Genomic DNA, 144,179 nt, shown 5'->3' with positions numbered 1-144,179 from the left:
CTTGCGCGGAAATCCACTGGGATGCCCCAATTAGCCTCTGTTTACACCTTTTCTTGAAATGCGTGCCAAACTCCAAAAAGTTGCTGATTCTTCATTTTGCTGCAACAGAGAGCAGGAAAGGGGGCAAGGCAATGTATTTTCACAAATATATGCATGCCTCGATCCTCGTGCCACCAATCACGCATATCGATGCATGATGGCAGAGGAGTCGAAATGTGCAACTTAATATAGAATGAATGCACGTGTAAACACAACAAGAACCTAACTCCATCATGGATAATCCGGAGTGTCGGTGACTGGGGATGGAGACATGTTCCGTCACTCGGAGTACGAAACGCACCTCGTTTCCCGTGCCCGGGCTAACTCCTATCCCGAACACGATGCAATATGCATGATATGCATGAATGCAACTAAGATACAGCCTAGCATGCACAATGCTATGAAAATGAGATGTCTCGAAATGCGTGCACACGGGCACGCAAACCGAGAAAATGACATACGCAATGCAAATGACATGAAAATATGATATGGGCTTACACTAACATGAGAGAGCCTCAGCCACACTCACATAAGAGGCCGATAGATGAAAATGAAGTGCCTCGAAACGCGTGCACACGGGCACGCAAACCGAGGCAATGGCATACGCAATGCAATATGGCTAAAATGGCATATAGAATGCAACATGGACTTACACTAACATGAGAGAGCCTCAGCCACACTCACATAAGAAGCCGATGGATGAAAATGAAGTGTCTCGAAATACGTGCACACGGGCACGCAAACCGAGGCAATGGCATACGCAATGCAATGGCATGGAAATGGCATATAGAATGCAACATGGACTTACACTAACATGAGAGAGCCTCAGCCACACTCACATAAGAAGCCGATGGATGAAAATGAAGTGCCTCGAAATGCGTGCACACGGGCACGCAAACCGAGGCAATGGCATACGCAATGCAATGGCATGGAAATGGCATATAGAATGCAACATGGACTTATACTAACATGAGAGAGCCTCAGCCACACTCACATAAGAAGCCGATGGATGAAAATAAAGTGCCTCGAAATGCGTGCACACGGGCACGCAAACCGAGGCAATGGCATACACAATGCAATGGCATGGAAATGGCATATAGAATGCAACATGGACTTATAATAACATGAGAGAGCCTCAGCCACACTCACATAAGAAGCCGATGGATGAAAATGAAGTGCCTCGAAATGCGTGCGCACGGGCACGCAAACCGAGGCAATGGCATATGCAATGCAAATGCATGGAAAATGATATGCAAACATGTTAATGGATTTTCAGCAATGAAATGTGGGGGAAACCAGCCCCGAAATGAAGCGAAAACACACCCGATGCATGGAATCTCTCCCGAAATGCAAATTAGGCGCATAGAATGAACTACAGCTATACAAAGCATGCATAATTGGTACACGAGATGAAAAGACAGAAGCAAGGCAGCCTCAAAATAATCATTTTTACAGTTTATGGCATGGCCAAACAGCAAACAAAGATAGGGCAACAATGGCATGCAAAAATGGCCCTAAATATGAGGTTATGAAGCAACTCACAGCTGCTAACCTCAAACAGGTTAGGGCCCTTCAACAACATTGAAGAGGGGCCCAAAATAAGCACATTTACAGAACTATAAAAACCCTAAAAACAAACATAGATATAGCTAAGCTCTTATGCAAGAAAAAGGGCCAAAATGTGGCCAAAGAGGCAAGTGGTATATGCAAAGCCCAAACTGAAAAATTCCATTCTGCAACATTTAAGAGGGACCAAAAATATGCATATTTACAGAACTATAAAAACCCCAAAACAGTATACAAACATGCTAGAAATGCAATGCAAAATGAGGCTCAAAAGTGGCTATAACACAAAGTCTACAAAATATTCACCAAACATCCAAATACCCTTGATGAAACATGAATAATGGGCCAAAATAAGACTATTTTTAGTTCTGTAAAAAGGCCAAAAACCGAAGCACAATAGGCTACCAAAACATGCAAGAAATGGGGACCGAAGAGGGATATAAAGGCAAGTATAGCATGGAGGTCCCAAACAGTGTTGAGCCCTTCTTCAATGTTGAAGAGGGGCTCAAAATAATCCTATTTTTAGTTCTGTAAAATGCCCAAAAATGGAAGCGTAATGGGCTGCCAATGCATGCAAGAAAATGGCATTCAAGGGAGATATTGAAGCAAGTGCAAGATGGGGGGCTCAAACAAGGTTGAGCCCTTAATGAAACAAGAAAATGAGCTCAAAATAAGGCCACTTTCAGTTAGGGCCGGAGCTCAAAACAATAAGCATGTATGGCTAAGAAATGTTGCAAAATTAAGCTCAAAAGAGGGGAAATAGGACTTACCTTTGAAGACTTGACTTTGGTTGCCTCTTGGCTTGAGTTTGTGGCTCCTTAGGCCTTGGAGAACACCTTCAATCTTCTGGAATGGAGGATGGAAGGGTGGGGGGTGGTGGTGTAGAAGGAATGGTGGTGTAGGACTTGGAAGTTTTTCAAGGAAATGAGAGAGATGAAGAGGGATTCTTGTATTCAAGCTTGAAGAGCAAATTTTCTAACCTCTAAAACCAATGCCACCTGCTGGTTATATGGACAAAAAAGAGGGAGCAAATGGAGGCAAAAGGTGGAGGAAAAGTAGGCAAGTTTTCCCCCACAAAATATCCCAGGATATTTTCTGGGGGAAACAGCTATATAGCTGTAAAGTCCCTTTTGAGAGGATCATGGCCGGCCACCTTTTGGGCTTGCAGGTGGCCGGCCGGCCACCCCCCCTAGCCGGCCGGCTAGGGGTCAAAAGGGTCAACTTGATTTAGTGGCCGGCCACCACAAAAAGGTGGCCGCCCAGGTCTCCTCTTCACAACCCTGTGGTTCGAATTTGGAAACTCTAAAACAGGAGAGAGAACAAGCCATTTTGAGGAGGGGTTAAAAAGGTTCAAATGAAATTAATGGCCGGCCATAAAATTTTAGGGCCCTCCCATGTGTGTACATCACAAATATGTGGTTTGGGGTTGAAGAAAATGGCTCCAAGGTGTTCAACATTGGCTCGGAAGTGCGAAAAACGGGTGTCGAAGGGAGAAAATGGAATATAACTGGTTGCCAAGATAATTGCTGGCCTCCCACCCTCCAGTGACCTTCCTGGTGATGAAACAGAGGCACCTGCCAAAAATGAACGAAAACCGATGCAAAACGAATGCTCGGGGGCCGAAACACGCAGTTCGGGGTCCCAAAAATTGCCTGTTAAGCACCGAAAGTGGCATTCGGCCACGAAGTGGGTTTCTCCGACCCCAGTGTCCCTCAAAAGGGAGAAAATAAGATGTATGCCAAAAATCAGAACAAACGGAGATGGTTAGGTAGTCCCGAACCGAGGCACACGGCCAACGGTCCCGAAAAACCGGAAACCAGACTCCGAAATGGGCAAAATGGCCTATGACCATAAAACGTAGCCCACAGCCACTGAGAGATGGTCCACGGGACCTCTCCCTCCCCTCAGGAAAAGAAACAGAGAAAACCGAGCCTGGTTCACAAACCGAGGCAAGGCACAGAAGAGGGTTCGAAAGTCCGAAGGCAGGGCTCACGGCCGTGACTCTGAGACTTCTGAACGAGCACATATGCAACGTCACCGAGCGCTCAATCGGTGATGTCTGAGTCTTAAGGTCGGTCAAAAATGGGGTGTCTACAGGCTCCTTTGGCCATTATGCATTGAAATGCGTGATTGGTGGCCCGAGGGTCGAGAGCCATACTCCCTTGAGTTCATAGCATGATAGGGAGGGTGGTCGTGCATTCATTCGGCTTGCAAATTCCATGCCATACACTGTCTGTCCTCTGTTGCAGCAAAACCAGTATTCTGCAAGAAGAAATGGCCGGTCGACAACTTTCAGTGCCGGCCGACTATCAATACCCAGCCGGTGGTCCCATTTTTGGTCGATGACCATATTTCCATGGCCGGTGGTGTTTTCTCTCGGCCAGTGGCATCCCAAAGTGTTCAGGGAGTGGTTCAGAAGTAACCTTAGGATTTTCACAATTATCAGAGGTGCAGAATAGTGCAAACAGAGGCAACAGAGGCATGGCAACGGGTTTCCGAGCAAGGCAAATCGAGCATGCGTCATCCAATCATTCCGAGGTGGAGCTGCGTCGGCCTTTTGAATTTCATACTTAGTTTATTTTGTAATTAATTCGTTAATTAATTAAGGGACTGTAATAATTAATTAGCTAGAGTAGTTAATTATCTATTGGGTTTGTATTATTCTTTCAGACCCTCCGTCGAGAGGGCGACGTTGTAATAAGTGTGCGTGCGTGTGTGAATGTCTTCCAACCCCACGTCTTTCTCCCTTTTATTTACAAGCTTTTGATGGTTTGTTTAGGGCTTGTTTCAATTAGCATACTTATGCTCGCATATTTGCATCATTCATCTGTATTGCATGCACCGGGCTCGGCGCATCATGCTAACTGCATAGTATTTCAATTCCAACTTGAATACGTGTATCGAGTTGCCGCATTTCACATGCCATTCTTAGAATAGCCAAGCCTATTTTAGTTGCATTTTGCATGTGTTGCATCAGCCATCTTAAAATGAACTAGGACCATGCATGGTTCCTAACTAGTTTCTTGTTTTGGCTCGGAGTACTAGGTAAGCTTTTATGGTTTAGCATCTTACATGAGTGTGAGTGTTGCCATGACAGCATGCTTACCATGAGGCTATGTGCTTATGTGATATAACTGCCTGAATGCCTGTGGGTGAAGGTTGGGTTGCTTGAATTGGAATAATTCGTCGAAACCCATGTCTTAGCCTACTTGCAAGTAGCAAACTTCAATCCATTTTCAAAACAAACGGATATGCGATGCTTTGTTCTAACTCAGGCAATCTAATCTATACTTGTACGTCGTGCGCATCACATAGTAATTCTAGGCTAATAACCGGATTAAGAGCGCATAATGTTTTCAAAACTCGATATCATGGTTAGTAGAGGCCGATCTTTCATCGGGCGAGCGGGGGTGCTCACCAAGTGACCTTCCCCAATCGTACCGAAGTTCCCGAGCCGAGGCAACTTTGGTGATAACAGACACGTGGCCTTAGGCACGAGTTAGGGTTTCCTAAATTCTCCCAAAATAAAATATTTAGGTGGCGACTCTGTATCTGGAAAAGCAGTCCATGTTTGGCACTTCTTTCTAAAAATCAGTTTTTCAAAACAATTTGCCGGATTTGGATTCTTTGGTGATTTATCGATCTCGCATTGCACTTTGCAAGATTAGATTCAGAACCGTGACATCAAGTCCGAACTGTAGTGAGCCCAATGAACAAAATGGGATTTCTCCCGGGACGTTCGGGCGCGTCTACACCAGGGCCTGAGGCCATCTGCCCCTTTTTCTTTCCATCGGCTAAGTGTGTTGGCCGATCGGCACTTTAGTTGGTCGGTCAGCCATTTATTTGGTCGGTCGACCACATTTTTTGGCCGAGACCTTTTCTTTGCCTTTTTCAGGCATTGTGCATGCCAGCGGTGCCAGCTGGTGAGCACAGACTCTGCCCTCCATACACGTGTATGGAGGGATTTGAGCCTTATCTAGCTTCCCTTGGAAGCTTTGTAAAGTGGTTTTTCTATAAAAGGAGGGCCTCCCCTCCCTTTCCAGGGGTTGAATCACCTGATATAGAAGTTAGATATACCTCTATCTCTATATCTCCCCCCCTTTCTAGTTGTGTGTGTAATAGTGTTCAAAAGTGTGTTTTTGTTCTTATTTTTGCACTAAGGCACCTAGTGTTACACTATACTTTGGTTACTGAGGTGTTGAGGGGTTAATTTCAGAGTTTTTGAGTTGGTTTTGATCAGAAGGAGGTGCTGGAGTTGGTGTTCTTGAAGTGCTCTTCAAGGATGAGAACTACCTCTTTTATTTCCCATTTTGCCTTAAGCTTTTAGCCTATCTTGCATACTGTTTTAAGCTTTGTGTATAACTGATAAAAGTTCTGTATTTTCATGCTTGAGATGTTTCATTAAGGTCACTTTTGGGTTGGAGGTTGTTTACCTCCTCTTAGGCCTTGTTTGGTCTCTTTTTGTGCCTTCCTCTTTAGGCTTTGTAACCCTTTTGTTTTGGCCCTCTCCCCACTGAAATCCAGAGGATTTTCAGTGGTAGAGAATTGGTTTTGAGGTCTTGTATAGGGGAGGGACACCCCTCTCCCCCTATGTCCCATTTGCTTGCATTGTTGGCTTGTAAAGGTAGTATGTTGGCTTAATGTGTTTTAGCTTCATTTCACCAGGTATTTGGTGTTAGTTTATCATGCTATACCTCTGTTTCATGTTGGTTCTTTGGCTTATTGCATGCATCATACACTTGCCTTGCAATCCTCTCATTTGCCTAAACATGTATCATGCATTTAGACCATCATGCTTGCATGTTTTGGCTTGACTTCATGAAGCTTTTATCCATGTTGTGACATGTTTAAGCTCTGTTTGGTGTCGATTTGGTCATGTTTGGTATAGCCACCATGCATTTTAGCTTGTTGGCTTTGGGTGTGTGAGTCATGAGCATGCCTTACTTGGGCTATTTCAGTGGTTTGGAATCACTTATCAGGCTATTTCAGTCTGTGGCTCATGCTTGTATGCTTGCATTTGCCATCCTTTCAATGCTTTGAGGAGCTGGTGTCTTATGCTCCATGTTTGGGCCATTGTGCATACCTCTAGACTTAGGTCATTTAGATGCCATCTAAGTGGGTATTTAGGCTTATCTTGACATGTTATAGCTCTGTTTTTCATTGCATAACCCATGCCATGTTTGGTTGAGGTAGTTGTAGTAGAATGCTCTCTTTGTGGCCTTGAATGCCCCCCCTAATTTGTGCCTATTCCTTTGCATGTTTTGGCCTTGTTCCATGCATGTTCTAGCCTTATTTTAGTCTGCCCTAAGACTGTTTTAAGTCATCTTGGCTCTTTGGGGCTTGGTTGGTATGGCCATGGTTTGAACCCCTTTGTTAGTCTCAAGTTTTGGGCTTTATTGCGTGCCCTACTTGCATGGCATGGTTGATTTGGCATCATCCTTTGCACATTTTCAGAGCTTATCATACTTGTCATATGTCCATATTTGTCTCTTCTTAATGTGTCTAAGAGTTGACTCTTTTTATGCCTAAGTGTTGGACCTTTACATGTGCACGTTTGAGTGTGTTTTGTTCATCATTTCTTGGCACTTTGGCCACTGTTTTGGTGTGGTTGAGGCCTATCCATCCTTAGTGTAAGTCCATGGATCATGCACTCGTGTATTGTTGTAGGCTTACCGCATTGCATGTTGTCGCATCCTTGTGGTTAATGTCATTGTTGCATGCCTATCACTTGATATACTTACATACCTAGGTTGCATTGTAGTATTACATACCTATTGCATTACTATGTTGCCTGCATTTTAAGTTGCATTGTTCATGTTGCATTGCATTAATTGCATGTTTCGCATTGCATTTGGCATACATACATTGCATTTTTGGTTTGGTTTGGTTTGGTTTGGGGTGTCAAACCAAGCATGAGGACCAAGGGACGTTTCGTACTTAAAGTGACGAAACGTGCCTCAATCCTCGGCCGCCGACACTCTTGACCCAACATGATAGAGTGTGTAGCATTTATTTGTTTGTTGCATTCATTCCATATTGATATGCACCTTTGACACCTTTGGCCATCATGCATCGAAATGCGTGATTGGTGGCCCGAGGGTCGAGAGCCATACTCCCTTGAGTTCATAGCATGATAGGGAGGGTGGTCATGCATACATTTGGCTTGTAAATTCCATGCCATGCACTGTCTGTCCTCTGTTGCAGCAAAACCAGTGTCCTGCAGGAAGAAATGGCCGGTCGGCCACTTTCAGTGCCGGCCGACTACCAATATCCAGCCAATGGCCCCATCTTTGGTCGATGACCATCCTTCCATGGCCGGTAGTCCTGTCTCTTGGCCGGTGACCTCCCACAATGCTCAGGGAGTGGTTCAGAAGCAGCCTTAGGACTTGTGCAGCTTTCAGAGGCATGAAACAGTGCAAACAGAGGCAACAGTTGGCATGGCAACGGGTTTCCGAGCGAGGCGAATCGAGCATACATCATCCAATCATTTCGAGGCAGAGCTGCGGCGACCTCTTTTATTTCATACTTAGATTGTTTTGTAATTAATTTGTTAATTAATTAAGGGTTTTGTAATATTTAATTAGCTAGGGTAGTTGATTAATTATTCGGTCTGTACTATTTATTCGGACCCTCCGCGAGAGGGTGAACTTTGTAATAAGTGTGCATGTGTGTGATGCATGTCTTCCAACCCCACGTCTTTCTCCCTTTTATTTACCAGCTTATGATAGTTAGTTTTAGGGCATGTTTCAATTAGCATCGTTATGCTTGCATGATTGCATCCATTCATCTGTCTTGCATGCACCGGGCTCGGCGCATCATACTAATTGCATCGTATTTCAATTCCAAGTTGAATACATGTTACCTATAGCATCTCATATGCCATCTTAGAATAGTCGAGCCTATCTTAGTTGCATTCTTGCATGTGTTGCATTAGGCGTCTCAGCATAGTTAGGATTCGTGCATGTTTTCTAATTAGCTTCTTTCTTTGGCTCGGAGTATTCGGTAAGTGTTTATGCTTTAGCATCCTTGCATGCGTGTGAGTGACTGCCATGATAGCATGCTTGCCATAAGGCTATGTGCTTATGTGATATAACTGCCTGAATGCCTGTGGGTGAAGGTTGGGTTGCTTGAATTGGAATAATTCGTCGAAACCCGTGTTTTAGCCTACTTGCGAGTAGCAAACTTCAATCCATTTTTAAAACAAACGGATATGCGATGCTTTGTTCCAACTTAGGCAACCTAGTCTATACTTGTATGCTGTGCGCATCACATAGTAATTCTAGGTTAATAACCGGAATAAGAGCACATGTGTTTTCAAAAACAAGATATCATGCTTAGTAGTGGCCGATCTTTGATCGAGCGAGCGGGGTGCTCATGAAATGACCTTCCCCAATCGTACCCAAGTTCCCGAGCCAAAGCAACTTTGGTGATGATGGACACGTGGCCTTAGGCACGAGTTAGGGTTTCCTAAATTCCCCTAAAATAAAATATTTAGGTGGCGACTCTGTATCTGGCAAAGCAGTCCATGTTTGGCACTTCTTTCTAAAAATCAGTTTTTCAAAACGATTTGCCGGATTTGGACTCTTTGGTGATTTACCGATCTTGCATTGCACATTGCGAGATTAGATTCAGAACTGTGACATCGATTCCGACCTGTAGTGAGCCCAATGAACAAAACGGGATTTGTCCCGGGACGTTTGGGGCGTCTACAGTTTCTGGCGACTCTGCTGGGGAGTTTTAGAGAACTTGACTCGAACTCATGATACCTTGTTTTGATTGCACTTATGTGTTTCTTTGCATTGCATTTACATTGGTGTGCCTAGGACACCGTGTTTGCCATCTGCTATTCCTGAACGGCCTGCCGAAGGCTCGCTTTGAGAAGTGTGCCATAAGGCTGACCGGTTACGGGCTCTGCTACTATAGCGATCCCGGTTGCCCCTTCACTGTTCTGTTGTGTTCCGGACTTGGTTCCGTGAAGTTGGTAGTTGTATCTATCTTGTTGTCATCCTTTAATTCCACTTGATTGAGTTTTAGGATGTTTTGAGGAGGGTTGTTACAGGTTGGTTAGGCCTTGGTTTCAATTCCTTGTTGTTCAGTTTTTAGGCAGTTCGCTCGAGCGGGTCTTCTTGCGCTCGAGCGGGGATTGCATACCTCCAGTATTTCGTGCTCCTGCAAAACTTCTGCAGATGTGATTTTTACGCTCGAGCGGGTTTGTTTACGCTCGAGCGGTGGCGCTCGAGCGGGTTTGTTGGCGCTCGAGCGGGTAGTGCTTTCTGGGTATAAGTTCTGGGAGGGGAAAATATACGCTCGAGCGGGCTAGTTTTCGCGCTCGAGCGAAAGTTCTTTATTCTTGTGTCTTGGCACTCGAGCGGGACTTATTGCGCTCGAGCGTGTCTAGTTTTTGTTCTTGGCGCTCGAGCGTTGTGTTCTCCGCTCGAGCGGGTCATGCGTATATGAGTTATCCGCTGGGTGATTTTAAATCACTTTTTATCATTCTTTCTCTCTCTTACTTTTTCAAAAACACCATTGTTGAGCTTCTCACTCTAGAACTCTACCTTCTCTCTAGATTTTGATCTAGCTAGGGTGTTTTCCTCACCTTTGGTCTTTACAAAAGAGTTGTTGATCGTCGAGGGCTATCTTTTGATCCGAGAAACTCGTGATTTGGAGCAAGTTCGTTTTCGTCATCTTCTCCGTTGGTTGTCGTCTTTTGAGGTAAGGATTCCTACTCATTCTTATGGTCTTTGACCTAGATTTTTAGTTGTTTTGATAGAGTGCTGAACTTGGGAAATTTTGGGACTTAGGATTTCAAAATGTGTAAAAAGGGTTGCGTGATTTTGAGCTCATAACTTGTATTTTTGGGTTCCAAAGTAATGATATAGTTGTTGGTTGTTGATATTAGGCCATTGGGTCAATATTGGGAAAGGGGGTAGAAAACCCTAATTTGTGGTATAAATTAATTGGCATAATTAATTTGGGAAAATTTGTGAACTTTTGGAATTAAGTTGGAAATAATGAAATCGGTTCATTATATGGTGGAATAGTGGAGTTAGATTTATTAATCGCTCACTTTTGAAAACATTGATATTTTATCTGTTGGAGCTTTTATTATCTGTTTAGAAATAATTGCTTGGGCTATCGGTGGAGGGTAGTTTTGATTGTTGTAGACAATGCATGATGATTAGGCAAACTAAAACTAATCAATTGGATATGTCATAGAGTATGACGGTTGGTAGAATGTATTGACGTTATGTATTGATTGATTGTGTATATGACCTTTGTGTATATATGCATTGTGTGTGTGAGAGGAGATAGGGGATGTACTCCACGGTTTAGGGGGAGATAGGGGATGGACCTCTAAACCGGATGTTGTTTGGGAGGAGATAGGGGATGGACTCCACTGATACAGCTCATATGCTTGTCAGATAATGTGTTGATACAGCTTATATGCTTGTCATTAGAAGTGTTGATACAGCTTATATGCTTGTCATTGGAAGTGTTGATACAGCCCATATGCTTGTCATTGGAAGTGTTGATATAGCTAATACGCATATCTGTTGAAATGTGGATATAGCTTGTATGCTTATCTGTTGAGATATTGATATAACCTGTGTGTTTATCTATTGTAAAAATGGAAAAGGCTTAATATAAGTCTTTGTCTCATATAAGTGGTTGGCCAGGTTCTGAGCCATTGATGGAAATTGTGAAATTTGTAAGAAATGGAAATGGGTTATGAAATGGTTTATAAAAATTGAACATTTATCGACTGCTAATGTCTTAGTCATTGCTCATACTGTGTTTAGCATATCTCTACTGGGCTGTGGCTCACCCTATGGGGGAATATCGTTTTCAGGTACAGGTAGCATGCCACCTCCAAGGACATAGCTTGGGAGGCTAGAGGCGGGCAGACTTTTGTTATTTAGTTTCTTGATGTATTACATGTATATTCAAGCCAAGGGCTTAATGTGTAAATGAGTTAGTACTCTTTTGTTGTAACCAAGTGTTAACTTGGAAAGCTGTAAGCCCGTAGGGCATTTTCTTTTGTCGTTAACATGTAATACTTTTTGGTAATGGAACTCTGATGAATAGAAGGACGTGGAGCTTTTATATATCAATGCATGTCTAGATTGTTGGGTTTAATGTTATTATTTTGAGGGCGTTACAGTTACGATGGGAACACCAACCCCAATTTTTACCAGGGCACCCCTTTTGACCGTTCGACCTAGTGCATATCGAAATCCGTAGTGACTATTCCAAACTAGGACAGGTTGCTTACCCGATCATAGGTTGTTTGAAACCGCTGTGTTCATAGTGAAACCCTAGCTCCTGACAATAGGACAGGGAAACCCTACCCCAACATAGGGGTGTTTTGGCTCTTACTTGCTTGTTATGTGCTTTTTGAGTTGACCTCTACAGGAATGCACATGTCAGCTTGCAAGTCTTGGTATCAAGCCTGCGGGCATCAGTGTTTTGAGAATCCATTATATCTGTGGGTATTAGATTCAGATTTGGGGGCAGTGATCAGTGTTTGAGAACAGTGTATTCAGCTTATCAACTGTGTGTTGTTATACTTGGCTGTGTGTTGTGTTTATTTAAGCCGTTATGCTGTCCGTTTCTGGTTGTTTATTTCCTTATTATGCTTTATTTATCTTTTTGCTAGGTAGTTTAGCACAATTGCTTCCGACCCAGCAGATATTCCCCAAGCACTATGGACTAGAGGTCGCAAACTCCATCGATTTGAGGATCTGGTAGACGGACAACCAGTGTTCCATTCTTTACCCCCGGTTACTAGACGGAGGGCAGTTAGGCAGAGGATATCAGTTCAACAGTCAGTTCAGAGGGCTTTGTCTACCCCACCTGAGTATAGTAGGGATCAGAGTTCTGTTTCTCCCGAAGAGAGGGAACATATACCGGTAGTTCAGCCAGATCAGGGCAATATGGCAGGAATGGAGGAGGTGATGCGTCAACTCCAAGAAAGTATGAAAACCATGCAGCAGGACGCTGTTTGTCAAGCCGAATTTGCCAAACAACAAGCCAAGGTCATGGCTCAATAGGCAGAGTTAATTGCCAGGCTACAACAGCAAACCGGAGCATCTGCTTCACACCAGGCTCCTCCCCCACCAAGAGTTCCAATACCTGGGGAGACGACGAATGTCCAGAATGCCTAGGAGGATACAAATATCCCAACGGGGCCGGCTCCACCCCCGATTCTACCTCAACTATCCAAGGCACCCACTCCTATCAATCAACTGGATTCTTTCTTCGAATTCGAGGTGGACCCCATGGCATTAAAAGTAAGCAAGCTTGAAAAACTGTTCAAGAAGTCTCAGGGTGTCAAGACCATTCCAGATATCGAAGATGGGTACACCGACACAGCCGTGACGCTACCGGACAGATTTAAGATGCCACATATTGACCGCTTTGACGGGTCCGAGAATCCCATGGTGCACTTACGACTCTTTTCAGATATATTAAGGCCGATGGGCCTCACCAGACTACAGAAGCTTTCTGTATTCGGCCGGACCTTGTCGGGTGTGGCGGTCATCTGGTATGCAAAACTGGAAGACGATGTTAAGAGGAATTGGGATGAGATAGCCGAGGCTTTTGTCGCTCAGTACTCCTATAATACACAGATCGAGATCACAACCCGTGATCTCGAGACGACTAGGCAGGAGCCTAAGGAGAGTTTTTCTGACTTCGTAACCCGGTGAAGGGCCAAGGCCTCAATGATGACCACTAGGCCCACTGACAAAGATCAGATTCGGATGATTGTGCGCAATCTCCAGCCCAAGCTTATGCAGAAAATGATTGTTCTCCCCTTCCCCACCTTTTCAGATTTACATGAGATGGGGGTACAAATTAAGGATGATATGAAATAGGGTCTGATTGACCAAGACAGAGAGCAACCCAAGAGAACCTTCAACCGCAACACCAGTACAGGCACAAGCAATGCCGCAACTGCCAGAGCTTCAGAAGTAAGCATGGTCACCACCACTCCCTCAAGAACCCTTGCAGCTACACCATTCTCCGGCGCGTCCGGTAGTAGCTCGCAAGCAGCCAGATATGCACCCAAGGGCCAAAGAGCCTTCACTCCACTATAATCGGAAAAGGGCACTTGAAGCCCCTGGAGCTGCGGCCATTGCCAAGAAAACTTCCCCCTTCCCATAACCCGACAAAGTACTGTGCGTTTCACCAACAGCATGGTCATGACACCGACCAATGCTATAGATTGTGTCACGAGATTCAAGATCTCATTGATAATAGGGTGATTGTGCCTCCAGAGAAACCCAATGTCACAACCAACCCTCTCCCACCACACAACCAAGCTCTACCTCCCAAATGCATCAACTTTATCCAACCGGGGTCATGTCATACGACCCCAGCATATATATCACCCCATCTCACCTACCCAAGCCGGATGTGTTCCTTCCTGACAGCACTGACTTGTGCATGTTGGACATCTCCCGAACCCAACCCGAACCAATGGTGGTGGCTGTCGAAGACAGAATAGGAATGATTTTGGAGGAATGATTTCGGAGGAAGGTGGTACAATGGATTTAGGGACTGAGGAATTGAGGAACTTTGTTGAGGAGGTGTACAACCCTAGTGGCTACATTGCGTCAGCGAGTCAGATTAGGCCAAATGTGGAATTGCCAATGGGGGCAGAAATTTGTGTACTACGGGGGGATGGACTTGATCAGAGGATTGAGGACTTAACAGTTCTGGAAAGGGAGATTGCTGACCTCCAGATTTTCAACAAACAAGATCCGGGGGACATGACGGTCAACTGGTTCGATTTTGAGGAGTCAGCCGAGGTCACAAGCTGGCTTGACGACTAACCAGATATTGTTGAAGAATCTCAGCTGGAAAAGGGCCCGTCGGGGGCAAGGACATCGATTGTGGCCGGAAAGGCCGAGGATCAGATACATCGCCGGAGAGCGCCAGAGCCAAGAATTTCGCTCAGGATTTGGGCATTTTGAATACAAGGAATGTTGAACAGCAAACTGTGCCGACGCAGTTGGAACAAGAATGAATCAAAGACTCTGAGAGAGGCAGAAAAGCCAAGGCCCCTGTGGGGATTGAGCCTGCTATGTGCACAAAGATAGAGCGTGCCGCGAGCACCTGGACGGAAAGTACTGCGAGTACAGGGATAGTTACAACGGAGCTGGACAGGTGTTTGTCGGCTGCCGATGGAATGTGGTGGGAGGACGATGATCTATGTCTTACCCACACAGATGAGGATTGGAGGAGTAACCAGCCGGACAATACCTGGTATATTGGTGAAGTTGACCATATGACTAGGAGTGGGCGGTATTTCAAGCCCCCGCACCTAGATCAACCAGAGGCGTCCAGAAAGGACAAGGAGGTGGAGAAGTAAAAAGAGAAGCTACTTGAAGATGAGGCTGTGCTGAAATAATTGAAAAAGATACAAGCAGACATCTCCATCTGGGTGCCGCTTATGGCTTCACATGTTCATAAGCAAGCTGTCTTATTGGCCATAGACAAGGCCAAACTCTCAATAGACACCACGCCTGAACAGCTAGTGGGATTGGTTTTTTCGGGAGGGGCTTCCCCGATGTTGACCTTTTCTGACAAAGAACTGCCGCCTGAGGGTGCGAATCATAATAAACCGCTTTATATCTCTGTGGAATGTAGAAGCAAATGGATACCGGTGGTTCTTGTTGACACCGGATCCACCATTAATGTGTGCCCGTCAAGGACAGCATATGCAATTGGGCTGAAGCCCGCAGACTTTATGTCGACAGCTCAGGTGATAAGGGCATATGATAACACAAGTAGAGAGGTGATAGGGACTGTAAAAATTCAGACCTAGGTTGGTCCAGGACAGCACGAGATTGACTTTCATGTCTTGGACGTTCCCGCAACCTTTAACCTACTTTTGGGGCGACCGTGGTTGCACCAGGTAAAGGCGGTCTCTTCCACCTTGCACCAGATGTTGAAATACCCCCACGAGAAGGGGATGGTTATTGTTTTCGGGAATTCGTCAATCCATCCACCACCGGAAGTGTCTACGCCAGTTTTGGAAATCGAGCACGGCACGGAGGATGTGTTCCTATCAGGGTTTACTCTGGTTGAGGCCCGGGTTGTACAGAACATCTTAGCTGTTGATGAGGGCTTATATGTTAGCACACAATCAGTGTACCTCATGAATAAGCTCCAACACATCCCCAGGATGGGATTGGAGAAGAGTGGCCAGAAGGGCGTTGCAGTATCGACCGAAGTGTCGCACAACCCACATACCTTTGGCTTGGGTTATCTGCCCACCAATGAGGATTGGGTGAGGAATGGTAAGGAAATGGCTGGGAGAGCCAGAGCGAAGCAGGCAGGGAGGCCTTTTGAGTTGATGCACCGACCCATCCAGGGTACCCTAAACAGACGCTTCATCCTGGATGGGGAGGACTTTCTATTTTACGGCTTCCCAGAGCCATGGCTGAATGCCGAGAGAAGGCGCTTGCCGGGATTTGAGATCTTCTTTGACCTGCAGTTATCCGGGAAAGATGTTGCCGAGGAGCAGACGGACCCATCAGCTGAGATTGAGCAGAATGAGAAAGTGGATTCTAAGAACACCGAGACTGAAATGGGGGTAGCACTGGCTTGTCTACTTTCAAATCCTCCGATCGTACAGAAGTGCTTGAGGGATAACTTCTCGGTATCCATGATTGGGAATGAAAAGGCTGCGAGCCCACCATCAAACATTTTGGATACATCCATCACACCCTCTCTTATCTGGCAGTACGAGAAGGGATTTTTGTCAAGCAGCACCGGGTCAGGTAGTGAGCCGGAATCTGATTCCACTGAGTCTATAGAGTCGGAATCATGTTCCAGCTCGTCTGAGTCTAAGTCCGGTAATCCTGGGGGTGACAACCCGGATACCACAGTCCTGTCTAGGTCATCTTTTTCTTTCTCTTTTGAGTCTGCTGTAATAGAGGAATCGGACGATTTGGATGTGCTTAATGAGGATGGAATGGCTGTGGTTTCTGAGTACTATTCTGTGCCTTTGATTTATTGTATTAATCAGGACTTTCAAAATTTTGATGAAAACGACGAGGAAGAAATTCCTCCGGTTTTACAACGATTAATTGATCAAGAGTAGGAGAGGTTTGTAAAACCATTGGTTGACGAAATCATCCAAATTAATGTTGGTACTGAAAAGGACCCGCGGCTGGTCTAGATCGGGTCCACGTTGTCTTCGAAGGAACGCGAGTGCTTAGTCGCTTTATTAAAAGATTTCAAAGATTTTTCGTGTGGTCCTACGAAGACATACTTGGAATCGATCCCGAGATTGTATAGCACCGAATCCCTCTTGACTTGGAGGCCCGACCTGTCAAACAGAAACTCAGAAGGATCCGCCCGGACTGGGCTCTTAAGATTGAAGAAGAGGTCACCAAGCAAATTGACGCAGGGTTCCTGCTGGTATCAGAGTACCCAACTTGGCTGGCCAACATAGTTCCGGTGCCGAAGAAGGATGGCAAGATTCGGGTATGCGTGGATTTCAGGGATTTGAATAAAGCCAGTCCAAAGGACGACTTTCCTTTGCCGCATATCGATGAGTTAGCAGACTTCACAGCGGGGCATGCTTTGCTTTCGTTCATGGATGGATTCTCAGGCTACAATCAGATCATGATGGCACTTGAAGACCAGGAGAAGACTGCTTTCACCACTCCGTGGAGGACTTACTGTTATAGGGTGATGCCATTTGGGTTGAAGAATGCTGGAGCTACATATCAACGGGCCGCAACCACGATATTGCATGACATGATCCATAAAGAGGTTGAGATGTACGTGGACGACGTGATTGTCAAGTCCAAAGAAAGAGAGGGCCATTACACCGCCTTGCAAATTTTTTTTCAAAGGATCAGAGAATTTCGGTTGCGGCTGAATCCTCAGAAGTGTACGTTTGGTGTTACAGCAGGCAAAATGTTGGGGTTCTCGATTACACAGAGAGGTATCAAGGTCGACCCTTCCAAAATCAAGGCCATCTTAGAAATGCCACCACCAAGGACTGAAAATGAGGTGAGAGTCTTTTTGGATAAAGTGCAATTCATAAGACAGTTTATCTCAAAATTAACCTTGACTTGTGAACCACTTTTTGGTCTCCTGAAGAAAGGAAAGTTCCAATGGGACGGTCGATGCTAAGCTGCTTTTGAACAGATCAAGGAATACTTACAGAACCCACCCGTGTTGTCACCACCTGAACCGGGAAAATCGTTGATTTTGTACCTTTTAGTGACTGAAACTACGATGGGCTACATGCTTGCACAAGAATCAGAGGACAAGGTGGAGAGAGCTATCTATTACCTGAGCAAGAAGATGCTGGATTACGAAACCCGTTACACTCCGCTAGAAAAAGCTTGTTTAGCCTTGGTATGGACTACAGGAAGCTGCGGTATTACCTGTTAGCTCACTCTGTAATGTTGGTTTCTAGATTAGATCCCATCAAATATCTCTTCGAGAAACCAGTGCTTATGGGTAGGCTAGCTTGTTGGTTGCTTCTGCTTTCCGAATTCGATCTGAAATATGTGACGCGCAAGTCAGTAAAGGGGAGAGCAGCAGCAGAATTCTTAGTCGATCACCCGGTGGACGGGGATAAAGCAGTTGAGTACTTATTCCCAGATGAGGCCATTCTACATATCGAAGAAGAATTTTGGACGATGTACTTTGACGGAGCGTCAAACCAATACGGGTATGGGATAGGAGTGTTGCTGATAGCACCCGACAATTCCCGTATCCCTCTAGCATTCAAACTTTGGTTCAAAGTCTCGAACAACGAAGCAGAGTATGAGGCATGTAGTGCCGGTCTAGAAGCAGCCCTAGAACTAGGGGCAAAACGGTTGGACGTCATTGGGGACTCGAACCTTGTTGTATCCCAAGCTAAGGGAGATTGGAAAGTCAAAGAAGAAAAGATGAGAATGTACCACCAGACCTTGGACCTGCTGATTCCTCGGTTTGAGAAGCTGAACTTCGCTCATCTACTAAGAGAAAACAGCAGGTTCGCAGATTCACTAGCAACTCTATCTTCCATGATAGACATCCCTTTTGGAGTCTGGATGCGTCCGATCATCATTGACCAGAAATTTGCGCCAGCCTACGAGTCAATTGTTGCCATAGAAGAGGTTCAAGATGAGAACCCCTGGTATTACGATCTCTGGAACTTCTTGGAGAAAGAAGCATATCCACCAGGGGCAAATGCCAAAGACAAGAGGGCAATCTGAAGAATGGCTGCTCAATTCATCATTTGCGGAGGAAAACCGTATAAGAGAGGTCATCTGGGAATACATAAGCTGTGTGTTGATGCCGAAGAATCGAAGCGCTTGATGGAGGCCATCCATGGAGGAGAGTGCGGAGCGCACATGAATAGAGTGATGCTAGCCCAAAAAATTCTCAGACAAGGTTACTACTGGTCCACCATGGAGGAGGATTGTATCGGCTTTGTGCGGCGATGGCACAAATGTCAAGTTCATGCAAACCGCATGAATATCCCACCGTCGAAGCTGTACAATATGACTTCGCCATGGCCATTTTCAGTTTGGGGAATCGATGTGATCGGGGCTGTCACTCCAAAGGGGTCTAATGGGCATGAATTCATTCTGGTCGCGATAGACTATTTCACAAAGTGGGTTGAGGCCCAATCTTATGCAGTGTTGAAGGCTTCACATGTTGCGAAGTTCATCAGGAACAACATCATATGTCGCTATGGGGTCCCGAACGAAATCATTTCAGGTAATGGTTCCCATTTCAAAAATGAAGTGATTGACTTGTTGGAAAAATACAATGTGGCTTTTCATAAGTCGTCCACATATCGGCCGCAGACCAATGGAGCAGTTGAGGCCGCTAACAAGAACATCAAACACATTTTGCAGAAGATGGTGGAAACCTACCGGGACTGGCCAGATAAGTTGCCATTTGCTCTATGGGGCTACCGGACTTCAATTAGAACGTTTACTGGGGCGACTCTGTATTCATTAGTTTATGGTATGGAGGCCGTTCTACCTATTGAAATTAAGGTTCCGTCATTGAGAGTGCTGGCTGAGTGTCAGATAGCCGAAGTAGATTGGCAGCAGAGTAGATTTGAAGAAATCATGCTCTTTGATGAAAGAAGACTGAAAGCACTGTACCATGTTCAAGGTTATCAGCCCAGAATTGCCAGGGCTTTCAACAAGAAGGTTAAGTCTCGGAATTTGAAAGAAGGAGATTTGGTGCTCAAAGACAACCGAGCCCCCATCCATGACCCTAGGGGCAAGTTCAGATCTAATTGGACTGGTCCCTACATCATTAAGTTTATTTGGTCGGGTGGAGCTGTCGTTCTGATGGACCTAGATGGCCTAGAGTTCTCACAACCGATCAATATGGACAAGTTGAAGAAATATTACCCCTGAGAGGCTCGCTAGGCCGAAAACCCGAAAGGGCGACCTAGGCAAAAGTTAGAGCATGAAAAATTTGAAATTACAAAAACTGAGCTCGCAAGGTTGAAAACCCGCAAAGGGCAGCCTTGGCAAAAGTTAGAGCATAAAAGGTGAGGGTTAATACATGAGTGAACCTGAGTCGAACTACGTAAGGCTTGATTCCCATCTTTGGGATATGTAGGCAACTTCATCCTGAAGTCCAGCCATAAACTTTTCTGCGATCAACTTTGTCCATTTGATCATCTCGGTCATCTTTGTCTATTCAGCATTCAAGAGCTTCGGTTGTGATCTCCGGTGCAGTGCTTTTCAGACTAGGGGCAACTTTCCAGTTGCTGGGATCCAGGGTTGTGCATCTCAGTGACAGATCTCAGGCGTGTCCAGTTCTGATCCATATCGAAAATGGTTTTGAAAAGTTTTAATGAAAGTTGATTTTGCTCAAATTAATCTTTTACAACTTAGACCATTTTTGGACCAAACGGAAAATTTTCAGTACCCACAACCTTCAATTTTATTGATTTCAATACAGAGTTCTCCTGCTCTTGCATACAAATTGAAGTTACCTTTCATTACATTCATAAAGAAAACTTGAAAGTTCTGATTAAAGCAAATAAATCCGGGGCGTAGTCAGGTGTTCCTGCGTCCCCTCCCAGAGCTGGTCCAATCTTCTGATGCCAAGCTGGGCCCAATCTGTGCCTCTTTATTGAGCCAATCTACGCACTCATCAGATAAAGTGCAACTAAAAGTGGGAACGGGGGCCAGGAGCTCTCTAGTCCTCCATGCTGTGGCATACCAAGCTAGCTGCGCACCTCGGACCGGAAATGCAGCTGGGTATTCTATCCCCTCTGCCAGGCAAATTTGATCATGGCCGAACTAGCGCTGGAACTGGAAAGGAAAGTAGAACACGCAGTGTATCAGGCCAATCAACTGAATCCCGGCCTGCCGGGACATGCTGTAGCTTATTACCGGCAAATAAAACCAAGGACAACGCCAAGCAATGCGGTCTGCGGACAAATTGCACATCCAGTCAAACCACCATCCCTCATCAAGGGCATCGACTAGGCGACATCGGAAGAAGTAGCCGCGAGCTGAGTATGCTGGGCAAGAGTCCACAACCTGCAATTTGTCTATCAACCACACCTGGGGAGGGATGAAAAATGAGAGATTAAAGAATAGAGAGGTGTATATTGAGAGAAAAGTGAGAAAGGGTTTTGAGAGAAAAATCGAGCCTAAAGGTCGAGTGATGTAAGCAATATATATGTGAGGAAGGGTGGGAACATTACCTGCAGCAGTAGTGGACTCCCCGCAAATTTGGTCGTCTCCCGGCGATGGAAAGCATCCAAGCACATCAATCTCTCGGCCAATGACATGGCAATGCAGCTTTTGCCTTCCTTTAAGCCTTGGGCAACCTCGATCAACCGGACATTAGATCCTCCGGAGCCTAAGGCAAGCAAGAAATGAGATAGCATGCACAAACAAAGGGCATGTTGCCGAAAGCCTTGCCAATGATGGTCACCGCGGTCACCGGGATCGGAAAACCGACAAATCAAACTCGGAATATCCAGCATTCCGTCACAAATCAAAGATCGAGCATTGTGCATAGTGAGCCCACATATTCGCCCTAAGGCTTGGGCGTGGCCGAAGCAAAGTTGGGGCAAGATTTTTTCATTGTGCTCGGATTCCATCAAAACTTGGAAATCTTCAAAGGTAGGACACACCTCTTGCCCGCCAAAGCTAAAGACATGAGTTACCGAATTCCAAAACCTTGCCGCGACATGGAGAAACGGAAAATGCAGCGGAGTGCGACTCAGCGTGAATAGTGCATTTACGCCAAAGCCCTAGAAATTCAGTTTTTCCGAGCCATCCAAGTTGGTAATCCAAGTTGTGAGATTTTGGATAAGAAAATCTTCCATTTGGTGCAAATCAGTGTTGAAATGAGGAAAACTACGAAGCTGGGGCTTTTGTAGAAGATAAGGTATTGAGTGGAAGACAGGTGTCAACATTCTAGAGGTCCTTACTATTTTTGGCCGGTCGACCAAAAGTAGTGCCGACCGACCATCCGTTTTGGCAGATCAGCTAAAATGTTGGCCGATGCCCATTTGTTGTGGCCGGTGATGCCTCTCTTTGGCTGATGGCCTCTACTTTGGCTCTAGGTTGAATAAATGTTAAGCATGCTGAAAACTGGTAATTGACACCACTTCCAATGCCTTATGATGATGTTTTTGCGAACTAGCGCCTGTTACTTCGATTTGTTTATTGAGTTATTGTACATCTGCTTATCGAGTTGTGTTTTACATTTTTTAAGTCTTTGCTTTGCTTATCGAGTTGTATTTACAGTTGGTTAGCTTATCGAGCTCTTTGTTTTGATTATCGAGTTGTTTTTTTGTCCTTACTCGGTTCACTACTTGATTATTACGAGGCAAGTGCTTACTTTTCAAACAAACGTTCAAATCTCATTTACATTGTTATGTAATGTGGTGCGATGCGATGCATAAAACGCAACACTTTTTGAACAAAATAGTTGTTTCATTTCCATCATGTCTTTTGCAAAAAGTACGTAGTTTTGAGAAAGTAAAACTTTCTTGAGGCAGTACAATGTGCTTAAACTACTAGTAAAAAAAGAAAAAATAAAGCGAAAGGGGGATAAGGCAGCAGAATGTCTGGTTTAATACCGGTGGCCTCCCCTAGTGGTCGAGCCGCCTCCCACCCCCCTTGTTCGGGTCAATTATGTGGTTTGGCACCTTCATCACTCAAGACAGGGCAAGAAAGTACACTTTTAAACCTTAATAGACCTTCGTGTTGACCTTGAGCTATGTCTTCTATGAGCGATGCCCGGTACGTGCGCGGAGTATCCTTTCTCGTATCCTTTTTGTATCTTGCGAATTCCATAAATCGCTTCAATTATGTCGTATTACGTTGCTTCGTTTTGACTTTAATAAAGCACGCTTGTTACGCGTCTTGCGTTGAACGATGCCTCGTCTTGTTTTGAAGTTGCATCTCAACATCATGAATAACATGCCTTTATCATGCTTCAGTTGAATATGCACCTTGCACCCCTTCTCCCCTCTCGCATTGTTACACACATTGCATACGTTTTCACGTATGCTTTACTTACATGTGTTTATGCACCCTTCTCGCATTGTTACACACATTGCATACGTTTTCACGTATGCTTTACTTACATGTGTTTATGCACCCTTCTCCCCTCTCGCATTACACACATTGCATGCGTTTTCGCGTATGCTTTACTTACATGTGTTTATGCACCCTACACCCTTCTCGTATTGCTACACACATTGCATGCGTTTTCACGTATGATTTACTTACATGTGTTTATGCACCCCTTCTCCCCTCTCGCATTGTTACACACATTGCATGCGTTTTTGCGTATGCTTCACTTACATGTGTTTATGCACCTTGCACCCCTTCTCCCCTCTCGCATTGTTACACACATTGCATACGTTTTTGTGTATGCTTTACTTACATGTGTTTATGCACCCTTCTCGCATTGTTACACACATTGCATACGTTTTCACGTACGCTTTACTTACATGTGTTTATGCACCCTTCTCCCCTCTCGCATTGTTACACACATTGCATATGTTTTCGCGTATGCTTTACTTACATGTGTTTATGCACCCTTCTCGCATTGTTACACACATTGCATACGTTTTCGAGTACGCTTTACTTACATGTGTTTATGCACCCTTCTCCCCTCTCGCATTGTTACACACATTGCATGCATTTTCACGTATGCTTTACTTACATGTGTTTATGCACCCTGCACCCTTCTCGCATTGCGACATACATTGCATACGTTTTCGCGTATGCTTTACTTACATGTGTTTATGCACCCCTTCTCCCCTCTCGCATTGTTACACACATTGCATGCGTTTTCGCGTATGCTTTACTTACATGTGTTTATGCACCCTTCTTGCATTGTTACACACATTGCGTACGTTTTCGCATATGCTTTACTTACATGTGTTTATACCTCTTTTGTTACACACATTGCACATGTTTTCGTGTATGCTTTACTTACATGTGTTTATACACTACTCGGTTTGCATTGTTATGCACCACTCGGCTTGTGTTGTCGCGCGTGCCCTCCTTGTATTGTTATGCTTGCTTCGAATCGCATTATTATGCGTCGCACTTAGATTGCATTGTCATGCACCCTCTCACTCGCGTTGTCATGCACTTTTCACTTGCGTTGCTATGCATGTTTCTAACGATGTTGTACCTGTTCAGTTTGTTTCTTTTGCAGGCACGATGTTGTATGTACGGTTCATTTGAAGCTGGCGCGACCAGACGAACCGGACAGGTATTATATTCTCCGCGTGAAACGTAGCGAGAATTACATAATTCTCTTACATCCTTTCTGCATTGTAATGTAGTTTGGTTTTTAGCCTGCTTAAAACTGTTGCATGTTATGCTTCGCTACAGCTTTCTTTGCATAATCATAAGTTATGCTCGGCTTTGTGCATTGTTCTTGCATTTTGCCCCTGCCTGCGGGCACATATCTTGCTATCTTGCATGTTGGTCTAAATCTTCGGCCTTGTCAAAAATGGGCCATCTCTGGGCTTTAACATTCACTCCCGTCATTGTTATGACTTTTGAGTTCTGTCAAAGAGGGGCAACTGTAGACACCCCATTTTTGGCCGTCCTCAAGACTTGGACGTCATCGTTTGAACACTCGATGATCATCCATGCTCGTGTTCGTTTTGAGTTCTTGGAGGTCCCAGCGACGCGCCTTGCCTCAAGATCTCCCGACTTATCTGTTTTGTGCTTGGTCATGGACCAAACACTTGTGTTTGAGCTTCTAAAGGAAGAAGGTGGCTTGTTGACCATTTTCTCAACCCACCGGCCAGGGCCTGAGGCCATCAGCCCCTTTTTCTTTCCATCGGCTAAGTGCATTGGCCGATCGGCACTTTAGTTGGTCGGTCGGCCATTTATTTGGTCGATCGACCACATTTTCTGGCCGAGACCTTTTCTTTGCCTTTTCAGGCATTGTGCATGCCAGCTGTGCCAGCTGGTGAGCACATACTCTGCCCTCCATGCACGTATATGGAGGGATTTGAGCCTTATCTAGCTTCCCTTGGAAGCTTTGTAAAGTGGTTTTTCTATAAAAGGAGGGCCTCCACTCCCTTTCCAGGGATTGAATTAGATATACCTCTCTCTCTTTATCTCCCCCTCTCTCTAGTTGTGTGTGTAATACTGTTCAAAAGTGTGTTTTTGTTCTTATTTTTGCACTAAGGCATCTAGTGTTACACTATACTTTGGTTACTAAGGTGTTGAGGGGTTAATTTCAGAGTTTTTGAGTTGGTTTTGATCAAAAGGAGGTGCTGGAGTTGGTGTTCTTGAAGTGTTCTTCAAGGGTGAGAACTACCTCTTTTATTCCCCATTTTGCCTTAAGCTTTTAGCCTTTCTTGCATGTTGTTTTAAGCTTTGTGTATAACTAATAAAAGTTCTATATTTTCATGCTTGAGATGTTTCATCAAGGTCACTTTTGGGTTGGGGGTTGTTTACCTCCTCTTAGGCCTTGTTTGGCCTTTTTTTGTGCCTTCCTCTTTAGGCTTTGTAACCCTTTTGTTTTGGTCCTCTCACCACTGAAATTCAGAGGATTTTCAGTGGTAGAAAATTGGTTTTGAGGTCTTGTATAGGGGAGGGACACCCCTCTCCCCTTATGTCCCATTTGCTTTCATTGTTGGTTTGTAAAGGTAGCATGTTGGCTTAATGTGTTTTAGCTTCATTTCACTAGGTATTTGGTGTTAGTTTATCATGCTATACCTCTGTTTCATGTTGGTTCTTTGGCTTATTGCATGCATCATACACTTGCCTTGCAATCCTCTCATTTGCCTAAACATGTATCATGCATTTAGACCATCATGCTTGCATGTTTTGGCTTGACTTCATGAAGCTTTTATCCATGTTGTGACATGTTTAAGCTCTGTTTGGTGTCGATTTGGTCATGTTTGGTATAGCCACCATGCATTTTAGCTTGTTGGCTTTGGGTGTGTGAGTCATGAGCATGCTTTACTTGGGCTATTTCAGTGGTTTGGAATCACTTATCATGCTATTTCAGTCCGTGGCTCATGCTTGTATGCTTGCATTTGCCATCCTTTCAATGCTTTGAGGAGTTGGTGTCTTATGCTCCATGTTTGGGCCATTGTGCATACCTCTAGACTTAGGTCATTTAGATGCCATCTAAGTGGGTATTCGGGCTTATCTTGACATGTTATAGCTCTGTTTTTCATTGCATAACCCATGCCATGTTTGGTTGAGGTAGTTGTAGTAGAATGCTCTCTTTGTGGCCTTGAATGCCCCCCCTATTTTGCGCCTATTCCTTTGCATGTTTTGGCCTTGTTCCATGCATGTTCTAGCCTTATTTTAGTCTGCCCTAAGACTGTTTTAAGTCGTCTTGGCTCTTTGGGGCTTGGTTGGTATGAACCCCTTTGTTAGTCTCAAGTTTTGGGCTTTATTGCGTGCCCTACTTGCATGGCATAGTTGATTTGGCATCATCCTTTGCACATTTTCAGAGCTTATCATACTTGTCATATGTCCATATTTGTCTCTTCTTAATGTGTCTAAGAGTTGACTCTTTTTATGCCTAAGTGTTGGACCTTTACATGTGCACGTTTGAGTGTGTTTTGTCCATCATTTCTTGGCACTTTGGCCACTATTTTGGTATGGTTGAGGCCTTAGTGTAAGTCCATGGATCATGCACTCGTGTATTGTTGTAGGCTTACCGCATTGCATGTTGTCGCATCCTTGTGGTTAATGTCATTGTTGCATGCCTATCACTTGATATACTTACATACCTAGGTTGCATTGTAGTATTACATACCTATTGCATTACTATGTTGCCTGCATTTTAAGTTGCATTGTTCATGTTGCATTGCATTAATTGCATGTTTCGCATTGCATTTGCATACATACATTGCATTTTTGGTTTGGTTTGGTTTGGGGTGTCAAACCAAGCATGAGGACCAAGGGACGTGTAATGACCCCAAAACATGTGTCATATTTATCAGTAATTAATTATGTGTTAGTATGAATTAATTGAAGAATATCTGTTTGAATTAGAAGAATATCTGTTGAGATGAGAACTTTGGGACTGAAATTGATGACCGTAATGGGTTCAGAAAACGAAATTGAACACGCCTATGTGATACCGGGAATTTTTAGAACCATTTGAGGAAAATAAATTGAGGACTGAATTTCGTCTGAATCGCTAAGTCATGTTTGGCTCAAGATTATGGCACAATTCTAGTTTTTTTTTGTGTGTGATATATCTATACATAGATAAGGATGTTGATTCTTTGACTCAAAAAGAAGAAAAGAAAAATCTAGAAAGAGAGAGAGAGAGGAGAATTCGTGAGAAAGGGGAAGAAGGGAAAAAAAAGGAGAATCAAGCTACAACTTCTCCAATTAAGTGCTTAAGGTAAGAATTTCTTCTCTACTTTCTTGAAATAAGGTTGAATCATCAATGATCTTGTGTTAAATAAGAGGATTGAAAGGGGAAATATGTTTAATTTGAGCATGCATGGCATGAATAGATGATTTATGGTTATATTTGTCATATTTTGAGGAAGAACCTCCATGGATTTAAGAATGAAGCTTTTATGCTCTAGTTTATGATTCTCTATTTTACTCCAAGATTTGAACTTCTATTGTTCCATATGGGTTTTGATTTGAAGTTTTGATGTTGATTTAAGATGGGTTTTAAGTGTTTTGGGTCTTGGATTTCATAAATGTGGAAAGTGATTTTGTAAAGAGGAGAATGAAGCTTGGAAGAAGAACCAGAAATTCGGATTTTTGCTCTGTACGCTCGAGCGGAGGGAAGCCCGCTCGAGCGGTGAAAACAGCCTCCCAGCAGTTTTGGGACTTTTTACCGTACGCTCGAGCGGCCAAAGTGGCGCTCGAGCGGGAAGGCCTTTTTCAAGAAAATTTTGGAGAAGTTGCAGACTTGATTTTAACATGTTAATTGCATCATTTATCATCTTATGAACATGAAATGAGTATGAATCAAAGTAAAGGAAAGAATGAAGTGCATGAATTACAGGATTTAATGATAACGTGTATTGAGAAATGTGTGATATGTTGATATTTGTAGGTCAAGATTTGAAGACCGTGCATTCGGTTTCGGAAACCCTCTGTGAGTAACATTTCTGTAAAGATATGTTATTATGAACTATGTTTTAAATGTATTACGTTATGCTATGCTTTGAAATGAGAATGTTTTCCGTGAATGAATGTCCTGATTTGCGAATCTAGTATGGCATCCATAGATAGTTGGGTCATGGGGGCAGGAACATGCAGGCCCATGCGTCATGAGTCATGGGGAACGGCATGGAAGGACAAGCCCATGACTAGTTACGAGATCTCGTAGACTGTTGACTGATAGACTGTTATGAAAGGTTCTATGGAGTATGCCATTACGTATGTTCTTATGATGACTGATGACTGATATATGTTTATGATTGATTTATTATGGATTTATGAAAATGTCGGACTTCGTTCACTAACCTCTTTACCGTTATGTTACTTGCTGAGCTCTAGCTCATTGTTTGTAATTATGTATTATAGGTGAGCATTCTGGAAGTCAAGCCTAGGCGGGTTCTCGAGCCGAGCCGCTGTTTTGAAGCCTAACAAGTGTTTTGTGTGCTCCGAGCCGGGGCTAGGCCTGGAAGGCCATTTTGTGGCTTTTGCCTATGTGTTGTATATGATCTTTGATTATATGTGATGTAATGTAGTGGGTAAATTAACATTTTTGGCATGTAATGTATGTTCATATAAATGCACAGCTCTTTGGACTATTAGTGGTTATTGTTTTCGCTTCCGCGAGCCCCTTTTATTTATGTTTTGTATAGCAAGGCATGTGGTAATCTAGGATTACTGGCCGGTCTCGTTGCCAAACTTCTAGGGGCGAGTTTGGGGCATGACAGGACGTTTCGTACATAAAGTGACGAAACGTGCCTCAATCCTCGGCCGCCGACACTCTTGACCCAACATGATAGAGTGTGTAGCATTCATTTGTTTGTTGTATTCATTCCATATTGATATGCACCTTTGACACCTTTGGCCATCATGCATCGAAATGCGTGATTGGTGGCCCGAGGGGTGAGAGCCATACTCCCTTGAGTTCATACCATGATAGGGAGGGTGGTCGTGCATACATTTGGCTTGTAAATTCCATGCCATGCACTGTCTGTCCTCTGTTGCAGCAAAACCAGTGTCCTGCAGGAAGAAATGGCCAGTCGGCCACTTTTAGTGTCAGCCGACTACCAATATCCAGCCGATGGCCCCATCTTTGGTCGATGACCATCCTTCCATGGCGGGTAGTCCTGTCTCTTGGCCGGTGACCTCCCATAGTTCTCAGGGAGTGGTTTAGAAGCAGCCTTGGGAATTGTGCAGCTTTCAGAGGCATGAAACAGTGCAAACAGAGGCAACAGTTGGCATGGCAACGGGTTTCCGAGCGAGGCGAATTGAGCATACATCATCCAATCATTTCGAGGCGGAGCTACGGCGGCCTCTTTTATTTCATACTTAGATTGTTTTGTAATTAATTTGTTAATTAATTAAGGGTTTTGTAATATTTAATTAGTTAGGGTAGTTGATTAATTATTCGGTCTATACTATTTATTCGGACCCTCCGCAAGAGGGCGAACTTTGTAATAAGTGTGCGTGTGTGTGATGCATGTCTTCCAACCCCACGTCTTTCTCCCTTTTATTTACCAGCTTATGATGGTTAGTTTTAGGGCATGTTTCAATTAGCATCCTTATGCTCGCATGATTGCATCCATTCATCTGTCTTATATGCACCGGGCTCAGCGCATCATACTAACTGCATCGTATTTCAATTCCAAGTTGAATGCATGTTACCTGTAGCATCTCATATGCCATCTTAGAATAGCCGAGCCTATCTTAGTTGCATTCTTGCATGTGTTGCATTAGGCGTCTCAGCATAGTTAGGATTCATGCATGTTTTCTAATTAGCTTCTTTCTTTGGCTCAGAGTACTCGGTAAGTGTTTATGCTTTAGCATCCTTACATGCGCGTGAGTGACTGCCATGATAGCATGCTTGCCATGAGGCTATGTGCTTATGTGATATAACTGGTTGAATGCCTTTGGGTGAAGGTTGGGTTGCTTGAATTGGAATAATTCGTCGTAACCCGTGTTTTAGCCTACTTGCGAGTAACAAACTTCAATCCATTTTCAAAACAAACGGATATGCGATGCTTTGTTCCAACTTAGGCAATCTAGTCTATTCTTGTATGTTGTGCGCATCACATAGTAATTCTAGGTTAATAACCGGAATAAGAGCACATGTGTTTTCAAAAACAAGATATCATGCTTAGTAGTGGCCGATCTTTGATTGGGTGAGCGGGGGTGCTCATGAAATGACCTTCCCCAATCATACCCAAGTTCCCGAGCCAAGGCAACTTTGGTGATGACGGACACGTTGCCTTAGGCACGAGTCAGGGTTTCCTAAATTCTCCCAAAATAAAATATTTAGATAGCGACTCTGTATCTGGCAAAGCAGTCCATGTTTGGCACTTCTTTCTAAAAATTGGTTTTCCAAAACGATTTGTCGGATTTGGACTCTTTGGTGATTTATCGATCTTGCATTGCACTTTGCGAGATTAGATTCAGAACCGTGACATCGAGTCCGAACTGTAGTGAGCCCAATGAACAAAACGGGATTTGTCCCGGGACGTTCGGGGACGTCTACAACTTGTCACTCCTTTAATGCTTTAAAGAGTTGATGTTTTATGCCTCATGAATGGTTCATTATGCATGCCTTATTGCTTAGGCCTTTGGGATGCCATCTCAGTGGGTTTTTGGGCTTATTTTGACATGTCATAACTCTGATTTTTATCGGTTAAGTCATGCCATGTTTGGTTGTAATAGGTGTAGTGTAACACCTCTTTGTTAGCCTTGCATGCTTCATGCTTTTTGTCTTTTGTTCTAGCTTGTGTTGGCTAGGTTCGAGCATGCTTTTGGTCTTGTATTGACTTGCCTTGGGATTGTTTTGGGTGCCCTTGGCTCTTTGGGGCTTGCCTTGCATGGCCATGGTTTAAGTCCCTTTGTTAGTTTTATACTTTGAGCTTTCTTGCATGCTATCCTTATGTTAGGTGAGTGGTTTGGCACCATTCCATGCATGATTTCAGGGCCTATAGTATTATCATACATTCATGTTTGTCACTTCTTGCTCATGTTTGAGAGTTGTGTCCTTATGCCTAAGTGATAGGCCAATTGGCATGCATGCTTATTTTGCATTTCATTCCATCATTTCTTGGCACTTTGGCCATTGATTTGGGCATGGCCGAGGTTTGCCCATTTTGGTTTAAGTCCATCTTTGTATGTTGTCGCATGCTTGACATGTTACATGTTGTTGCATGCTCGCTAGTTTGCAGGTTGTTGCATGCTTGTCCATCCTTGCATGCCATTCATGTTTGTATGTTTAGAATGCATTTTGCATGCTTGCAAATTTTTATTTCGTCACATGCTTGTTTAGGTTGCATTGCATTTGGCATGCTTGTTACCTTAGCCTTGTGTGCATGTTTGAGTCATATTGCATTTAGCATGCTTGTGTTGTATTACATAGCTTTTCCATGTTACAAGCATTGCATTATGTTTGGTTTGGGGTGTCAAACCAAACACGAGGACCGAGGAACGTTTCATACTTGAAGTGACGAAACATGACGAAATCCTCGGTCGCCGACACTCTTGATCCAATATGATAGAGTGTGAGGCATTCATGTGTTTTTTGTGCATTCATTCCATATTAATTTGTGCAAATTCGGCCTTTTTGGCCATCATGCATCGAAATGCGTGATTGATGGCTCGAGAGTCGAACACTACCCTCTTTTGAGTCTCAAACATGATAAGGGGTGTAGGTGCACAACATTTTTTTGCAAATGTATTGCCATGCCCTTGTTTGTTCTCTACTGCGGCAAAAGGAGCAGTCTGTAGGAAGAGATGGCCGATCGGCTATCTTCAGTGCCGATCGGCTAACATTTCTTGGCCGGTAGCCTCATAAATGGCCAATGGCCCCTATCCTTTGGCCGATGGCCTCTCACAGTGTTCATGAAGTGGTTCAGAAGCATCACAGGAATTTTCACAGTTTTCAGAGGAGCATAAGTGTGTAAACAGAGGCAACATGAGGCATGGCAACGGATTTCCGAGCGAAGCCGACCGAGCATGCATATGTCCCTCTTCTTGAGGAAGATTTAATTGTTTTTGTAACTTAATTAATTTTCTTAATTAGTTAAGAGTTTTGTAATAATTAATTAACTAGGGTAGTTAATTAATTAGTTGATTTGTATTATATATTCGGACCCTCTGTCGAGAGGGCCAACTGTTGTAATAAGTGTGCGTGAGTGTGTGAATGTCTTCCAACCCCACGTCTTTCTCCCTTTTACTTACCTGCTTTCAATGGTTAGTTTTAGGTCATGTTTCAATTAGCATCATTATGATAGCATGTGTGCATCCATTCATTTGTCTTGCATGCACCGGGCTCGGCGCATCATACTAACTGCATTGTATTTCAATACCAAGTTGAATACATGTATCAATTGTTACATTTCACATGCCATTTTAGAATAGCCGAGCCTATCTTAGTTGCATTTTGCATGTGTTGCATTAGGCATTGTTGACATAGCTAGGATCATGCATTGATTACTAACTAGCTATTGTTTTGGCTCGGAGTACTAGGTAAGCTTTTACGCTTTAGCATCTTGCATGAGTGTGAGTTTTACCATGATAGCATGCTTGCCATGAGGCTAACTGCTTATGTGTTTAACTGCCTGAATGCCTGTGGGTGAAGGTTGGATTATTTAAATTGGAACAATTCATTGAAATGGGAGTTTTAAGCCCACTTGAGAGTGGCAAAATCATGTTTTCTAAGCCCACTTAAGGGTGGTAAATCCACGTCTTAGCCTACTTGCGAGTAGCACCTTCAAACCATTTTCAAACAAACATGAGATGTTTTGTTCCAACTTAGGCGATCTAGTCTATACTTGTGTGTTGTGCGCATCACGTAGTAAAGATTAGTTAACAACTGGAATAAGAACACATATGTTTTCAAAACAAAATATCATGCTTAGTAAAGGCCGATCTTTTTGATCGGGTGAGCGGGGGTGCTCATTGCATGACCTTCCCCTCTCGTACCCAAGTTCCCAAGCCGAGGCAACTTTGGTGATGACGGACACGTGGCCTTAGGCACGAGTCAAGGTTTCCTAAATTTTCCCCCAAAACAAAATATTTAGGTGGCGACTCTATATCTGGCAAAGCAGTCCATGTTTGGCACTTCTTTATTAAAATCAGTTTTCCAAAACGATTTGCCAGATTTGGACTCTTTGGTGATTTATCGGTCTCACATTGCACTTTGTGAGATTAGATTCAGAATCGTGACATTTGAGTCCGAACTGTAGTATGCTAATGAACAAAACGGATTTCCGCGTCAATTCGCACGCGGAGCCCGTGACGTTCGGGCACGTCTGCACAGTCGATTTACCTGGGTTTATTTGATGACTAGAAAATCTGATTTTTACAAAATATATTCGAATTTTCACTCCATGATTCGCACTCAGTTTTCCACTACCATTAAAGTTCTTCGTTCTGATTTAGGGGGTGAGTATTACTTGTCTGAGTTTGAGGACGGTTTAGCTACTCATGGCACTATTCATCAGTCTTCGTGTTCTGACACTCCTGCACAAAATGGTCGAGCTAAGCGCAAACATCGCCATCTCCTTGATACAGCTCACTCTTTGTTGCTCTCGTCTTTTGTCCCTTCTGTTTTCTAGGGAGAAGCCGTGCTCACTGCTGCATATCTTCTCAATCGGATGCCTAGTCCTCTTCTCTCAGGCTCATCTCCTTATGAGCGTCTTTTTGGTGTTACTCCCAATTATTCTCTTCTTCGTATTTTTGGTTTTGTATGCTTTGTGCTCCTTCCTAAACGGGCGCGCTCTAAGCTTAGTTCCCTTTGTGTCCTATGTGTCTTCTTAGGGTATGACATTAATCAGAAAGGTTATCAGTGCTATGATCCTACCACCAAAAAGCTATATCTGTCTAGGCATGTCATTTTTTTAGAAAAGCTACCCTACTACACTATACCTTCCACCACTGTCCCTATTACCAAGGATGAATTGGTTTATGTTGATCCATTTCCTCCTAATGTTTCTTCTAATGAGTTTGTTTCTGATCTTGAGGTCTCTGCTTTGCCTCTTACTAGCATTTCTAATATCTAGCCAGCTACTTCCTCTCCAGCTCCTGCTTCCCCTGCTCATCTTCTTGTTTGTCAGCGCCGCAAAGCACTTCCAAGCTCGCCCGTCTCTAGCTCTATTGTCCCTCTAGCTATTTCTTTGGATCCCGCTCCTCTTGCACACCGCTTTTCACAGTGAGATTGTCATCCTCCGAGCTGATATGGTTTTGGTAATACATGTTTTTCCCTTTCCTATCTGTCTTTTCTTTCTTGTCTTCATACATATTTTAAGCCCAGGTCCTACAAGGAAGCTTGTCATGAGCCCAATTGGATTGCTACCATAAATGACGAGTTAACTGCTTTGGCTAACACTCAGACTTGGGATTTGGTTCCATTACCTACTGACAAGAATGTTGTAGGCTGTAAATGGGTCTATAAGGTCAAAACCCTTTCTGATGGGTCTTTGGAACGATACAAAGCTCGTTTGGTTGCCTAGGGCTTTTCTCAACAGTATAGGGTTGATTACGATGAGACATTTGCCCCTGTTGCCAAGATGGCTACTATTCGCACTCTTATTTCTGTTGCCGCTACCCATCACTGGCCTTTGTTTCAACTAGATGTCAAAAATGATTTTCTGAATAGGCATCTTGCTGAAGAAGTGTATATGCACCCTCCACTAGGTCTCTCTCACCCTCCTGGTGTTATTTGTCGTCTTCGCCATGCTCTATATGGTCTCAAGCAGTCTCCTTGTGCTTGGTATGAGCGATTTCACTCTGTTGCACTTCAGCTTGGTTTTTGTCCTAGTCATCATGATTGTGCTCTCTTTGTTCGGCACACTTTTGTTGGCCTTGTTCTCCTTCTCTTATATGTGGATGAGATGATCATCACTGGCTCTGATTCTAGTACTATTGAGGAGGTTAAGCATCAATTGTTTCAGGAGTTCGAGATGAAGGATTTGGGGTCTATTCAGTATTTTCTTAGTATTGAGGCTGCTACTTCTCCTACCGGATATCTTCTTTCTCAAACTAAATATGCCCGTGATATTCTTTCTCGTGCCAATCTCACTGATGACAAAATTTTCGACACTTCTCTTGAGTTGCATGCTAAGTTTTCTGCTTCTGATGGTATTCCTCTTGAGGATCTCACTTTGTATCGCGAGTAGGTTGGGTTCCTTGTTTATTTCACCGTTACTCGCCCGGATATCTCTTATGCTGTGCACATTCTCAGTCAGTTTGTTTCTGTTCCTCGTTCCACACACTAGGCTGCCTTACTTCGTACTTTGCGCTACCTTCGTGGCACTTTGTTGCAATGTTTGCTGTTATTTGCCTCTTCGGACTTGTCTCTTCGTGCCTATGCTAACACTGATTGGGTAGGTGACATCTCTGATCACAAATCCACTTCCGGTCTTTGTGTTTTCCTCGGCGATTCTCTCATATCCTGGGAGAGTAAGAAATAGTCTGTTGTTGCTCGTTCCACTGCTGAGGCCGAGTATCGTGCCATGGCTCATACTACTTCTGAGATCGTTTGGCTTTGGTGGCTTCTTTCTGATATGGGTGTCTCTCTTTCTGATCCAACTTCGTTGTATTGTGATAATCAGAGTGCTGTCCAGATTACCCATAATTCATTCAGTCTTCCATGAGCGGACCAAGCATGTTGAAATAAATTGTTACTTTGTCAGACAGAATCTTTAGGCTGGCACTATTACTCTCCCTTTTGTTCTCTCTTTTCTTTAGTTGGCCAATTTTTTTATGAAGACTCACACTGTTGCTCGTTTTCGTTTTCTTCTTGGTAAACTTTCGATGCTTTTTGCACTCGCATCCTCAGTTTGAGGGGGGGTGTGAATTGTAGTTTATAGTTTTCATTAAGGATAGTTTAATCCTTTAGGTTGTTAGTGTTTCATTCTATTAGATTAGGGTTTTATATATTTGTTCTCTGATTGATTAATTATAAGACAATGTTTTCTTATCAATTATCAATTATAACTAGGTTTAAACTTTCTATTACTTATTATTATTATTATTATTATTATTATTATTATGCAGGAAAATCTTGAAAGTTAAGAGTAGTTAAGTTAAGTTTTGATGATCCAAGGGATGGAGGACAAGTGGCAATATAAGAAGGTGAAAATTATATGGGTGGTTAGATGATAGTTAATAGAAGTTTTTTATACATTTTTCTTTGTATAAATTGCCATTGATGGCTCTATTGTAAAGGGGGACCAACAAATCAATACATGAATTGATTTTAATTAATTTTCTATCCAATGAGTAGATCTAATCTACATAGGAGTAGTTTAAACTTAAATAGGAGTAGTCTTAATGTACTTTACTTGTATTTGATTGTTCATACAATCATTTACATCATCATCTTCTTCTTCTTTCTCTCTTTTTTCTTGTTTGTTTTGTCATTATTTTTACTCCAAGGAAGTCCTTGAACTTTCAAGGCATAGAACCTCAACACAATTGCTTGATCATTGTGTTATTTGGTGAGATTTTGGTTAAAGCTTTGTTGATCGAGGCCTAACAAAAATTTTACTAACAGATATACAGAATTTTAAGACCAATCACTAGGTGAAAAATAGGATAAGGGTACTATCTTCCAATAATACTAGGCATCATAAAAGAAATATCATGAAAAGTCTTCATGAAGATATTGTTGGAAAACATGATTTTTTGGTGACTTTAATGTGAAATTGAAGTAGGTCCCAGCCATTGGTTGAGGTGGGATTAAATGGGTTTAGATTTTTTGTAACAATGTCTTTACACCACAAAAAAAATGACCAAAATGGTGAGATAGCTAATATATTTTAAAGACACTGTGATATCACACAGAATTTGGTTTGATCCCTTGTTTTCCTTATTTTGATTCCGTATGTATTTCTGTTAATCGTGGTTCATGTTATGTAATTTAACTAATTAATTAATTTATTTGTTTCGTTTAATTAGCCTATATGAACAATAGATTCTTCACCTTTAGATTAGTTTGTAGTATTTGTAGTGTTTTATTATATGTTATGCAATCACCCTAAATTAGTTTCATGAAACTTTTTCATAATATTTGTTTCATGATGCATAATATTACTCTTTGTCTTCTCTAAGAAATAGACAAAATATTGAAAATTTATTTTTGCATTTATCTTAACAATTATAGTATGTAAGAAAATTTGCTATAAAATGAGTAGGTAACAAACAGATCCTCTACCACAAATGTGAATTGTCATCACATTTGGGGTTTGGTTTACTCTGTTTTGTCAAATTTATATATTTTGACTGGAATTATACATTTTTCAGTGCAGCGTCCCTGTTCAGTTAACTAAACCGTTGAAAAAAAAAAATTGAATGAATCAAAAATACACAAGGTCTCAAAGTCTCACAAGTCAAAACTTTTGACACTGGATTAGTTTGAATACCAGAAAGTATACTGCTGAAATTTTTTGATAAATACGAAATTAGTGTATTAGAGTTGGTTATTTTTTAACATGAATCCGATTATGAAAAATAAACAGATTAACATGAAAAATTTATCTCTCTTACAACCATTATAATCTCTACAATCACATTCACAATATAATTTTTTTTAACCATTTTTTTAAAAAAAAAAAAAAAAGATGGTGATCGACAACTATTAATGAGGTTGATCTTGTTGGCAGAAAACAATCACACATAAACACACAAAGATTTACATGGTTCGGCAATACGCCTACGTCCACGGGCAGTGGATTTCATTATATAGAGAGAAACACAAAGATTAAAACAATGGAGGAGAAGACAATATTCTCACTCTACTCACTCAGTTGCTTACACCCTGATTACACTCTCTTCTGATTGCCACACCGAACCCCTCCCATTCACTAACCATTTATAGATGCAATAGGAGAGCCAAAGTCTTCAACAAGCCATCGACAACATTTATGGCAGCCACCAACAAGATCTGAAGATCAGCTCGGCTGAATCTTTAGCCCAAATCTTCAGCTTCTTCATTTGTCTTCAATCAGCAATCAACAGCTATTGTTGACAAAGTGAATAAGAGCCAATCTTCAACAGATCTGGACTTCATTGCACCAACGTGTTGAATGTGTTACATCATATGAGAAAGTAAAACTTAAAAAAACCACGGCAAGTCTAAAATCTAATATATTCTTCAAACTAGCGGGTCAATGCGTTCACATTTTATGCATAAGCAATAAAAACAAACTTAAATTAAACCAACCCAACATGAATCCAAATGTCACTGGCTTCCTAGAAAACCCACCATGGATCAGAGACTATACAACTCAGCAAAATCAGGACACATTCTTCACTTCAAACAACTAATCAATGAAAATCCAAGCCTACTTCTAAAACTAACACCTCATGAAAACACGCCACTTCATATCGCCACACTGTTTGGACACAAAAACATTGTTGCTGAGATTTACAGTCGGCAGCAGTCCCTCCTTGCTCAGCCAAACTTGGACGGAGACACGCCTCTACATGTCGCTGCGAGAGCTGGCCGCATCTCCATTGTTAGTTTTCTAGTCAACGAGATGTTTTCTTTGTCTTATGGAGACATCGAAAACAAAGGAAACAGAGGGATTGAGATTCTGAGGATGAGAAATAAGTGGGGCAACACAGTTTTGCATGAGGCTGTGAGGAACCATAGTATCAGAGTGGCTGAGTTTTTGATGAAGGTTGATCCTGGGCTGGCCTGTTTTGAGAATAACATGGGTGAGTCCCCCTTGTATCTGACTGCTAGAGATGGAATGCTGGAAATTGTCAATCTTTTGTTGATGGCAGCTCGATCTTCTGCTTATGGTGGATCAGATGGTCAGACAGCTTTGCATGCTGCAATCGTAGAGGGGCATTTTGGTAATCTTGTTCTTTCTCCTATCTCTTTTTTTATATGCATTTATTATCAAAAAAAGAAAAATGAATGAGTAATGTTATTCTAATCCAAAAATTATAGGGTAAATTTTATCGGTAGTCACTGTAATTTGTCTCTTGTGTCAATTCAGTCCTTGTGGTTACATTGCATCAATTTTGCCCTTCAAGTTTTCATGTCGTCTCATTTAACCAAATTGATAGCATTTGCTAAGAATTTTGACAAACTCTTAGTTTTCATGGTTTTAATTGTATTTGGTTCTGTTCATAATCAAGCTTCCTTTTTATGTGTCATTTAGATGTCATTGAAGCCCTTGTAAGAGCAAAACCAGAACTAATCAAAGAAGCCGATCACCATGGTAGAACCCCGCTCTATTACGCAGCATACATGGGAGACCACAGGACAGTTCAAGGATTACTTCAACTTGACACCGACATAGCATACATGTCCGATAAAGAGGGCCTATCACCGTTTCATGTTGCAGCGTATAGAGGCCATACCAATATAATTAAAGAGATCATTCGATATTGCCCGGATTCTGGAGAATTGTTGGACTTGAGAGGCCAAAACATTCTTCACATTGCTGTCCTAGGTGGAAAATTAAGTGTGGTTAGGTACATTTTAGAAACAACAGAGCTTGAAGGGCTTATAAACCAAGCTGATGATGATGGAAACACACCCCTACACTTGGCTACCATAGAAAGAAAAAGTTGGATAGCACGTTATTTGATGTGGGATGATAGAGTAGATCGAAGAGCCAAAAACAACATTGGCCAAAAAGCCATCAACAATGAGTCAAGTACAGAGCCATACTTGAGATTTCCAATGGTAATTATATAGGTCGAGTTTATAATTTATTTTCTGTAAGTCTTTCGTTAGGTACATTAATTTTTTAGGGAGAGGCTTCTCACCAGTCAACAAAAGTAAATTGGAGCATCCGGTTAGGTTTGTGGGATTCACCACAGCCTAGTCATCTCTGGAAGAAAAAAAAAAAAAATTCAAATTGATCCGATAATTGTACTTTCATGATTTTATCATATTTGTATTTAAAAAAATGAATGACAATGGTTTATTTTTGAAATCTTAATTATCGTCCATTTTTTTCTAAATACAAACAAGGTAAAATCATTTGGTTACAATTATCAAAACAATATGATTTTTGTAGGGATGATCTACAGACTCACAATATGAACAACTTCGATTACAAGGGTGGACCTGTGATTAGCCAACTGGCCCAAACTGCACTAGTGGATTGGAGAGAATCTTATTCCCAATTTTATTTTATTGTTTGCACGTTCCATTACTAGGTACAAAAAGTATGCATTACAAATAAGGCTGCAAATGAGCTGACAAGAGCTTGTCTGTTTATTGAGCTCAAAAATCTAGCTCTTGCTCAATCTCAGCTCAGTTCGCTAACTCTAATAAAGTTTTGTTCACTTGCAGCCGTAATTATAAAGGTGAATGGCATCATACTCATGGTCATCTTTGTACTTTGTATCTAGACTACAGGAATTTGGAGACAACCTTGGTCCCAGAATTCATGGATCACCAGAGAAAACATTTCCCCAAACACAATTGAGGACGGAGTAGCAACTGTCGACAAAATGAGAACTTACAAGCAAATGGGTCAGACCCTCTTAATGGTCGCCACACTAATCGCCACTGTCACATTTGCAGCTGCTTTCACAATTCCCGGAGGCTTCAATAACAACGTTGGCCCTGATCAAGGGCAAGCTCTTCTGCAATCGAGTGCATGCCTTAAATGGTTCCTTGTTTCGGACTCCATCGCTATGAGCAGCTCTGTGGTTGTAGCTTGCATACTCTTCTGGGGAGCTGTTATTGCCAAAGAAAACTACTTTTGCTACTTTGCTAGTGCCACTATGCTAACACATATTGCACTGTCTTCAACTGGTATCGCCTTCACCACAGGATTGATTGCTGTTATGCCCGATCAGAATTTTGTTCGTATCATGTGTCTTATAATAGGTTTAGTTTTCCAAGTTGGAAACTTTCTTCTTCTTTACCTATTCGTGCAAATCTTTCCCTTATTCAATGTTTTTCAGTTCTTGATTTATATGCTTTGTCGGATCAAGACCAAATTTGTCAGAAGATGAATAAAATCTCTAGCAAATATGCATATATCTCAAATTGACTTTGTTTCAGCGATTTCTACGGCCAGTCAGGTCCAATTTTTCTATTCGGTCGGAGATAATAATGACTCTACCGCCCCATTTTTTTGTAGAAGCCAAAGAGGACTATGAATGTTTTTTTTCCTCTTAATCTTAATATTGACTACTTGCTGTTTAAAAGTTCACTTTGACTGGAATTAATAACATTTTCAGAATGAACCACACCATTAAAGAACTTCAAGAATGAATGAAACATAAACAAGTCTCAAACCTCAGATGCTCCGATACCCGTGTCCCTAAATGACTAACCGCCTAAGAGCCTTCAACAAAATCTGAAAGAGTATACTTGCATATAACTTATGAAGCTTTTCACCAACTTCGTTACTCGGGCTCTGATAGAATATCATGATTAGACTAGCTAGCTAGTTTGAAATTTTGAATACCATCCCTTGTTTGATTAATGCAGAGTAAAAGATATATAAGATAAGATTTGAAGGATTATTTATGGCCATTGGATTGTATTGGGAAGATTCCAAGGAATGAGATTTAATAGTTCACCGTATTGAGGATTAACAATAATGTAGACATAACTGCAAACCTGTCCAAATACATGTTGAATTGAGAAGAATTGGAGACAAAATCTAAATAGCACGCTCCACACTTCCCCTAATCTAATCTGCATCCCTCGGGAGAGCATTTTCAGTCCTTCATCAATTGTTTCATTAGATTTAAATTTGGTGAAAAAATGCTAAAAATGTACTCTAACCAGTTCATCGATTCCAAATCAAATCGAGGGAAAGACAATTTTTTCATCAAATCAATGATGAACCAAATCTTTTACCAAATTTTCAATAGCCATATTTTTACTTAAATTTGATCATATATATATATATATATATATTTAAAAAAAGAAAAAGAAAAACGAGAAGATAGGATTTGAGATGGTTTTTTTTTTTTTAAAATAAAAAATGATTAAAACAAGTTTTTAGTGCGGGTTTGGATTTTTTTCAAAACCATAGACGAAAAAAAATGATTGAAGTATTTGATATCAAATCAAGTTCGTAATCAAAATTTTCAATTAAATTGATGAATTTTTATTTTTAAGGACCGAGGATGGTCTAATTCCTCCAGACAAATGCCCAACTGGCAACTTTGTCCAAGTCAACTACACCTAAATAATGGCATCAAATATTATAAACTCTGGGGGCCAATGTGATGACATTTTATAACAAACGTAAAAGATTAAAAACTTATAAAAGCATCCCCACATCAATCCAAATCTTATTGCCTTACTAGAAAACCCACAATGGATCAGAGACTATACAACTGCAAAATCAGGACGCATTCTTCACTTCAAACAACTCCTCAATGAAAATCCAAGCCTACTTCTAAAACTAACACCTCATGAAAACGCACCACTTCAAGGGTTAGCCCTTTTGCTATCAAGCAAACATCTCAAGTGGTTTAATACTTGTCTTTTCTATAAGCTCAAGACCAAATTTATCAATTGAAGTAGTCTTGCAAATTTATTGAAAACTAGAATACTCTTCAATATCAAAGAGCTAAAACTGATTGATAGGGATTGATTGATTATGGAAAGGAGAAAAATCTTCAATCATTTATGTTATTATTTGAATTATTCAACTAAAAGTGCGACTTGGCTCAACGGCAAAGGCTTGACATATCAGATGATATGCTTATGCCTCCTACCTAGGTCTGTCAATGGATCGGATATATAATCTGAATCTGATCCAAAAATTCCAATTCGTTAATGAATATCTAATCCAATTGCATACAAATCCGATTATTAATGGACTGGATTCGGATCAACATGATCCAATCCGATTATCAGTCCAATCCAAGAAATCAAGTTTTGCACTATCCTTCCAAATTTAGATTGAGAGAAGAATCCTATGATGTACAGAGTTTTAAGACCAATCACTTAGTTTAAGGCAGAACTAAAACCAGCTTTTGTATATGTTGGAGCATCTCAAGGAGGGAGGCAAAAAGACCACATGAGGGATTTTTGTTAGTGCAGTTGGTTATCTGTTCTTCCAACAGGCTCTGCATCACAAGAGCTATTTTGTCCATTTTTATTTTTGCTCTCTACATCTAACTTAGCCTCCATTGCTAGACAAAAGGATTTTTTGCTGTTTTGAGGTCTCCATCTCTACTTGCTCTCTCAATCTTTACTGCATCTCTGCTTCTTCCAACCCATTGTTATTTTTAAAAATATAACAGTGTGAAAATATTATTTTTAAAAATAATGTGATTATATATTATTTTTAAAAAATTGTAAATGCCACGTCAACACTAGGTGCATAAACAATATATCAAATATGATCCAATATGAATACAATAATTTGACATACTTAAAAAATAGAATACGGGTAGTATATTTTCTCTTCTCCAAAAAATAGGCATAATGTTGAAATTTTGTTTTTGCATTTATTTTAACAAACAAACAGATCTTGTAGAGCACAAATTTGAAAGTCGTCCCATATTTGGGGTTTGCCTTACGCTGTTTTGTCAAATTTATATTTAGACTGGAATTAGACATTTTTCAGTTAAGCGTCCTGTTCAATTAACTCCAGCGTTGAAAAAAAAAAAAAAAAAAAAATTTGAATGAATCAAAAACAACACAAGGGCTCAAAGTCTCACAAGTCAAAACTTTTGATATTGAAATTAGTTTGAATACTAGAAAGTATACTGGTGAGAATTTTTGATAAATACAAAATTAGTGGATTAGAGTTGGTTATTTTTTAACATGAATTCGATTATGAAAAATAAACTGATTAACATGAAAAAATCTCTCTCCTCCAACCATTATAATCTCTCCTATCACATTCACAATATAAATTTTTTTGAACTGTTTTTTTTTTTTTTTTTTTTTTTTTTTTTTTTTTTTTTTTTTAAAGATGGTGATTGACAACTGTTAATGGGGTTGATCTGGACTTCATTGCACCAACTTGTTGAATGTGTTACATCATATGGAATAGTAAAAATAAAAAAACACGGCAAGTCTAAAACCTAATATATTCTTCAAACTATTCCAAATCAATGCGTTCACATTTTATACATAAGCAACTAAAACAAACTTAAATTAAACCAACCCAACATGAATCCAAATGTCAGTGGCTTCCTAGAAAACCCACCATGGATCAGAGACTATACAACTCTGCAAAATCAGGAGACATTCTTCACTTCAAACAACTCCTCAATGAAAATCCAAGCCTACTTCTAAAACTAACACCTCATGAAAACACACCACTTCATATCGCCACACAGTTTGGACACAAAAACATTGTTGCTGAGATTTACAATCGGCAGCAGTTCCTCCTTGCTCAGCCGAACTTGGACGGAGACACACCTCTACATGTCGCTGCGAGAGCTGGCCGCATCTCCATTGTTAGTTTTCTAGTCAACGAGCTGTTATCTTTGTCTTATGGAGACATTGAAAACAGAGGAAACAGAGAGACTGAGATTCTGAGGATGAGAAATAAGTGGGGCAACACAGTTTTGCATGAGGCTGTGAGGAACCATAATCTCAGAGTGGCTGAGTTTTTGATAAAGGTTGATCCTGAGCTGGCCTGTTTCGAGAACAACACGGGTGAATCCCCATTGTATCTGGCTGCTAGAGATGGAATGCTGGAAATTGTGAAGCGCATACTGATGGCAGCTTGTTATTCGGCTTATGGCGGGTCAGATGGCCAAACAGCTTTGCATGCTACCATCGTAGAGGGGAATTTTGGTAATTTTATACTTCTCTCATTTATTTTTTATATGCATTTATTATAAAAACAAACAAGAATGCAGCTTGCCTCCAGTAAATGACTGGACCATCCAGTTTTTAGTTGTGGGCCTACTATAGAGCCTATTTTGATGATACATTTAATTGGTCTTTGAGGTATATGTTGATTGTTTATCAAAAATATCAAATCAATTTGATAATCGTAACTATATGATTTCATAAATAAACCCACATTTTACCGTTTCATTTTATATGTTATTTAGATGCCATGGAAGCCCTTGTTAGAGCGAAGCCAGAACTAATAAAAGAAGCTGATCATCATGGTAGAACCCCACTCTACTACGCAGCATCTATGGGAGACCACAGGACAGTTCAAAGATTACTTCAACTTCACACCGACATAGTATACATGTCCGATCAAGATGGGCTGTCACCACTTCATGTCGCGGCATACAGAGGCCATACCAACATAATCCAAGAGATCATCCAATGTTGCCCGGATTCTGGAGAACTGCTAGATTTAAGAGGCCAAAACACTCTTCACTTTGCAGTCCTTGGTGGAAAATTAAGTGTTGTTAGGTACGTTTTAGAAACAACAGAGCTAGAGGGGCTTATAAACCAGGCAGATAATGATGGAAACACACCTTTGCACTTGGCTACCAGAGAAAGAAAAAGTTGGATAGCACGTTACTTGATTTGGGATGAGAGAGTAGATCAAAGAGCCAAGAATAACATTGGCCAAACAGCCATCGACTATGAGGAGTCGATTAGAAAGGCATACTCGAGATTTCCAAAGGTAATTAATATTGGTAGAGTTCATAGTTCATATAATTAACTGTTTAATTAGGTACATTGATTTTGGAGATGGTTTCTCTTCAGTTGGATCACCGAGAGGTGTTGTTTGGCTATTGATGTTCCATCAACTTAATTTTTTGCACGGATTCTCACAGTTATCTTTGTATTATGCATCTAGAAATCAAAAAATTGGAGACAACCTTGGTCCCTAAATACATTGACCACCAAAGAAAAGATTCCCCCAAGCACAAGCAAGGAGGGAGCTGCAGCTGCAGCTGCTGCTGCTGCTGCTGACAAAATGGAAACTTACAAGCAAATGGGTCACACCCTCTTAATGGTAGCAACACTAATTGCCACCGTCACATTTGCAGCTGCTTTCACAATTCCCGGAGGCTTCAACAACAACATTGGCCCAGATCAAGGGCAGGCACTTTTGCAATCAAGCCTACATCTTAAATGGTTCCTTGTCTCGGACTCCATCGCTATGAGTTTCTCTGTGATTGCAGCTTGCATACTCTTCTGGGGAGCTGTTATTGCCGAAGAAACCTATTTCTACTACTTTGCTAGTGCCACTGTGCTTACACATGTTGCACTGTTTTCAACTGCTGTCGCCTTCACAACTGGCTTGATTGCTATTATGCCCAATCAACCATTTGTTCGCATCATGTGTCGTATAATAGGGTCACTTTTCCATGTCGGAAACTTCCTGTTTTTTTTCCGGTTGGCACAGATTTTTTCTTCAGGGGAAGTTTGTCAGTTCTTGATTTTTCGCCTACGTAGGCTCAAGACTAAATTCATCAAAAGATGAACTCTTGCAAATATGCATAATCCCAAATTGATCATTCCATGTAAATCAACAAAGAAAAACTATTGGAATCTGTGATTCGATCTTTGAATCCGTGATTTCGATCCAACTCTACATGATCCAAACCATCAATGTACGGTGTGCATCAGAGTTGGGTTTTTTTATTCTGACAAATTTTCAAATTTGAACTTATGGGAGATAATGACACTACTGCTCCATTTTTTTGTATTTTTGTAGAAGCCAAAGAGGACTATGAATATTTTTTTTGTGCTCTTAATAATGACTACTTCCAGTTTAAAAGTATAGTTTGACTGGAATTGATAGACATTTTCAGAATAACCTACACCATTCAAGAACTTCAAGAATGAATGAAACATAAACAAGTCTCAAACCTGGGATACTCCGATGCTTGAACATCATGATTAAACTAGCTAGTTTGAAATTTTGAATACCACCACCACATTGTTTGATTATGGCTGAGTAAAAAATAAGATAATATTTGACGGATTGTTTGTGACCGTTGGATTTTATTGGGACGATTCAAAAAAATGAGATTCAATAATTCACAACAATCTAGACAAGACTGTAAACGTATCCAAATACATGTCGAATTGAGAATAATTGAGAGACAAAATCTAGACAGTGAGCTCCACATGTCTCCTAGTCCAATCTAGACCCATCTAACAGCATCTCTAATTCTTCATCAAATTCAAATTTAGTAAAAAAAAATGCTAAAAACCTACTCCAACCATTTCATCTATTCCAAATCAATTTTAGGGAATGATAATTTTTTTTTTTTTTATCAAATTAAGGATGAACCAAATCTTTTATCATTTTTCAACAGCCATATTTTTACTCAAATTTGATTAAATTTAAAATTAAAAAAAGAAAAAGAAAAAAAAATAAGAAATTAGGATGGAAAAACCACAGATGATAAAAAAAGAGAGTAAAGATTGAAGTTGGTAATCAAATTTTCAATCAAATTTGATGAAAAAGCAAAAAAGGTTAGGATTGGAGATGATTTAATTACTTCAGACAAATGCCAACTGGCAACTTTGTCCAAGTCAACGACACCTAAATAATGGCATCAAACATTATAAACTCTGGGGGGCAATGTAATGACATTTTAGAACAAACATAAAAGATTAAAAACAAACTTATAAAACCATCTCTACATTAATCCAAATATTAGTGCCTTACTAGAAACTCACAATGGATCAGAGACTATACAACTCTGCAAAATCAGGACACATTCTTCACTTCAAACAACTCCTCAATGAAAATCCAAACCTACTTCTAAAACTAACACCTCATGAAAACACACCACTTCATATCGCCACATAGTTAGGACACAAAAACATTGTTGCTGAGATTTACAATCGGCAACAGTGTTAGGATCAAACACACCCAGAAAATTATCTCACACACACAGAGAACACAATATTTACGTGGTTCGACCCAATGCCTACATCAATGGACAGAAATGAGAATTTTCACTAAAATGGAGCAAAATACAAAACAGAGGAGGAGTATCTCATTCTCTCTACTCAACTCAAAGCTCTTATACACTTCTCACAACTCTCTCTTTTCTGATACAAATCACCCTCTCTCCCTCCCGTCTCTATTTATACGCAAAGAGAGTGAGGGAGAGGAGACAAACTCACCACCATTTTCTACCTTCTTTAATGGTGAGAGTCAACAATGGCTACAACGGGAAGAGAAAGGAGAAGTGCCCAGCTTAGACCTTCACTTCACCTGTGGTGGAAGTCCTTGCACGCCATCCTTCCTTGACTCTCTCCTTTGCTTGCATGGAGTTGGAACAATAATTGGCCTGCAGCATGAGGATCATCCCTTTCACATGGGGTGACCTCCAACAATCACCCCCTCAGCCCATGTGAGGTGATCCGTAACAAAACCTGCTGCCAAGGTATCCAGCACCCCCTGATTGGATGCCTTGCACCCCCTGCTCGGGATACCCTGTATTGCCGTGCAACTCCTTGCATGATGAACACGGGAGCAACTAGAAAACTTCAGAGTTTGACATATCAACATCCTCAATTGTCCTTGCTCAGAGCTTATTTCTGAACAACCAGCCTTTGCTTTCTGCACTTCAGACCAACTTCCCAGCGATCTCATACGCCTATTGTCTGTGCTGCAATCCCTGATGCTCGGTTCTGTCTCACTTGTATGTCTGTACTGATGTTTGACAGTTAGCCATTCTGCCAAGACAGCTTCCACTGGTCTATACAAGCTACCACTATGCAACTCCGTGCATAGTGCTTGCACCCCCTTATTGGGGTGTCGTGCAAAGCTCACTTTGCGACTCAAGATTGCATCCCTCCCTTCCATGCATCTTTTGAGAGGTTGCAAAATGTCTCTAACACAGGAGCAAAAGAAACTCTATTCTTCACTGGCACAGTCTCTATCGACTTGGTTTCTTTGCTCTGAACTTCCTTCAAGATTGGCATCATTGGCTCAGATCTGTGCACCTTCGAACTGCCTCCTTGCGTTCTCTTGCACCTTTTTTGCCATTCCTGATGACAGCCTTGCTTAGTCATATGCTTTGGTTGTGTATGTTCTCCTTTTGTACCCTTCGACTGGCGTTTGACAACACTCATCTTTGTCAAAACTTCTCCTTCCAGTCTGTATAGTTTGTTGCACAACTTGCCTTGCAACATTTCTCTATCGCCTCTGTGTACATGAAGAACCCGCCACTAGATGAGAAACAATTTCCTTTTAGATCTAGAATACTCAGGGAGATTAGATTCCTCCGTACTCCTGGCACATGTCGGACCTCAGATAAAACCACTTTTCTTCCATCCTTAGTAAGGAACCGCACTGTCCCTATGCCAACTACTCTGTTCTCTGTGTTGTTGGTCATCTGGATAATGTTACCGCTGACTCTTCGGTAAGTGGAGAAAAGCTTCCTATCTACACATATGTGGAACGTACACCCTGAATCCAAAATCCAGCCGGGTGTCTCCAACTCTGACGAGACTGTAAACATTACATCTTCATCGTCAGAGGAATTCACTGTAACTGTTGTAGTTGAGGGACCTCCGTGTCCCTTGGCCTTCTCTTTGGCTTGTCTATCCACCTTTTTCTCTAGGCGATCTCTTATTACGTGATCCTCTTGATCACAGTAAATGCACCTCCTCGTATTGTCCTGTCTAGACTGTGAACGCCCTCTGTTTTTACTTCTTCCTCTACCTCTGCCCATTTCTCTATCTTTGCCTCTACTTTCTGTGACAAGGGCTTGGGACTGCTCTCCTCTCATCTCTCTCTTCCTTGCCTCCTCGCTGAATAAGGCGTTTGTGACCATCCCCATGGTTAGCTTCCCTTCGGGTGCAAAATTACTGAGAGAAACCACTAACGTCTTCTAGCTGTCTGGTAAGGAACTGAGTAATAATAATGCTTGCATCTCATCCTCCAACTCCATTTTGACTGATGCAAGCTGGTTCACAAGGCTGTGGAATTCACTGGTGTATTCAACAACAGACACACCACTCTTCAGTTTGAGGTTTATAAGCCTTCTCATTATCAAGGCTTTGTTCTGTGCGGTCTTGGACTGGTATATGTCCTTTAATTTCATCCATAGGACATAGGCGTCCGTCTCTTGGGCGACATGGTGGAACACACTGTGGTCAATCCACTATCTGATTTGACCGACAGTCTTTTGGTTGGTTTTTATCCAGTCCTCATCCTTGTCTCCATTTGGTTTAACCCCCTTTAGCGCTATAGGGTTAAACAAGTCTCTACAATACAGGATGTCCTCCATCCGCGGCTTCCATATCGCATAATTGGAAGCATTCAACCGAATCATCAGCCCTGAAACTGATGTGGATTCCTCCATCAACTTCGCCATTAAGTCCGGACTGATCAAATTAGCCGGAAAAGTACTTCGGATTGCCAAAATAAAAACTGTAAATTTTTGAAAGCTAATTTGCAAAATCTGGCTATACGGATGTGCCCAAAATATTCCAATTAGTTGGAAAGCACTATTAGATCACCCAAATCAGACCTCAAATGGCTTAGATAAAGCCAAAACAAGTTGAACGGTTCAGATCGGTGACTTCTGGAGCGCCTGAGAAGCACCAGATTATTTCTCCTATTTGGCTGGCGTCAGGCGACGTTAGCAGCTGAGTCAACGGTTTGGTCAGTGGCGCGGCTAGTCATCGGCTCCAGCTCGGTGTCGGCTGGCGGTTCGGCTTGGGTGATGTCAGCGGATGACGTCGTCTGGCGCGCGCACGTGTGGCACGTGTCTGCACGTGAAATCACGCGTCTTCTTCCTCTGGAAGCGTGTTTGGCGCGTGTGAGGGTGGGAGCACGTGGGAACGGCGTCACATAGCGGGTGTGGCGCGTGCGAGGACGTCCGTTCTCCGTTTTTGACACGGTTTTCACCGTTGTGCTCGTCTCGTCAAGGGCTTTCAGGTGGTGTGATCAAAAGTGATTTCGACCACTTTGATTTCTGGGCATTTCTGAAAAATGGACTCTGTTTTTTTGAAAAAGACTCAACCAGCTCTGATACCACTTTGTTAAGATCAAACACCCAGAAATTTATGTCACACACACAGAGAATACAATATTTACGTGGAGCGGCCTAATGCCTACATCAACAGACAGAAATGAGAATTTTCACTAAAATGGAGCAAAATACAAAATAGATGAGGAGTATCTCACTCTCTCTACTCAACTCAACTCAAAGCTCTCATAGACTTCTCACAACTCTCTCTTTTCTGATACAAATCACCCTCTCTCCCTTCCGTCTCTATTTATACACAAAGAGAGTGAGGGAGAGGAGACAAACTCACCACCATTTTCTACATTCTTTAATGGTGAGAGTCAACAATGGCTACAACGGGAAGAGAATGGAGAAGTGCCCAACTTAGATCTTCACTTCACCTGTGGTGGAAGTCCTTCCTTTGCTTGCATGGAGTTGGAACAATAATTGGCCTGCAGCATGAGGATCACCCCTTTCACATGGGGTCACCTCCAACAAGCAGCCCCTCCTTGCTCAGCCGAACTTGGACGGAGACACGCCTCTACATGTCGCTGCAAGAGTTGGCCGCATCTCCATTGTTAGTTTTCTAGTCAACGAGATGTTATCTTCATCTTATGGAGACATCGAAAACAGAGGAAACAGAGAGACTGAGATTCTGAGGATGAGAAATAAATGGGGCAACACAGTTTTGCATGAGGCTGTGAAGAACCATAATCTCAGAGTGGCTGAGTTTTTTATGAAGGTTAATCCTGGGCTAGCCTATTTTATCTGTAGTCCGTGTAATTTGTCTCTTGTGTCAATTCAATCCCTATAGTTTTAATTGCATTAAATTTGCCCTCCAAGTTTTCATGTTGTCTCATTTAACCAAATTGATAACATTTGCTAATAATTTTGACAAAAATCATGGGTAAAATGGCCAATCCAAAAGGGAATAGACCATTTAAATTGGACAGTAACCACTCAATCACTTTTGGAGTTGTGAACAAATTGGTTTGGTCTTTGATTTCGGTTCAATTTCTAAAGGGTTGTTACCAATTAGAGTAAGTTGACATAATATGAAAAATTCAAGGTCAAAATTGATTCAAATAAAACTATAGGGATCAAATCGATACAATACAAGGGGCAAACTGAAGGGACCACTGGTGTAATTTACTAAAAATTATTCAACAAGAATGCAACTTACCTCGAGTAAAGGACTAACTATATGATTTCATAAACAATGTACATTTCACCAGTGTATCTGGTTCTGTTCATAATCAAGCTTCCTTTATATGTGTCATTTAGATGTCATTGAAGCCCTTGTAAGAGCAAACCCAAAACCAATCAAAGAAGCCGATCACCATGGTATAACCCCGCTCTACTACGCAGCATTTATGGGAGACCACAGGACAGTTCAAAGATTACTTCAACTTGACACTGACATAGCATACATGTCCAATAAAGAGGGCCTATCACCGTTTCATGTTGCAGCATATAGAGTCCATACAAATATAATTAAAGAGATCATTCGATATTGCCCCGATTCTGGAGAATTGTTGGACTTGAGAGGCCAAAACAATCTTCACATTGCTGTCTTAGGTGGAAAATTAGGTGTGGTTAGGCACATTTTAGAAACAACACAGCTTGAAGGGCTTATAAACCAAGCTGATAATGATGGAAACACACCCTTACACTTGGCTACCATAGAAGGAAAAAGTTGGATAGCACGTTATTTAATGTGGGATGATAGAGTAGATCAAAGAGCCAAGAAAAACATTGGCCAAAAATCCATCAACAATGAGTCAAGTACAGAGCCATACTTGAGATTTCCAGTGGTAATTATATATGTAGTGTTTATAATTTCTTTTATGTAAATATTTAGTTAGGTACATTAATTTTTTTGGGAGAGGCTTCTCACCAGTCAACAAAAGTAGATTGGAGCATCCAGTTAGGTTTGTGAGATTCACCACAGTCTAGTCATTTCTGAAAAATAAAAATTGACCCGACAATTGTACATTCATGATTTTATCATGTTTGTATTAAATAAAATGAATGACAATGGTTTATTTTTAAAATCATAATTATCGTCCATTTTTTTTCTAAATACAAACAAGGTAAAATCATTTGGTTACAATTATCAAAACAATCTGATTTTTGTAGGGATGATCTACACACATAGACTCACAATATGAACAACTTCGATTACAAGAGTGGACCTGTGATTAGCCAACTGGCCCAAACTGCACTAGTGGATTGGAGAGAATCTTATTCCCAATTTTATTTGATTGTTTGCACATACCATTACTAGGTACAAAAAGTATGCATTACAAATAAGGCTGCAAATGAGCTGACCCGAGCTTGTCTGTTTATTGAGCTCAAAAATCTAGCTCTAGCTCAAACTCAGCTCGGTTCGCTAACTCTAATAAAGTTCTGTTCACTTGCAACTGTAATTATAAAGGTGAATGGCATCATACTCATGGTTTTCTTTGTATTTTGTATCTAGACTTCAGGAATTTGGAGACAATGTTGGTCCTAGAATACATGGATCACCAGATAAAACATTTCCCCAAACACAATCGAGGACGGAGTAGCAACTATTGACAAAATGAGAACTTACAAGCAAATGGGTCACACCCTCTTAATGGTTGCCACACTAATCGCCACCTTCACATTTGCAGCTGCTTTCACAATTCCCGGAGGCTTCAATAACAACGTTGGCCCCGATCAAGGGCAAGCTCTTCTGCAATCGAGCCCATACCTTAAATGGTTCCTTGTTTCGAACTCCATTGCTATGAGCAGCTCTGTGGTTATAGCTTGCATACTCTTCTGGGGAGCTATTATTGCCAAAGAAAACTATTTTTACTACTTTGCTAGTGCCACTATGCTAACACATATTGCACTGTCTTCAACTGGTATCGCCTTCACGACAGGATTGATTGCTATTATGCCCAATCAGACTTTTGTTCGTATCATGTGTGTTATAATAGCTTTAGTTTTCCAAGTCGGAAACTTTCTTCTTTTTTTTGCTTTCTGTTCTTGATTTATATGCTTTGTAGGATCAAGACCAAATTTGTCAAAAGATGAATAACATCTCTAGCAAATATGCATACATCTCAAATTGACTTTGTTTCAGCGATTTCTACGGCCAGTAAGGTCCAATTTTTTTGTTCAGTCGAAGATAATAATGACTCTACCGCCCCATTTTTTTGTGGAAGCCAAACAGGACTATGAATGGTTTTTGTCCTCTTAATCTTAAGAGAAAAGTTAGGGATCATGAAAATTTTTTCACGAAAATGATCATGAAAATGCTATGATCTTTGAATTACCTTGATTAGTGCGTGGTGCTTTATTTTAAGTGTAATCCAAGGGTCACAAAACTTTCATGATTATTTTCATGATACATAGCATTGCTCTAATCTTAATATTGACAACTTGCTGTTTAAAAGTTCACTTTGACTGGACTTAATAAACATTTTCAAAATATACTACACCATGAAAGAACTTCAAGAATGAATGAAACATAAACAAGTCTCAAACCTCGGATGCTCCGATACCCGTGTCCCTAAATGACTAACCCCCTAAGAGCCTTCAACTGGCGATTTTGGGTTAATAGTCAGTGGGCATATGAAATTCAAAGATTGATAAAATTATGAGTTTTTTTTTATACTTAATAGTGAAACAAAAAACACAGCAATAATTTATTAGTTATAGAACTATCAAAAAGAAATAAAATCTAAAAGAGTTTACTTACATATAATTTGATCTTGTTATGAAGCTTTTCACCAAGTTCATTACTTGGGCTCTCATAGAATGTCACGATTAGACTAGCTAGCTAGTTTGAAATTTTGAATACCACCACATTGTTTGATTAATGCAGAGTAAAAGATATATAAGATAAGATTTGAAGGATTATTTACAACCATTGGATTGTATTGGGAAGATTCCAAGGAATGAGATTTAATAGTTCACTGTCTTGAGGATTAACAATGTACACATAATTGCAAACCTATCCAAATACGTGTTGAATTGAGAAGAATTGGAGACAAAATCTAAATAGTAAGCTCCACACTTCCTGTAACAACCCTGACCTTTAATTAACGTTAATACAAGATTAAATAAGTCTAATCAGTAATTAAGGTGAAGTTCTGAATTAATTGCATGTGTGTGTTGCATGATTGTATTTATATCTGTTTATCGTAGAAATATCAATTTCCGTTTCTGTTTCGTTTTGCGAATTGAAGGCCCTATCGGCATCTGATCATGAAATTGACTTGATTTATGTGTTAGTTGGAATTTTTAGAACATTATGGTAAGTTTAATTAAAATTCAATTCGGAACGATTAAATTAGAATAGTTTAATGTCTACTTGATTAGTTTGGTCAACAATTTAATTATACTATTATCCAAACCTATATAAGGCAGTAATTGTACCACCACTCAACCTTTTTCCTTCATTTCAATACACTTTGAGCCTACACAAGCAAACAAACGTGAGAGAGGGAGAGAAATGAGAGATTTGAGTTTAACCAAAGGACTTGCAAGGAATTGAAGAAATTGGACTTAGAAACTCAAAAATCAAGCTTCTAGCTCTTATCTTGACAAGCCTAGGTAAAAATTCAACCCTTAGGCTGAACAATTATGAAGTGTAAGACATGAACTCTAGAGAATTATGATGGATAATGCAAGAATTGAACTAAGAATGAAGAGAATTGAACCATATCATGCATGCATGCATATATCATGGTGTTTTGAGTAGAATTCTAAAGAATTTTTACATGCATGTGTCTATCTTAACATGGTTTTAAGAATTCATCACATTTCTTACCTTTTGACCCTAATTCATCACATGCATGTCATGAAATGCGAGCTCCCAGAACTTTCATGTTTTTGCAAACCGTTTGAGCGACAAGATTTGCACTTGAGTGAGGTCTTAAGTCTCACGCTTGAGCGACCGTCGAGCGTCCGCCAAGAGTGAAAATCACACAACCAGTAACTTTTCTAAGTTTGCAGACCACTCGAGCGAATAAAATTGCGCTCGAGCGGACCCGTACATATTTGCATGTCCGCTCGAGCGAGAGGTGTTACGCTCGAGCGGGACCCTTGTTTTCAACAAGTTATGTTAAGGGTTTTGGAATGCATTTTGGCATCCACATTGCATCCTAAGCATTCCTAGGCCACGAGTAAAACTCAATAAGAGGTTAAAACTTAGGAATACACCAAGAATAAAACAAAAGAAGTTAAGTATCAACAAAGTGTGTGTTTCATTATATGTTTATGCTATATGTGTGTAGGTCACGCGCCACAAGTTATCTGATTTGTCTGTTCTGCAAGTGGAGCCATCTGTGAGTAATAACTCTGTAAAGTTATGTTTAACTTTAATTATTTTTTGATGCTATGAAATGAACAATTTTCTAAAATACGATGTTTTGTATGAATGAATGATTGTCTAAATTTCTAAAATGTATTTGTGGCATCCTTAGCATAAGGCCCTTGCTCGAAGGTAATAATACCATAGTTTACAAGTATAAGACCCTTGCTCGGGGGTAATAATACCGTAGTTCCCACGGTCCTTGCCCGGGGGTAATAATACCGTGGTTTTCAAGGCCCTTGTCCGTGGATAATAATATCGTGGTTCAAGCAAGTTACAAGTTTCCGATACCGGGGGTTCCTCAAAGGAACTAACAAGTATGTTAACGCTAATGGATGTACCATGTATCATTAAGCATGAACTCTAGTTTCTGTATGTAGTTTGAACAAGAACATGATTATAAATCTATATCTGATATGAACTCTGATTTCTGAATCTATCATGGACATCGTTCATTAAAACCCTTTACTCTGTTATTATTCACTAGACTCTCGCTCACTATTTATTTTATGTATGTAGGTGAGCAAGCGCGTGACTAGGCCTAAGTTGTTGCCTGGAGTGTTGAGTCAGCCAACCACTGTGCCTCCCGGGGAGGTTCCCTTTTTGAAGAAGTCAAGTTTTGTGAACCTGACAAAGATGTTTTGTAGTTTGTTTTTGCTTATCTGTATATAGAGATAAGTTTCCTTTTTGATTACATCTGTGCATATGGGTGGCGTAAGACTAATGTATTTACGACGTCACATTTATATATATTTATATATAAGTTTGTTTTGAAAATTTTCGTCTTATTTACGTTATCACAGCTCTATGGACAATGTGTAATTCTATAATTGCTTCTGCAGCCCCTTATCATGTGTCATTCTGTTAAGAGACCTTTGGTAATCCAATGATTACTGGCCGGTTACGACACTAAACCTATAGGGGCATGTTTGGATCATGACAGAGTGGTATTAGGGCACGTGTAATACCACACACACAAGTCCATACAAGCTAGATGATGTCCTAGAAAAGAATTAGTGACATTTCATCTGCATGTGTGAGTGTATGCTAATTTGAACTTAAACAAATGAAATGTAAAGAAATGAACAAGATTATTCCTATGCTTATTATTATCCTGTCTCTTTATAGCAACATGGAGAAGGCAAAGGGAAATGATACAAGTGAATCTTTTGAGGCCTGAATGAACAGAATAGAACAGATGCTTACAGCCTTGACCGAAGCAATGACACAACAATTGAGGCAACAACCTTTACCACCTCCACCTCCGTCGGTGCAAATTGAACCAGACAACAATGATATAATCAACCTCACTAAAAAATTCATGAAGATGAAACCGTCGACTTTCCTTGGTGGTATTGAACCATTAAAGGCTAAAACATGGTTGTTGGAAATGAAGAAATTATTCAAAGTGTTTCCTTGTTCAGAGATCCAAAAAGTCTTTTTGGCCACCTACACCCTGAAAGACAAAGCCCGAAGATGGTGGTTATTGATCCGGAATAGCAATGGGAATATGACATGGGCTCAATTTAATGTGACCTTCTATGACAAGTATTTTCCTCAGTATTTTCAGGATCGGAAAGTTTCTGAATTTCAAGAATTGAAGCAAGGCAGGATGTTTGTAGTCGAGTATAAGGTTAAGTTTACCGAGTTGGCTAGATTTGCTCCTCATATGGTCGATACAGATTATAAGAAGGCCCGAAAATTCGAAAGGGGCTTAGACCTAGATGTGTATGATCGAGTAAGTGTATTGAAATTGCCTACCTATGTGGAGGTACTTGATAGGGCATTGATGGCAGAGGCCATACTAGCAGCAAAGAAACAAGTTACAATTCCAACAAGTGAATGGAGGGGTAAAAGGGCCAAATTCAATTTCAAGAAAGGTCGATCATTTTTGAAGAAGCAAAATATTGGGTCTTCAAGTTGTTCAAGTCAAAATAGTGGGTCTATGTCAGTTTGTCCCGAATGTGGAAGGAAGCATAAGGGCATGTGTCACCGTGCATCTGGTGCTTGTTTCCGATGCGGCAAGACAGATCACATGATTAGAGATTGTCCAATGAGACTCAACACGACTACCCGTCCAGTGACAAGTTCAGCCGGGTCTGCTCCTGCACCAATAACCAATGTAAGAGCCAATACTGGAGGAGAAACTTTGAGACAAGGCCGAGTCCTTGCATTAGCGCCTGGGAATGTACAGAACACTGAGTCAGTGGTATCAGGTATAATCTCTATATGTGCTCAGAATGCCTATGTACTAATTAATTCTGGTTCCATGTATTCATTTGTATCGCATGCTTTTTCTCGAAAATTAGCTAGATCATTAGAACCCATGAACTGTTTACTATCTATGGCTACACCGACTTGGGATTCTATGATATGTGCTTATGTTTATTCATCATGTGAAATTATGATTGGTGACATGACATTGTACGTTGATTTATTGCCCTTAAACATTGATTATTTTGATTGTATTCTGGGTATGGATTGGTTGACTAAATACTGTGCCACCATCGACTATGTGAGTAAATCTGTTGTATTTAGACCACCTGGTATGCCTGAGTTTATTTTTACTAGAAATGGGATAGTTCCTCTACCATATTTGATCTCAATTATGAAAGCTAGGAAATAGTTAAGGAAATGTTGTCAGGGCTACTTGTGTTGTGTATTAACTATATCTTCAGATAGCACTAATGTGGAAACGATACCTATAGTCCGTGAGTTTCCTGATGTATTTCTTACTGACCTACCTGGGGACTTAATTAATAGGGAAATTGAGTTTACTATTGATGTAGTACCTGGAACACAACCTATCTCCAAGACCCCATAGAGAATGTCCACTTCTGAACTGAAAGAATTAAAGACTCAAACTCTAAGAACTATTAGGCAAGAAGTTTATCCACCCGAGCACTACACTTTGGGGTGCCCTAGTGTTATTCATCAAAAAGAAAGACGGGTCTTTGAAACTATGTATTGATTGCCAAGAGTTGAATAAAGTAACTGTCAAGAATAAGTACTCACTACCACGAATAAATGACCCGTTTGATCAACTTCAAGGAGCCTAAGTGTTTTCTAAAATTGACCTTAGATCTGGGTATCACCAGTTAAAGGTCAAGATAGAAGACGTAGAGAAAATTGCATTCAGAACTAGATATGGACATTATGAATTCCTAATCATGCCATTTGGGGTAACTAATGCACCTGTAACATTCACGGACTTAATGAATAGTGTTCAAACAATTCCTTGATGAGTTTATGGTTGTGTTTATCGATGATATATTGATTTATTCTAAAAGCAGGGAAAAACATGAGAATCATTTGAGAATTTCTTTACAAACCCTAAGGGAGAAGAAGCTATATGCAAAAATTTTCAAATGTGAATTTTGGCTTGACAGTATGGCATTTCTGGGGCATGTAATCAACAAGAATGGTATCTCCATTGACCCACAGAAAATTGAAGCTATTGTGGACTAGCCTAGACCAACAAATGTATCGAAAGTTCGAAGTTTTCTGGGACTTGCAGGCTACTATCGTAGATTTGTGAAAGATTTCTTCAAACTTGCTTTGCCACTCACACAATTGACACAGAAAACTATGCCGTTTGATTAGACTAATCAAAGAGAGACTGCTTTCCAAGAGTTAAAGACTAGGTTAGTAATTGCACCAATTTTGACCTTATCTAATGGTACTGATGGATTTCAAATTTATAGTGATGTGTCCTATAAAGGCTTGGGGTGTGTGTTAATGCAAATGGAAAAGTGATTGCTTATGCTTCTCGACAACTTCACCCTCATGAAAAGAACTATCCAACCCATGACCTTGAATTAGTAGCTATGGTATTTGCTTTGAAAATTTGGCGCCATTATCTGTATGGAGTAACTTGTGAAGTATATACAGATCATAAAAGTCTCAAATATTTCTTCACTCAAAAAGAGTTGAACATAAGACAGAGACGGTGGCTTGAGTTAATCAAGGATTACAACTTGCAAATCTTGTACCATCCGGGAAAAGCCAATACCATTGCAGATGCCTTGAGCCGGAAATCCATGGGTAATTTGTCATCCTTACTCACTGGTCAAAAGGAGTTAATATATGATCTAGAAAATAATGAAATTGAAATTGTACTGTGGGAATAGGGCGGGATCTTAGCCACCATTTCTACTCAACCTGCAATCATTGAAGAGATTAAAGAGAAACAACATGAAGATGAGTTCTGGAAGAAAATTTTTGATGAAATTGACTCAAAATCGAGGCACGGGTTCGTGATTGAAAATGATGTGTTAAGATTTCAAAATCGCCTTTGTGTGCCGGATTGTTTTGATTTGAGGAAACGCATCATGACTAGAGCTCACAATTCGAAATTTGCTAGGCATCCAGGAAATACAAAGATGTATCATGACTTGAAATAGAATTTCTGGTGGTCGGGAATGAAAAAGTGGATTGCAGATTTTGTGGCTAGATGTTTGCACTGCCAACAAGTTAAAGCTGAACATCAACGACCCACTGGTTTGCTACAAACGCTTCCAATACTGGCATGGAAATGAGAACATATCACGATGGAATTCATTATGGGATTACCTTGCTCTCCTTGAGGTATGGACTCTATCTAGGTATTTGTTGATTATTTGACTAAGTCTGCACATTTCTTCCTTGTCAAATCCTTGTATAATACGGATAAATTGGCTAACTTGTATGTTAATGAGATTATGAGATTACATGGCGTGCCATTATCTATTGTATCTGACAAAGATCCTAAGTTCACTTCAAGATTCTGGCAGAGTCTACAGTAGGCTCTAGGAATTGAATTGAGACTAAGCAGTGTTTATCACCCACAGACAGATGGCCAATCCGAATGGACCATTCAAACGTTGGAAGACTTGTTACGGATGTGTGCCCTAGACTTTCAAGGCAGTTGGGAAACCTACTTACTGTTGGCCGAGTTTGTGTATAATAACAGCTACCATTCGAGTATCGGTATGGAGTCTTACGAAGCTTTGTATGGTAGAAAATGCCGATCTCCAATATGTTGGGCTGAGGTAGGTGATAGACCTTTGTTGGGACCAGAACTCGTGCAAAAAACGACTGCAAATGTGAAATTGATTCAACAAAGATTGAAAACTACACAAAGCCGCCAAAAGAGTTATGCTGATATCCAAAGAAGAGACAGAGAATATGAAGTCGGGGATCACGTATTTATCAAAGTAACTCCGATGAAGGGCCAAACACGGTTTAGAATGAAAGGCAAGTTAGCACCGAGATATGCTGGATCGTATGAAATCCTTGAGAAAATTAACCCAGTGACGTATCAGGTAGCCCTGCCTCTAGTTATGGAAAATATGCACAACGTTTTTCATGTTTCAATGCTTCGGGATTATTTGAGAGATCCGTTACATGTTATTGAGCCGACACATGTGCTTTTGAAAGATGACTACACCTATGAGGAAAGACCAATTCAGATCGTGGACCGTAGAATCAAAAGATTGAGGAATAAGGAAATTCCATTGGTGAAAGTTGATTGATAAAATCATGGAGGGACTTATGCTACATGGGAAACAGAAGAATATATGGCAAAGAGATATTCGAATTTGTTTCCGTTAGACCCGACATTCTTCCAAAATTGTGACAACCCGACTCATGGTTAACGCTAATTCATGATTAAGCATAATAAGTAAATGATTAAGATGAAATCCTAAATTAATTATGTAAGTGTGTTGTTTTAATTGCATTTTTATCTGTTTGATATAGAAAGACCTGTTCATGTTTTGATTTCAATTTGCGAATTGACAGCTTTATCAGCGACTGATTCAGAAATTGACCTGTGTTATATGCTAATTAGGAATTATATAATTTTGTGGTAGGTTTAATTGAAATTTGATTTGGAGCAATTAAATTAGAATAAATAATGCTAATTGATTTAGTTTAAGTTATTTACATGTTTGCCATTTAGTGGATTTCCTCAAGACCATTGTTTTGTTCTTATTTCATACTTGTTTGGCACACCATTAGCCTCCACCTTCTTGCATAAAAAGGTGAGGGAGAGAGAGAATAGGAGGAAATTGAATTCAACTAGACAATTGCTTGAAATTTAGAGGAAATTGGAGACGATTTGGAAGATTGAGCTACCACACTTGGAAATTCAAGACTTAAGGTAGGAATCTACCCTTTTAATTTTGAATTGAAGTTTTTTAATGCATGGATTCATGGAAATTAGGGACTAAAGTCAAGAAATAGTTTAAAGAGTAGATTTGAGAATTAATTCATGCATGCATGGCCATATCATGGAATTTTGAAGTTGTTTTCATGAAATTCTCACATGCATGTTCATATTATAGTTGTAATCTAAGAATTCATTATGTTTTTGGAAAGAATAACTCATATGATCATGTGTTGGAGGTCATGAATTCAAATAAGTACATGCATGGCATAATTACACCATGTTCTTCCATTTCAAGTTGATTTTGTGTACAATTGGCATACTTTTGGGCTTTGATTTTAAGAAATGATTTTTAAATCATGAAGTATTATGAGTTTCTAAGTGTTTTCCAGAATTTTGGCCCAAAAGGATGAGTTTTGGCATGTTAAATCCATGGTTTGAACTTTGGGAACAAATCTGGAAAACCTAGAATTCTGTTTCCTCGCTCGAGCGAAAGATTCTACGCTCGAGCAACCACCTGCATTTTCATACTCTCGCTCGAGCAATAGAAGGCTGGCTCGAGCGCAAATTATAAGCTCTCAGAATTTTTGCGTGTGCAGAAGCACGCTCGAGCGACGAGACTTGCGCTCGAGCGAGGAACTGTATCTCATGCTCGAGCGAGCATCAAGTGAGCGTCAAGCAAAGATTTCAAGCAACCAGAACTTTTCACATTTTTGCAGACCGCTCGAGTGAAAGAGTCTGCGCTCAAGCGACCACTCACATTCGGTATGCTCACTCGAGCGAAGGAATCCACGCTCGAGCGAGACCCCCTGTTTTCAGCAAATTTTGAAAAATATTTTCAAGTACATTTTTGCATTCTCTTCCCATCCTAGGCCATGTTTAAGACATCTTAATGGAGATAACGTAGTAGAATCACATCAACCCAAGTAGAAAGGACCAAGTTATCAATGTGTGGGATGTGTAATTTAGTCTGCGTTCGTTCTGTAACTGTGTAGGGTACGCGCCTCAAGAAAGCTGAATAGCCTACTTATAGCCCTGTTCTCTATGAGCAACAATGTTGTAAAGATATGTTCAATCCTATTTATTTTCAGATTGATAAATCATATTGCTTTCTGAAATGATACTTTTTATCGATTAAATGATGATCCTATTTTGAATTGTATTCGTGGCATTCATAGTGTATTGTGATTGTTATTGTTATTGATATCGTTATTGTTACAGAGATCTCTGTCAGTTCCAAATCTTGGAACTATTGTATGATGGCCATCAATTGATTGTTCGGTCTTTTAAGACCTAGTGTATTGTTGCTATTGGATGTACCACGTATGACCTACGAATATGATGAATCGAATTGATTGAATTGAATGATATTGATTGAAAATGTTCTAATGCTAATCGATTGTTTCAAAGACTGTAAGGACATCATTCTTAACCTCTTTACACATTTGTTATTCACTAGGCTATGGCTCACAGTTTATATATATATATGTAGGTGGCCAGGCACCAGACCAAAGCTAGAGGTGCCGACTTAAACTCCTGTTTTGTTAAGCCAGCCATTGTGCCTCACTTCGAGGTTCCGAGTCTGCACGAGCCAAGGCTTTTGGGTGTTCCTATCCACCCTTTTTGTTAAGTGTAATAAATGTGTAAGACTTTGGACTGTGCGGTTATGATGAGGGGATTATGTCCCTAATCCATATGCTACTTTGTATATGTTTCTTTGGTGTATATATATATATATCTATGGCTATGAAAGTGGTTATATCTACGAAAGTTTTTCTCATTCAGGACGTCACAGCTCATTGGACATCATCTTATCATTGACTGGCTTCCGCCAGCCCCTCTATATTGTATTTTTGTCATTATTGTTAAACAGGCCTTCGGTAATCACGGATTACCGGCGGTTTGGGTTGTGACAAAAATAAAGGTAACTTCAGTTTGAAGGGCCAAACTCTTTAAAGGGGGAAGACTGTAACAACCCCGACCTTTAATTAACGTTAAATCATGATCAAATAAGTCTAATCAGTAATTAAGGTGAAATTCTAAATTAATTGCATGTGTGTGTTGCATGATTGTACTTATATCTATTTATCGTAGAAATATATGTTTCCGTTTCTGTTTCATTTTACGAATTGAAGGCCCTATCGACATCTGATCACGAAATTGACTTGATTTATGTGTTAGTTGGAATTTTTAGAACATTATGGGAATTTTAATTAAAATTCAATTCGGAATGATTAAATTAGAATAATTTAATGTCTACTTGATTAGTTTGATCAACAATTTAATTACACTATTATCCAAGCCTATATAAGGCACCAACTGTAACACCACTCAACCTTTTTCCTTTATTTCAATACACTTTGAGCCTACACAAGCAAACAAACGTGAGAGAGGGAGAGAAATGAGAGATTTGAGCTCAACCAAAGAACTTGCTAGAAATTGAAGAAATTGGACTTAGAAACTCAAGAATCAAGCTTCTAGCTCTTATCTTGACAAGCCTAGGCAAGAATTCAGCCCCTAGATTGAACAATTATGAAGTGTAAGACATGAACTCTAGAGAATTATGATGGATAATGCAAGAATTGAACTAAGAATGAAGAGAAATCAACCATATCATGCATGCATGCATATATCATGGTGTTTTGAGTAAAATTCTAAAGAATTTTCACATATATGTGTCTATCTTAACTTGGTTTCAAGAATTCATCACATTTCTTACCTTTTGACCCTAATTGATCGTGTTTTGGAAAGCTTAAGCTCAAAATAATTCATGCATGTCATGTTCATGGCACATTCATAAATTTCAAGTTGGAGTTTTGGTCAATTGGCATGCTTTGGGGCCTTGATTTAGTGAAATGATTTTCAAATCATAATAATTCACAAGTTTCTAAATGTTTTCTAGAAATTTGGCCCAAAAAGATGAGTTTTGAAGTGTGTAGTTCAAGTTTGGAGCTTGGGAGTGCAATTTAGAAATTCCAGATTCTGCACTTCTGCTCGAGCGGTAGAATCTATGCTCAATCGACCACTGTGTGATTTTACATTTCCGCTTGAGCGACCCGAAGTCCGCACCAACGTGAAATGTGAGCACGCAAAACTTTCGTGTTTTTGTAGACTGCTTGAGCGACAAGATTTGCGCTCGAGTGAGGTCCTGAGTCTCACGCTCGAGTGACCGTCGAGCGTCCGCCAAGCGTGAAAATCACATAACCAGTACTTTTTCTATGTTTGCAAACCGCTAGAGCGAATGAAGTTGTGCTCAAGCGGACCCTCACATATTTGCATGTCTGCTCGAGCAAGGGATGCTACGCTCGAGCGGGACCCTTGTTTTCAGTAAGTTATGTTAAGGGTTCTGGAATGCATTTTGGCATCCACATTGCATCCTAGGCATTCCTAGGCCATGAGTAAGACTCAATAAGAAGTAAAGACTTAGGAACACACTAAGAATAAAACGAAAGAAGTTAAGTATCAACCGAGTGTGTGTTTCATTATATGTTTCTGCTATGTGTGTGTAGGTCGCGCGCCACAAGTTATCTGATTTGTCTGTTCTGCAAGTGGAGCCATTTGTGAATAATAACTCTGTAAAGTTATGTTTAACTTTAATTATTTTTTGATGCTATGAAATGAACAATTTTCTGAAATACGATGTTTTGAATGAATGAATGATTGTCTAAATTTCTGAAATGTATTTGTGGCATCCTTAGCACAAGGTCCTTGCTCAAGGGTAATAAGACCATGGTTTACAAGTATAAGACCCTTTCCCGAGGGTAATAATACCGTAGTTCCCATGGCCCTTACCCGGGTGTAATAATACCGTGGTTTTCAAGGCCCTTGCTCGTGGATAATAATATCGTGGTTCAAGGATAATAATACCGGAGGTTCCTTAAAGGAACTAACAAGCATGTTAACGCTAATGCATGTACCACATATGATTAAGCATGAACTCTAGTTTCTGTATGTAGTTTGAACAAGAACATGATTATAAATCTATATTTGATATGAACTCTGATTTATGAATCTGTCATGGATTCATTAAAACCCTTTACTCTGTTATTATTCACTGGGCTCTCGTTCACTATTTATTTTATGTATGTAGGTGAGCAAGCGCGTGACCAGGCCTAAGTTGCTACCTGGAGTGTTGAGTCAGCCAACCACTGTGCCTCTCGGGGAGATTCCCTTTTTGAAGAAGTTAAGTTTTGTGAACCTGACAAAGATGTTTTGTAGTTTGTTTTTGCTTATCTGTATATAGAGATAAGTTTCTTTTTGATTACATCTGTGCATACAGGTGACGTAAGACTAATGTATTTACGACATCATATTTATATATATTTGTATATAAGTTTGTTTTGAAAATTTCCGTCTTATATGCGTTATCACAGCTCTATGGACAATGTGTAATTTTATAATTGCTTCGGCAGCCCCTTATCATGTGTCATTCTGTTAAGAGACCTTTGGTAATCCAAGGATTACTGGCCGGTTACGACACTAAACCTATAGGGACAGGTTTGGGTCGTGACACTTCCCCTAATCTAATCTGCATCCCTCGGACGAGCATTTTCAATTCTTCATCAATTGTTTCATCATATTTAAATTTGGTGAAAAAATACTAAAAATATACTCCAACCATTTTATCAATTCCAAATCAAATCGCGGGAAAGATAATTTTTTCATCAAATCAATGATGAACCAAATCTTTTACCAAATTTTTAATAGCCTTGTTTTTACTTAAATTAAATTAAATTTTTTTTAAAGGAGAAGTTAGGATTTGAGATGTTTTTTTTTTCCCCATAAAAAATGATTAAAACAAGTTTTTAGTGTGAGTTTGGATTTTTTTTTTCAAAACCATCGATGAAAAAAAAAGATATTGAAGTATTTAATATCAAATCAAGTTCGTAATCAAAATTTTCAATTAAATTTGATGAAATTGTTTTTAAGAACCGGGGATGGTCTAATTCCTCCAGACAAATGCCAAACTGGCAACTTTGTCCAAGTCAACTACACCTAAATAATGGCATCAAATATTATAAACTCTGGAGGCCAATGTGCTGACATTTTATAACAAACGTAAAAGATTAAAAACTTATAAAAGCATCCCCACATCAATCCAAATCTTATCGCCTTACTAGAAAACCCACAATGGATCAGAGACTATACAACTGCAAAATCAGGACACATTCTTCACTTCAAATGTCACGACCTAAACCCGCCCCTATAGATTTAGCATCGTAACCGGCCAGTAATCCTAGGATTACCGAAGGCCTCTGAGACAGATTAACATAATATTAGGGGCTAAGGGAAGCAAATAACAAATATACAACGTCTATTGAGCTGTGCAGACTTATATGAGTCAGAAAAATTTTAAACTTTTATATACACCTATACACATTACCTTCAAGTTGTCATAATATATATACAGATCAGACAAAAAGACTTAGCCTCTTTTATAAAATACACAAGACTTATTTAACCAAACAAGAAGACAGAACTAAAACTTTAAATCACATAGCAACAATCACTTGACATATCCGGAACCTCCACGGGAGGCACAACGGTTGGCTGACAAAAATAGAAATGAAGGCCGTCAACTCTGGCCTTGATCACGCACTGGCTCACCTACATACATAATAGAAACTGTGAGCGAAAGCTCAGTGAACAATAACAGAGTAAAGATGTTTCAATGAATGAGTCCGTACAGATTCAAAAATTATAATTCAGTTTCATATCAAAATCATAATTTGTCCAGATCATATACAGACAGAAATCATAAGTCATGCGCAAACATACGTGATACATCCATTAGCATTAACAAAACAGAACAGAACGTATACACGTGAGGTTACGAATAACCAGTTCTATAAAGGAACATCCGGATCCGGGTAACAGAACAGAAGCAGAGTCCCCGTGACAGGGCCTCCGGTACGGGTAACAGAGTGCAGACAGAAATAAGTTCTATAAAGGAACCTCCGATACCGGGTAACAGCTAACAGATATCACATGATGCTGAGGATGTCACGAATACATATCAGAAAATTGGACAATCATTCATTGTACAGAACATATCATTTCAGAAAATAGATCTCATTTTATCACACAGAAAATAAATACAATTGAACATAACTTTACTAAGTTATTACTCACAGATAGCCGCAGAAGCAAATCAGATACACCGGACATATCAGATAAATCAGACAGGCAATGGCGCGTGACCTACACAAGCACATAGCATAAACACATTGAAATACCTTCCTTGATCAAACTCGACTTTTCTAGTGTTTTTTCCATCTAAATAGTCCGAAGTTCTACTACGCTGATTCTTTCTCATTCAAATAAGTCAGGTTCTTATTTCACATATTCTTTCATTACTAAGTCCTTCTTCCAAATAGATTGATCTTTTACTTGGCTTCTTAAACAATTACCACTAGATCAATGATTCATTCTTTAACTAACTAATCCATGTTGATTGGTAGCTTATTAATCTTTATTGAGTCATAAATCATGTCTAGAATGCCTTGGAAAGAGATGAGAATAAAAATGTTAACCAAATGCAATTTTCCAAAATATGCCGAAAATGGGTCTCCGCTCGAGTGCTACTTTGGTCGCTCAAGCGGACTGTAAAATTTGAAAACTTCTGGGAGCTCGATTTCCACGCTCGAGCGAAACTTTCCTCGCTCGAGCGAACAACGTAAATTCTGAAAATTCCAGAATTGCAATTTAAATTCAATTTTGGTAATCAAAGCCTCAAAACATGTATTTTTGATATATAAAAATGGAGAACCACTGTATGATTTAGTAAACACTTCCAATTAGAAAACATTCATTCAAAATCATGTTCCAATTGCCTAAATTTAGTTTTAATTCATCTTATTAATATCAACCCACAATTCTAAGATATAAATTAGGCTTTCCAATTCTTGAAATTGCATGATGCATGTGTGATTGATACTTAATTTCATATAAGACAAATAAATTCAAACCCAAAATAGTTATTTTCAAATTAACTTCTATGGTTTTGAATCTAATTCAATTCCTATACCATTTTACTAATTCCTTTTAATGTACATGAAATTGAAGTTATAGGACCCTTAGGAAAATATTTGCATGTATGACATTAAGATTAAAACTAATTAATTTTCTATATTCAAAATTAAATCAATGTTTAATTTTCCATAAACTTGATTTTTCTTATAATTTTTTTTTCCTTCTTCTCTTTAAAACATGAAATTGTTTACCTTAAATTCCTTAAAATCCATAATGCATGTATAAAACACTTATCAAATCCAACCAATTTTACATCATCTAGCTCAATTTATAATTTGACTTCTTAATTTATATCACAATTTAATCTCAAGCTCAAAAACTTTAAAATATGAATTAAATTCTAAAATCTTGAAAACTTACCATGCATGTAATGATAAACTTCAAATATGTGAAGGATGAAGAAAATCAAACTCAAATATTTAATCACAACATCAATTACTTAATTGTCAAACTTAACAAAAACCTTCTACATTCTTTTCTCATGTCATGAAATTAAACCCAATTACCCCTCAATTTCAGCTTGTAAATAAACCATCTACAAAATTTAAGTCTCAATTTCTTACCTTAAGTCTTCAAATTGATGAATTTCTTGGCAAATTCTTGAACTTTTCTTTAGTTCTTTACTTTCCCTAGCTTCTCTTCCCTTAGTTTCTTCTCTTCTTGAGCTGAAATTTCTCCCTTCTCTCTTGGTTCTCTCTCACGGGTTGCCCACACAAAGATGAAGCTACACTCTCTTGATTTCAATCTCACCCCAGCACAAGAGTGCTTCCAGTAAGTAATAAATAAAAAAAAAGAGTTGCCTACTCTCTCCTCGTATACACACACACCATTCCTTACACTGCACACGTGCACTCACCCTTGAATACCAACACATCATTCACATGCGCGCGCACACACACAGATTGCTTAGTACACACACCCACATACACCCTCAAATTTCACCATTCAATTCATGATTAAAATTAACTTAATTAGGCAACACTTAATCTAAATAAATATTGATTAACACATAATTAAATTAATTGTAACAAATCATAAATCTCTCATAATTTAATTAATCTATTTGACTTCTATTAGAACCTAATTAAATATATTTAAATTTATCAGTTCAAATCAGATTTTTCATCCATAACCCAAAAGGCTTCAATTATTAAATTAAACTTATTTCCAACCTCAATTTTAGTTTCTTAAATCATTTAGGTCTTCAATTTCTGATCAAACTCCAAGTTTCCGTCAATTAAATTACATATTCAAATAGGACACCCCATAAATAAATTTAATTCGTAATAATCACAATTCTCAATCTTCATAATTTAATTAGCTTAATTAACTCCAATTTGGATCTAATTAATTGAACCTTAATTTTACTAAACTGGAACGAATATTTAATTAAACTCCCAAATTGGTCCATAATTAAGATTAAATTGACTCAACTTCTTAATTTCACTTCTTTAAACCATTTGGACCCTTAATTTCCAATTCCCAAAATAAACACTTAATAGAACCTTAAATGAATCAATCTCCATACTTTTCGTGAATCCCAGGTTAAATTATAATAATCGACACTTAAATTTCAAATCCTCTTAACTATCCAAGTACTAGTCATTATACGTGATAGGGTCGTTACATCAAACAACTCCTCAATGAAAATCCAAGCCTTCTAAAACTAACACCTCATGAAAACACACCACCACTTCAAGGGTTAGCCCTTTTGCTATCAAGCAAATATCTCACGTGGTTCAATACTTGTCTTTTGTAGAAGTTTAAGACCAAATTTATCAATTGATGAAGAAGTAGTCTTGCAAATTTATCGAAAACTAGAGTACTTTTCAATATCAAAGAGCTAAAACTGATTGACAGGGATTGATTGATTATGGAAAGGAGAAAATTCTTCCATCATTTATGTTATTATTTGAATTATTCAACTAAAAGTGCGACTTGGCTCAAGGGCAAAGGCTTGTCATATACGGATGATATGCTTATGCCTCTCTTAGTAAAATTTTTGTTAGGCTTAGATCAAAGCCTTAACCAAAATCTCACCAAATAATACAATGATCAAGTAGTTGTGATGAGATTCTATGCCTTGAAAATTCAAGGACTTCATTGGAGTAAAAATAATGGCAACACAAATAAGAAAAATAGAAAGAGAAAAGAAATATGATGATGTAAATGATTGAATGAACTATCAAGTTATAAGTACATTAAGACTACTCCTATCTAAGTTTAAACTACTCCTATGTAGATTTGCTCTACTCCTAAGATAGGAAAAAAAAAAAAAAAATCAAGTCATGTATTGATTTGCTGGTGATCCTTACAATAGAGCCATCAATGACAATTTATAGGAAGAAATGTAGGAAAAAACTTATATTAACCATCATCTAACTACTCATATAACTTTCGCCTTCTTACATTGCCACTTGTCCTCCTCCTTAAATCTTCAAAATTTGACTTAATCTTAATGTAGAGAGTTTTAAGACCAATCACTTGGTTTAAGGCAGAACTGAAACCAGCTTTTATATATGTTGAAGCATCTCCAAGGGAGGAGGCAAAAAGACCACATAAAGCATTTTTGTTAGTACAGTTGGTTTTTTCTTCTTCTAACAAGCTCTGTGAGAGGGGAGATTTGCGCGTTAGTACGGCCGAGCTACAATAACGCCGATCATGACGAACCGCACGCCACCGAGCAGAAGACCGGCTAGACACGAACCAATGCCTGGCCAAGCTATAACGCGGCCGAGCGCGTAGCAGTGTCTGATGACCAAGCTAAGAGCAACTTGGGCTAGACTGTGGACGCGGTTAGGGCCGGCACGCTTCTGACCGACCAGCCGAGATAAGTGGGCTTCGTGTGACCGAGAATAAAGGTAGGACGGGTGGATGCCGGCATACCTCACAACCGGTTAGCCTAATGAACCGATCAATGTCAGCTCGGCTTTGAGTATCGCCCTTTGGCCTCTTCGCAAGGGACAGTCCGGCGGTGCATAGCTCAGTTGAGTGCATGTGATGACAACTCTCCACAAGTGATAGGCCGTTCGTGGTATTCTAGTCGAGTGTGCCACCTGGACCAATGGCGTGAGGGATAGAGGAAATCTGCTCCAAGCATGCGCCAATACCGTTGGACAGTTCTGCGTGTACTGGTGGGAGGACTAAGCCTTTACACGCGTAAGGTGGTGAGAGGTGAGCACTGCCACCTGTCCTGGAAAGGACAGCAGAGGTAGTGCGCGCATAATCTTGAGGCTACATGGCCAGCCTTGAAATATGGAGGAGGACGAACGTTAGAGGTATGCAAATTCTTCCCCAAAAAGAATACTCTCTCTCCAACAGTCTTCTTCTTCAAGTGGACTGACTTGATCGTCGGAGGGTTTATCCGGCACACCACCGCCGGGCAACTCACCGTTTCTGTGTTGCCAGGTTGACGCCCTCAAGTGAAGCTTGGAGTACAAGGAGTACAGAAAGCAGAGGATATTTCGCCCCCGTACAACTGGCGCCATCTGTGGGAAGTCTTTGATACTCAACCCTTGTTCTTTGAGCTTCTTCAACCATTTCCATGGCCAACAACGGCAAAGCCCCACTGTCCGTCGTCGATGGTGTCACACCTGAGTACGCCCGCTTGAGAGAAGGTCCTCCGAATATTCCAGCCATGGCGGGCCTAGAGACTCCTTCGCGAGGTGCGCGAGACAAACGCGGGAGGAGTACTGATCGCTCGCAGAGTCCGGAGAGCCGCCGACGCCGAGGGGAGTCCCGCGCGCAGCGCTTGGAGCACAAACTCAAGGACCAAGACGCCCTCATTCGCAAGATGGCGGTGGAGATGGAGCTGTTAAAACGCCAGATTAAAGGGAAGGGTGTTGCTGGAGAGGGCAACCTCAGTGAGCGCACCCCGTCCCCTCGTAGTAGCAGTCGCCGCCAGGGGAGGACTCACTCTCTCTCCATCACCAGGAACTATGGGGTTGGAGATTCCGACCAAAGAGAGGGCAGGTCCCTCTCTCGCGACAGCACCTACCGCCCCTCACGCCCGACGCCGACGTCGGGATCCTCTTTCTCCACACGTTCCAGGGACTTGAGGGATGTATTAGAGGAGAGGGCACGCCGTCGGGAGGCTCGGAGAGTGCCAGCATTACAGAGATTGAGCGCTCCAGTTCGTTGTAGTGAGGAAGTGGCGATGCCAGCCCCCAAAGTGATGGCCCCTGTGCTGGTGGACAAAGAGCTGGCGCGACTTACAGCCACACCGTTGTCTCCAGAGATTGAGAGTACACCACTCCCCACCGGATTCCACCAGCCAAAGTTCACTTTGTACGACGGCAAGACGGATCCGTACATGCATGTGAGCCATTACCAGCAAGTGATGGCTGGCCACCGGCGCAACGATGCCTTGATGTGCCTCATATTCCCAGCAAGCTTGGGAGAGCTGGGTTTGAAGTGGTTCGAAAGGCTCCCGGAGGGGAGTATTGAGGGGTGGCAGCAGCTAGCGAAAGCCTTCGTCACCAGATTCAAAACCAACACATGAACGCCGAAGGAGGTTGACCATTTCCTGGGCGTCAAGATGGAGTTTGGATGTTCGTTAAAGGCATACAATGCGAAATACTGGGAAACTTACAATGAGATCCTCGACTGCCCCACCAATCTGGCAATCACTCAATACAAATGGGGTCTCCCAGTCGGACATAGGCTGCGAGATTTACTCACGATGCATCAACCGACAACCATGGAGTCATTGATGCAGCGGATCAATGAGCTCATTCGTGTGGAGGATGATGCCACCTCCGCGACCGAGAAGGCTAATCCGGTCGCGGCGGACAGAAGGGTGGTGGGGAAAGTTCACTCGGTTGGGCAGGAGGACAACCGCCGAAACAATCGGTCAAAAGATCAGCGCCATGGTTCAAACCGTGATGACAGAAACAAGGGCCGCCGAACCGACCGGGATGACACTCCCCGTGATGCAGCAGAGAATGCCAAAAGAAAACTAAAGGCACGGACGGGAATCACCACGGTATTTAAAATCCCCATCTACCGCATTTTAAGCGAGATTCGAGGTGAACCCTTCGTCCGTTGGCCGGCCAAGTTGGGGAGTGCGCAGAGGGGCTTCAATTCAAAATATCGCTGCACCTTTCATGAACAACGGGGGCACCGAACAGAGGACTACTTGCCGCTCAAACAACACTTAGAGGAGTTGGTGGCGGCGGGGAATCTTGACCAATACATAGATGGGGGCATCAAGGCTACGCCAGCGGACCAAGCCGAGCCAAACGGCCTGGCTGCCCTAGAAGCGTCCCCGCAAGGTGTAATCAACGTCATCCACAGTGTCATTGAACCGGCCAGGGTCTGTGAGCTGAGAGGGATGATCAAGAAGGCTGAGCACATAAGGGAGGTACTCTCTGTTCAGCCCGCTGTGAAGAAGGGAAAGACCGAAGAAAGGGACATCCTTTCATTCTCAACCAAGGACTTGGAAAGAGTTCAGATGTCGCACAATGATGCTTTAGTAGTCACTCTTCGCGTCAAAGACTTTGACATCAAGAGGATCTTGATCGACCAGGGGAGTTTGGTAGAAATTATGTATTATGACGCGTTTAAACAAATGAAGTTGGAAGACAAGGACTTGGCCCCCGCAACGTCCCCTTTGGTCGGCTTCAACTCACAGCCAGAATGGCCAATCAGAAAGATTATTTTGCCGGTCAAAGTGGGATCGGTCGTAAAGCAAGTAGAGTTCTGGGTGCTCAAAGTTCCATCGACTTACAACTTGATCTTAGGCAGGGGTTGGCTGCACGCCATGCAAGCAGTTGCTTCGACCTTCCACCAAGTCATACGCTTTCCGGCACCAAGCGGACAATAGAGGAAGTTTGGGGGGACCAGGTGATGGCGAAACAATGCTTTGTTGCGGTAAATGGCAGCCAAGCGGCCAAAGGGTTCGTCCAAATGATTGAAGGGCCCGAGGGTAAAGAGGTCCTTGAAGACGTAGAAAGAAAGGCCGAGGAAAAGTCGGTCGAAGATTTGGTGGAAGTGCGCATTGACGAGAACGATCCAACTAAATTCTTTCTCTTGGGATCATCCTTGTCTAGCGCCGAGCGGATGGATTATGTCGACTTCTTGGTTTCCAATTTGGAGGCCTTTGCCTGGACGCCTTACGACGTGCCTGGCATCAACCCGAGCTTCATTTGTCATCAGTTGAATGTCTTCCCCAATGCACGGCCAGTCATTCAAAGGACGCGCCGCTCAGCCTTGCATCATGTTGAAGTAGTGGCAGAAGAAGTGAAGAATCTGTTGGAAGCTGGGGCCATAGAGGAGGTGCAATACCCTCGGTGGATATCCAACACGGTGGTTGTTCCGAAGAAGAACGACAAGTGGCGAGTCTGCGTTGACTACAAGACCGTCAACCGAGCTTGCCCCAAGGATAGCTTTCCCCTCCCACGAATCGACCAGCTGGTGGACTTAACCGCTGGCCATCAGAGGTTTAGCTTCCTGGACGCATATCGCGGCTACCACCAGATAGCCATGTATAAACCGGACAGAGAGATCACGTCGTTCATAACCCCCAGAGGCTTATATTGCTACAAAGTCATGCCATTCAGACTAAAGAACGCCGGGGCAACTTTCCAACGGATGGTGACAAAGATGTTCGCCCCAATGCTGGGCCTCACAATGGAGGCCTACATCGACGATATGGTGGTGAAAAGTAAGGATAAAGCTCAGCACCTCTCCGACCTAGCAAAGATGTTTGCTATACTTAAACGCCATAAGCTTCGTTTGAATGCTTCCAAATGCGCCTTCGGAGTCGGCACCGGGAAGTTTTTGGGTTTTCTGGTCACAAATCGAGGGATTGAAGCTGACCCATCACGGATCAAGGCTATACAAGACCTGGAGCGTCCTAACTCCACGAAGGACGTGCAACATCTTGCCGGGATGGCAGCCGCGTTGAACAGATTTATCAGCCGGTCTTCTGATCGTTGCAGGCCCTTCTTTAAAACTCTAAAGTCCAAGTTCTTCTGGGACGACGAGTGCGACCGTGCACTAGCAGACCTGAAAGCATATCTCTCCTCAGCCCCTATTTTGGTAACACCTCAGCTGGGCGAAGAGCTGTACCTCTACTTGGCTGTCTCTCAACACGCAGGCAGCGCGGTATTGGTTCGTGCTGAAGGCATCCAGCACCTACCGACCTTCTATGTAAGCAAGACTCTGCTCCCAGTCGAAACGAGATATCTTCCGTTGGAAAAATTGGCGCTGGCCCTAATGATGGCGTCAAGAAAGCTGGCACACTATTTTCATGCCCATACAATAGTTGTGTTAACTGAGTTCCCGCTCAAAGTGCTTTTCGAAAAGGCAGACTTCACTGGGAGAATTTTGAAATGGGCCGTGGAATTAGGGCAATATGACATCAAGTTCCGACCGCGCAGGGCAATCAAGGCTCAAGCACTTGCTGACTTTTTGGCGGAATTTGCCCCTGGGATGCATCCAGTCTGCCCAATTGATTTGGTTGGCGCGGATTTAGCACAACCCATGGTTCTGACAACAAAAACAAGTGTTGGTGCGCAAGACGAGGAAAGAGACCAGAATGAGCCAACCAGAGACTTGGAATTGAGAAGCTCCCAGAACCCCTCTGATTGCTGGAAACTGTTTATTAGCGAGATGTAGAAGCTTTTCGTTGATGGGGCGTCCAACAGACATGGGGCCAGGCTGGGCATCGTGCTGAACTCGCCAAACGGGCTGATCATCGAGCAGGCAATTACACTCGGCTTCCCAGCATCCAACAACGAGGCTGAGTATGAAGCTCTCCTTGCCGGACTAAGAAGCGCGCTGAGAATGAAAGCCATAGCCCTTATGGTATTTAGTGATTCCAAGTTGGTGGTCAATCAGGTCTCAGGGGAGTATGAGGCAAAGGACGAAAGAATGGCCAAGTATCAGGCGCTGGTACGCTCAAAGATCAAGAAGTTCGCTGCAATAAAGATGGAACAAATCGACCGCGAGGAAAACAGCGCGGCTGATGAATTGGCCGGACTTGCTTCTGCTCAGACAGCTTTTCCTAACCCCTTGATGGTAGAATTTTTACCCCGGCCAAGCATTGAGGAACCAGAATCAGCCGAGGTACTCTGCACCGACTTGGGCCCTTCTTGGATGGATCCTATCATCGCCTTCCTGAAAGATAGAATTCTACCAGAAGAAAAGAAGGCGACACACAAGATCCGGGCAAAGTCAGAGCGGTTTTGGCTCTCCCCGTCCGGGGCCTTGTACAAGAAATCTTTCACCGGGCCGTATTTGAAATGTGTCCACCCCACCAAGGTGGAGCCTTTCCTCTATGAGATACATGAGGGCATCTGTGGCAGCCATCCTGGGGGCAGATCCTTGGCTTACCGAGCAATTTCTCAGGGTTATTGGTGGCCGCGCATGCAGGCAGATGCGCAAAAATATGTTCGCAGGTGCGAGAAGTGTCAGAAGTTCGCCCACCAGATCCACCAGCCGGCTAGAGATTTGCTCGCTCTCACAAGTCCTTGGCCGTTCGCGCTTTGGGGGTTGGATATTGTTGGGCCACTCCCAGCTGCACCGGGCAACCGCAAGTTCTCCATCGCCACCACCGACTATTTCACCAAGTGGGTTGAGGCCGAGCCACTAGCGACCATAAGGGAAAAGGACGTGAAGAAGTTTGTATGGAAAAACGTCATCACCCGTTTCGGTATACCCAAGGCCTTCATCTCGCATAATGGCACTCAATTTGATGATAAACTCTTTCGCGGATTTTGCGAAGAGTTGAAGATCGAGTTCTATAATTCGACGCCGGCCTATCCTCAATCAAATGGTCAAGCAGAGGCCTCAAACAAGACCATCATGGACGGGCTGAAGAAGTGGCTTGAGAAGGCTAAGGGCAAGTGGGCTGAAGAACTCCCTAATGTGCTCTGGGCATACCGCACTACGCCAAGGCGGTCAACCGGGGAAACACCATTTGCTTTGGCCTATGGCATGGAAGCCGTCATCCCGTTGGAAATTGGCATGCCAACCATCCGCTCTGAAAGTTTCCAGCCAAATCTGAATAATGAAGCGGTGGCATTGGAGTTGGACCTTGCTGAAGAAAGGAGGGAGCGAGCATTGATCCACTTAGCGGCTTATCAACAAGAACTCTCCAAAAAGTACAACAAGGCTATGCACCCCAGGCTGTTCAAGATTTGGGACTGGGTATTAAGAAAGGTGCTTGGCAACACAGTGGTCCCTTGCGAAGGAAAGCTCGGTGCAAATTGGGAAGGACCATACAAGGTGATTGGTCTTGCTGGTAAAGGGGCATACCATCTGGAAGATATAGATGGCAAGGCTGTCCCCAGACCATGGAATACGGCCAACCTTAAGGTCTTTTACTTTTAAGATGTAATTTTCTTGTGCTGTTTAGCTTTTCTAGACCTTTAGCCTTTTGGCACTTAATGTAAAAGATAACAATGCTTTTGTAATGAAAAATAGCCCTCTTGTTGTTTGGTATTACATCTTTGTACAATGAATTCGCAAGGACGCAAGGCAATTATGGATGCCAGGGGCAAGAGGACCGACCTGAATGGGACCGGACTGATTCCCACTTGCCGGAATGGAAGCAGACCGCACAAACAGTTGCATTGTCCAACGACATAATTGGCGTATGGACCAATTCGCATTGGGACCGAGCTGGTTTTGCTCACCCGGCCGAAATGTTGGCGTCATGGCCAAACTGAAACATTGGTGTTTTGCCCAATGTAAGGGCCGAGCTGATTTCCCTCGGCCCAGACGGCGTATTGGTGTCTTGTCCAATATGGAAAACGAGCCGATAAAAAGCCGAGCTGACTTTGCTCGGCGGAAAAGAAATGTTGGCGACATGACCAACCTAAATGAAACATTGGTGTTTTGCCCAATGTAGCGGCCGGGTTGACTTTGCTCGGCCAGATTTAGCATGTTGGTGTTTTGTCCAACTAATGAGAAGCCGAGCTGACATTGTTCGGCAGAAGTGAAGTGTTGGCGATCTACCCAACTGAAAGGGCGAGCTGGGTTTTGCTCGGCCGCGTTCATGAGCCCTTAATTTCGAGCCGAGCATATTTTGCTCGGCATTTTAAAAGGTGCATCTGAAATTCCAAAAGAGCCGAGCTGCTAGTTGAAGTTTGAACGCGTTTATGGAAATTTTGCACGTCGACGCCAAAAAGCAATAGAAGTTAAACGGGCAAAAAGTTAAAATTTCATTGATTAACGAAATTGTGTTACAATTGTGGGGCCCTAGCCCGGTTACATTGAACAAAAAAAAAACAAAAAAAAAAACAAGAAACGAAAATAAAGTAAGAAATAAGAGAAGGCATTTCAGTCCAGTTCCAGATCAACCGTTTGCTCGGCGACCTCCAGAGCCTGCTCGGCCACCTCAAGATTGTGCTCGGGCAGGCTTACTTCCAACTCATCATCCGCGACCTCCACCACGGCAACCTCCCGATCGGCTACGTGATCTTCAACATCCTGAGACGCTTCAGGAGAAGTTTGCTCGGCTTGTTGTGCGGCGGCGGCTTCTTCCGCGGCTTCCTTTTTGGCCTCCTCTATGAGCCTCTTCTGCGCGGCGCTCGCATAGGCCTGCATATAGTGCGGTATGAAGGCCGGAAGCTGATATAGGAACATGTCAGCATCCTGACCAAGGCCAACTTTCTCCACAGCAGCTTTCCAGCCGCACTGGAAAAAGATGTCCTTGGTCGCCTGCACCTGCCGTTCATACGTTCTTTCGCCTTGAGCATAGCCCTTGTCTTCGGCGTCGCTAACCGCCTTATCTTTCTCCTCTTTATGGGCATCGCGCAGCTTCCTCAGCTCGGCGAGATACCGGGCTTTGGTCGACTTCACGGCCCGCTATTTGTCCGCTTCAGCTCAATCGACCTTTTGGCCCAGGTTATCTCGTTCGGCCTCAACCGCTTCCTGCGCGGACTTAAGCTTCGCTATCTCGGCCTTTTGGGCCTTGTTCTCCGCTATTGCATCCCGCAGGCTCTGTCGCACCTTGATCATGCGGTCGTGGGCCAAATAGTTCTTTTGCGCGGCCTGAAAACAAGCGTGAGATGGTTAGTATCCGGTGAACTGAGCAAAAATAGAGCAAAAAGTTTGACGTAAAAAATGGAGAACTTACCAGCACTATGGATTTCGCCACCGAGCGGAGGACCTTGAGGTCGGAAAGCTCGTCGTGTTTTTTCATGTCAGCGGGCAAGATCAACCCCTTGGTCAAATTGAAACCAAACGAGTAGTCCTTGTTCGCGTAGACGGAGTCTTCAGCAGAAACTGCTCGGCCTTGGTATTTGAACTTGGGCGCCCAGACCGGGGGGGGGGGTGGCTGGGCCCTTGGACTTGCCGGTCTGTGGTTGCTCGGTCTGGTCCCCGAGCTCGGTGGAGACGCCATCGGTAGAGTCTTCATCGGCCAGACGCGGCCCGGTTTGCTCTTTCCTCGGCCGCTTCTTGGATCGACCAGCCGGTTGCTCGCTGGCGAGCGCCAGTACTGCCCCTTCTTGTTGCCCGGTAGGTGTGGAGGATGTCCCCCCTGTTGCCTCTGGTTTCTGGGACTCGTCTTCTTCCCCGATGATCATGGACTTGATGGCCCTGATTTTGGCCATTTTTCGCTCGGCGGTGAGTGGAACAAGCCTGATCGGTGGTAGGTTTGGATCTGGTTCTGGGGTTGGTGCATGCAGAAAATCGGTAACCCGGCTCTTGCGCGGTGCGGTGTAGTGTTAGGTCTGTTCGAAGCTGAGCAGTTTCGAGGCCTCCCTCTCCTCGGCAGGATGGCACAGCAGGACTTTGATGGCCTCTTGGTTGGCCCGGTAGTAGTCTGCTGCTAGGTGTTTATCTGCAAAAAGAAGACAAGTGTTAGATCGGCATGGAAAGTAATTGATGCATAAAGAAAATAGCGCGGTCAGCCGAGCGACTCACCGGCACTGCCAAAATCCTTTCTAATATACCATCCCGGTATGGGTGCCTCGGTGTCCTCATAGCCACCGGACACCCACAAGAAGTCGTCGTCGTTGGTCTCCTTGTCCGGGTTGCCCTCTATTAGCTTTGCTCGGCCCTTCTTGACTTTGATGTACCAGCAAAGCCCACTCTTGTTTCTACTTAGACTATACTGATGGAAAATTTTGGCCAAACCGAGATTGAGACCGAGCCTCCGGTTCAGCTCGGCGACCCCGTTTATTATTTTGTAAGTGTTATTTGAAACTTGGGTCGGGCAAAGCCTTGTCTGCCTCAAAAATTCGCAGATCAAGGGTTGAACCGGGAAGCGGAGCCCTCCCTCTACTATTGATACGACGGTAAAGGGGCATCGATCTAGATCCCCCCAAGGGGTGTCTCCCTTTTTGGCGAGCTCTAAGACGACGTCATCTGGGATGTTGTACTCCCTACGAAACTCGGCCATCGCACCGGGCGAGCTCACCATGAATCGGTACTTGCCCATCTACCTCGGTTTTATTTGGTGAACTAACTTGTACCTCGGACAAAAATGTTTGGTGTAATTGCTCGGTCTTTGAGCTCCACCAGTGATGGTTCTTGACTGAACTGATCGGTCCTAGTTCGTTCTGCATTGTTAAAAAATGAGGCCAAGGGTTAGCGTGGCATAAATTCCACGGCTTCTATTGGAAATAGCTACGTGAAGGGTTTTTGGTGTTTTACCGGCCTGACCCCTATCTCGGCTAGACCACTTGGTCGATTTCCTAGCTCGGTTCATTCCTATTTGCAGATCTAATGGAGTATTCAGCTCGGTTAAGGTATTCAGCTCGGTGCGTTCCTATTTACCAATCTAATTAGAGTATTCAGCTCGGTTGCGACCTCGGTAAGAAGCCACAAACCAGTTTTGCTCGGCTATAGCTCTACCTATGGATCTAAATGAGCGTTTAGCTCGGTTCTACCCAGATTTAAACTGTTCATCCCAGAAGTGGGGCGAACTCGTTTGAACCAAGGAGGAACAGGGGGCTCAGAGGCCCCTTCCATTCTCAAAGTTCCCATTTGCCCTAGGGTGTGCAGGTTCTAAGCAAAGAAAGGGGGCACTGGTGGTCACAAACAAAAAAAAAAAAAACACGAAGAACATGCATAAAGAATTTTGAGAAATAGAAACAGAAAATGCAAGGGAGGGTAGTGTAGCTTACCGGGGGGACAGATGCGAGGGTGAACGCAACCTCGAGAGCTCGATTGCGGCCTTCGAAAGGATCTGAAATGGAGGATGTAGCACTGAGACAGTAATGGCAGTGGTCTTGGGGGTTCGAAGGTTTGAGAGGCTTAGGGTTTGTATGGAAGAGAAGGTGAAAAGTGAAGGGTTGTAGGCCCTTCGTTGGAATACAAAAGAGGGGGGAACGAACACCAAACGGCTGTGCCGTTTGAATTCTGCGCGTGCAGGACAGCTGGCTGCACAACCCAATGGCGTGAAGCCACATGGCATTGGAAACGCGGCTGTCAGTACGGCTGTACGACCTTTGATGAGACTGCGGAGAAAATGGCCGACCAAATGGGACAGCTCGGCGATAGATATGCCCCCAATCATGCTCGGCTTGGTGATGGCGCAACTCATCCGTTAGCTCGGTCACGATGGTTACCCCAATCACGACTAGGTCGGATGGGGTTAAGGGGCAATTGAGAGGTGAGATTTGCGCGTTAGTACGGCCGAGCTACGATAACGCCGATCATGATGAACCGCACGCCGCCGAGCAGAAGACTGGCCAGACACGAACCAATGCTTGGCTGAGCTATAACGCAGCCGAGCGCGTAGCAGTGTCTGATGACCAAGCTAAGAGCAACTTGGGCTAGACTGTGGACGCGGTTAGGGCCGGCACGCTTCTGACTGACCAGCCGAGATAAGTGGGCTTCGTGTGACCGAGAATAAAGGTAGGACGGGTGGAGACCGGCATACCTCACAACCGGTTAGCCTAATGAACCGATCAATGTCAGCTTGGCTTTGAGTATCGCCCTTTGGCCCTTTCGCAAGGGACAGTCCGGTGGTGCATAGCTCGGTTGAGTGCATGTGATGGCAACTCTCCACAAGTGATAGGCCGGTCGTGGTATTCTGGTCGAGTGTGCCACCTGGACCAATGGCGTGAGGGATAGAGGAAATCTGCTCCAAGCATGCGCCAATACCGTTGGACAATTCTGCGTGTACTGGTGGGAGGACTAAGCCTTTACACGCGTAAGGTGGTGAGAGGCGAGCACTGCCACCTGTCCTGGGAAGGACAACAGAGGTAGTGCGCGCATAATCTTGAGGCTGCATGGCCAGCCTTGAAATATGGAGGAGGACGAACGTTAGAGGTATGCAAATTCTTCTCCAAAAAGAATACTCTCTCTCCAACAGTCTTCTTCTTCAAGTGGACTGACTTGATCGTCGGAGGGTTTATTCGGCACACCACCGCCGGGCAGCTCACCGTTTCTGTGTTGCCAGGTAGACGTCGTCAAGAGAAGCTTGGAGTACAAGGAGTACGGAAAGCAGAGGATATTTCGCCCCCGTACACTCTGCATCATAAGAGGTATTTTGTCTATTTTTATTTTCGCTCTCTACATCTAACTTAGCCTCCATTGCTAGGCAAAAGGGATTTTCTGCTGTTTTGAGGTCTCCATCTCTACTTATTCTCTCAATTTTTATTGCATCTCTGTTTATTCCAACCCATTGTTATTTTTAAAAATATAATCATGTGAAAATATTATTTTAAAAAATAATATGATTATATATTTTTTAAAAGAGTTATAAATGTCACGTTAACACTAAGTGCATAAACAACATATCAAATATGATCCAATATGAACACAATAATTTGACTGACTTAAAAAATAGGAGATATTCTAAACCACAAATGTGAATGCCGTCCCATATTTGGGGTTTGCCTAACGCTGTTTTGTCAAATTTGCATTTTGACTGGAATTGGACATTTTTCAGTTAAGCGTCGTGTTCAAATTAACTCCACCTTTGAAAAAAATAAATCTTTGAATGAATCAAAAATAACACATGGCCTCAAAGTCTCACAGGTCAAAACTTTTGATATTGAATTAGTTTGAATACCAGAAAGTATACTGCTGAGGACTTTTGACAAACATCTATATCTATCTATATCTATATTATTATTAAGTGACGGCTAAAATAGTTTAGTAAACCTTATTCTCCTCCTGGCACACGGTAACTTTATAAATAAAAAAATTATTATACATAGCATAAGCAAGTTTTGAATTTAAGATCTTTAAGCAACATACATATTATGATATTAAATTCTTTATTCTTTATTTTTATTATTAGTTCTCTTAATTACATGTATCACGTGTACCCCTCGTTAGTTCCGATTATGAAAAGTAAACGGGTTAATATGAAAAATTTATCTCTTGCAACCATTATAATCTCTACTATCACAATATATATTTTTTTATTAATTGATAATACTATTACATAGCATATCGACTACTGTTAATGGGTTCGATATGGATTTCATTGCACCAACTTGTTGAATATGTTACATCAGAGCAGATAGCAAAAATAAAAAACACTAAACCCTAAGGGGTCAACGCATTCACATTTTACACATAAGCAATTAAAGCAAACTTAAATTAAACGAACCCAACATGAAACCAAATGTAAGTGGCTTCCTAGAAAACCCACCATGGATCAGAGACTATACAACTCTGCAAAATCAGGAGACATTCTTCACTGCAAACAACTCCTCAATGAAAATCCAAGCCTACTTCTAAAACTAACGCCTCATGAAAACACACCACTTCATGTCGCCACACAATTTGGACACAAAAACGTTGTTGCTGAGATTTACAATCGACAACAGTCTCTCCTCGCTCAGCCGAACTTGGATGGGGACACGCCTCTACATGTTGCTGCAAGAGCTGACCGCATCTCCATTGTTGGTTTTCTGATCGAAGAGATGCTATCTTCATCGTGTAAAGACATTGTAAACAGAGGAAACAGAGGGATTGCGATTCTAAGGATGAGAAATAAGTGGGGCAACTGTTGTTCCAACCCACATGCATGAAAAACATGGGAACCAACCAAGTCAAGCTTGGCAGCCACCAACCATAGCAAGGGTCAAGAATGGAGGCTACCCAAGTCAAGAATGAAGGCTCTCCCACCTACTCCTTTTGTGTATAAATAGAGATGGGAGGGAGAGGATGAGAGACATCAGAAATTGGAGAGTAAGAGCTGTGAGTTGAGTGAGTTTCATCTCCTCCTCTGTATTTTGTATTTTGCTCCATTTTAGTGAAAATTCTCATTTCTGTCCGTGGATGTAGGCATTGGGCCGAACCACGTAAATATTGTGTTCTTTGTGTGTGTGTGATATTTTTCTGGGTGTGTGTTTGATCCTAACAAAGTGGTATCAGAGCCAAATTATACGTTTTTCGGAAAAACAGAGTATTGTTTCGAAACTGCCCAGAAATCGTATTGCTCGAAATCCGATTTTGAGCATACCAGGAGCAAGGACTCGACGAGAGGAGTCCAGAAATATAAAACAGACACCAAACGGAGGCCGCACGCGCTCCCACGCGCCCCTGGAAGTTGGCGCGTGAATCCCACTCTCTTCACGCGCCCACACGCGCCGTTCAGGCACCCGGCGCGTGATCCCACTCTCAGACACGCGCTCCACGCGCGGTTCAAGGAGGAAGACGACTGAGGACCAGCGCGTGTCTTACACGCGCCATCAGCACGCGCGCCCCAAGCCGAGCCGAAGCCGAGTTGACCAAGCCGCTGACCAAGCCGCTGACCAAGCCGCTGACTGAGCCGCTGACGTCAGCAGAACCGGAGGAATATTCTGGTGCTTCGCAGGCGCACCAGATTCTGCCCATCTGAACCATTCAATCTGTTTTGGCTTGATCTAAGCCATTTGAGATCCGATTTGGATGATCCAATAGTGGTTTCCGACTATTTGGAGTATTCCGGACACATCCGTACGGTCAGATTTTGCAAATAAGTTTTGAAAAATTTGAAGTTTTTATTTTGGCAATCCGAAGTGCTTTTTCGGCTAATTTGACCAGTCCGGACTCCACAGCAAAACTTGTTTTTCAGCCAACGATCATTATTGTATGATGGAGGAATCAACGTCGACTTCAGGTTCTATGATAAAGTTAAATGCTTCCAATTATGCCATTTGGAAGCCTAGAATGGAAGATGTCTTGTATTGCCGAGATTTGTTTGACCCCATTGAGCTTAATGGAGTTAAACCACCAACGGAAAAAGACGAAGACTGGAAGCGGAAGAACCGAAAGACCATTGGCCAGATCAGACAATGGATTGATCACAGTGTCTTCCACCATGTCGCCCAGGAGACTGATGCCTATGCTCTCTGGATAAAGTTAGAAGGCATGTACCAGTCGAAGACTGCTCGGAACAAAGCCCTCCTGATGAGGAGACTTGTGAATTTGAAGTTGAAAGGCGGTATCTCTGTTGCTGAACATACCAGTGAGTTTCAAAATTTGGTGAACCAACTAACAACTGTCAAAATGGAGTTAGATGATGAGATGCAGGCCCTATTGCTGCTCAGTTCTTTGCCAGACAGTTGGGAGACATTGGTGGTGTCTCTCAGCAACTCTGCCCCAGAAGGGAAACTGACCATGAGCATGGTTACAGATGCCTTATTTAGTGAAGAGGCAAGAAAGAAAGAAATGGGTGGAGATCAATCCCATGCCCTCGTCACAGAAAATAAAAGCAGAGGCAGGGGCAGGGGAAGAAGCAAAAGTAGAGGACGCAGCAGAGGAAGATCTCAAGACAGAGGGAAATTCAAAGAAGGAACGAGCCGGCCAAGGTTCAAATGTTACCATTGTGGCCAGGAGGGTCACATAAAGAAGTATTGCTATGCCTTGAAGGGAGAACAACAACAAGGCAATAGACAGCCAAAGACCGAAGATGGGACCACTGCAGTTTCTGTCTCAGAGGATATTGCATTATTCTCTGTTGAAGAAGAAGAATGCCTCCATATGTCAGACAACGACACCGAGTGGGTGGTAGATACAGCAGCTTCCTACCACGCTACATCCCAGAAGGAGTTCTTCAGTACGTACCAAGCTGGAGATTTTGGTACAGTGAAAATGGGTAACTCCAGTTTTTCAAAAATTGTGGGAATTGGTGATGTTCATATCCAAACCAAAGTTGGGTGCACGATGGTGTTGAAAGATGTCAGGCATGTTCCCGATTTACGCCTGAATCTTATTTCAGGGATAGCCTTAGATCGACAAGGCTATGAGAACTACTTTGGCAAAGGCATATGGAAGTTGAAAAAGGGATCTCTCGTGGTAGCCAAAGGACAGGCAATTGGCACACTATACAAGACTCATGTGGAGGTGAATTCAAATAGTCTCAACGCAGCAGAAGATGAGACGTCACCAAATTTGTGGCACAAAAGGCTGGGTCACATGAGTGAGAAAGGGTTACAGATTTTGGCAAAGAAGTCACTTATTCCCTTTGCCAAAGATGCAAAATTAAATCCTTGTGACAACTGCTTGTTTGGGAAGCATCATAGAGTAGCTTTCCATTCATCATCCAGAAGACAATCAGAGTTGTTGAGCAGAGTATACTCTGATGTTTGCGGTCCCATTGAAGTGGAATCGTTGGGTGGTAGAAAATACTTTCTGACGTTCATTGATGATGCATCACGGAAGGTATGGGTTTATGTCTTAAAGACCAAAGCTGAGGTGTTCCAGCATTTTCAGACATTCCATGCTATGGTGGAAAGGGAGACTGAAAAGAAGCTGAAATGTCTCCGAACAGACAATGGAGGCGAGTACACATCAAAGGAATTTAAAGCCTACTGTGCTACTCACGGCATCCGGCATGAGAAGACTGTTCCTGGAACCCCACAACACAATGGTATAGCCGAGAGAATGAACCGAACCATTGTGGAGAAGGTCAGATGTATGCTCAAAATGGCAAAGCTACCAAAGCCATTTTGGGGAGAAGCTGTTCGTGTTGCTTGCTATTTGATCAACAGATCGCCATCAGTTCCACTGAATTTTCAGATTCCAGAAGAAGTATGGTCTGGAAGGGAGATCTTTTACTCTCACTTGAGAGTGTTTGGGTGCAAAGCATTTGCACATGTATCCAAGGAGCACAGACAGAAGCTGGATGACAAAGCCACTCCATGCATCTTTATTGGCTATGGAGATGAAGAATTTGGATACAGATTGTGGGATCCGAAACACAAAAAGGTCATTCGAAGCCGAGATGTGGTGTTTCAAGAAGGCCAGACCTTTGAAGACTTTGGGCAACCAGCCAAACCCAAAGTTGATGATGTTTCAGAAATTATTCCAAACCCTGCACCATCACAGCATGCCACTGATGAAGAAGAGTTACCGCAGCATGCAGTCAATAATGTAGAGTTGCAGGATGGATTTCTAGAAGAAGAAGATCCAGAAGCAGAGGGTGTTGAGCAGGGGGAGCCACAACCCCCTCTACCAGAGACTGTTGGTCCACAGTTACGAAGATCAACAAGAGAATTTAAGCCGTCAACCAAATACCCTGCTTCTGAGTATATTTTGCTTACCGATGAGGGGGAGCCAGAAAGTTTTCAAGAAGCTCAAAATCATAAGGAGAAGAGTAGCTGGCAGCAATCTATGCAAGAAGAGATGCAATCCTTGCAGAAGAATCAGACTTATGATTTGGTGAAACTTCCCCAGGGTCGAAAAGCATTGCAGAACAAATGGGTGTTCAAGTTGAAGAAAGATGGCAGCGGAAAGCTAGTCAAGTATAAGGCTCGATTGGTTGTCAAAGGTTTTGGGCAGAAGAAAGGTATTGATTTTGATGAAATCTTCTCGCCAGTTGTGAAAATGACATCCATTCGAGTAGTTTTGGGACTAGCAGCTAGTTTGAATTTGGAACTTGAACAAATGGATGTGAAGACAGCATTTCTCCATGGTGATCTGAAGGAAGAAATTTACATGGAGCAGCCAGAAGGTTTTGAAGTCAAAGGGAAAGAAAACTTAGTCTGCAGATTGAAGAAGAGTCTCTACGGCCTCAAACAAGCGCCGAGACAGTGGTACAAGAAGTTTGACTCATTCATGGTAGGTCATGAGTACAAGAGAACTGTTGCAGACCAGTGTGTTTATGTCAGGACATTTCCCGGTGGAAACTTTATCATACTTCTGCTCTATGTTGATGACATGTTGATCGTTGGACAAGATGCCACAACAATCAGATCACTGAAGAAGGAGTTATTACAGTCCTTTGACATGAAGGACCTAGGCCCTGCACAGCAAATTTTGGGCATGAATATTGTGCGTGACAGGAAAGCCAAGAAGTTGTGGCTGTCACAGGAGAAGTACGTTGAACGAGTGATTGAGAAGTTCAACATGAAAGATGCCAAGCCAGTCAGTACTCCGCTGGCTAATCATTTCAAGCTGAGCAAGAATTCCTGTCCCTCCTCTACGAAGGAAAGACAAGAGATGGAGGCGATTCCCTACTCATCCGCTGTAGGGAGTTTGATGTATGCAATGGTGTCCACCCGACCAGATATTGCTCATGCGGTTGGAGTTGTAAGCAGATTCCTTTCCAATCCAGGAAAAGAGCATTGGGAAGCAGTCAAGTGGATTCTGAGGTACCTCAAGGGTACAGCAAAAATGTGTTTGTGCTTTAGAGATGCTAAACCAGTTTTGGAAGGCTATACTGATTCAGATATGGCAGGCGATCTTGATAGTAGGAAATCTACATCAGGATTGCTGTTCACTTTCGCAGGGGGAGCTGTGTCTTGGCAGTCCAAGCTGCAAAAGTGTGTTGCTTTATCCACAACTGAGGCAGAGTATATTGCCGCAGCGGAAGCCGGGAAAGAAATGTTGTGGTTGAAACGGTTTCTCCAAGAATTGGGATTAAAGCAAGAAAAGTTCACGGTACATTGTGATAGTCAGAGTGCCATAGACCTGAGCAAGAATTCAATGTACCATTCTCGCACAAAGCACATTGATGTTCGGTATCATTGGATACGCGAAGTGATGGACAAGCAGTTATTGGAACTGACCAAGATCCACACAGATAAGAATCCAGCTGACATGCTTACAAAGGTGGTCTCGAGAGACAAACTCGAAATTTGCAGAGACATTGCCGGGATGGACTTCAAGTGAGAAGTCAGTCATGCATATGGGTATGGAGGGGGAGAATTGTTGTTCCAACCCACATGCATGAAAAACATGGGAACCAACCAAGTCAAGCTTGGCAGCCACCAACCATAGCAAGGGTCAAGAATGGAGGCTACCCAAGTCAAGAATGAAGGCTCTCCCACCTACTCCTTTTGTGTATAAATAGAGATGGGAGGGAGAGGATGAGAGACATCAGAAATTGGAGAGTAAGAGCTGTGAGTTGAGTGAGTTTCATCTCCTCCTCTATATTTTGTATTTTGCTCCATTTTAGTGAAAATTCTCATTTCTGTCCGTGGATGTAGGCATTGGGCCGAACCACGTAAATATTGTGCTCTTTGTGTGTGTGTGATATTTTTCTGGGTGTGTGTTTGATCCTAACAGCAACACAGTTTTGCATGAGGCTGTGAGGAACCATAATCTCAGAGTGGCTGAGTTTTTGATAAAGGTTGATCCTGGGCTGGCCTGTTTCGAGAACAACACGGGTGAGTCCCCGTTGTATCTGGCTGCTAGAGATGGAATGCTGACAATTGTGAAGCGCATACTCATGGCAGCTTGTTCTTCGGCTTATGGCGGGTCAGATGGCCAAACAGCTTTGCATGCTACCATCGTAGAGGGGCATTCGGGTAATTTTATACTTCTCTCGCTTAGTTTTTTATATGCATTTATTATAAGAGTGCTACTATTAGCACCTCATAAATTATTTTGAACCCCCCAATTTTTAGCTCTTTTTTTTATTACAATAATAACCTTAAATAAAATTACTACAAAGGATATCATTAATTTTGAGGCACCACATCTCACAATTAAACCTACACACCAACTAGATCATGAATTAGGGTTTATGAGAGCACCCACCTCCATCACCACCCATTTATCTTTCTCAAATCTTACCTTCAAAACCTATTCACCCTCAAAACCTTAAAAACCATTTGGCGGCAATATTTCGGCAGCAACAGTTGCAACCATTTAATTAATTACATTGAACGGTCAAAACATGAAAATTTCTTAACACATTAAACGGTCAAAATTGTTAATGCTTGCAGAAGTTTTCATTTTTTTCAAGTTTAGAAATACAGGCCCAAATATTACTTATTTGTTCAGGAATATTATCCCGAACAAAGAAGTAATGTTCGGGAATGCAGGTCCGAATATGAAAATTTTTTAACACATTGAACGGTCAAAACTATTAACGGCTACAGAAGTTTTCATTTTTTTAAATTCGTGAATACAAGCCCGAACATTACTTATTTGTTCGTGAACACATTTCCAAACATATATTATTTGTTTGGGAATACAGGTCTGAACATAGAAATTTGTTAACACTTTCAACAGTTAAAATTCTTACTCTCGCAGAAATTTTATTTTTTCAAGTACTGTAATTTTAGTTTTGAAGAAGCAATGCGAGAGAGAGAGAGAGAGAGAGCGCGCGCATACCAACTGTGACAATGGTTAAACCAGCAGAGACAATATTCTTCTTCTTCTTGGGTTTTGAAAATGATGAAACTATTCTTCTTCTTAGTAGGTTTTGTTAGGATTTTTTGGAAGGGAGATTTTTTTGAGGTGTGGAAAGTATGCATTCAATGAGTGGAATATTTAAAGATAATTTTGACATTATTTAAAGGGGAAAATAAATTTTAAAAAATTCAAAATTTATAAGTAAAGATCTAAAAAAATAAAAGATCCAAAATAATTCATAAAGTGCTAATACTACTACTCTATTATAAAAACAAATAAGAATGCAGCTTGCCTCGGGTAAAGGACTGGACCATCCAGTTTTTAGTTGTGGGCCTACCATATTGCCTATTTTGATGATGCATTTCATTGGTGTTTGAGGTGTATATATGTTGATTGTTTATTAAAAATATCAAATCAATTTTATGAATTCGGATCCTCGGTCGCACTTCTGTGCTGCGCATTCCTGTCGTCCTCCAAAACGACGACGTTTTGGAGGGTTTTTTTTTTCTTGTCTCTCTTTCTTTCTTTCTTTCCGAATCCAACGCTGGTCTGCTGCGTTCTCTCTCTCTCTCTCTCTCTCTCTCTCTTCCTTGTAATAAAGTTTGCAAAGTTGTGTTAATATGGGTTTGTTGGGTATTGTTGATGGAGGTGGAGGTGGAGGACGTGGTGGAGATTCCGGCGGTGGCGATTTGGGGGATAGTGAGGTGAGGGGATTCGGAGATGGCAACGGCGGCGATGGATTTCATGGGTTGGACGGGCATGGGGGTGCCGAAGAGGAGGCCGGTGGAGATGTTGTAGAGGGAGGTGAAGATGAGAGTGGTGAGGTCGCCGACGGAGCCCCCATGTTCGGACCGGATCGTGGTTTTGAGGCGGAGGTTGGTGGCCCATGGGAGAGTGGTGAGGCGGTGGCACCACCGTGGAAGGCCGAGGAGAGGGGTGGTTTGGGTCAATGATTGTTGCTCCTCTTCCTCCTCCATGCCTCTCTCCGATTCAATTTGCAATCTGAAATGAGGACAGAGAGAGAGAGAGTGTTATCTTCTGTTTAACTCTTTCTTTTCTTTTTCCTCTTCTTCTTTCTTATTCTTCTTCTTCTTCCTGGATTTCTTCTTCCTGGTTTGCCTCTATCGGACTTCAATGGTGGGAAGATCAATCCTAACTCTGTAAAAATCAGAAAAAACAGAGACACACACAAAAAAAAAAAAATTAATTAAGTGCTTCAAACACAATTACATCAACAACCCAGATCAATTTACAATCTTAAAATCCCCCCCCCCCAAAAAAAAAAAAAAAAAAAACTTTGAGATTACCTGTCAATGCGTTTCTTGAGCTTCGACAAGAACTTCTCATTGTCATCCTCTGCGATTTTCACAAGCCTCTCCAGCAGATTCTTTCTCTCAATCACTCCAAGCTTTTTGATGTCAATCTCTCTTGCATGGTCTTGTTCTTCAGTCAAAATACCTCTCTGAATCCTCTGATAAGTGGGTAATTTTTCCAGTGCAGCCCATTTCAGAGCTTCTTCGTCGTCTTTTTCGCAAAAGGATTTTGAGAAAACTTCTCCCCCGCTGTTCCTCCATATGTTGGAACTACTCAAACGAGCACTACTCACTCTCAGTATATTATCACCACCCTCCATTGTCACCAATGTTTCTCAAATTTCTTTTGAGAAATTTGATTGAATCTTTGATGTGTTATTTTTATTTTTTAGAGAAGGACAGATGGTTATCTTTTGGTGTGTCTCTGCTTCTAGGTGTTGGATAGTGGGTAACACATGGTTTCGTGTTGTATTTTGGAGGGTAACAAGGAAGAGAGAGAGAGAGAGAGAGAGCAACATACCAGTGTTGGATTCGGAAAGAAAGAAAGAGAAAGAGAGAGAGAGAAAGAAAGAGAGAGAAGGAAAAAAAAACCCTCCAAAATGACGTCGTTTTGGAGGGCGACAGGAATGCACGGCACAGGAGTGCAACCGAGGATCCGGATTCCAATTTAATAATGGTAACTATATGATTTCATAAATAAACTCACATTTTACCGTTTTGTTTTTATGTGTTATTTAGATGTCATGGAAGCCCTTGTTAGAGCGAAACCAGAACTAATAAAAGAAGCTGATCATCATGGTAGAACCCCACTCTACTACGCAGCATCTATGGGAGACCGCAGGACAGTTCAAAGATTACTTCAACTTCACACCGACATAGTATACATGTCCGATCAAGATGGGCTGTCACCACTTCATGTCGCGGCATCCAGAGGCCATACCAACATAATCAAAGAGATCATCCAATGTTGCCCGGATTCTGGAGAACTGCTGGATTTAAGAGGCCAAAACACTCTTCACTTTGCAGTCCTCGGTGGAAAATCTAGTGTTGTTAGGTACATTTTAGAAACAACAGAGCTAGAGGGGCTTATAAACCAGGCAGATAATGATGGAAACACACCTTTGCACTTGGCTACCAGAGAGAGAAAAAGTTGGATAGCACGTTACTTGATTTGGGATGAGAGAGTGAATCAAAGAGCCAAGAACAACATTGGCCAAACAGCCATCGACTATGAGGAGTCAATTAGAAAGGCATACTCGAGATTTCCAAAGGTAATTAATATCGGTAGAGTTCATAGTTCATATAATTAACTGTTTAATTAGGTACATTGATTTTGGAGATGGTTTCTCTTCAGTTGGATCACCGAGAGGTGTTGTTTTGATGTTCAATCAACTTAATTTTTTGCACGGATTCTCACAATTATCTTTGTATTATGTATCTAGAAATCAAAAAATTGGAGACAACCTTGGTCCCTAAATAAATGGACCACCAAAGAAAAGATTCCCCCAAGCACAAGCGAGGAGGGAGCTGCAGCTGCAGCTGCTGCTGACAAAATGGAAACTTACAAGCAAATGGGTCACACCCTCTTAATGGTAGCAACACTAATTGCCACCGTCACATTTGCAGCTGCTTTCACAATTCCCGGAGGCTTCAACAACATCGTTGGCCCAGATCAAGGGCAGGCACTTTTGCAATCAAGCCTACATCTTAAATGGTTCCTTGTCACGGACTCCATCGCTATGAGTTTCTCTGTGATTGCAGCTTGCATACTCTTCTGGGGAGCTGTTATTGCCGAAGAAACCTATTTCTACTACTTTGCTAGTGCCACTGTGCTTACACATGTTGCACTGTTTTCAACTGGTGTCGCCTTCACAACTGGCTTGATTGCTATTATGCCCAATCAACCGTTTGTTAGCATCTTGTGTCGTATAATAGGGTCACTTTTCCATGTCGGGAACTTCCTGTTTTTTTTCCGGTTGGCACAGATTTTTTCTTTAGGGGAAGTTTGTCAGTTCTTGATTTTTCGCCTCAAGACTAAATTTATCAAAAGATGAACTCTTGCAAATATGCATAATCCCAAATTGATCATTCCATGTAAATGTACAAAGCAAAACTATTGGAATCTGTGATTTTGATCTTTGAATTCGTGATATCGATCCAACTCTACATGATCCAATACGGTGTGTGTCAGAGTTGGGTTTTTCATTCTGACAAAATTTTCAAATTTGAAGACTTATGGGAGATAATGACTCTACTGCTCCATTTTATTGTAGAAGCCGAAGAGGACTCCGAATAGTTTTTTGTGCTCTTAATAATGACAACTTGCTGTTTAGAAGTTTACTTTGACTGGAATTGATAAACATTTTCAGAATAAACTACACCATTCAAGAACTTCAAGAATGAATGAAACATAAACAAGTCTCAAACCTTGGATACTCCAATGCTTGAACATCATGATTAAACTAGCGAGTTTGAAATTTTGAATACCACCACCACCACATTGTTTGATTATGGCTGAGTGAAAAATAAGATAATATTTGAAGGATTGTTTGTGACCGTTGGATTGTATCGGGATGATTCCAAAAAATGAGATTCAATAATTCACAACAATCTAGACAAGACTGTAAACGTATCCAAATACATGTTGAATTGAGAATAATTGGGAGACAAAATCTTAATAGGAAGCTCCAAATGTCCCCTGGTTCAATCTAGACCTGTCTAAGAGCATCTCTAATTCTTCATCAAATTCAAATTTACTAACAAAAAATGCTAAAAACGTACTCCAACCATTCCATCTATGCCAAATCAATTTGAGGGAAAGATAATTTTTTTTTTTTTTTTATCAAATTAAGGATGAACCAAATCTTTTATCATTTTTCAACAGCCATATTTTTACTCAAATTTGATTAAATTAATTTTATTTTTTTAAAAAAAAAAAAGAAGAATAAGAAGTTTGGCTGGAAAAACCATTGATGATAAAAAAGAGAGTAAAGAATGAAGTTTGTAATCAAATTTTCAATTAAATTTGACGAAAAAGAAAAAAAGATTAGGATTGAAGATGGTCTAATTACTTCAGACAAATGCCAACTGGCAACTTTGTCCAAGTCAACTACACGTAAATAATGGCATCAAATATTATAAACTCTTGGGGGCAATGTAATGACATTATAAAAACAAACTTATAAAACCATCCCCACATTAATCCAAATATTAGTGCCTTACTAGAAACCCACAATGGATTAGAGACTATACAACTCTGCAAAATCAGTGTTAGTAATATAATATAATACCTAAATATAGTGCAACTTTCGGTGGACATCATCATAGCATTGTATATAATTGTAGCATGCTTTCCTTTACCTTTAGCATTTTTGGTGGGCATCCTCCAAGGCATCCGAGGCATCCATTTCTCTCTATAAAAGAGAGTGCCTTCTCTGTGTAATATATATTCAATACATCAATATTAATATATACAATTTATTCTCTCTGTATTTCTCTCTTTATTCTCTCTTTATACATCAATCAATATACATCAATCAATAATATATCATTATTTTATCATGGTATCAGAGCTATAGGTTAAAGATCTTGGTGTTCTTTGCCTTCCGGCGGGCGGCAACCTTGCCTTGACCGCCCGCCGGATCTCAACCAATTCAAACCTCCCTCTCCCTCTCGGCACCTCACTGCCACAGACACCACCGCTGTCATCACCACACCACAGTAGCAGCAGCCACGGGAAGCACCACATCACTCAATCAATTCACAGACCCATGATCATCAGCTCAATCATCGACCCCTAGCTCGCACTCGCCATTGGGAAACCATGTGGAAAGTCGCCGAACAAATGAAATCTCACAATCTCCCTATCTCCCCTGACCTCATCTCCTTCATCATCGAACACTACGGCAAGCACGGCCTCGTCGATCAAGCCGTCGAGCTTTTCAACAAATCGAAAACCTTTAGTTGTCCCCAAAACACTCAGATATATAACTCGCTTCTCTTCGCTCTCTGCGAGGTCAAGAATTTCCAGGGCGCTTATGCTTTGATTCGGAGAATGATCCGCAAAGGAGTTGTACCGGACAAGAAAACCTACTCGATCCTCGTCAATGGGTGGTGCTCGGCGGGTAAGATGAAAGAGGCGCAAGAATTCTTGTCGGAGATGAGTCGGAAGGGTTTCAATCCACCAGTTCGCTGCCGCGATCTTCTCGTCGATGGATTGTTAAACGCAGGTTATCTCGAAGCAGCGAAAGAGATGGTGAGGAAGATGACCAAAGAGGGTTTCGTGCCTGACATCGAAACCTTCAATTCTCTATCCGAAGCTCTGTGTAAATCAAGGGAAATCGAATTCTGCATTGAAATTTACCATACTGTGTGTAGATTAGGGCACACTCACGACATACACACACCATACACCATTCACACACACGGCTATCACACACTGATACACACGCACAACTGAGAGCTACAGACACATACACACTGACAAACACACACCCTTGGAGCTACACAACACATCCAGATACACACCATACATTCACACCCCAATTCAGAGAAGCCTTCTCTCTCTCATCTCACCGCCCACTTTCTGAATATAATATAACCCACTATGTTTGTCCTCCACCATGGACAATCACCCACATGCCTTCTCTCTCTCATCTTTTCACTTTCCAACGCAATTTGCATCCACCATCACTTTCCCCACTTTCTTTATTTTATATATATATATATATATATCTCTTTTTATTTTATAAATAAAAAAAAAAAAAACCATCATCTCTCCTCCGTTTGATTTCACATTCTATTATTTTTATTTATTTTCTCCAACCCACTTTCCTTATTTCCCCCATTTTTCATTTTTGATTTCAAATATATTTTTATTATTTCTTTTCTTTATTTTTCTTTCCCATTATTTTTAATCTCTTTCCAATTCCATTCATCCCATATAGCTTTGCACACCAACCATATTTTATTCATCTCTGTGATCAACCCCGATCACAATTTTACACCAAAAAAAAAAAAAAAACGACCACACAAAAAAAAAAACAAAAACAAACATCACCCACAAACACCCACCTACAGGCGGGACTTTTTTTTTTTCCATCTCCCTTCTCTACTCTGCCGCCGGTCTTTTCTTCTTGCTTCCGTCCTGGGCGGCCCTTGCCGGTGTTGCCTCCGTGTTTCCCACTCCACTGGGCACGATCACTACTCCCTGCTCCTCCACTGCCTCATATGGCGGACCTCCAAATCGGAACATCACGGTGGCCTTCCGCTTCAGCTCCTTGTTTTCTGCCCTTAGCACGCTTATCTCTGCTCGCGCATCCTTATACATGCGTTGGAGCAGAGCCAGCTGGGAGTTTAATTGTTGCACCTCATTTGTCCTACTCTGCAGCCGGTGCGACAAGTTTGTGACCGCCGTCATGGACTCCACACATGCCTTCAAAGTATACTGATTGGCCTCCACATCCGTCTGCACCGCCATTTTTTGCTCCACAGACCGCATCGGAAAGTTCAGCGGAGCAAACCCAGCGGTGTTTGGTTGAGGTTCACTGGCCACCGCACCAGTTCTCTCTCCTGTGGACTCGTTGAGGTCGGGAAAGAGAGTGAGCAGCCCACGGGACGACGAAGCCATTTTCTGGGTAACAGAGTATTACAGACTCTCTCTCTCAGCACACCAGTGTTACAGCTTCTCTCTCTCAGCACAACGAAGCGATTTTCAGCGGATTTCGCAGGTTTTTTGCTTCTGCCTCGGCCTCAGGCTCTGTTAAATAGCCGAGGCAGCCACGCACATCGCGCGCCTCTTGACGCCAGACAAACCGGGCACGCCAGCCAAGGCACTCACGTGCCTCGCCATCATATCTGGCACGCCTTTTGATGCATCGGGCACGCCTTTTGATGGCACGCCTTTTGACAGATTGGGCACACCTTTTGAGGGCACAACTTTTGAGGGCTCGATCTCTACATCCATGTATATTTTTTGGGCAGCCTATATACACACTCATACAGTGTCTTCTACACCAGTCAGCTTTATCAATCCCTTTGTTTCAACCTCAAATAGGTTTCTACCTTCACACCTATTTGAGTTTGAGGGGGGGTTATACACAGTATCATGTTCAAGTCACCTCATGGCGCACTCCCTAAAGTCGCCCCCTTGGTGCACCACCACAACTTTCTACAACGGTCCGACATGACCCCATAAACTGTCTTCTACATCGGTCTGACACGACCACACAGTGTCCTGCTACATCGGTCCGACATGACCTCGTAAACTGTCCTGCTACATCGGTCCGACATGACCCCATAAACTGTCTTCTACATCGGTCCAACATGACCCCGTAAACTGTCTTCTACAACGGTCCGACATGACCCCGTAAACTGTCCTGCTACATCGGTCCGACGTGACCCCGTAAACTGTCCTGCTACATCGGTCCGACATGACCCCGTAAACTGTCCTGCTACAACGGTCCAACATGACCCCGTAAACTGTCTTCTACAACGGTCCGACATGACCCCATAAACTGTCTCCTACAACGGTTTGACACCACCATACAGTGTCTCCTATCCACTTTTATTTGTCAGTTTATTTTTTCCTGTTTTGTTACTCTCTCCAAACTCAAGTTGGTTCCTATCCTCCTTGAGTTTGAGGGGGGCTGTTAGTAATATAATATAATACCTAAATATAGTGCAACTTTCGGTGGACATCATCATAGCATTGTATATAATTGTAGCATGCTTTCCTTTACCTTTAGCATTTTTGGTGGGCATCCTCCAAGGCATCCGAGGCATCCATTTCTCTCTATAAAAGAGAGTGCCTTCTCTGTGTAATATATATTCAATACATCAATATTAATATATACAATTTATTCTCTCTGTATTTCTCTCTTTATTCTCTCTTTATACATCAATCAATATACATCAATCAATAATATATCATTATTTTATCATGGTATCAGAGCTATAGGTTAAAGATCTTGGTGTTCTTTGCCTTCCGGCGGGCGGCAACCTTGCCTTGACCGCCCGCCGGATCTCAACCAATTCAAACCTCCCTCTCCCTCTCGGCACCTCACTGCCACAGACACCACCGCTGTCATCACCACACCACAGTAGCAGCAGCCACGGGAAGCACCACATCACTCAATCAATTCACAGACCCATGATCATCAGCTCAATCATCGACCCCTAGCTCGCACTCGCCATTGGGAAACCATGTGGAAAGTCGCCGAACAAATGAAATCTCACAATCTCCCTATCTCCCCTGACCTCATCTCCTTCATCATCGAACACTACGGCAAGCACGGCCTCGTCGATCAAGCCGTCGAGCTTTTCAACAAATCGAAAACCTTTAGTTGTCCCCAAAACACTCAGATATATAACTCGCTTCTCTTCGCTCTCTGCGAGGTCAAGAATTTCCAGGGCGCTTATGCTTTGATTCGGAGAATGATCCGCAAAGGAGTTGTACCGGACAAGAAAACCTACTCGATCCTCGTCAATGGGTGGTGCTCGGCGGGTAAGATGAAAGAGGCGCAAGAATTCTTGTCGGAGATGAGTCGGAAGGGTTTCAATCCACCAGTTCGCGGCCGCGATCTTCTCGTCGATGGATTGTTAAACGCAGGTTATCTCGAAGCAGCGAAAGAGATGGTGAGGAAGATGACCAAAGAGGGTTTCGTGCCTGACATCGAAACCTTCAATTCTCTATCCGAAGCTCTGTGTAAATCAAGGGAAATCGAATTCTGCATTGAAATTTACCATACTGTGTGTAGATTAGGGCACACTCACGACATACACACACCATACACCATTCACACACACGGCTATCACACACTGATACACACGCACAACTGAGAGCTACAGACACATACACACTGACAAACACACACCCTTGGAGCTACACAACACATCCAGATACACACCATACATTCACACCCCAATTCAGAGAAGCCTTCTCTCTCTCATCTCACCGCCCACTTTCTGAATATAATATAACCCACTATGTTTGTCCTCCACCATGGACAATCACCCACATGCCTTCTCTCTCTCATCTTTTCACTTTCCAACGCAATTTGCATCCACCATCACTTTCCCCACTTTCTTTATTTTATATATATATATATATATATATATATCTCTTTTTATTTTATAAATAAAAAAAAAAAAAAACCATCATCTCTCCTCCGTTTGATTTCACATTCTATTATTTTTATTTATTTTCTCCAACCCACTTTCCTTATTTCCCCCATTTTTCATTTTTGATTTCAAATATATTTTTATTATTTCTTTTCTTTATTTTTCTTTCCCATTATTTTTAATCTCTTTCCAATTCCATTCATCCCATATAGCTTTGCACACCAACCATATTTTATTCATCTCTGTGATCAACCCCGATCACAATTTTACACCAAAAAAAAAAAAAAAACGACCACACAAAAAAAAAAACAAAAACAAACATCACCCACAAACACCCACCTACAGGCGGGACTTTTTTTTTTTCCATCTCCCTTCTCTACTCTGCCGCCGGTCTTTTCTTCTTGCTTCCGTCCTGGGCGGCCCTTGCCGGTGTTGCCTCCGTGTTTCCCACTCCACTGGGCACGATCACTACTCCCTGCTCCTCCACTGCCTCATATGGCGGACCTCCAAATCGGAACATCACGGTGGCCTTCCGCTTCAGCTCCTTGTTTTCTGCCCTTAGCACGCTTATCTCTGCTCGCGCATCCTTATACATGCGTTGGAGCAGAGCCAGCTGGGAGTTTAATTGTTGCACCTCATTTGTCCTACTCTGCAGCCGGTGCGACAAGTTTGTGACCGCCGTCATGGACTCCACACATGCCTTCAAAGTATACTGATTGGCCTCCACATCCGTCTGCACCGCCATTTTTTGCTCCACAGACCGCATCGGAAAGTTCAGCGGAGCAAACCCAGCGGTGTTTGGTTGAGGTTCACTGGCCACCGCACCAGTTCTCTCTCCTGTGGACTCGTTGAGGTCGGGAAAGAGAGTGAGCAGCCCACGGGACGACGAAGCCATTTTCTGGGTAACAGAGTATTACAGACTCTCTCTCTCAGCACACCAGTGTTACAGCTTCTCTCTCTCAGCACAACGAAGCGATTTTCAGCGGATTTCGCAGGTTTTTTGCTTCTGCCTCGGCCTCAGGCTCTGTTAAATAGCCGAGGCAGCCACGCACATCGCGCGCCTCTTGACGCCAGACAAACCGGGCACGCCAGCCAAGGCACTCACGTGCCTCGCCATCATATCTGGCACGCCTTTTGATGCATCGGGCACGCCTTTTGATGGCACGCCTTTTGACAGATTGGGCACACCTTTTGAGGGCACAACTTTTGAGTGCTCGATCTCTACATCCATGTATATTTTTTGGGCAGCCTATATACACACTCATACAGTGTCTTCTACACCAGTCAGCTTTATCAATCCCTTTGTTTCAACCTCAAATAGGTTTCTACCTTCACACCTATTTGAGTTTGAGGGGGGGTTATACACAGTATCATGTTCAAGTCACCTCATGGCGCACTCCCTAAAGTCGCCCCCTTGGTGCACCACCACAACTTTCTACAACGGTCCGACATGACCCCATAAACTGTCTTCTACATCGGTCTGACACGACCACACAGTGTCCTGCTACATCGGTCCGACATGACCTCGTAAACTGTCCTGCTACATCGGTCCGACATGACCCCATAAACTGTCTTCTACATCGGTCCAACATGACCCCGTAAACTGTCTTCTACAACGGTCCGACATGACCCCGTAAACTGTCCTGCTACATCGGTCCGACATGACCCCGTAAACTGTCCTGCTACATCGGTCCGACATGACCCCGTAAACTGTCCTGCTACAACGGTCCAACATGACCCCGTAAACTGTCTTCTACAACGGTCCGACATGACCCCATAAACTGTCTCCTACAACGGTTTGACACCACCATACAGTGTCTCCTATCCACTTTTATTTGTCAGTTTATTTTTTCCTGTTTTGTTACTCTCTCCAAACTCAAGTTGGTTCCTATCCTCCTTGAGTTTGAGGGGGGCTGTTAGTAATATAATATAATACCTAAATATAGTGCAACTTTCGGTGGACATCATCATAGCATTGTATATAATTGTAGCATGCTTTCCTTTACCTTTAGCATTTTTGGTGGGCATCCTCCAAGGCATCCGAGGCATCCATTTCTCTCTATAAAAGAGAGTGCCTTCTCTGTGTAATATATATTCAATACATCAATATTAATATATACAATTTATTCTCTCTGTATTTCTCTCTTTATTCTCTCTTTATACATCAATCAATATACATCAATCAATAATATATCATTATTTTATCATGGTATCAGAGCTATAGGTTAAAGATCTTGGTGTTCTTTGCCTTCCGGCGGGCGGCAACCTTGCCTTGACCGCCCGCCGGATCTCAACCAATTCAAACCTCCCTCTCCCTCTCGGCACCTCACTGCCACAGACACCACCGCTGTCATCACCACACCACAGTAGCAGCAGCCACGGGAAGCACCACATCACTCAATCAATTCACAGACCCATGATCATCAGCTCAATCATCGACCCCTAGCTCGCACTCGCCATTGGGAAACCATGTGGAAAGTCGCCGAACAAATGAAATCTCACAATCTCCCTATCTCCCCTGACCTCATCTCCTTCATCATCGAACACTACGGCAAGCACGGCCTCGTCGATCAAGCCGTCGAGCTTTTCAACAAATCGAAAACCTTTAGTTGTCCCCAAAACACTCAGATATATAACTCGCTTCTCTTCGCTCTCTGCGAGGTCAAGAATTTCCAGGGCGCTTATGCTTTGATTCGGAGAATGATCCGCAAAGGAGTTGTACCGGACAAGAAAACCTACTCGATCCTCGTCAATGGGTGGTGCTCGGCGGGTAAGATGAAAGAGGCGCAAGAATTCTTGTCGGAGATGAGTCGGAAGGGTTTCAATCCACCAGTTCGCGGCCGCGATCTTCTCGTCGATGGATTGTTAAACGCAGGTTATCTCGAAGCAGCGAAAGAGATGGTGAGGAAGATGACCAAAGAGGGTTTCGTGCCTGACATCGAAACCTTCAATTCTCTATCCGAAGCTTTGTGTAAATCAAGGGAAATCGAATTCTGCATTGAAATTTACCATACTGTGTGTAGATTAGGGCACACTCACGACATACACACACCATACACCATTCACACACACGGCTATCACACACTGATACACACGCACAACTGAGAGCTACAGACACATACACACTGACAAACACACACCCTTGGAGCTACACAACACATCCAGATACACACCATACATTCACACCCCAATTCAGAGAAGCCTTCTCTCTCTCATCTCACCGCCCACTTTCTGAATATAATATAACCCACTATGTTTGTCCTCCACCATGGACAATCACCCACATGCCTTCTCTCTCTCATCTTTTCACTTTCCAACGCAATTTGCATCCACCATCACTTTCCCCACTTTCTTTATTTTATATATATATATATATATATCTCTTTTTATTTTATAAATAAAAAAAAAAAAAACCATCATCTCTCCTCCGTTTGATTTCACATTCTATTATTTTTATTTATTTTCTCCAACCCACTTTCCTTATTTCCCCCATTTTTCATTTTTGATTTCAAATATATTTTTATTATTTCTTTTCTTTATTTTTCTTTCCCATTATTTTTAATCTCTTTCCAATTCCATTCATCCCATATAGCTTTGCACACCAACCATATTTTATTCATCTCTGTGATCAACCCCGATCACAATTTTACACCAAAAAAAAAAAAAAAACGACCACACAAAAAAAAAAACAAAAACAAACATCACCCACAAACACCCACCTACAGGCGGGACTTTTTTTTTTTCCATCTCCCTTCTCTACTCTGCCGCCGGTCTTTTCTTCTTGCTTCCGTCCTGGGCGGCCCTTGCCGGTGTTGCCTCCGTGTTTCCCACTCCACTGGGCACGATCACTACTCCCTGCTCCTCCACTGCCGCATATGGCGGACCTCCAAATCGGAACATCACGGTGGCCTTCCGCTTCAGCTCCTTGTTTTCTGCCCTTAGCACGCTTATCTCTGCTCGCGCATCCTTATACATGCGTTGGAGCAGAGCCAGCTGGGAGTTTAATTGTTGCACCTCATTTGTCCTACTCTGCAGCCGGTGCGACAAGTTTGTGACCGCCGTCATGGACTCCACACATGCCTTCAAAGTATACTGATTGGCCTCCACATCCGTCTGCACCGCCATTTTTTGCTCCACAGACCGCATCGGAAAGTTCAGCGGAGCAAACCCAGCGGTGTTTGGTTGAGGTTCACTGGCCACCGCACCAGTTCTCTCTCCTGTGGACTCGTTGAGGTCGGGAAAGAGAGTGAGCAGCCCACGGGACGACGAAGCCATTTTCTGGGTAACAGAGTATTACAGACTCTCTCTCTCAGCACACCAGTGTTACAGCTTCTCTCTCTCAGCACAACGAAGCGATTTTCAGCGGATTTCGCAGGTTTTTTGCTTCTGCCTCGGCCTCAGGCTCTGTTAAATAGCCGAGGCAGCCACGCACATCGCGCGCCTCTTGACGCCAGACAAACCGGGCACGCCAGCCAAGGCACTCACGTGCCTCGCCATCATATCTGGCACGCCTTTTGATGCATCGGGCACGCCTTTTGATGGCACGCCTTTTGACAGATTGGGCACACCTTTTGAGGGCACAACTTTTGAGGGCTCGATCTCTACATCCATGTATATTTTTTGGGCAGCCTATATACACACTCATACAGTGTCTTCTACACCAGTCAGCTTTATCAATCCCTTTGTTTCAACCTCAAATAGGTTTCTACCTTCACACCTATTTGAGTTTGAGGGGGGGTTATACACAGTATCATGTTCAAGTCACCTCATGGCGCACTCCCTAAAGTCGCCCCCTTGGTGCACCACCACAACTTTCTACAACGGTCCGACATGACCCCATAAACTGTCTTCTACATCGGTCTGACACGACCACACAGTGTCCTGCTACATCGGTCCGACATGACCTCGTAAACTGTCCTGCTACATCGGTCCGACATGACCCCATAAACTGTCTTCTACATCGGTCCAACATGACCCCGTAAACTGTCTTCTACAACGGTCCGACATGACCCCGTAAACTGTCCTGCTACATCGGTCCGACATGACCCCGTAAACTGTCCTGCTACATCGGTCCGACATGACCCCGTAAACTGTCCTGCTACAACGGTCCAACATGACCCCGTAAACTGTCTTCTACAACGGTCCGACATGACCCCATAAACTGTCTCCTACAACGGTTTGACACCACCATACAGTGTCTCCTATCCACTTTTATTTGTCAGTTTATTTTTTCCTGTTTTGTTACTCTCTCCAAACTCAAGTTGGTTCCTATCCTCCTTGAGTTTGAGGGGGGCTGTTAGTAATATAATATAATACCTAAATATAGTGCAACTTTCGGTGGACATCATCATAGCATTGTATATAATTGTAGCATGCTTTCCTTTACCTTTAGCATTTTTGGTGGGCATCCTCCAAGGCATCCGAGGCATCCATTTCTCTCTATAAAAGAGAGTGCCTTCTCTGTGTAATATATATTCAATACATCAATATTAATATTGTAGGAGAGGGTTCAAGAAAGGAGTTGGAAAATTCGAAGATCGAATTCTCTAGAATATGATGAGAGGCTTAGATTCTTCAATAATCTCAACTTAGGAACACAACAACAAAGGAGATGATGGAGATAAGAGATTGGGTGAAGAAGAAGGCAAAATGGCTAGAGAATAGAATAATGGCAAGGCTCTCCCATTGATCTCCCACTTTCACTCTCAAGGTTGATAATGGAGAAGGGAAATTAGTTCTTTCCCAAGAGTTAAAAATCTCCAAAAATCCATCCCTTGTAAAGCTATGGGTGGGTGCTATTTATAGACACCTCATGATGTAGGATGGAGCCCATGTGCAAGGCACATGGGGGATATTCTCTCTAACCACTTTGTCCGAGGAGGTGACCTCTCCGAGGAGGTGACTTCTCCGAGGATGAGAAAACCCCGAAGAGGAGATCAATCCCTCGGCGAACCCTTCTTCTTAGCCACACCTAACCAATGATCCCCAATCATCCCAAAGGGTCAGGGGTAGTCCCAGAGGACGTCCTGCCGCAAAATATTGCCGAGTCTCATGGACCCCCCGGGGTCGTGCCACCTCGACCCGGGTATAGGCTAGTTTAACCGAAGAGTGAATTTGTCTCCACTCACCGTCCTCGGGATCGGGTCCTTTGTTCGAACTCCATTACGCCCATGGTTCTGGTGCGTAGATCCCGGAAAGCTCCGAGCCCGCAAGTGTTCTGGGACTCATTAACGGAGCGACTTCTAGATTGCGTCTGAATCCGTTCGAAGCCAAGTATTTCGGACCTCTAGGTTCGTGGATCCGAACCCTTTCGAGTCCGAGTGCCTCGGATCTCTAGGCTTGCCTAATACCCTTTCGAGTTCCGGGCCTGAGTAAGTCTCTAGGTTCGTGGATCCGAACCCTTTCGAGGCTTAGAGCCATTTAGCCCGTTTGATGGTGATAAATTCGGGCCCACCAATCTTGGACTATTGGGCCTAATTAATTTAATGGGCTCAAATTAGCCCCTCTTACATTTGCCCCTTGCATGTATGAGAAATTGTAATTTTCTCAGACATGCATAGTTTCACCTTGTCTGTCATGCTCCGCATTACGTCTTCGGGAATACTTGATCTTGACAGAGTCTAAGGATATAACTGAGGATTCACCGTAATTTACAGATAAAATCGACAAATAATAAAAAATAAATAAATAAATAAATAACTTCTTCTTTTTTTTTTTTTTTTTTTTTTTTTTTTTTTTGAAAGAAAAACAAAACTTGAATTGTTTAATGCTCCACCAAACCAACCTGGGCATGTAATTAATATGGCACCAACTAAGTTGTTCAAAGAAAATAATAATAATAATAATTCTTTTTCTTTCTTGAAACCAAAAGATCAAAAGCCTAACCACTTTTTTTTTTTTTTTTTTTTTTTTTTTTTTTTTTTTTTCTACAGGTGTCCAAATCAAAGGCCTTTATTTATATATATATATATATAAATATATATTTGAAATATTTGAGTCAAACCTCACTTTACATTTTCTGCAACAACTTTCAAATCCGTAAATTCTCAAAATATTTAAAGGCCCATTATCTATACATAGAGCCTTAGCCTTAGCATATTTGAGGGCCATCAGATTTTTTTTTATTTTCTAAGGATAAGGATAAAAAAAACCCTACTCCCTTTTTGCCAAAACCCATTTCGGCAAGCAGAGTCATTTCGGCTCTCTCTCTCTACGCAGAGAGACCAACCCAGGTCTCTTCTTCTTCAAGGATGGTTCTGCTGCTGCAATACCGTGGCTGCTGCTGTTTGTTCACTGCCCACTGTTACAATGATCGAAGACCACACAAGCCACCACCGCCGGCCTTCGTGAGAGTCACTGTTGGCGCTGACCATGACGCACTCTCAACGCGTCGCTGGTCGGTCCAGCCGCCTGAAATTCCTCTGACTGATTTGGCTCTCGAAATATCAGTGCTCACGCTGCTGCCAACCTGTCTTGGCTGTCCCCAGCGCTGGTTCTACCAATCTCATTCTTTATTTCTTCAGGCTGTGACTAAGTTTTGTCTCATACATCCAATCTATGAGAAAACTCAAATCCCTCTCACTCTTGATTTCTCTGATTTCAAACATACTCTTCTTCTTATGATTTTTGATCCGTGAGCAAACATTTTGTGAAATCCATTTTTGAACTTCTTATTTGTATAAACTCTGATTTATAAATTTTTGGATAATGTAACCCATAAATTTCTGCTGTTGCACATCTTGATGAAGAGATCTTGATTTTTTTTGTGTGAATATTGGAATAATCAATGTTGAATCCTTGCTAATTTTATTGAAGAAATCTGGCTTTGTTGTCTTGAATCCATGCTATTGAATCTTGAACCTGTGCCGATAATTTTGACAATAATTTTGACATACATACAGGTTTGATGTTGAATAATTAATTATTGTCTTGTCGATCTTGTAGATGCTCGGAAGATAAATAGTGGATGCCCGATGCTTTGCCTTCGTCTTCGGCTGTTCAACGCGAACCACACGTCGCCCACTCAACGCGATGTGTGGTTTTGCCTAACACCATCCAGCTCGTTAGTCTCACAGCCCGGCGCTATTTTTTTTTTTTTTTCGGAGTTTGAATCTCGATTTTTGTATACTCACTGGATTCGGCCGTGATTAATCAAAGTGGACCACGTCGCCCTTTCAACGCGTCGTTGGTTCGTCTAGCACCCTTCTCACTTACTGTTTGTCCAAGCTACACTCACTGCTGCCGCCCTGTCTTGGCTGCCCCTAGCGCTGGCTCTAACGATCTCGGCCTTAGTTTTCTCCGACGCTGCTTTCTGCTGCAAGTTGGCCACCGGCTTCAACTATTCCAGCACCGACCACACGTTGCCCACTCAACGCGACGTGTATGGTCGCCACCTTCTTTCCGACACCATTGCTGCCTCCGGCCTCAACTTGTCCAACGCCGACCACGCACGTTCGCCCACTCAACGCAACGTGCGTGGTCTTGCCCAGCCTAGCTCAGTCCTGTTGATTACAGTCTATAAAACCTCTCTGATTTCAACTTGAATTTCCAACATCGGCTTCGGACTTCACCCCTCTAACAGTCCCAAATTTGTGAGTATGAAATTCGGCTCCCTCTTCCTCTCGTTGAATAATAAAGATGATATATTGTTGTTTGTTTAACTTGTGGATGCTTGGGAAATACATAGCTGATGCCAAAATTTTGTGTGACCGTTGTAGCTTTACGTCGGCTTGAGAGGAATTGGCCCGGAGAGACAAAAACTTGATTGTTGCATTTTCATAAACTTGCTCAGAGTAACAAAATTGTTGTAACTTAAATAGATCATTATTATTTGTTGATGTTGCCTCATTCTGATAATGCCTGAATCATGATCTAAAATTGATATTGTTTGTCTCGTTTGTTGGCTTTGCTATTTCAGGCAAATGAATTCTTGTTTGAAATCCACGACCTCGGGGGCCCTTAGAACCCGCACTAATGAAAGCAAGGTCTGTTCCTCGGAAGTCTGAACAGAAGCAAGACTGTCCCTCGGGAGGCTCTCCCTCAGAAGTCCGAGCAGGAACAAGGCTGTCTCTCGGAAGTCCGAGCAGAAACAAGGCTGTCCCTCGGAAGTCCGAGTGGATGTGCACTTCTACTTCGGCAGCTAATGGAAGCAAAGGCTATCCCTCGGGAGTTCGAGCAGGAGGCAAGGCTCTCCCTCAGAAGTCTGAGCAGAAATAAGGCTGTCCCTCGGAAGTCCGAGCAGAAACAAGGCTTTCTCTCGGAAGTCCGAGTGGATGCGCACTTCTACTTTGGCAGCTAATGGAAGCAAAGGCTATCCCTCGGGAGTTCGAGTAAGAGTTCATTCTACTTTGAAAAGAAAGATCCTCGGAGCTCGTATTGATGAAATCAAGGGCTGTTCTTCAGACCCGCACTAATGAGAGCAAGAGTTGTCCCTCGGAAGGCTCTCCCTCAGAAGTCCGAGCAGAAACAAGTCTATCTCTCGGAAGTCCGAGTGGATGTGCACTTCTACTTCGGCAGCTAATGGAAGCAAAGGCTATCCCTCGGGAGTTCGAGTAAGAGTCCACTCTACTTTGAAAAGAAAGATCCTCAGAGCTCGTATTGATGAAATCAAGGGCTGTTCTTCAGACCCGCACTAATGAGAGCAAGAGTTGTCCCTCGGAAGGCTCTCCCTCAGAAGTCCGAATGAAAGCAAGAGATGTCTCTCGGAAGTCTAAATGTATGTATACTCTTTTCTTCGGTAATCAATGGAAGCAAAGGTTGTCCCTCGAAAGTCCGAGTAGGAGTATACTCTACTTCAACAAGAAAGATTCTTGAAGCTTGAACTGACAGAAGTGAGGGCTATTCTTCGGAAGTTGAAGTGGGACCACACACTTTGCTTCAATAAGAAAGTCCCTCGAAGCTTGCATTGATGGAAGCAATAGCTGCTTTTCGGAGGTCTGAGTGGGAGTATACTTCTACTACGTCAAGAAAGGTCTCTTCAGGTTGGTAACCGAGTCTACTATTCCCCTTTCTTCTTCGAGGGGCAGTAAAAAAAAAAAATTGAAAACTGTTTCAAGCAACATAACACAATGAAGATATACAATGTAGAGAAAATAACTTTTAATGGAGATACATAATATGGAGGAAGTAAATTTCTTCATAACATAAGAAAGATAGAACTTTATGGACAATGCAGTAAATGCAAACTGTAAATGTCATAGGTAGACTTCTTTTACGGAATGTTGACATTTGCCCCTAGAGTTGCAAGATCATTTCGAAAGTTTTCACCAGCTGCTCGGGTTGTGGCCATCATGCACCATCATAGCCATGTCTTTGGATCTTTCTGTACAGACTACTATCCACATCCCCGCAAGACTTTTCATAGATCTGTTGTAGTCGGAAACTCGCTTCTTGTTGGCCAACACACCGGGCTAGGAATCCGGTACCTCTTCGAAAGTAAAGTTCACCTTGAATAATTATGAATTGGGCAAGCTTGGCCCTGGTCAGTTTTCCAACTTTGCTTCTGAGTTGTTCAAGGACTTCTCCTCTCCAGTCCTCCGGAAGGTCTTTGTCTTCGGGTATTATTGGAGGTTCTGTTCTCTTCTTGATAACAATTGTTGCCTCTTCCTCTACAATGTCAACTCTTGCCCCTAATGTTGCGACGGCATCTGAAAACTTGTTGTCGGAGCGAGGCACATGCTCTATTTCGACCTTCTGAGATTTGTCAAGAAGCCTTTGGACTGTTGTTCGATATGTGGCCAAGGCAGGCTCCTTTAAGACGAACTGTCCTGAAACTTGCTTTACTATCAGCTTTGAGTCCCCCCGGATCCGAATCTTCTTGATACTGTGCTTCTCAGCTGCTATCAAGCCTAAAATAAGAGCCTCATACTTGGCTTCGTTATTCGAACAATGAAAATCCAGTTTATAAGACAAATATAACTTTTCTCCACTTTTGCTTGTAAGGACTATCCCGGTTCCTCCCTTCCCTCCGGCTGCTGCTCCGTCAAAGCTCAATGTCCAGAAGCTTTCCTCGGAAGCCATAGCTGCGTGCACCTCTCCTCTTAATTCTTCATTCACTGGTTCATAGTCACCACTTGGAAATTGGGCAAGGAGATCAGCTAAGGCTTGGCTTTTGATCGCCTTGGGGGCTACACATGTGATCTCGAATTCACCCAGTGCTAACAACCATCTTGCCACCTTCCCGGTTAGAGCAGGCTTGCTGAGGAGGTATCGGATTGGATCACTTCTAGTAACAATCTGAATCTGATGTGCTAGGAAGTAATGTCTGAGCTTTTGGGCAGTGAACACCAAAGCTAAACAATGTCTCTCTACTGGAGTATATCGGACTTCTGCTCCTCGAATCTTCCGACTGATGTAATACACCGGGCGTTCTACTCCATCTACATCTTGGACCAATAATGCCCCTATGGACTTGGGGGTTGAAGTTAGGTACAACATTAGAGGCACCCCGGGCTGCGGGGCTATCATGGTCTGAGGCGAGGTCAAGGCCGCCTTGATTCTCTCAAAGGCCTTTTGGTGCTCTTGGTTCCACTCGAACTTGGCATCTCCTTTTAACAAAGAGCCGAAAGGCACAGAGATCTCTGCCAGTGCTGGGATAAACCTCCGAATATAAGACACCTTCCCGAGGAACTTCTTTAACTCCTTCTGAGAATGCGGGGGAGGCATTGCTCTGATAGATTTGACCTTGTCTTCATCTGCCTCGATACCGTGCCTATGTACAAGAAACCCGAGGAACTTCCCGGCCGTCACCCCGAAAGCACATTTGAGAGGATTCATCCTCATTTTGAATTTCTGGCACCTCTTGAATACCTTCTCAAGGTCTCGAAGATGGTCTTCTTCTTTCTTGGATTTCACCACTAGATCATCAACATAATCTTCCACCTCATGATGGATCATGTCATGAAAGATTGCAGTCATAGCCCTTTGGTAAGTTGCACCGGCATTCTTGATTCCGAAAGGCATGACTGTATAGAAGAAGTTTCCGAGAGGTGTTCTAAAAGCAGTCTTTTCTGTGTCCTCTTCAGCCATCTTAATCTGATTGTATCCACTGAATCCATCCATAAATGAGAACATCTGGTGTCCCGAGGTAGTATCCACGAGGGTGTTGATGTGAGGAAGAGGGAATTCATCCTTCGGGCAAGATTTGTTCAAATCTCGAAAGTCTACACATACTCTGATTTGGCCATTCTTCTTCTTTACTGGCACGATGTTTGCTAACCACGTGGGGTACTGTATTGGCCGGATGAAACCATCCTGTTGAAGTTTTTCAATCTCCTCCTTAGTCTTCTCTTCGAGATCTGGATGATATTTTCGAGCAGCTTGCTTAATTGGCTTGGAGTTTGGGAACACATCAAGATAGTGGGAGACTAGGTCAGGATCTAGTCCGGGCATTTCCTTATATGACCAAGCAAACACATCTGAGTATCGGCTTATCAACTTTAACAACTGTTCCCGCTTCTCTGGGCTAAGGCTCGAACTTACGAATACCGACCTCGGTGTATCTTGTCCATCACTCAGATCTATTTCAATAAGTTGTTCGGGCTGAGGCTTCGGCCCATCTTGCATACATTCTGAAGCCACTTCAGGCTTTATTACTATATCATTGTCAGGAGGCTCTTCTTTTGACTCGGAGTCGGTGACTAAAGAAACCGACTCCCCGCACCTTCATAAATAGTACACCATCTTGCCTCCTTCTCGAACTTTCATCACCTTCCGAGGAATAGGCGGACTTTCTGGTCTAGACATTGCCCGCTTACTTGACTCTGCCATCGGCTCCTTGTCATCTTTGATATCCTCCCAACGAGGAATTTTGACCCCTCGAGGCTTAGAGGTGGTGGGAACTTCTTCGACAGCCAGTTTGGTGAAGTAGATGGCATCAGAATAATGAGCTTCATGGATCTCGAAAGGCCTTTCTGTAGCCTGAATTGTCACCGTCTTCTTTCCCCATTTAGCCTTAACACACTGATGATAACTTGATGGTACAGCCCCATATCTATGCATCCAGGTCCTTCCTAGAATGATGTGATAATTTGCCTCAGAATCGATAATATGGAACTTGGTGGCCGAGCGAATCTCTCCGACGGCTAAATCAACTGTTACGCATCCGATAGTAACTCTCCTTTCTCCACCGAAGCCAGTGATGACTATCGGCTGCTTCACAATGCGTTCTTCAGAGATTCCGGCCTTTTCTAGAGTAGCGCGAGTCATAATGTTGATAGAGGCTCCACTATCTAGAAAGGCCCTTTTGAACTCAACCCCGTTAATAAAAGCAGTCACATAAAGCGGGCGATTGTGAGAAAAAGGATACTTCCGATCAACCTCGGAGAAAGTAAAACTAGATTGCTCTTTTGCCTTTCTCGGGATAGACCCCTCAGTCGACATGCATTCCTCATGGTGTGCCTCGGCTATATTAATGATAGACTTGGTGATTTCCGTTCTTGCCTCCCTGGAAAGTCCAAGCTGGTCAAAGAACTGCTTGAACTTTACACAGTCTTGCAGGGTTTTGGCATAGTGATTCGGATCTTTTTCCACTCTTGGAGGCTCGTAGTTAACCATCTCCTCGGTCTCTTCAAAATAAGATGCCACATAAACATGGTGTTCTCCTCTTCTGTAGTACTCTGCTCCTCCTTCTGGATCAAAGGGATCTTCGCTATGAGTCATAAATGTTCTGCCCTCTGGATCGAGAGCACTTCCATAGTAAACTTGCTCACCCTCTGGCTCGAGGATGTCGTCCAGATAACAATCATCGTCATCAAGATTGGCGATAGCCTCGATCATCGGGCCTTCATAAGCTATCATAGCAACATTCTTGCCCTTGTCTCGGTGTTGAGGATATGGTTGTTCTCGGATGTCTTGAGTCCCTTGCTTTTTGAACCTCAATTCGTCTGCCTCGACTTTATCTCTGAAGATTTTCCTGAGAGTCCAACACTTCTCTGTCGGATGTTTCAATGTACGATGGTAGACACAAAATTCAGGGCTCTCGCGGTCCTTTTTTGATGGCATTTCTTCAACATAAGGCAATTTTAGCTCTCCGTCAGCCACCCATTCCTTAACTAGAGCTTTCACTTCCTCGATTCCACATGGATAAGAAACATTCCCCTTTTCACCATTATATTGCTTTCTCTTCTGGCCTCTATGACCTCCTCCTTGTGAATTTCGGGTATCTGGGGCAGAGGCAGCAGCAACAATAGGTCCACGAGACGATTTGAAACTAGTCTTGTAACTGGCCTTAAATCCGGACTCCTGAGCATGAGGAATGCTAATGTTCCGAGCTGCTTCTATTAATGCCGAGAAGGTGGGTAGCTTGTGATTAACTAGAAACATTTTGTATCTGCTCAATGCCCCTTCTAGACAGATTTGAACCAGATAACTCTCCTCGACTGCTTCATGACAATCTACGGCCTTGTCCTGAAACCTTTTGACGTAGTCAAGGATGTCTTCACTTTCTTGTTGCTTCTCTTTACACAATGTAAGTGTGGTCACCTTCTCCGCCACTTGAAAGAACTTGGAGTGGAATTTGTTAACCATTTCCTCCCAACTTCGGACAGAGTTTGGGGCCAAATTAACATACCAACTATATGCTCGGTCGGTGAGGGACTTAGAGAATTCTCTCAGTCGGAGGACGTGGTTTGAACCATGAATACCCAGAGTCTCGATGAATCGCACAACATGTTCTCGGGCATTTCCTTGTTTGCCGTTGAACTTGATGAACTTCGGCACTGTATACCCCTCAGGGTATGGATAGCTCAGCATCTCAATGGGGTAAGGCGGCTTGATGTCTGGATCAGGCAAAGAGGGTAAGGTCCTCTTGCCCCGTTCGAGATCGAACATGGCCTGCACATCGGCGAGAGTGAGAAACTGTTGAGGGAGAGAGTTTGATGGTGGTATTCCCGGGACTTGGCTTGTGGACCCGAAGACTGAGCTAGGGGCGACTTGGCCATTCTGGTGCTGCGAATTCATCATTGGTGAGGACATTTGACGATACTGGCCATCAGCGCCTATAGACAAGCCAGTTGGTGATGGGATATTGAATTGAGGCCCGTAGAGTCCACCACACGGCGTCGCTATACCGGGTTGTGCTTGCAGATTTGTTGTCGGCACCAAAGGAGGCCCGCTTGGTGCTTGGGTAACATTTATTGGTGGCGTAACAAGATTAGGTACGGGCAGAGCTCCCTTTTGCGCCATCATGCTCCTTATGTTTTCCTGGACACCAACAGTCGCCGGAGCACCATTCATTACACTAGAAACTCCCCTAGTCACCATTGGATCTTGGCTTGGCACGCCATGGAGCCCGGGTATGGGCAAACTGCCGCCGCCTACTGTGGTTTGAGCATGTGTTACTGTGGCCGTGTTGCCATGAGCCATAGGCTGATTGGGGCCTACTTCTCCTTGGATTTGATTTTGCGCTCCGGCGAGAATAACTCCACCACCAGTTTGATTCCCGTTTGGCGCCGGTGCAAAGTTAGAACTCATTACCAACATGGTGTGAGTGAGATTCTGAAGAGTGGTAAGAATCTCTTGCTGAGTATTCTGAAGTCCTTGAATGGCTTCAAGCAAAAGTGGTTGATCTGGAGTCATGGTTCTGTCATCACCACCATTAGAGGATCCTTGTTGGTGAACTTCATCTTCTCCCGCCATCCTTGTTGGAGTTGTGTGGATTCCAGATCTCGTTGAGACCATTAACCAATCCGCCTCCCCAGCGGAGTCGCCAAAATGTAGGAGAGGGTTCAAGAAAGGAGTTGGAAAATTCGAAGATCGAATTCTCTAGAATATGATGAGAGGCTTAGATTCTTCAATAATCTCAACTTAGGAACACAACAACAAAGGAGATGATGGAGATAAGAGATTGGGTGAAGAAGAAGGCAAAATGGCTAGAGAATAGAATAATGGCAAGGCTCTCCCATTGATCTCCCACTTTCACTCTCAAGGTTGATAATGGAGAAGGGAAATTAGTTCTTTCCCAAGAGTTAAAAATCTCCAAAAATCCATCCCTTGTAAAGCTATGGGTGGGTGCTATTTATAGACACCTCATGATGTAGGATGGAGCCCATGTGCAAGGCACATGGGGGATATTCTCTCTAACCACTTTGTCCGAGGAGGTGACCTCTCCGAGGAGGTGACTTCTCCGAGGAGGTGACTTCTCCGAGGATGAGAAAACCCCGAAGAGGAGATCAATCCCTCGGCGAACCCTTCTTCTTAGCCACACCTAACCAGTGATCCCTAATCATCCCAAAGGGTCAGGGGTAGTCCCAGAGGACGTCCTGCCGCAAAATATTGCCGAGTCTCATGGACCCCCCGGGGTCGTGCCACCTCGACCCGGGTATAGGCTAGTTTAACCGAAGAGTGAATTTGTCTCCACTCACCGTCCTCGGGATCGGGTCCTTTGTTCGAACTCCATTACGCCCATGGTTCTGGTGCGTAGATCCCGGAAAGCTCCGAGCCCGCAAGTGTTCTGGGACTCATTAACGGAGCGACTTCTAGATTGCGTCTGAATCCGTTCGAAGCCAAGTATTTCGGACCTCTAGGTTCGTGGATCCGAACCCTTTCGAGTCCGAGTGCCTCGGATCTCTAGGCTTGCCTAATACCCTTTCGAGTTCCGGGCCTGAGTAAGTCTCTAGGTTCGTGGATCCGAACCCTTTCGAGGCTTAGAGCCATTTAGCCCGTTTGATGGTGATAAATTCGGGCCCACCAATCTTGGACTATTGGGCCTAATTAATTTAATGGGCTCAAATTAGCCCCTCTTACAAATATATACAATTTATTCTCTCTATATTTCTCTCTTTATTCTCTCTTTATACATCAATCAATATACATCAATCAAATATATATCATTATTTTATCAATCAGGACACATTCTTTACTTCAAACAACTCCTCAATGAAAATCCAAACCTACTTCTAAGACTAACACCTCATGAAAAGACACCACTTCATATCGCAACATGGTTTGGACACAAAAACATTATTGCTGAGATTTACAATCAGCAACAGTGCCTCCTCGCTCAGCCCAATTTGGACAGAGACAAACCTTTGCATGTCGCTGCAAGCGCTGGTTGCATCTCCATAGTCAGTTTTCTGGTCGAAAGGATGTTATCTTCGTCTTACATAGACATCAAAAAAAGAGAAAATAGAGGGGTTGAGATTCTGATGAGGATGAGAAATAAGTGGGGCAACACAGTTTTGCATGAGGCTGTGTGGAGTCATGGTGTAAGAGTGGCCGAGTTTTTGATAAAGGTTGATCTTGGGCTGGCCTGTTTGGAGAACAACACTGGTGAGTCCCCTTTGCATCTGGCTGCTAGAGATGGAATGGTAAAAATTGCGAATCATGTACTAATGAAAGCTCGCGCGTCTGGAACTTATATATTTTCCTATTGATTTGTTTCTTTGCAGGTCGCATGGAAAGGATAATTTTTGAGTGCTGTGAGATCCTAAATAGTGGGCCGAGTGTAGTGAGAATATATATTGTGTGTTTGTGCATTTATACAGCAGCTGTTGTGTATTACCTGCTGTTGTATATCTGGCACTTCTGGAACTCATGTATTTGTCTATCTTGGGCAGGGTCTGCTAAATTCTGGAAGTTGGCAGCAAGGAGGGATGGCTACCTTAGGCGCCTCAAGTGTGAAGAAAGCTTTTATTTTAATTGTATATATCTGTTGAATCCATTATACTATGGTTCTATTGTTTTGGTGGATGTTTTGAAGATCTTTTGTTGGCCTGCCCTTACGGGCTGTGTAACGGATGCTCCTTTTTGGTCTTTTATTTTTTTTTTGTTATCAGATTTTTGAGCTTATGGAATGTGTTCATGGTCCACATACTGTTTGTATGGGGAGCCTGAACATATTTAAGGAATCAAAGTCTGTTTTGGAGCTTGAGTTTAGTCTTCCTTTCTCTGTTATAATTGTAAGTTATTTAATTGTTTGGTCTATCTTTATCCATCCAGTTAATAGCTTTGGATTTTTCAGGTTCTATATATATCTTAGTTTTGTTAGTTGAAGCTGTTTTTGTATCAACTTGCTCTTTGTTTGGTTTGCCTTTTAGGCTGTTTTTAAGTTGGTTGTTCTTGCTTATATAGTTGGGTTTAGGGCCTGGGACATGCCCCTTGTATTTGTGTATATCTTCGTTTTTATTTATGACTTATTCACCCAAAAAGAAAGCTTGCTCTTCGGCTTATGGTGGGCCTGATGGCCAAATAGCTTTGCATGTTGCTGTAGCAGAGGGTCATTTTGGTAAATTTACACTTCTCTCATTTTGTTTTTGATAAGCATTTATTATTCGGAGGGCGATTCTCTCCTGTTGGGATCACAACTCAAGAATGTTGTTGGTCTTTGGTGGGCTTATCATGGACCATCTTGATGTTTGAAGTCATTCATCTCATAGGGTGGGGGCTTTATAAACAATTGTTCAAGCTAAAATGTAAATTGGTTAAACAACTGTAACCATATGATAAAAATATTTGTCTTAAAAAAAATAAAAAGATGAATATGATGATATGGGCATATCTTATCTTAGCAATAGATACCAGGTCAATCCTGAACCGGTTTCATTAACCCAAACACTATAAAATTCAATTGGTTGGCATGGGATTTTCTGTCTCAAATTCTTTTATTCTTCTGTCAATCATGTGAGGATGTTGAGATGCCTTACGGGTGGATAAGAAAATTTGAGGACAAAAGATCTTTTAACTACTCATGTATGCACACACACATACACATGCACATTTAACTTATGTATCTGGTCCTGTTTATATTTAAGCTCCATTTAATGTGTCATTTAGATGTCACGGAAGCCCTTGTAAAAGCAAAACCACAACTAATCAAGGAAACTGATCATCATGGTAGAACCCCACTCTACTATGCGGCATCCTTGGGAGATCACTGAACAGTTCAAAGATTACTTCAACTTGATACTGACATGGCATACATGTTGGATAAAGATGGCTAGTCACCACTTCATGTTGCGGCCTACAGAGGCCATACCAATGTAATTAAAGAGATCGCTCGATGTTGCCCAGATTCTGGAGAGCCGCTAGACTTACGAGGCTAGAGCGCTCTTCATGTTGCCGTCCTTGGTGAAAATGTTGGATTTATTTTTTGGTGTGACCCAATATCCTACATATCTTTTACATGTTTTATTTTATTTGGACTCCCCAATGAGATAATGTTTTATTTTATTTGGACTCCACAATGAGATAAAACCAATATTTGAGATAAAGTTCAGTAATTAGAAATTTAAATATGGGATAATTACTCTTCTAAGATAAGAAGAAAACCTTGATGGACATGAATTCTTCTCAGTTTATTTGGCTCTCTTCTCTCCTCTTTATAAGGATGGGTGACTCCCCTTTCATAATTGTAGTATTTTTCCATCATTCTAAGTTTTATAATCATCGAGAGAGAAGAGGGTGAGCCAAAAATTCAAGGTTCAACTATTAGGGGTATTTTATCAACTTCTCTAATTCAATGGCTGACAAAGGTATGTTCGTTTTATTTTTGACATGTATTGAATTCGAGATCCTGCAAGGTTCAATTCGGCATTATTATTATGGTTACACGTATATTAATTTTACAGAAAAATCAAGTGTGGTTAGGTACATCCTAAAAACAACAGAGCTGGAGGGGTTTATAAACCAAGCAGGTAATGATGGAAACACACCCCTACAGTTGGTTACCAGGGAAGTAAAAGTTGGATAGCACGCTACATGTTATTGTAAAACCCAAGTTGTGTGTAGGATTATTTTATTGGATAGATTAGTAATTAAATTAATTTATATGGGTCATTTATTAATATCAAAGAATTAGGTATGAGATGGCATTATATTTCCTATTACTTAGATGGGTAATTTTGTAACTTTGCAAAATTAGGTTAATAAGCCCACTTATTGTGGCTTTAAGTCTTGGAAAACAAACAAAACAGAGGCTGTGAATTGCTCCATAGGCGGCTAGGGTTTGAGAAGGTAAAAGAAAAAAGAAAAGAAAAAGAGAAGAGAGGCTTGTGCTGCAGAAAGGGTTTGGAAGAGTTGAAGGTGAAGGTAGCAAGCAAGGGTTTGGAAAAGTTTAAAATTAAAGAAAAGAAACCCAAACCAAGGAAGAGGGAGGATTCATAAGAGTGGTGGTTTTGCTTTATTCATCACTTAGGTAAGATTTATTTTATTGTATTCCTATCTATGATTTTAGTGTTAATATATCGATAGATGATTTTATGGGCATATATGATTAAATAGATATATTGATGTAGTCTATGTTGGGGGTCTCAATTTTGCTTAATTTTAGAGTGTATTTTGCATCCCATTTGGGTGGTTCATATTTTGAGATTGATATGTGATGGGTTAAGTTTAATGGTGGTGTATTTGTGGGATGCACGATTGATTACAAGCAATTACAAATTGTTACGTGTATATAAACAACAATAGAATAATATGGGTTGAGAATTTCCGAAACCGTAATGGCTTTGTTTTGATGCTAAATTGTGGGAGTTCCTAATAGACTATTGGGTTAATTTATTCTATTGTTGTTACAATAAGAGATTGATGGATGCACATAATAATTGTTTATGCAGTGTAATATTTTATTAGGTTTGTGAGATTGGGGTGGATCTTGGTAATTTGAGATTAGCTTGAGAAGTATTATTTTAGCTGTTTGAAGGTAAGTAACCCTCTATCACTGTTGGTTCATTTTTATTCCTATCGAATCGTTTAAAATCATAAATATTTATTTATATCCTTCATGTTCTCTTAAAATAAAATATGGGTCAAGTATAAAACAACATCGAATATTAGTATGAAAATTATTTGAATATTTGATGAAACTATTTTGAAAATTGCACTAAACATTTATTCTGAAAATATCGAATGTTTTATTTGAAAGTTGTGTATTGTTTGAATTTTGAACATCACTCTAGTCTGACTATGATTTGGACCTTAGCCAATGGGGGTTATTTATTGGCACAGAAACTAGTTTCTTTTGGGGCTTTACCACCGGCCTATGTGTGGTTCTGGGCCTTGTCACGGGCTAAGTGACCGTAGTCACCAAGACTTGGGTTTTGTGAATTGCATCATTGAACCATTTGAATATCGAACCATCAATTTTGAACAACGAAATTTCATCGAATTACCTCATTATCTTTTCAATTAAAATGTATTGCTACACTGTTTATTTTCAACTACGAAACCATCTTACAAAATAATTGTTCATTTATTGAATGGTAGCAAAAAATATATTTATTGGTTATCGATTTATTTATTTATTTTTGTATACTTGATCCAGCTAGCAGTGATGGTTGGTTATTTACTGGGCTATCTAGCTTACCCTTATTTTTTTTTCAGATTCTGAAGAGTAGAGCTGCGCGGGATCTTTTTTTTACATGTGGGAGTGCCGAGAGTAGGACCATGATTTAAGTACTTGGATTATTGTTTTGTTAGTGGATTAAATTAGTGGATTTGGTGGGCATTTTCATATGAGAACTATTTATTTTTATGGATTCTGGCATTATGACAATTAAGGATTTAATTTGAGTATTTTATTTTGTGGGTTATGTGATTGGATTCTTAGCCTTGCATGCTCACTTATATGAGTGTGCGGCGTTGTCACAGAGCTTGGGGCGTGACAATTTTATGGTATCAGAGCCAGGTTGTAATTTTAAAAGTTGGTATAAAATAGTGGTGAGATTGGGTAGATGTAGTATTGGGAACGCTTATAATTTGATATAATATTAATTTTATTTACATGTCATAGGGACTTGAGAATAGAATAAGTTGAGGTTTTATTATTGATGCATATAAGTTGCAATGAAACATGAGGAGACATTGGCAAATATGGCTAGGAATACACACCAGGGTTAAACGAATCGACGGACTGGTAATAATAATCGGTGAAGGAATGTGACTAATATTGGTAGTGGTTCTCAAGCAGTCGAAGAAAATCAAGGGCAAGAGTTGAAGGAACAATTACAAGAGTTACTAGATAAGGGCTTTATTAGGTCTAGTGTTTCTCCTTGTGGTGTGCCCGTTTTATTTGTGAAAAAGAAGGATGGTAGTTTTCGCCTTTGCATTGATTATCGAGAGTTAAACAAGGTGACAATTCAAAATAAATATCCTTTGCCTAGGATAAATGACCTATTTGATTAATTGCAAGGAGCACAAGTCTTTTCTAAGATTGACCTTCATTCTAGATATCATCAGTTGAAGGTTAAAGTGGAAGATATACCTAAGACAGCCTTCCGAACTAGGTATGGGCATTATGAATTTTTAGTGATGTCGTTTGGGTTAACCAATACGCCTGCAGCTTTTATGGATTTAATGAACAAAGTATTTAAACCCTTCTTAGATCAATTTGTGGTAGTTTTTATTGATGACATTCTTGTGTACTCAAAGAGTAAAGAGCAGCACGAAGAACATCTGAGAATAGTGTTGTAGTTATTAAGGGAGAATAAATTATTTGCTAAATTAAGGAAGTGTGAATTTTGGCTGGAGAGTGTATCATTTTTGAGTCATGTGATATCTAAAGACGGGGTGTCTCTTGACCCCAAGAAAGTGAGGCGGTGGTAGAGTGGAATAGGCCTACTAGTGTCACTGAAATTCGTAGTTTCTTGGGTTTAGCAAGATATTATAGAAGGTTTATTGAGGGATTTTCCCGAATTTCTATGCCTTTGACTCGTTTAACACAAAAAAGGGTTAAATTTGAATGGTCTGATGATTGTGAGAAGAGTTTTCAAGATCTAAAGAGTCGATTAGTGTGTGCTCTAGTACTTATAGTTCCACCCAGAGATGAAGGTTTTACCATCTATAGTGATACATCGAAGATGGGCTTGGGTTGTGTCCTGATGCAGAACGATAAGGTAGTGGAATATGTATCTAGGCAGTTGAAGCCATATGAGCAGATTATCCTACGCATGATTCGGAGTTGGCTACAGTGGTGTTTGCATTGAAAATCTAGAGGCACTAACTGTATGGGGCGAAATGTGAGATATTCACTGATCATAAAAGTCTGAAGTATATTTTCACTCAAAAAGAATTGAATATGAGGCAAAGGCGATGGTTGGAGCTATTAAAGGACTATGATTTGACTATCAATTATCACCCAGGAAAAGCCAATGCAGTGGCCAATGCCTTGAGTAGAAAGACGCCAAGTAATTTAGCTACCTTGATCACTAACCAAAAGAATATCTTAGAGGACTTGCGAAGGTTAAATATCGAGATTAAATGGCATAACCATGGAGTGTAGTTGGCAAACCTTTGAGTTCAACCCACATTGATTGATAGAATTAAAGATGCTCAGGGAAAAGATCCTCAGTTGCAAAAACTTAAGGCTGAAATGGAAATAGGGCTACAGATGGAATTTTGTATGCATAAAGATAGAACCTTGAGATTTGGAGAGAGGTTATGTGTGCCTAATGATTTAGAGCTCAAGAGAGAAATCCCGAGAAAAGCTCACAGTTCAGGGTATACTGTACATCCAGGGAGCACTAAAATGTATAAAGACTTGAAGAGGAACTTTTGGTAGAATAATATGAAGAGGGAAATTGCTCAGTATGTTGCTCAATGTTTGGTATGTCAACAAGTGAAAGTTGAACATCAGAGACCTGCAGGTAAGTTACAACCCCTTCCTATTTCCCGAGTGGGAGTGGGAACATATTACCATGGATTTTGTGACAGGGTTGCCTAGGACCCAAGGTGGTAACAATGCTATTTGGGTTATCGTCGATCGATTGACCAAATCCGCTCACTTTCTAGCTTTTAAGGTAGGGTTCTCCTTAGAGAAGTTTGCAAAATTGTATATCAAGGAGATTGTGAAGTTGCATGGTATTCCGGTGACCATAGTGTCTGATAGAAATAGCAGATTTGTATCTATGTTTTGGAGGAGTTTGCATATAGCTTTGGGCACTAGTTTGAATTTTAGCACTACCTTTCATCCTCAAACTGATGGACAGTTAGAGAGAACTATTCAAACCTTGGAAGACATGTTGAGGGCCTGTATTAATGATCTTAGAGGTTCTTGGGATGAGCATTTGGCCTTAGTGGAATTCTCTTATAATAATAGTTATCATGCGAGCATTCAGATGGCACCATATGAGGCTTTATATGGACGAAAGTGTAGATCACCTATTTATTGGGATGATGTGGGCGAAAGGAAGTTGTTAGGGCCTGAGATTGTGCAACAAATAGTGGACAAGATCAATCTTATTAGAGAGCGACTTCGCATTGCACAGAGTAGACAGAAAAGTTATGCAGATAACAGGAGATGCGATTTGGTGTTTGTGGTTGGAGACCATATGTTCCTTAAGGTGTCTCCTATGAAAAGAGTAATGAGGTTTGGTGTTCGTGGTAAATTGAGTCCTAGATTTATTGGACCACTTGAGGTTTTAGATCAAATGGGAGAGGTAGCTTCCAGACTTGCCCTACCACCTTCACTAGTTAGAGTTCATAATGTCTTCCATGTTTCGATGTTGAGGAAGTATATACCGAATCCCAATCATGTGATTGATTATGCACCGTTGCAGAGGATTTGACCTATGAAGAACACCCTGTAAGAATTGTTGATAAGAAGGAGCAGGTTTTGAGGCGTCGAGTCATCCACTACGTTACGGTTTAAATCACTTGGAAAGAGAAGCTACTTGGGAACTTGAGGATGAAATGAGACAAAAGTATCCACAACTTTTTTGAGACTACAGGTATGTCAAATTTCGAGGACGAAATTTCTTTTAAGAGGGGAAGAATGTAAAACCCAAGTTGTGTGTAGGATTATTTTATTGGATAGATTAGTAATTAAATTAATTTATATGGGTCATTTATTAATATCAAAGAATTAGGTATGAGATGGCATTATATTTCCTATTACTTAGATGGGTAATTTTGTAACTTTGCAAAATTAGGTTAATAAGCCCACTTATTGTGGCTTTAAGTCTTGGAAAACAAACAAAACAGAGGCTGTGAATTGCTCCATAGGCGGCTAGGGTTTGAGAAGGTAAAAGAAAAAAGAAAAGAAAAAGAGAAGAGAGGCTTGTGCTGCAGAAAGGGTTTGGAAGAGTTGAAGGTGAAGGTAGCAAGCAAGGGTTTGGAAAAGTTTAAAATTAAAGAAAAGAAACCCAAACCAAGGAAGAGGGAGGATTCATAAGAGTGGTGGTTTTGCTTTATTCATCACTTAGGTAAGATTTATTTTATTGTATTCCTATCTATGATTTTAGTGTTAATATATCGATAGATGATTTTATGGGCATATATGATTAAATAGATATATTGATGTAGTCTATGTTGGGGGTCTCAATTTTGCTTAATTTTAGAGTGTATTTTGCATCCCATTTGGGTGGTTCATATTTTGAGATTGATATGTGATGGGTTAAGTTTAATGGTGGTGTATTTGTGGGATGCACGATTGATTACAAGCAATTACAAATTGTTACGTGTATATAAACAACAATAGAATAATATGGGTTGAGAATTTCCGAAACCGTAATGGCTTTGTTTTGATGCTAAATTGTGGGAGTTCCTAATAGACTATTGGGTTAATTTATTCTATTGTTGTTACAATAAGAGATTGATGGATGCACATAATAATTGTTTATGCAGTGTAATATTTTATTAGGTTTGTGAGATTGGGGTGGATCTTGGTAATTTGAGATTAGCTTGAGAAGTATTATTTTAGCTGTTTGAAGGTAAGTAACCCTCTATCACTGTTGGTTCATTTTTATTCCTATCGAATCGTTTAAAATCATAAATATTTATTTATATCCTTCATGTTCTCTTAAAATAAAATATGGGTCAAGTATAAAACAACATCGAATATTAGTATGAAAATTATTTGAATATTTGATGAAACTATTTTGAAAATTGCACTAAACATTTATTCTGAAAATATCGAATGTTTTATTTGAAAGTTGTGTATTGTTTGAATTTTGAACATCACTCTAGTCTGACTATGATTTGGACCTTAGCCAATGGGGGTTATTTATTGGCACAGAAACTAGTTTCTTTTGGGGCTTTACCACCGGCCTATGTGTGGTTCTGGGCCTTGTCACGGGCTAAGTGACCGTAGTCACCAAGACTTGGGTTTTGTGAATTGCATCATTGAACCATTTGAATATCGAACCATCAATTTTGAACAACGAAATTTCATCGAATTACCTCATTATCTTTTCAATTAAAATGTATTGCTACACTGTTTATTTTCAACTACGAAACCATCTTACAAAATAATTGTTCATTTATTGAATGGTAGCAAAAAATATATTTATTGGTTATCGATTTATTTATTTATTTTTGTATACTTGATCCAGCTAGCAGTGATGGTTGGTTATTTACTGGGCTATCTAGCTTACCCTTATTTTTTTTTCAGATTCTGAAGAGTAGAGCTGCGCGGGATCTTTTTTTTACATGTGGGAGTGCCGAGAGTAGGACCATGATTTAAGTACTTGGATTATTGTTTTGTTAGTGGATTAAATTAGTGGATTTGGTGGGCATTTTCATATGAGAACTATTTATTTTTATGGATTCTGGCATTATGACAATTAAGGATTTAATTTGAGTATTTTATTTTGTGGGTTATGTGATTGGATTCTTAGCCTTGCATGCTCACTTATATGAGTGTGCGGCGTTGTCACAGAGCTTGGGGCGTGACAGTTATGGGACGAGAGAGTGGATCGAAGAGCCGAGAACAACATTGGCCAAACAACTATTGGCAAAGAGTCCTCAATTAGAATGTCCTACTCGAGATTTCCAAAGGTATATTATATTGGTAGAGTTATAATTTTCGTTATGTAACTGTCTAATTAGGTACATTGAGACATGATGTGTAGACTTGAGAGAATCTTGGCCTGATTTTTTGTGCACTTTTTCATAATTTTATTTTGTACACAATATTGCTGGGATGGACTTCCAGTAAGGATCCTACCCCCCATAGGTGTGAAGGGGGAGAATTGTTGAATCCACACCATGTGAAGTTGTTTTTGGAAGTCAAGAATGGAGGCTGCAGATCTGGATTACAAATTTGTTGAAGATTTCCAAACCTAAGGTGGCTGTGTTAATGGCTCTCTATTTATTTTTGATAGTTGGTTGGTGGTAAACAGCTCTCTCGTCTGTGTATAAATGGGAAGAGCTGTGAGTTAAGTTTATCATCAAGTGTATTTGTGAGTTGGGTTGAGAGAGTGAGACTCCTCCTCCTCTGTTTTTTGTATTTGCTTTGATCATAGTGAAACTTTCTCTCTTTCTCCCGTGGATGTAGGCATTATGTAAATATTTTTGTCTCAGTTGTGTGTGATTGTTTGTAGATCAATTTGTGGGTGTGTTTAATCCTAACATAACACCCTAAGAGCCTTTAACTGGCGATTTTGGGTTAATAGTTTGTGGGTATATGGACTTTGAAGATTAATAAGATTATGAGTTTTTTGATAGTTAATATTGAAAGAAAAATATGACAATAATTTATTAGTTATAGAATTATCAAAAGAAAATAAAATCTAAAAGAGTATACTTACATATAACTTGATGTTGCTATGAAACTTTTCACCAAGTTCGTTACTTGGGCTCTGATAGAATGTCATGATTAGACTAGCTAGCTAGTTTGAAATTTTGAATACCACCACATTGTTTGATTAATGCAGGGTAAAACATATATAAGATTAGATTTGAAGGATTATTTATGACCATGGAATTGTATTGGGAAGATCCAAGGAATGAGATTTAATAGTTCACCGTATTGAGGATTAACAATGTAGACATAATTGCAAACCTATCCGAATACATGTTGAATTGAGAAGGATTGGAGAGAAAATCTAAATAGTAAGCTCCACACTTCCCCTAATCTAATCTGCATCCCTTGGAAGAGCATTTTCAATCCTTCATCAATTGTTTCATTAAATTCAAATTTGGTGAAAAAAAAATGCTAAAAATATACTCCAACCATTTTATCAATTCCAAATCAAATCAAGAGAAAGACAACTTTTTCATCAAATCAATGACGAACCAAATCTTTTATCAAATTTTTAATAGCCATATCTTTACTTTAATTAAATATTTTTTTTTTATAAAAAGGAGAAGTTAGGATTTGAGATGTGTTTTTTTTCCCCCATAAAAAATGATTAAAACAAGTTTTTAGCACGAGTTTGGATTTTTTTCAAAACCATCGATGAAAAAAGAAGGGGGATTTGGTCATAGCCCCCTCACTATCTAATTTCTCTTTCAAAAGGACAAGAATTATATAAGTACTTTCAAAACCCCTTGATATTTTAAAACTTATTTCTTTTACTATATTACCCTCATATCTATCAGCTCTCCTATTAAGACATTTTCACTATGTATTTCAGAGTAAAATTTTACTCTGTATGAAAGTAAAATTTTACTCTATATAAAAGTAAAATTTTACTATGAATGAGAGTAAAATTTTACACTCTGAAACTAAAAGTAAAATTTTACTCTGTATAAAAGTAAAGTTTTACTATGAATGAGAGTAAAATTTTACACTCTGAAACTAAAAGTAAAATTTTACTTTGTATAAAAGTAAAATTTTACTCTGAAAAATAAGTAAACTGTAAGACTCTGAAGCTAAAAGTAAAAATTTACTCTGTATAAAAGTAAAATTTTACTCTGTATAAAAGTAAAATTTTACTCTGGTTCTGTCAAATGAAAAAAACAGAGCAATTTTACTCTGGTTCTATCAAATGAAATTTGATGTTTACTCTGAAAAATCGATGGAACTTGGAACTTTGAGCTTTGAGCTTTGAATCAGGCCTATAATCCTTGAATCAATCGATGTTTACTTTGAAAAACATTGAATCATGCCTATAATCCTTGAATCAGACCTATAATCTGAAAATTTTAGAGATATCTCAATTTTTCATATCTCGGTTCTTCAGATTTTACAGATTTTTCAGATTTTTAAAACTTTGAGCTTTCAAAAATCTATATATTTGAATTCAAATCTCAAAATACACAAACATACACATATATATAGATATATATATATATATATATATTACAGATCGGAATATGTAGATATATATATATATATTCGAATTCAAATCTCAAAACACATATATATTCGAATTCAAATCTCAAAACACACAAACACACACACATATATATATAGATATATATATATATATATATGTATCAGCGCGATTTGCAAGTTCTCCACAGCTCTGGCCATGGAGGAAGCTAGGATTAGAAGAGAGAGACGAGATAGAAGATGAACAGTTGAAGGAGAGTTGAAGGAGGAGAGTTGAGAAGATGCAGAGAGAGATCGTCGGAGCTTAGGAATGACACAGCTCTGGCCATGGAGGAAGCTAGGGTTAGAAGTGAGAGACGAGAGAGAAGATAAATTTTGTATCTGGATTGTGTATATGTGAGGGGTATAATAGTCTGATAAAATATTTAAATAATAAATTTTTTCCTTTATGCAAGATTTTATAATTATGAGGGGGTTTAGAAAGTATAATTTTTTTCTTAGTCCTTCTAACAATGAAAGGAAGGTAAAGGGGGTTTATAGCCAAATTTCCCAAAAAAGAAGAAGATTGAAGTATTTAATATCAAATAAAGTTCGTAATCAAAATTTTCAATTAAATTTGATGAATTTTTTTTTAAGGACTGGGGATGGTCTAATTCCTCCAGACAAATGCCCAACTGGCAACTTTGTCCAAGTCAACTACACCTAAATAATGGCATCAAATATTATAAACTCTGGGGCCAATGTGCTGACATTTTATGACAAACATAAAGATTAAAAACAAACTTATAAAACCATCCCCACATTAATCCAAATCTTATTGCCTTACTAGAAAACCCACAATGGATCAGAGACTATACAACTCTGCAAAATCAGGACGCATTCTTCACTTCAAACAACTTCTTAATGAAAATCCAAGCCTTCTTCTAAAACTAACACCTCATGAAAACACACCGCTTCAAGGGTTAGCCCTTTTCCTATCAAGCAAACATCTCAAGTGGTTCAATACTTGTCTTTTCTATAAGTTTAAGACCAAATTTATCAATTGATGAAGAAGTAGTCTTGCAAATTTGTCAAAAACTAGAGTACTTTTCAATATCAAAGAGCTAAAACTGATTGACAAGGATTGATTGATTATGGAAAGGAGAAAATCCTTCCATCATTTATGTTATTATTTGAATTATTCAACTAAAAGTGTGACTTGGCTCAAGGGCAAAGGCTTGACATATACGGATGATATGCTTATGCCTCTGTTAGTAAAATTTTTGATAGGCTTAGATCGAAGCCTTAACCAAAATCTCACCAAACTACACAATCATCAAGCAATTGTGTTGAGATTCTATGCCTTGAAAATTCAAGGACCTCCTTGGAGTAAAAATAACGGAAATATAAATGAGAAATAAAAATGATGATGTAAATGATTGAATGAACAATCAAATTACAAGTAAAGTACATTAAGACTACTCTTATTTAAGTTTAAACTACTCCTATGTAGATTAGCTCTACTCCTAGGATATAAAAGAAATAGAAATCAAGTCATGTATTGATTTGTTGGTGATCTTTACAATAGAGCTATCAATGGCAATTTATACAAAGAAATGTAGGAAAAAACTTTTATTAAGCATTATCTAACCACCCATATAACTTCCACCTTCTTACATTGCCATTTGTCCTCCTCTATCACTTGAATCTTCAAAACTTGATTTAACTTCTCTTAATTTTCAAGATTTTCCTACATAATCATAATAATAATAACAATAATAATAATAAGTAATAGAAAGTTTAAACCTAGTTATAATCGACAAAAATTTTATTTATGGTGCAAACAATACCTCCCAAATCTTTAAGAATGAGTACTTGAATTCTTGAAGAATTGTTTGAATATAAATATATAATAGAAAATATGAAAATTATAATCGATTGTGTCACGCCCCGTATTTTATTACTCGGAGAACATTACCAAATCCATTATAACAATTCCATTTAGTTGAGAATAAACAAGAATAAATAATATCATTCTCTCACAACGACAATGATGATATAAATAAGACATGGTACAACACCCTTAGTCTTGCATTAGATAACAATAATTACAATCAAAGGGATTTACCCTCATACAATACATGGCACTCGGCCTACAAGTAAAGGGCCCCGTGGCCAACAATTAAGAGACTTCAGGTCATACACTATTCCTCTAGCCTTGTACTTGAAAAAGTTTATCAACACATGAGATGAGCATTAAGCCCAGTAGAGACTCCAAAGATCCTAACCAATCACAACATATAGATAAAAATGATCATGAATGCATCAAGGCATACCATATAAGTAGTGTGCCATTTAATATACAAAATATACTCACATAACTGTATTTTTCTCATAAGGTTCCTCTTGACACAATCCACATGCAATTTGTAATCCCCATCCTACCTCTCAATACACCATAAGCATTTACATCCCAATATATATATATATATATATTCCTACAACCTTCCCTGACCATAGGCCCAAGGATTTTAAAAAAAGAAGTCAGTATGAAATCGTTAACACATATATATACACATTTGAACAAGATAACCGAAGTAATACATGCTACCAATCTCATCTCCATCAGCCTATAGCACGGATGGCAGATCAAACAACACCAATACCACATAACACTTTACCATCCTCACCCAAAAGGAGGTGCTCCTTAGATCATACTTTACCGGGCACAAGCCGAAAGGGAATGAAGAACCTATCACAAGGCGCCACGCTTTGTCGGCTATGGTATGACAGGAAACGGACCCCCTTTTCACACTTTACCAGGCACAAACCGGAAGGGATGAGGAAACCTCTGTCAAGGCGCTACGCTTTGCTGGCTACAATACGACAGGTAACAAACCCCTAAATAACATCACATCAAAAGCATAATGAGCTAATCAACAGAATACTACATGGGTGTAATACATACACCTAGTTCAATTATCACCATAATAGTCACAATTCGTTGATTACATTAACTCATTTCTTTTAAAAATATACTCCGCAAACCACTGTTCCACACAAGTTTTTCTTTTATTTCAAACATTCCCAAAACACACCATGGGGGACTACACCTTAAAACCATAACTATTCAACAACAGTCTCTTAATAGAAACAACATTTACAAACATTCCACTTACCTCTTTAACAACATAGTCCGTAACTCAACCATGGAATTGCCTATTCACAATATTCATTTATTATCAGCAACATACCATCCAACATCACATTAACATTCGGTCATAGTACTCATAGTCTATATCTAGCAACAAGAAATACCATTCTCCACCAATGGCCAATGACAAGAATCTAGACACCACTCACAAAATTCGAAATAATAAATACACCCTTAGGTAGTCCCAAATTCCCATTCATTGCAAACCTTCATGTTTTGTAAAAATGTAGTTAATTCCAATTTGTTTTTATAAAGATAGAACTCCTCTACTCCAATTCACAACACATGCGACAATGACCAAAATCCACTATCATTAACCCAAAAATCCCAATTTGTTAAACAACCAAAACATAACCCCAATTTCCAATTAACATTAAACTTCTCTTTAACATTCCAAATCTATAAGCTAAACACCCAATCTTTCCAATTCATACCATACACATGATTTACAACCCGCAACCAATTACGTACAACCCACGAACTCACCAATGTAAACCCAAATCCTCCCATATGCTTTTTAACAAAAACAACCACAGACTATGCTTTTTAAATGTAGTGAAAATACCACAAGTCTATCTATAAAGAGGTATTAAATAGAAGCTCAAGAATCCCTCTGTCTTGAAACGAAGAGGAGAAAAGTCGAAAATCCACCGGCGATGAAAACACTATCTGCTCAGATTAAATTGAAGCCCTCGCAACCCTCTACGTTTTGATCTATGAGACTAGGGGTAGAAAACGGGTGTAACTAGATACAACCCAAGCTTTTAAGTCCAAGAAACCCTAACAATGGCGGAAAGGAAGAGAGAGAAGAGAGAGAAAAGCAAAAAGTGACTTTTTCAGCACACTACGGCCTTATATAGACACGCAGTCCGCTCAAGCGAAAAAAGTGAAGCTTGAGCATCCAGACACAAAAAATGAGACCACTCGAACATAAAAAGTATAGCTCGAGCGTAGAATACAAATTCTCAGAATTTTTTCAGATAAGTGACCACCACTCGAGCACAAGAAGTACCGCTCGAGCGAACACCGCTCGAGCGCAAGGAGTGTTGCTCGAGCGAAGAAGGACAACTCTCAGTATCTCTGCAGACCTGTAAAAGTGCTGGAAGTTCACAATTACCGTTCGAGCTCAGAAGAAAATTTTTGGGCAGCAACAGTTTAAGAAACAAGTCACCAACATGTTCCCAACGCAACCAAGACACTCTAACAACCAAACCCAATAATAATGAAACCTGGATTCAAAACATCAACGGGTCAAATCCAAACCAGGGTTGCTATAGATTGGCCATATATATATATAGTTTTTTTTGTTATTGTGGCCATATGGAAATACTCTTCCATTACCATTATACAAAAAATAGAAATAAAATTCAGAAGTTCTTTTTGTAAACCAATTCATCGAGCAAATACTTTTATTATTTGAAAACTAGAATACTTTTCAATTTCAAAGAGCTAGAATACTTTTCAATATCAAAGAGCTAAAACTGATTGACAGGGATTGATTGATTATGAACAGGAGAAAAATCTTCCATCATTTATGTTATTATTTGAATTATTCAACTAAAAGTGTGACTTGGTTCAACGACAAAGGCTTGACATATGCGGATGATATGCTTATGCCTTCTATCTAGGTCTGTCAATGAATTGGGTATATAATCTGAATCTGATCCAAAAATCCCAATTCATTAATGAATATCCAATATGATTTCATACATATCCAATTATTAATGGATTGGATTCAAATCAATACGATCCAATCAAATTATTAGTTTGATCCGAGAAATCAAGTTATGTACTGACCTTCCAAATTTAAATTGCAAGAATAATCCCATGATATATAGAATTTTAATACCAATCACTTGGTGAAAAATAGGATAAGGGTATTATCTTCCAATAATACTAGGCATTATGAAAGAAATATCATGAAAAGTCTTCATAAAGATTCTCCACCCTTAGATTAGTTTGTAGTGTTTTATTATATGTTATGCAATCACCTTGAATTAATGAGTAGGCAACAAATAGATCCTCTAGACCACAAATGTGAATTTTCGTCACATTTGGGGTTTGGCTTAAGGGGATGTCACGACCCAAACCCGCCCTTATAGATTTAGTGACGTAACTGGCCAGTAATCCTATGATTACCAAAGGCCTTCTAACGGCATAACAAAATATAAGGGGTTGCGGAAGCAATTATAAAAAATACAAGGTCCATAGAGCTGTGTAGACATACATGAGACAGAAAAGAGATTTTAAGCTTATACAATGTCAAACTTCCATAAGACTTGTATCACCATACATATAATGTCATGAGGGACTTAGCCCAGTGTACAGATAAGCAAAAACAAACAACAAAACATCTTCAACGGTTCACAAAACTTGACTTCTCAAAAAGGAACCTTCCTGGGAGGCATAATGGTTAGCTGATCCAAAAACACTCCAGGTAGCAACTTACGCATGGTCACGCACCTGCTCACCTACATACATAATATAAATAGTGAGAAGAAGCCCAGTGAATAACAACTGAGTAAAGGGTTTAAATGAATGATGTCCATAACAGATTCAGAAAATAGAGTTTATATCAAAAACAGATTTATTTTCATATTCTTGTTCAACTACATACAGAAATCAGAGTTCATGCTTCATCATACATGGTACATCTATTAGTGTTATCATGCTTGTCAGTTCCATAAAGAACCTCCGGTATCGGGAACTTGTAATATACTTGAGCCACAATATTATTATCCTCGGGTAAAGGCCATGAGACCATGGTATTGTTACCCTTGGGCAAGGGCCTTGTGCTTATAAACCACAATATTATTACCCCCGGGCAAGGGCCTTGTACTAAGGATGCTACGAATACTTGTCAAAAAATGGGACAGCCATTCATCGTATAAAACATGATATTTCATAAAACAGATCTTAATTCATCATATAGAAAATAAACTAAGTTGAACATAGCTTTACTAAGTTATTACTCACTGATGGCTCCAGATGCGAACAGACAAAGTAGACAAAATCAAACAGCTTATGGCGCGTGACTTACACAAACATAACAGATACATATCTTGAAACACATACTCGGATAACACATAACTTCTTTCATTTCGTTCTTAGTGTGTTTCTAACTCTTATCCTCATTATTAGGTCTTAATTATGGCCTAGGAATGTCTAGGATGCAATGAGGATGCCAAAATGCATTTTGTAACTCTTAACAAAACTTGCTAAAAACAAGGGCCTCACTCGAGCGCAACTTCTTTCACTTGAGCGGATGGCCAAAAATGTGAGTGGTCGCTCGAGCGTAACTTTCTTCGCTTAAACGCTCTGTAAACTCTGCAAAAGTACTAGTTGTGTGAATTCTTCGCTCGATGGCTGCTTGACGATCGCTTGAGCGGTCTGCAAAATGTTTCAAATTCTAGGAGCATGCATTCTACGCTCGAGCCAACTTTCGGTCGCTCGAGCGGAAGTGCAAAACAAAAGTGGTCGCACGAGCACAAGATCTGTTGCTCGAGTAGAGAGATAGAATCTGGAATTTCCAGATTGCTCTTCCACGTTTGAAACTCAAATTCAAAGTTGCAAATCATGGTCTTTTGGGCCAAAAACTTGAGAAAACACTTGAAAACTTATAAAACATCATGAATTAAGGTTCAATACACAAAATCAAGGCCCAAAAGCGAGTGAATTCTTCAAAACCAAAAGCGAGTGAATTCTTCAAAACCAAACTTGAACATGTGTATACATATCATGCATGTGTTATTAAGAATTCAAACCTTCCAAAACATGTACAAATGAAGTGTTTGTGTATAAGACCATGGTGAGTTCTCATAGTTTAGAAAAGATAAGCTCTTACATGTATGAAATTGTTGGAATGAAAACTCAAAATCCATGAATTATGCATGTATGCATGGAATGATCATCCTTTCTAATTCATTAGCTCAATTCTTGCATAACTTAGCTTAATTCTCTAGAATTCATGTATTAAAGTCTTGGTTACAAAGTTTAAGGTCAAAATTCTTACCTAGGGTCTTTTTGCACAAGTGTAGAAGCTTAAACTCCCAAATTCATTGTAATTCTTCAACAATTCCTAGCAATTCCCCATTTCCTAGCTTTTGATCTCAATTTTCTTCCATCTCTCTCTCTCTCTCTTCCACGTTTTTGAGCTTAAAGAGTAGGGAATGAAGGTGCTAATGAACTAATGGAGTCAAAGTAGCCTTATATAGGCTCTATTAAGGAGGCTTAATTAAACTTGACTTAGGTTAATCACATTGACATTAATTAGTCTAATTTAATTCGTTTCGAGTCGAATTTCAATTCATCCTACCATAAAATTCTAAAAATTTCAAATAACACATAACCGTAGTCAATTTCGTGATCGGATGCCGATAAGGCTTTCAATTCGCAAAACTAAACAGAAATACCGACAGATATTCCTACCATGAATAGATATAAACACCAATAATGCAATACACATGCAATTAATTCAAAATTTTGTCTTAATTACTCATTAAGCACTCTTAATAATATGTTTTAAGCTAATCATGGATTGGGGTTATTATAGTCTTCCCCCCTTAAAGAGTTTGGTCCTCCAAACTTAGATTACCTTCGTTTTGGAAGAATACCGGATCCAACGGAAATAATTCAGGGTATCTCTTCATCATGTCTTCTTCGGTCTCCCATGTTGCATATGTCCCTCCATGGTTCTGCTAATCCACTTTCACCAATGGGATTTTTTTATTCCTCAATCTTTTAATCTGACAATTCATAATCTAAATTGGCCGTTTCTCATAAGTAAAATCATCTTTCAGAAGCACATGAGTTGGTCCAATCACATGAAATGGATCTCTCAAATACTCTCGAAGCATGGATACGTGAAAAACATTATACATATGCTCTATGACTGGCGGTAAGGTTACCCGACACGTCACCGAATTGATCTTCTCTAAAATCTCATATGGCCCAATATATCTCGATACTAGCTTGCTCTTTACACCAAACGCGTCTGGCCTTTCATAGGAGTTACTTTGATAAATCTATGATCCCCAACTTCATATTTGTGATCTTTTCTTTGGACGCCCCCATAACTCTTTTGGCAGCTTTGTGCAGTTTTCAATCTCTGTTGAATCAATTTCACATTTTCAGTTGTTTCTTGCACAAGTTCTGGTCCCAACAATGGTCTGTCACCTACCTTAGCCCAACAAATCGGAGAACGACACTTCCTACCATACAAAGCTTCATAAGGAGCCATGCCGATATTCGAATGGTAGCTATTGTTATACACAAATTCGGCCAATGGTAAGTAGGTTTCCCAATTGCCTTGGAAATCTAGGGCACACATCCGTAACAAGTCTTCCAATGTTTGAATGGTCCGTTCATATTGGCCATCTGTCTGTGGGTGATAAGCACTGCTTAGTCTCAATTCAGTCCCCTGAGCTTGCTGTAGACTCTGCCAGAATCTTGAAGTGAACTTAGGATCTTTGTCAGATACAATAGACACTGGCACACTGTGTAATCTCAAGTCTCATTTACATATAGGTTAGCTAGCTTATCCACATTATAAAAAGCTTTCACAGGTAGAAAATGAGCATATTTAGTCAAACGATCAATGATGACCCAAATTGAATCCATACCTCAGGAAGAACGAGGCAATCCCATAATAAAGTCCATAGTAATGTGCTCCCATTTCCATTCCAGTATTGAAAGCGGCTGTAGCAATCCGGCAGGTCATTGATGTTCATCTTTAACTTGTTGGCAATGTAAGCATCGAGCCACAAAATCAGCAATGCTTTTCTTCATTCCTGGCCACTAGAAATTTTGTTTTAAGTCATGGTACATCTTTATATTCCCTGGATACATAGAAAATTTAGAGGTGTGGACTTCGGTCAGAACACGGTTTCTCAAATCCAAACAATCAGGAACACAAAGTCTATTTTGGAATCTCAACACATTATTCTCCAGCACGAATCCTAGCTTCAGTTTTGAGTCTATTTCATTCACAATCTTTTTCAAAAATTCATCTTGCACTTGTTTCTCTCTAATCTCTTCAATGATTATAGGTTGAGCAGAAATGGTAGCTAAGATCCCGCCCTGTTCACGCAATACAATTTCAATCTCATTATTTTCCAAGTCACATAATAACTCTCTTTGACTGGTGAGCAAACAAGACAAATTTCCAATAGATTTTCGGCTCAAGGTATCCGCCACTGTATAAGCTTTCCCTAGATGGTACAAAATCTGCAAGTCATAATCCTTGATCAATTCAATCCATCGCCTCTGTCTCATGTTCAGTTCTTTTTCGGTGAAGAAGTATTTCAAGCTTTTATGGTCAGTATACACCTCGCAAGTCACACCATACAAATAGTGTCACCAAATTTTCAAGGCAAACACCACAGCTGCTAGTTCAAGGTTATGTGTCAGACAGTTCTTTTCATGTGGTCGGAGTTGTGAGAAGCATAAGCAATCACCTTACCATTTTTGCATTAGTACACATCCTAAACCTTTGTAGGAAGCATTGTAACTCTGAAACCCATCGGTTCCGTTAGGCAAGGTCAGAATTGGTGCAGTTACTAGTTTAGTTTTTAGGTCTTAAATGGCTGACTCCCGTTGATCATTCCAAGCAAATGGTACATTTTTCTGAGTTAGTTGAGTGAGTGGCAAGGCAAGCTTGGAGAAATCTTTCACAAATCTACGATAATAGCCTGCAAGTCCCAGAAAACTACTAACTTCAGACACATTGGTTGGCCTTGGCCAGTCTACAATGGCTTCAATTTTCTGTGGGTCCACTAATATACCATCCTTGTTAATCACATGTCCCAAAAATGATAAGCTGTCAAGCCAGAATACACATTTGGACAGTTTTGCATACAACTTCTTTTCCCTCAACATCTGTAAAGCAGTTCTCAGGTGATGTTCATGTTCTTTCATGCTTTTGGAGTAAATCAAGATATCATCAATAAACACAACGATAAATTCATCAAGAAATTTTTTAAACACCCTGTTCATTAGGTCCATAAAAGCTGCAGGTGCATTAGTTACCCCAAACGACATTACCAAAAATTCATAGTGTCCATATCTAGTTCTGAATGTCATTTTCTCTATATCTTCTGCCTTGACCTTTAACTGGAGATACCCGGATCTAAGGTCTATCTTGGAGAACACTTGTGCTCCCTAAAGTTGGTCAAATAGATCATCTATTCAGGGTAATGGGTATTTATTCTTGGTAGTTACTCTATTTAATTCCTGGTAATCTATATACAATCTCAAGGACCCATATTTCTTCTTAACAAATAGAACTAGAGCACCCCAAGGTGAAGTGCTTGGGCGAATGAATTTCTTATCTAAGAGTTCTTCGAGCTGAGCTTTTAATTCCCAGAGGTTGTGTAGACACCCCATTTTTGACCACCCATAAGGCTCGAGCGCTTTGCCCGGTACACTCGATGATAAAAGTAGTGTTGTGCGTGGTTCGAGGTCTCAATGAAGGGGCTATGTTTAAGCTCCAAAACAATCCCAAATCTTCTATATTCCCATTTTTTATACCCGAGAAATCCATTTTTACACATTGTGTCACCCTATGCTGAGTCTAAAGCAGAGAGACAGGGGATCACATTAAGGCTCGATCGTACCTGTGGGGGTCGAGTATCAGGGGATGAAAAGAGGCCGAATAAGTGAACTTGGGGAGTCGAGATATATATATTGTATTTGCCCTCGTCTTATTCAAATCCAGAAATATCCTAATTGGCCGCATGACCAGTTGAGCGAGAAGCCAAGTGAAGAGTAGTTTGCAACAAAAGGAGCCGGGTAAATAGTTACACGGTGGATTCAAGGTGGGCCCAACCCCGAGGCCCAAGAGGAGATATAAATAGAAGAACATCAACCAAAGAGAGGTATGTGAGAACTAGTATGCTAAACTTAAAACCCAAGCAACCAAAAGAGTATACACTGACTTATCCGTCGGAGTGCTAATTCTGACACCCCCGACCAGAGTGTTCATTCCTTTTCAGGTGGCTAGCTGAGGATCACGAGCGTCCCACAGAATCCAAAGAGTATTTCCGAACCACTTCTCCACAATTGGCGCCGTCTGTGGGAATACTCCAGTACATCCATGGTGGGCGTGACGGAAGATCCTTCAGCAGTTGCTAATAATCTTACGCCACAAGTTGATACCACTCCAAGCACCATGTTGGGACCAGAAAACATCACCGCACAAAGAGCCTTGAACTTCGACTCAGCTAATGAGACAATGCAAGCGATTATGGATCAGGCGAAACAAAACGAACAGAGGTTGGAAAACATGATGGATGAGAACGAACGCCGTCGTCAGGATTTGACCTTGGAGGTGGCAAAATCCCAACAGGGCGCGCGACAAGATCTATTACAACCTCTGAGAAAGGATGGTTGACGGCCTCGAGTTCGAAGACAAGATAGTGGCGGTGACTCTGATTCTTCATCCCTACAACCCAAAAAGAAGGGGCGAGTCGAAATATCCAGTTCTTCTAAAGGAGGTTTGCGTGCGCGGAATAAGAGAAGAAGAAATTATTCAGATGAAGAGGACCAACATGACCCTTTTGTGTGACGGATCGCAAGGGTAGTACTACCCAAAAAGTTCAAGGCTCCATCATTCACCCTATACGACAGAAAATCTGATCCCATTGACCACATCTGTCATTATAAGCAGGCCATGACGTTGTATGCAGACGACGAGGCTCTCATGTGCCGAATATTTCCGACTAGTTTGGGACCATTGGCCGTTAGATGGTATTATAAGTTAGAATCGGCATCGATTAAGAGCTTCCATCAATTACAGAAATCCTTCAAGGCAAGATTCATCACCAATGAGGTCTAGCCGAAGCAAGCCGACTCTCTTTGGGCCATGCAAATCCAGCCAGAAGAAACCTTACGAGCGTATTTGGCGCGCTATTGGGAATGCTTTAATCTTCTGGACGATGCCTGCAACGACTCCATGGCCATCACCGCCTTTAAAATGGGGTTGCATACGGATAGTGCCCTCCGCAGTTCTGTGACCAGAAGGCCCCCTAAAATAGTCTGGTCGTTGATGAAGAAAGTTGAGGAATACTGCAAAGTGGAAGAGTGACACCCTGTGGGTTAAAGTCGGGCAAAAGGCCAACAAGACGACCCCATTTAAAATCGTCCAGCCGATAAATTCTGCACTAACCCGGAGCCCTGAACCATGGAATCGGGCCAAGCGAGACAAGAGACGGGATTCTCGTCGATCAAATGACCAATGCTCCCACCGAGCTGGTGAACAACTTCAAGTGGATAGCAGGCGCACAAGGCGTGCGGACAAGAAATATACGAAGTTGTCAGAGCCGATCAACACGGTTATGTCTAAAGTTCGACACCTTCCGTTCTTCAAATGGCCATCCAAAATGGTAGGACCTCCTGACACAAGGAGACGGGATAAGCGGTGCGAATATCACAAGGTCCACGACCATGATACCGAAAGTTGTTATGCGTTGAAGGATCACCTTGAGGAATTGGTACAAGATGGTTGGCTTAAGTAGTACGTCTGAAAAGACAACTCGACCAAAATAGTAGCTTTACGGCAGGATTCACTTCCTCTCGGCGTGATCCATATGATATACAGCCTGCCGACGGCATCAGCGGTACATACAATTCAGCTGCATCCTGCCCCCCAAACGAAAATCACACCAGCAAAACGGCCCTATGAAGCTCCGAGTATTACCTTGAGGAATTGGTACAAGATGGTTGGCTTAAGTAGTACGTCTGAAAAGACAACTCGACCAAAATAGTAGCTTTACGGCAGGATTCACTTCCTCTCGGCGTGATCCATATGATATACAGCCTGCCGACGGCATCAGCGGTACATACAATTCAGCTGCATCCTGCCCCCCAAACGAAAATCACACCAGCAAAACGGCCCTATGAAGCTCCGAGTATTACCTTCGACGATTTTGATCTTATCGGCGTCACACTCTCCCACGTCGATCAATTGGTCATCGAACTACGAGTAAATCGATTCTTTGTTGAACGCATTCTCATTGACCAGGGGAGTACTTCAGAAGTCATGTACTACAAGACCTTCATCAAACTCGGGTTCACTGAGTCGGACCTATCTCTGGCTCCTTATCTGTTATTCGGCTTCAACGCTAATCCAGAATACCTGTTGGGCAAAATCACACTAGCAGCTCAAGCGGGCTCCCGAATAGTGGATGTGGAATTCTTGGTTGTCAAGCTGCCTTCGCCGTATAATCTCATCATGGGACAAACTTTGCTGCAACCATGCAGGCTGTGCCAAGCACCTATCATCAATTGCTCCGCTTCCCGACTGAGCGCGGCATTGAACAAATTCGTGGTTCCCAGAAATCGGCACAAGCATGTTTTCTTCTTGCCACGAAGACACCAAGAGAGCTGGAAGTGAATTCTATTGAGGTGCCGGATCGCGAGAGCCTCGATGATGTTGGACGGCTCCCAAGTGAAAAGGCCACAGAAGCCCTAGATCGAGTTGAAATTAATGGGGATCCTGACAGGTTCTTCATGGTCGGTGCCTCCTTGGATAAAATTGAC

At 41.4% G+C, this 144,179-nt stretch overlaps 8 protein-coding genes, 2 long non-coding RNA genes and 1 pseudogene across 11 annotated transcripts; 8 read left to right on the top strand and 3 right to left on the bottom strand.

The window, feature by feature from the left end:
* Positions 1 to 38,408: 38,408 nt before the first annotated feature.
* LOC114323948 (protein ACCELERATED CELL DEATH 6) lies at positions 38,409 to 41,241 on the top strand. 2 transcript variants are annotated; one of them, XM_082884361.1, is made up of 3 exons: positions 38,409 to 39,080; positions 39,392 to 39,921; positions 40,537 to 41,241. In XM_082884361.1, the coding sequence occupies exons 1-3, from the start codon at positions 38,486 to 38,488 to the stop codon at positions 40,540 to 40,542; spliced, it is 1,131 nt and encodes a 376-aa protein (XP_082740487.1). In that variant the 5' UTR covers positions 38,409 to 38,485; the 3' UTR covers positions 40,543 to 41,241. The 2 variants fall into 2 exon arrangements, with proteins under 2 accessions (XP_082740487.1, XP_028127455.2); XM_028271654.2 differs by having other exon boundaries at positions 38,417 to 39,080; positions 40,596 to 41,241.
* Positions 41,242 to 44,195: 2,954 nt separating this feature from the next.
* Positions 44,196 to 46,847, top strand: LOC114323949 (uncharacterized). Its single transcript, XM_028271655.2, has 3 exons — positions 44,196 to 44,973; positions 45,237 to 45,769; positions 45,947 to 46,847. The coding sequence occupies exons 1-3, from the start codon at positions 44,379 to 44,381 to the stop codon at positions 46,574 to 46,576; spliced, it is 1,758 nt and encodes a 585-aa protein (XP_028127456.2). The 5' UTR covers positions 44,196 to 44,378; the 3' UTR covers positions 46,577 to 46,847.
* A 4,219-nt stretch (positions 46,848 to 51,066) lies between these two features.
* Positions 51,067 to 54,469, top strand: LOC114323936 (uncharacterized). The gene is made up of 3 exons (XM_082885872.1): positions 51,067 to 52,923; positions 53,557 to 53,578; positions 53,635 to 54,469. The coding sequence occupies exons 1-3, from the start codon at positions 52,346 to 52,348 to the stop codon at positions 54,091 to 54,093; spliced, it is 1,059 nt and encodes a 352-aa protein (XP_082741998.1). The 5' UTR covers positions 51,067 to 52,345; the 3' UTR covers positions 54,094 to 54,469.
* Positions 54,470 to 57,643: 3,174 nt separating this feature from the next.
* Positions 57,644 to 60,824, top strand: LOC145798348 (uncharacterized). The gene is made up of 2 exons (XM_082885871.1): positions 57,644 to 58,669; positions 60,552 to 60,824. The coding sequence occupies exons 1-2, from the start codon at positions 57,644 to 57,646 to the stop codon at positions 60,822 to 60,824; spliced, it is 1,299 nt and encodes a 432-aa protein (XP_082741997.1).
* Positions 60,825 to 67,673: 6,849 nt separating this feature from the next.
* LOC145797374 (uncharacterized) lies at positions 67,674 to 70,490 on the bottom strand. Its single transcript, XR_014338843.1, has 3 exons — positions 70,165 to 70,490; positions 68,702 to 68,770; positions 67,674 to 68,176 (listed from the first exon to the last, which is right to left on the bottom strand). It is a non-coding gene; the product is annotated as an uncharacterized LOC145797374 (long non-coding RNA).
* Positions 70,491 to 74,300: 3,810 nt separating this feature from the next.
* LOC145798347 (uncharacterized) lies at positions 74,301 to 75,425 on the top strand. The gene has a single exon (XM_082885870.1). The coding sequence runs from the start codon at positions 74,301 to 74,303 to the stop codon at positions 75,423 to 75,425; it is 1,125 nt and encodes a 374-aa protein (XP_082741996.1).
* Positions 75,426 to 85,161: 9,736 nt separating this feature from the next.
* Positions 85,162 to 95,542, top strand: LOC114323938 (uncharacterized). The gene is made up of 4 exons (XM_082884360.1): positions 85,162 to 85,524; positions 91,017 to 91,254; positions 94,138 to 94,670; positions 94,842 to 95,542. The coding sequence occupies exons 1-4, from the start codon at positions 85,168 to 85,170 to the stop codon at positions 95,451 to 95,453; spliced, it is 1,740 nt and encodes a 579-aa protein (XP_082740486.1). The 5' UTR covers positions 85,162 to 85,167; the 3' UTR covers positions 95,454 to 95,542.
* Positions 95,543 to 103,521: 7,979 nt separating this feature from the next.
* Positions 103,522 to 104,625, top strand: LOC145798346 (uncharacterized). Its single transcript, XM_082885869.1, has one exon. It carries the CDS (start codon positions 103,990 to 103,992, stop codon positions 104,623 to 104,625), a length of 636 nt encoding a protein of 211 aa, XP_082741995.1. The 5' UTR covers positions 103,522 to 103,989.
* Positions 104,626 to 118,377: 13,752 nt separating this feature from the next.
* LOC145797373 (uncharacterized) lies at positions 118,378 to 119,713 on the top strand. The gene is made up of 2 exons (XR_014338842.1): positions 118,378 to 118,788; positions 118,908 to 119,713. It is a non-coding gene; the product is annotated as an uncharacterized LOC145797373 (long non-coding RNA).
* A 19,726-nt stretch (positions 119,714 to 139,439) lies between these two features.
* Positions 139,440 to 139,916, bottom strand: LOC145798345 (uncharacterized). Its single transcript, XM_082885868.1, has one exon. The coding sequence runs from the start codon at positions 139,914 to 139,916 to the stop codon at positions 139,440 to 139,442; it is 477 nt and encodes a 158-aa protein (XP_082741994.1).
* A 303-nt stretch (positions 139,917 to 140,219) lies between these two features.
* LOC145798344 (putative mitochondrial protein AtMg00860 pseudogene) lies at positions 140,220 to 140,558 on the bottom strand (annotated as a pseudogene).
* Positions 140,559 to 144,179: the final 3,621 nt, after the last annotated feature.

Source organism: Camellia sinensis, chromosome 8 (assembly GCF_055761805.1).
Source record: "Camellia sinensis isolate YWXY chromosome 8, ASM5576180v1, whole genome shotgun sequence".
NCBI classification, from domain to species: Eukaryota; Viridiplantae; Streptophyta; class Magnoliopsida; order Ericales; family Theaceae; genus Camellia; species Camellia sinensis.
This window is presented reverse-complemented; position numbering and strand designations above follow the sequence as displayed.

Excerpts from the sequence above, each read along its gene's own strand:
- LOC114323949 (XM_028271655.2), top strand. The coding sequence starts at position 44,379 with ATGGATCAGAGACTATACAACTCTGCAAAATCAGGAGACATTCTTCAC. Across the intron at positions 44,974-45,236 it reads CATCGTAGAGGGGAATTTTG|ATGCCATGGAAGCCCTTGTT; the intron begins GTAATTTTATAC and ends TATGTTATTTAG. Across the intron at positions 45,770-45,946 it reads CATACTCGAGATTTCCAAAG|AAATCAAAAAATTGGAGACA; the intron begins GTAATTAATATT and ends TTATGCATCTAG.
- LOC114323938 (XM_082884360.1), top strand. The coding sequence starts at position 85,168 with ATGGATCAGAGACTATACAACTCTGCAAAATCAGGAGACATTCTTCAC. Across the intron at positions 91,255-94,137 it reads CATCGTAGAGGGGCATTCGG|ATGTCATGGAAGCCCTTGTT; the intron begins GTAATTTTATAC and ends TGTGTTATTTAG. Across the intron at positions 94,671-94,841 it reads CATACTCGAGATTTCCAAAG|AAATCAAAAAATTGGAGACA; the intron begins GTAATTAATATC and ends TTATGTATCTAG.
- LOC114323936 (XM_082885872.1), top strand. The coding sequence starts at position 52,346 with ATGTGTCATTTAGATGTCATTGAAGCCCTTGTAAGAGCAAACCCAAAA. Across the intron at positions 52,924-53,556 it reads GTGTTTATAATTTCTTTTAT|ACTTCAGGAATTTGGAGACA; the intron begins GTAAATATTTAG and ends TTTTGTATCTAG. Across the intron at positions 53,579-53,634 it reads TTCAGGAATTTGGAGACAAT|GACGGAGTAGCAACTATTGA; the intron begins GTTGGTCCTAGA and ends AACACAATCGAG.
- LOC145798348 (XM_082885871.1), top strand. The coding sequence starts at position 57,644 with ATGACACAACAATTGAGGCAACAACCTTTACCACCTCCACCTCCGTCG. Across the intron at positions 58,670-60,551 it reads TATGTGCTCAGAATGCCTAT|GGCGGGATCTTAGCCACCAT; the intron begins GTACTAATTAAT and ends CTGTGGGAATAG.
- LOC145798347 (XM_082885870.1), top strand. The coding sequence starts at position 74,301 with ATGGAGTCATTGATGCAGCGGATCAATGAGCTCATTCGTGTGGAGGAT.
- LOC114323948 (XM_028271654.2), top strand. The coding sequence starts at position 38,486 with ATGGATCAGAGACTATACAACTCAGCAAAATCAGGACACATTCTTCAC. Across the intron at positions 39,081-39,391 it reads AATCGTAGAGGGGCATTTTG|ATGTCATTGAAGCCCTTGTA; the intron begins GTAATCTTGTTC and ends TGTGTCATTTAG. Across the intron at positions 39,922-40,595 it reads CATACTTGAGATTTCCAATG|ACTACAGGAATTTGGAGACA; the intron begins GTAATTATATAG and ends CTTTGTATCTAG.
- LOC145798346 (XM_082885869.1), top strand. The coding sequence starts at position 103,990 with ATGTGGAAAGTCGCCGAACAAATGAAATCTCACAATCTCCCTATCTCC.
- LOC145798345 (XM_082885868.1), bottom strand. The coding sequence starts at position 139,916 with ATGAGACAGAGGCGATGGATTGAATTGATCAAGGATTATGACTTGCAG.